This window comes from Sus scrofa, chromosome 1 (assembly GCF_000003025.6).
Source record: "Sus scrofa isolate TJ Tabasco breed Duroc chromosome 1, Sscrofa11.1, whole genome shotgun sequence".
In the NCBI taxonomy this organism is placed as follows: domain Eukaryota; kingdom Metazoa; phylum Chordata; class Mammalia; order Artiodactyla; family Suidae; genus Sus; species Sus scrofa.
This window is the reverse complement of record NC_010443.5, coordinates 225,141,583-225,285,761: the sequence shown is the minus strand read 5'-3', so window position 1 is coordinate 225,285,761 and position 144,179 is coordinate 225,141,583. Positions and strand designations below refer to the sequence as shown.

The following is a 144,179-nucleotide window of genomic DNA, read 5'->3' as shown; positions in this document are numbered from 1 at the left end:
CATTTCTTTGCTTCCTTTTTTTTTTTTTTTTTGTCTTTTTAGGGCAGCAGCCGCAAATATGGAGGTTCCCAGACTAGGGGTCTAATCGGAGCTAGAGCTGCCGGCCACAGCCACAGCCACAACACCACCAGATCCAAGCCGCGTCTGCGACCTACACCACAGCTCACAGCAACGCAGGATCCTTAACCTACTGAGCGAGGCCAGGGATCGAACCTGCAACCTCACGGTTCCTAGTCAGATTCGTTTCCACTGCACCACGAAAGGAACCCCTGAAATTCTGCATTTCTAACAAGTGCTCAAGATACTAATATTATTGCTCCATGAACATTTTCAATAGCAAGATAGCATAATATTTTCTCTCCATTTCTGATTATTTGAAAAAATAATAAGGTTATTCACTAAAGAAAAAGAAATGTGTGCCTAAAATCCAAACTAAAAGTCAAAACAGAAATAAATTGAGAAGAAAGTGTCACTTGCAAGCCCATTTTTAGTAATAAAATAAAGTCTAACCTTTTCTTTTTTTTTTCTTTTTTCCTTTGCGCTTAGCGGTTCACTTGCTCACAGTAGGTGATGCCCATAGGCCAGAGCTCCCGGTGAGCAACGGCTGCGAGGACACGTCCACTTGGAGGGCGCCTGCGCAAGAGGACTCAATTCAAGATGGCGGCGGTAGGCCGAGCGCAGAAACGCTGTGCTCTGGACCGTGTGAAGCACAGCTGTGCCCGGCCCACAAGCACTCCACCCTCTCCCCTCCCCTCTGGCAAGAACTCTAATGGCAACCCAGTGCATGGCCTGTCAGGAGAGCATGAGCTCTAGAGCCCGAGCTTGTTCCTCTCCGTTTTCTGACCAAAGAATAAAACTTTGCTTCTGAGCCAAATTCAGCCTCATTCTTTTGGCTCAAACAACACTGGGCAGGAGGACCCTTGTTGGGTACCAACTCAAAAGGATAACAAAAGCAGTAGTAGAAAAAAAGGAGGGTATAGAAAAAGCACGATGGGAAAGCAAAAGATAAATTAGAAATAAATTTGGGTATATCAGGAGTCACAAAAAAATTCAATTTACCAGTCTGAGACTGTCAGACTGGATAATAAAAAAGTCTAGTCATATCCTATATACAAGAAGAGAAAGACCTAAAACATAAGAACATAAAAAAACTGATAAAGAACTGAAAATAGATAACACTAATCAAAATAAAAGCATTTGTAGCTATGGTACTAATGCAAAACAGAATTTTAGGCAAAAAAAAGTCAAGGTTGATATGAGTTTTAGATAATAACTTGTGGTATTCTTGTAAAAAGAAATACACTAAGAGCAGTGAAAAGTAATGAACTGGAGTAGAAATAGTTATAGAAGGATGTGTGCAACATTATACCATTTCTATAAATGATAAAACCAGGCCAAAAAAAAGAGACTATAGGCACACACGGGTATATATATATATACAAACACGTGTATTTATGTGCATGTGTGTATAGTTTAGGATATACAGACATATGGGAACATTATGAAGAAGTACATGGGAATGATAGAATATGAATTCAGAATAGTGGATCTTTCTCAGGAGAGGGAAACATGGGAACATCAAGTGTCCTGGAAACATTTTATGTATTAAATGGCTCTGGTGTTCATTACACGAGTCTTAACATACATTTCATAATAATAGTTTTTTAAAGATGATGGAATGAGAACATGTATTTACCATTTGTTCAAAATCTCAATGTAATGGCAGAAAAAAAATTTTTTTAAAGAATGAATTCCTAATAGCTCCAGAAGCAACAGCAAGCAGGGGACACAAGCCATCAGGCTAAAAGAGTCGGGCTACTTAGAGTAGTAAGAGGAGGGAGACCATATCCCAAAACCTACAGCGGACCAAAGGAAAAAGTAGTCCTCCGGGAGAACACAAAAGCTCATTGTCATGACTTAAAGCACAGCTTAGGAGTTCCCGTCGTGGCGCAGTGGTAACGAATCCGACTAGGAACCATGAGGTTGCGGGTTCGGTCCCTGCCCTTGCTCAGTGGGTTAACGATCCGGCGTTGCCCTGAGCTGTGGTGTAGGTTGCAGACGCGGCTCGGATCCCGCGTTGCTGTGGCTCTGGCATAGGCCGGTGGCTACAGCTCCGATTCAACCCCTAGCCTGGGAACCTCCATATGCCGCAGGAGCGGCCCAAGAAATAACAACAACACAAAAAGACAAAAAAAAAAAAAAAAAAAAAAAAAAAAAAAAAAGCACAGCTTAATTGCTAACACCTAGAAAACTCTCCAAAGTTAATTGTTGACCAGCTGAATTAATTAATGCTTAATTAACTAAGGGATCCACCTGCAGCAATCATCATGGAATAACTGGGCCAAACTGACCCTTCTCTTTCTTCCTTCCCACCCCCATGACTGCCTCCTCCTCCTCCTCCAGGCACTGAGCAGTAGCCAGCAATGGCTTTTGAGCCCAGTGTAAAAACCCCAATGGTTTTCTAAACCAAAGGTCTGCTGAATCAGGCTTACAAACATATTTTGTTTGGCCTGCAGAACACTTCATTTATTGAAAACTTTTAAATACAAATCCAAGTTTTCAGCATCTGGGGTGGGGGACAGTAAGGACCAGCACCCTGGGCCCCTCATTATTGAATGACAGCATCTGCTAGATCTCTGTTTATGCTCTTCTGGGCTGAAGTTCCTAGCAGACAGCTTCAGTCCTTTTCTTGCCTGGCCCCTGCTAGCATTTTCATTTTTTTTTTTTTTTTCTTCTGCCCTAGATTATGTTCCCAGACTTTTTGCAGTGCCTGCTAAATGTTAGGTTTTTCAAGACTTTCCCCTGGGGATTCCAACTTAGTGGGTGTTATGAATTGAACTGTGCCCCTAAAATTCATGTCAATATTCTAATCCCTAAGTCCCTTGGAATGTAACCTTACTTGGAAACAGGGTTTTTACAGAGGTAATCAAGCTAAAATAAGATCATTAGGGTGGACGCTAATCCAGTATGACTGGGGTCCTAGTGAAAAAGGGGAACAGGATAGAGACTCACATAAAGGGAAGATGATGCAGAGAAAGAGATAGGACAGTTGAGAGACAGAGATAGGACAAGCCGAGGAGAGAGGCCTGGAACAGGTTCCTCCCCTCACAACTGACACAGCATTTTGATATGCAACTTCTGGCCTCCAAAACTGTGAGAAAATATATTTTTGTTTCAGCCATTCCCAGTTGTGGTACTTTGTCATAGTAGGCTTCGAAAATTAATACAGTGTGTTCAGTATTGAGTCTGGAAATTTGTACTTTTCATAAACACAACAAACATGGCCACACATTGAAATGACCTGTGGAGCTTTAAAAAATACTGACTCCTGGGTTCTAAGTCCAGAGATTCTGTCCTGATTGATCTAGGGTGTGGCCTCAGCACTTTTTTTTTTTTAAGGGTCACACCCATGGCATATGGAGGTTCCCAGGCTAAGGGTCTAGTCGGAGCTGTAGCCGCTGGCCTACGCCACAGCCACAGCAACGCAGGATCCTTAACCCACTGAGCAAGGCCAGGAATCAAACCTGCATCCTCATGGATGCTAGTCAGATTCTTTTCCATTGAGCCACGATGGGAATTCCTCCCTGATTATTACTTTCTTTCTACCTTTCTGAGTCTACAACTCCTAGAAATGCAGTATGAAAAGTGATGCTATCTGATCCTGGCTATGAACACTGGGCCGAGGTGGGGGCAGTCCTGAAAGCACATGTGGCCCTCTAGGCATTGTGGTTTTTCATGTACCACTTCTGATCATAACAAAACAAATAACTACAAGCTAGTTTAGATTATCAAGGAATAAGTTCTCTGTAAGGTTAAGTGATGAGGTAGCAGGTTCAGAAGAAGAGCCAGCCTTAATCCAGGACTGAACTCGATGACCACCTGAGAACAACTTCTGGTTACCCCCACCCCTCACACCCCCACTCAAAATCAGAGGGGAGGAGTCCAAGGGCCCCCAAATGTGAAGGAGGCAGGGCAGGCCTCCTTTCTACTGGCAAATTTCAGGGTTGGAAAGATCTCAATGAACAGTACACAGAAGACAACACCAAAGTACCTATGGAATATTCTATGACAAAAGAGAGGTGCACTGCATCAAGCTACAAGAGAATTATTTACTTGTTGAGAAAAACATACTTCATAATACTAAAAATAAAGAAAGAAAAAACATCATGTTCAAAGGCAATAGAACATAAGAAAACAACTTTGAATTAGATTCGTAGTGTTGCCAAAACTCAGCCTCTGTCCACTGGTGCCAAAAAGAAACATGGAGACAAAAGTTCTGGGTGAAGGAGAAAAAAATGCTTTTATTTCTTTGTCAGGCAAAGGAGGCCACAGCAGGCTAATGCCTTAAAGACTGTGCCCTCTTTGGGGGAAGTATTTGCAGGGAGTTTTATAGTCTAAAAGGAGAAAAACAGGGTTTCACATAAAAATTAGAATGAGGGCAAACATGCAATCTTTTTTCTTTGGGTAACTCTTAGTCATCAAAGCTGATGTCAGATCTCAGCATGACCATGACGGTGGTCTTCTGGGTTATTGCTTAGAGTAACAGTACTTACGAAAAGAGCATATTGACTAGAGATGAGAACAAACTAGGAAAGTTCCTGAAAAACATCATGTGCTAACAACCTTTAACCCACAGGCAATTGTGCTCAGGGTGCCTAATCTTTAGCTTACAGGTGACTGTGTTTAGAGCACAATCAAATGCAAGGAAGCACAAGGAAGGGCTCCAAGCTGTTTGATTTTAAAATATCTGTTTCTATAAGAAATATAAGGAATACAACTTTTCTCTTAGGTGTATAAGATGCCTACATTACTATGTGTATCTCTTGAGAGGGAACCAGAATTCTGTTTCTGGACTGTTCCTCCTTTCCCTGATCAACAATGGTCTGAACCTGCCCCTTGGAACTCAAGGAAGGCCATGGAGGCTGAATGAGGCCCATTTCCTAAAAACAAGAAATGAGGGACACAGAAAGGCTTTTGTGCCCAGAAACCCCACAGGGCCCCCTGCTCTGTTACAATAGTGGAAAATCTTTACACCTAACATCACAGAAAAAGAGCTACTCTCCCTAATATTTAAAGAGCTCCTAGAAATCAAAAAGAGAAACACCAAAAAACCAGAGGAAAAATGGACGAAGAAAATGAAAAATGGAGTTCCTGCTGTGGTGCAGTAGGCTAATGATCTGGCTTGTCTCTGTGGAGGTGCCGGTTTGATCCCTGGCCCAGCACAGTGGGTTAAGGGTCCAGAGTTGCCACAGCTGTGGTATAGGTCACAACTCTGGCTCAGATTCAATCCCTGACCCCGGAACTTCCAGTGGAAAAAAAAGAAAAAGAAAAACCATAGGAAAAATGGGCAAAGATCATTCACAGGAAAGGAAGTACAAATGACCATAAATTTATGAAGAGTTGCTTAACTTCAGTGGAGGAATTGCAAGTTAAAACTATCCTGAGATACCATTTTCTTCCTCTATTAGATTGGCTAAAATTCAGAAAAGTAAAAATACATTCTGTCTCCAAGTCTATGGGGAGAACGACTTTTTAGTTTGATTGCTAGTAGGACTTTAAAAGGGCAACGCGAGTAGACAGCCACTTGTTAAAGTTTTGGGGTTTTTTTTGTTTTTTTGTTTTTCTCTTTTTTTGCCTTTTCTAGGGCCACTCCTGTGGGACATGGAGGTTCCCAGGCTAGGGGTCTAATCAGAGCTGTAGCCACCAGCCTACGCCACAGCCACAGCAACTCAGGATCCCAGCCACTTCTGCAACCTACACCACAGCTCATGGCAACGCCAGATCCTTAACCTACTGAGCATGGCCAGGGATTGAACCTGCAACCTCATGGTTCCTAGTCGGATTCGTTAACCACTGAGCCATGATGGAAACTCCGCCACTTGTTAAAGTTATTAAAGATACTACTGCAGATTCTTTTAATCCAGCAATTCCATTTCCGGGAATTTGTCCTGCATCCGTTAAGTTCACACCTTTAAAATTATATGTATATAAAGTTACTCACTGCATTATTGTGACAGCAAAATATTGGACCACAACATCAAAGATAAGGGACTGGTTAGATAAATTATGGTACATAAAACTGTACATAATGGAATACTATGCAGTTTCAAAAATAAATGGGGAATTATTCTTGAAGCAATTTGAAAATATCTCTAAGATAACAGTGAGTTAAAGGAGGACAGAAGCATGTTGCAGAACAGTATATATAATAACCTTGTGTATATATAATAAATTTGTTTAATTATTTGCTTTAAGAGGTATCTTGATTGTTTGCAGTTTAAGGCTACTACAAATAAAACTTCTATTAACATTCATGCACAGATTTTTGTGTGACATGAATTTTCATTTTTGTGGGATCAATACCCAGAAGTGTGATTGTAAGTCATATGCTAAGAGTGTTTTAGGACTTTAAGAAACTGCCAAAGTACTCCAGAATTGCTGTAGCATTTGACTTTCCCACCAGCACCATATGAGAGATCCTTATCTTTCCCAGTGTTTGCCATTATTTTTTATTTTAGTTGTTCTATAGATGTGTAGTGACAGCTCACAGTAGTTTTTATTTAAATACCCCTAATGGCTAATGATGCTGAATGTCTTTTCATGTGTTTATTTGCCATCCATACATCCTCTTAAGTGGAATGTCTCTTCATGTCCCTTGTTTATTTTCTAACTGGATTGTCGGAACATACACTTGTAAAAAGTTTCTGGATTTACTTTGGAAATGCAAGTTCACTTCACAGGCATGAAGTAAATATATTAAGGCTATTTGATGATATGGATAATTAAATGTAGATGCAGGAGGCAGAATGATGATGATGCTAAGACAAATATCAGGGAGATAGTGTCAGATATGAACATAAAAAGGAGGGGAGAGTGAGGGAAAGTGGATAGAGGAAAAGAGGGAGAGAGAAGAGAGGGAACAGAGAGAGTACAGGGCAAAGACAAGGATTGGCAAGAATGGTAAGAACAAAGAAAGGAGAGAGAGGGAGTTCCTGCTGTGGCTCAGCGGGTTAAGAACCAGACTAGTATCCATGAGGATGCGGGTTTGATCCCCGGCCTCACACAGCGGGTTAATTATCCGGCATTGCCATGAGCTATAGTTTAGTTTGCAGATGTGGCTTGGATCTGTCGTTGCTGTGGCTGTGGCTGGCAGCTGAAGCTCTGATTCAACCCCTGGCCTGGGAAGGTCCCTGTGCATGGCCCTAAAACACGCATGCGCGCAGGCGCGCGCGCGCACACACACACACACACACACACACACACACACAAAAGCAGCAAGAGAATACTGGCTCCAAGGAGAAAGATGAAATTAAGTCAAGGCTAAGTACACCCTAGGAACAAGGGCTATTATCAGGGGCCAAAGGCATCTCCAAGTCAAGGGGGCTGGGAAGACCGAGGTTTTCCTTGAAGAAATTTTTAGTATTTTAAAGCCAAATCAAAACCTGTGAAGTGGTGAAGGCTTTAGACTAAATCTAAGCTGTCAGTGGTGGAGTTGAAAGGGAGTTAGAGTCAATTCCCAGTTCTACCAACAACTGAGACCTCTGCTCTTCTATTTGTAGACTAGGACATCAAATCTTCTGCCCTTCTCTCTCTGGGATGTCACATGCCATAAGGTATTTCTCAGAAAACACGCAAGCCTCTGTAAGTTATTCTACAAATAAAAATTACAATTGCTATGGAGTTTCCTAGTGGCACAGCAGGTTAAGGATCCAGTGTTGTCACTGCTGCAGCTCAGATTTGATTCCTGGCATGGGAATTTCCACATGCCACAAGTGTGGCACCAAAAAACAAAAACAAAAAAACAAACAAAAAACTAAAATAATTTAAAAATCGTAATTGCTAACATTACTATGACTTTGTGTGAGTAGTTCAAATGATATACTAATCTAGTTAAGTTCAAAGGACCACAGAGAACAAGGTGAGGTGCAGGAGTCATGAAAGAGGCAAGAGTTAATGGCATGGGAGGTTGTGATCCAGTATAGCCTTTGGTAAGAAAAACTTCTCAACCTCTGTCTTCCTGTCGTGGCTATAAGAGAAAAGTCTGGGGTCACCTAGCAGATGGAGAGGTGGGAAATTCCGGGGGTGGTGTGCCATATCGAACCCTCTCTTCCCAATCCAATTAGACACCAATTCAAAGATATTGTCCTCTTCCCAAAGCCACCACCTGGTCAAAATCCTTATCACTTCATACAAGAATTTCGGCATCAGCTTCCAACTCAGCAGAGCATCAGCTTTTCCAGTAAACAAGCTTTTCCTGATTCCACTATCTCAATGACACGTTTAGCCTTTCAGTTTAACCTTTTCAGTTTCCAAACTTTAAGTCATTCCTGAATCCTCCTACTCCTATATTTATATACATATAAACTATATTTTATAACTGCAAGGTTATAAATATGGATGTAATCCAGACTGGATTTATTTTATATATTCTATTTTTTCTCATTTTGAGACAAATTAAAATTAAAATATTTTTGTGGGTTCCTGAAAATATGAGTCCTAGGCATTGTGCCTATTGCTTAAGAGGTAAGTGAATCCTGCTAAGTTCCACAAGCTATGGGACAAAGTCCTAATTTTCTTTTTTTTTTTTTTTTTTGTCTTTTTGCTAATTTTCTATGCTGGCATTCAGGGACTTCAAAAATCCAACTGTTGCCTCACCATTATAAGCACTTCTGACCCTGCTTCCCCCAAAGGATGCTCGTCCTCTGTCAAGCTAGCCTGCCTACTGTTTCTCAAACACAGGAGTTGCTGCTGCCATTACTAGAGTTGCTTCCTGCTTTCTTTTTGTCTTTTGCCTTTTTTTTTTTTAGCGCCACACCTTCGGCATATGGAGGTTCCCAGGCTAGGGGTCGAATCAGAGCTATAGTTGGCCTACAGCACAGTCACAGCAACACCAGATCCAAGCCGCGTCTGTGACCTACACCACAGGTCATGGCAAATCCAGATCCTTAACCCACTGAGTGAGGCCAAGGATCGAGCCTGCAACCTCATGTTCCTAGTCAGATTCGTTTCCGCTGCGCCACGACAGGAACTCCGCTTCTTGCTTTTTGAAATCTATTTCCCCAAATCTTTACTTTCATTTATATCTGCTATAGGAGGTCCATTTCAATTTCCGGCTTGAGAAAGAAATGCGGCATTGTATAGGCAGAAGAACAAGAAGTAGATTTAGATGGACTTAGGTTGCTTTTCCTCTCTGAGTTTACTTCTACAATTAAGAACATAGTACCTCTCAGGATTATCATGAGGATTACATGGAGTGAGGTACAAAACAAAACTAAAAAAAAACACTAGTAAGGTACTGAGCACATAAGCATCCTTTCTTCCTTTCCTTTCTTACTTCTTCCTAATTGTGCAAGATTTCCATGATCTATTTCTCTGTTGAAACTCCTATACTACATATTTAATCAAACCCAGGCATTCTCTTCCTATATTGGGTTATAAACATAAATAAATATAAAGAAACAACTTTATTGAGGTATAACAGACATACTATAAATTGCATTTTTTAAAATGTACAATTTGGAATTCCCGCTGTGGCACAGTGGATTAAGAATCTGTCTGCAGCAGCTCAGGTTGCTGGAGGTGAGATTTCAATCCAAGCCCAATGCAGTGGGTTAAAGGGTTCATTATTGCTGCAGCTGTGGTTTAGGTCACAGCTCCAGCTCAGATTCATTCCCTGGTCCAGAACCTTCCATATGCCATGAATACAGCCATTAAAAAAAAAAATGTACAATTTGTTGAGTTTAGATATATATCTGTAAACCCATTAAACCACCGTGATTGAGATAATAGACATAGCCATCATCACCAAAAGTTTCCTATTCCTTTTTTTTTTTTTTTTTTTTTTTTTGGCTTTTTGCCTTTTCTAGGGCTGCTCCCACAGAATATGGACTTTCCCAGGCTAGAGGTCTAATCGGAGCTATCAGCCTACGCCACAGGCACAGCCACACCAGACCCGAGCCGTATCTGTGACCTACACCAGAGCTCATGGCAACACTGGATCCTTAACCCACTGAGCAAGGTCAGGGATCAAACCCGCAACCTCTTGGTTCCTAGTGGGATTCGTTAACCACAGAGCCAAGATGAGAACTCCTCCTATTCCTTTTTGATCCCTCATCTCAACCCTCCCAGTCCTCTTCCTATCCCAGGTAATTACTAATCTGCTTTCTGACATTATAGATTAGTTTGCCTCTTCTAAAACTGTATATTAATGAAATCATACAGCATGTACTCTTTTTTATATCACTCCTTTCATTTAGCTTACTTTATTGCTGCACACATCAATAATTCATTCCTTTCTATTGCTGAGTAATATTCTATTGAAATATAACATCTGTTGATGAACATTTAGGTTTTTTCCCCTAGCTTTGGGCACTAAAGTTGCCACAGATAATCTACTAGGGATTTCCAGAGGTTCCATAAAACAGATATTTGGAGTATTGTTGGGTTTACTGGGTCATAAGGCTCAAGTGTTAGGGCAACTTGCACCTAAGTCTGTACCTGCTTCAGAATGCTTTCTTCTTCTGGAGCCCACTCAAAACTGTCAGCTTCATGGTTTACTACGTAAGTGGGTTGGAACGGCATGCTCAAATGTGTCATATGTTGCCTCCAAAATTCAGAGACCCACCATACCTTGTGCTTCTTCGTGGTGGTCAATGCAAGGTGCAACAACTTGCCTCTCAATTTAAGATATGCCTCAGACTGCTGCACCACTCAAAACAGCGCATATGTGGCAGACTCCTGAATTTTCGTAAACTTTTTTCTCACCTTTTAGAATGAACGTGAGTTACTAAGACATTTAAGGTACTTGCTACTTCTGGTTCTCCAGTTCCTATTTTAGGGTGGTGTCATCACTGATGCAATGTAGACTAGCAAGATGATCAAATTCTCTTTGGAGTATTTTATAATAGAGTGTAGGAGAGTTTAGGTGGCCTAGAGACAAATCAATAAAGGCATGTTTTGCCCTGCCTTGAAAAGACAAACTGCTTCTGATGTTTATTAATGATGAGAATGGAAATAAGCATTTGCCAGGTCAACAGCTGTAAGCAAATACATAGGGGTGTATTGATTTGTTTTTGTAATGATATTCCAGCTGGGCCATCGTTATGATTGGCGTTACCATCTCTTTAAGTTTAGAGTAACATCTCCAAAACTCATCTGACTTTTACACTACCCAAACCAAGGAAATCAAAAGAGGATGTGATAGAATCACAGCACTGCATCTTTCAAATCTTTGATGGTAGCACTAACCTCTGCAATTCCTCTAGAAATGGAGAACTGCTTTTGGTTTACTATCACAAAGGGGAGGAGTTGTGTACCTCCAGAGTTTTCACTTGACCACTTCTATAATAGTAGCCACAGGGTCATCCACCCCATGTCTGCAGGAGATGTTCTTAGCCTTCAAAAGCTGATAACCTTTGAAAGCTTTGGAAGGTTTCTGATTATCCACTTAGAGTCAGAAATTAAGTTTCACTGTCTCCTTCATCTTTTGTATACTCTTAAGGGCTGTCAAAAGAAGCAGGTGGCTGCATGATCTATGTAATTGTTTATTATCACCATAATGACTGAATACCACAGTTATGTGATCTCCCAATGCCTTGCCCTCTTGCAGTTTATCTCATGCCCACATGGTGATAATCTGAATATCATGATGCTACCTTATACCAGAGATGACATTCCCTAAGTTCTACTGGCAAATAAGGTAACTTATGCTCTTCGAATAGAGGTACAACCCAAACCCAGAATGCAATCCTGACTATTTCCTAGCACCAATTGTGACAGCAACTTTTATGTCAGTCAAGATCCCAGGAAAAAACAGATGACACACTAAAATTGGATAGTTTAAAGAATATTTTTTGACCACTCCCATAAAATGTGGAAATTCCAGGGCCAGGGATCACACCTGTGCCACAGCAGGTACCCTCCCTGCTGCAGTGACAACATGGATCCTTAACCTCGTGGGCCACAAGAGAAGATCTCCTAAAGAGAGTTTTTAAAAGGGACTATTTACAAGGATATGGGTAGGGCATAGGGAATCTGCAAAGCATTCTATACCCTAGGCTAGGAAGAGCATGGCATCACTACCGTTCCTAGACCTGAAGGGGCTGTGAGAATGTCCTTCCAGAGTGGAAGACAGAGAGGTCTTTTTTTTTGGTCTTTTGTCTTTTTAGGGCCACACCCATGGCATATGGAGGTTCCCAGGCTAGGGGTCGAATTGGAGCTGTTGCTGCTGGCCTACGCCACAGCCACAGCATCGTCAGATCCAGGCTGCATCTGTGACCTACACCGCAGCTCTCGGCAACGCCTGATCCTTAACCCACTGAGTGAGGCCAGGGATTGAACCTGAAGCCTCATGGTTCCTAGTCGGATTCACTTCCTCTGCGTCAAGATGGAAATTCCAACAGAGAGGTATTGACGTAGAGAACTATTAGACCCTCTGTCTGCTTTTACCCAGCCTGCCCTTGGTGACCTCAGAGGAAGAAAACAGTGAAATAATCTGGACTCTTCTTTCAGGGATTCCCATTGAATGAATCCAATTGGAAGCCAAAGGGCAAGGGCATCCATGGATGCAACTCAACCCATTATGTCAGGCTCCCAGGTCACAGGGCAGGTACAGCAGGACAGAGAGTGAATCTAGAGGAACAAATGGAAGATATCCCATGTTTCTTAAAAATTAACTTTTGTGTGTTTATGTACAGTCCCTACAAGTAGGTGATAAGCCCCTTGAGGCAGAAACTTACCCTTCCATCCATCCTCCCAGAGCACCTGGGACAGTTTTGTATGAGTAAATGAATGAAAGTTCTTTGATGTTCAAAGCTATGCTATAACACGTTCGCAGATGTGTTACAATGCATGATAAAGACAAATAATCCGGGAGTTCCTGTCGTGGCTCAGCGGTAACAAACTCAACTAGTGTCCATGAGGATGTGGGTTCAATCCCTGGCCTCCTTCAGTGGGTTAAGGATCTGGAGTTGTTGTGGCTGTGGATGACTGTGATGTAGGCCTGCAGCTGCAGCTCTGATTCAACCCCTAGCCTGGGAACTTCCACATGCCATGGGTGGGGCCCTAAAAATATTCCCCCCAAAAAAAATTATCTGAAGAAAAATCTCCCTGATGTATCTTACCCAACACCGAAAGAAGGATATCACAATGACTGGAACAAAATGAAACAGAGCACAGCATTTCACAATGACTGAATCAGAGAAAATTCTGACAGTATTTAATATAGTCCCAGCTGAATAAAGATTTCAGCTCTCCCTGAGTGATTTCATAGGTAGGCGTCAGCCAGTCCAGCCCCTGCTTTTGATTAGCAGAACTTAAGATGAAATCAGATCACCCAGTGTGTGGCTTTAAAGTGACAGCTGAGTAATGGATGGTAATTTCCCATCTATTATGATAAGGCTCCCTTGCCAATGGGTTTTTGTGCATTCTGCTAAGTGACTCTGGTTTTCATTTCCCCAACACATTTTTATTCCCTGAATGCTTTCCTAATGTGCCCTGTTTTGACAGTGAATGGCTTAGTACACTTTGCAGGGATTTGTTTCTCTCTGCAATAGATTGATTCTTCGTATCTCACCTTGATTTGTTGGGATGTATTTGACCTCCTACCACTGACAGGAGAGGTGGTGATGTCTTTTTCCTGTAGATAACAAAGAACAGGCAGCTTTATTTCTAAGATTCTATTACCAGATTTGAAGAGTAAGGAAGAGATAGCAGAGGGTTGCTCTAAGAGAATCAATTACCCAAGTGTATTGCTGCAGAATGTGTGTCCTGCACACACACAAATATTCAAAACAAACATGGGCTTTAAACACATAGAGATCATGCCATTACCTTAACTTGCAATCATAGAGATTGATATACTGTACATTGTAGCTTAATATCAATATGAAATCAAAGTGCTATGTTCATATCTGGCGACCAGAGATGGCACAAATAAAATAGTTTACTGAGAGATAGTGGGCTGGTGTGCCAATTACTCCCTTTTAGGATTACATTTCGACTTCTGTATGTCTTTATTATTGAGGAATAACATGCATACAGTAAAGTGTCAAAAATCTTTTTTTTTTTGACTTTTTAGGGCCTCAACCACAGCACATGGAGGTTCCCAGGCTAGGGGTCGAATCAGAGCTATAGCTGCCATTCCACACCACAGCCACAGCAACACAGGATCCTTAACCCACTGAGCAAGGCCGGGGATCAAACTCGCATCCTCATAGATACTAGTCAGATTCGTTTCTGCTGAGCCTTAAAAAGACAAAAAATAACTAACCAACTAAATAAATAAGATGGGTGAATATTTGATACTTTTAAAAAGTGCCAAAAATCTTAAAAAGTAACATTATTCTGACTTCTACAACATAGACAAATTTTCCCTGTTCTTGATTTTCATTTACATGACATCATATAGTATTTTCATTTTGTGTCCAGTTTTTTTGGAGGGAGGGATTTTTTTGGTTGGTTTTGCTCATCATTGAACTGTGAGATTCAGTACTGTGGTTGTATGTATCACCAGTTTATTTTAATTGCTGAAGAGTTTTCCATTGTATGTATATACTACAATTTATCAGTTCATTCTATTACTTGATGGACTTTTCCTTTGAATAAAATTTAACAAGTTGCAAATGAATATTTAACAAACTGTAGTCAGGTATAAATCACAGAATAACTTGTTATCAGAAGTTAAAAAATACATTTTTCTCCTCTGGGCATATTCAGCAGCAGAGTTTTGAAAATGCCTTTTCTTTTCTATTATAGCAACATCTAGTGGCCTCAAAAGGCTATAAGCAGGTCTGGTTTCCACATTTACATTCAGACATAATGACTTTCAGTCATAACAGACATCCGAGAGCATCTAGATATCCATGAGAACCACAGAATGCTGTGTGGGACTCACCAGAAATCATTTAAATCAGATTCTTTGATGGGTAGAGCTCAGGATTGGTAGGTTATAAAAGCCGCCTGAGTGATTTTAAGGCACAGACAAGGCTGAGAACTATTTATCTAGACCAGTTGTTCTCAAATTTTTGCTGAACATCAGAATCCCCTAGAAGGCTTGTTCAAACACAGTTTGCTGACTCCATCCCAGGTGTACTTCAGTGTGTCTGGGGTAGGGCCCAAGGATTTGCATTTCTAACAAGTTCCCAGGTGATGCTGATGTGGCAGGTCCTGGGACCACATGATGAGAACCACTGATCTAGACCAACTCTGTTATTTTACACAAGGAGAAATTGCAGGTTAGACAGTCAAGGTAATTTACTGGAGTCATAGAGCCAGTTAGTGACAAAGTTATAATTAGAATGGGGCTTCAAAATCACTTTTCCTCTCATCTGATGAACCAGAATTGGATATCTCAGAATGTTATATCATCTGAAGCTCTGTTAAAGAGAGACTACTTCCCCTCCCCCATCAAAAATAATAATAATAATAATGAGAGGTTTAAGGGGTGGGTGAGGGTAATTTTTTTCCATAAACCTATTTGTAAGAACATAAGAATCCTGAGCAAGTGAGCTGATAATAAACTCTAGAACCAGGGCTGGAGAAGGAGTATAGGGCGGATGGAAAATGGAGCTTCCCTAGCTTGAATCTGAACCCCTGCTCAGGAAAGGGTGCATCTGCCCTTCAGTATCCCTCTCACTCCTTCCTTCCTTCAACTACCTCCCAAAGGCTGAGCTTCCACAACCCAAATGGGCCACGTGGTCTCAAGTCATCTAGTCAGGGGTCGAGAGTTCTCAGCCAATAGTTTGCTCCTTCCACATCTCTCGCATAGCACAAGATTTAGTCCATGCTGCTCTATCTGCCTATGGCTCCTCAATCTCACCCACATTTGCCCCTTACAGTAGAGTTTTTTCAAAAATAGTCAGCTTGTCCCCATCAATTGTGGTCCACCCCTGAGGTTTAGACAAGCTTGTGCCTAAGGATCTGTAGTACCAGGCTGTCAAGCAGGGTGAGGCCATCCTCCTAGATGTGCTAAACACACTGAATGACACAACACACCCACAGCTGAATCATGGTCTCCGAAGCCTTTTCAGCCTTCTCCACTGGCTTCTCAAACATCTTGGCATCAACTCTGCAAAAGAGCATTGCCTAAGGGGCTGGAGGATCAGTGTTTTAAATACTCATCGCAGGTGATTCGAATGCACACCCAGGTCTGGGGACCACTGCCAAATACCACATTATTGAGTAATCATTCGTCTCAGTTGCTAGGGTTTTTTTTTTGGGGGGGGGTGTTTAATGGCATTTTATATATATTCTTAGCATCCACAATTTGGAGCAGTGGAAAAAAAATTTTCAGCTCAGGATTCAAACAGGAACAAATTCATTCTACCAAATAGGAAGAGAGAAAAGAAACTGCACCAGGCAGAGACTGCAGGTGCAAGGCATTTGCATATAAGATATTTTAAAAATGTTTTCTATAGAAAACAACTGATGCAGACTCTTTTTTGAATAAGAACATAAGCAAAAACTTAGGAACTCTCTGATGGGGAGCAAAAAGCTGCCAGATCAGTGGTGAACAAGAGCAACCTTGAAAATAAAACTATAAAATAAAAAAGAGAGTTCCCAGGCAACCCACAGTTAAGGATTCAGCACTGTCACCACTGTGGCTTGAGTTTTATCCCTGGCCTGCAGACTTTTGCATGTCCCAGGCAAGACCAAAAACAAACAAACCCCACTCCTGGGCATTTATCCAGAGAAAACCATGACTCACAAAGACACATGTACTCCAACATTCATTGCAGCATCAATTGCAACAGCCAAGACATGGAAACAACCTAAATGTCCATTGACAGAGGAGTGGATCAAGATGTGGTACATATACACAATGGAATATCACTCAGCCATTAAAAGGAACAAAATACCAGCATTTTTAGCAACATGGATGGACCTAGACATTATCATGCTAAGTGAAGTCAGTCAGACAATGAGACACCAACATCAAATGCTATCACTGACATGTGGAATCTGAAAAAAGGACACAATGAACTTCTTTGCAGAACAGATACTGACTCGCAGACTTTGAAAAACTTATGGTTTCCAAAGGAGACAGTTTGGGGGGTGGGGGGATGTGCTGGGGGTGTGGGATGGAAATCCTATAAAATTGGATTGTGATGATCTTTGTACAATTATAAATGTAATAAATTCATTGAGTAATAAAAATATATATATAAAAGAAAGGAGCCCCCCCAAAATAAATAAATAAAAAGAGCACCACCAAACAAAGAGAGGATTGGACAAAAAAAAAAATGATCCCTGCTATTACAATGGTTATACACTATTTTCTTAGGAAGAACTAGAGGCTTATATGAGAATTCCACATTTGACTTTTATGGTTTACTGTATACAGTTTTCATTATTGAAGGTAGATCCATTTATTCTTCTGTTTCCTTCCTGAAGTGCCTGGTTGAACCACATCCCTCCAACTGTGCTTATTTGTTTATACACATAGATATACACAGGTACATTTATACTTGTACTCAAATACTGAAATCCCACTTTGACTTAAAGATAATGAAGCCATTTCTTCAATTCTCAAGGGAAGCCACTCCTCTCCTCTCCCTAGTCATACCAGACACACCCACAATAAACAAACCACAGAAGAAAATGAAAATTCTTTTTTTTTTTTTTGGTCTTTTTTTGTCTTTTTAGGGCCACATCCACAGTATATGGAGGTTCCCAGGCCAGGGGTCGATCCAGTCGCAGCTGTAGCCACCAGCCTACACCACAGCTATAGCAACGTCAGATGGGAGCTGCATCTGCGACCTACACCACAGCTCACAGCAACACTGGGTCCTTAACCCACTGAGCGAGCCAGGGATCATCTTGCAACCTCATGGTTCCTAGTTGGATTTGTTTCTGCTGCGCCACAACGGTAACTCCTAAAATTCTTTTTTTTTTAATTTTTTAAAATTTTTATTTATTTATTGTCTTTTTAGGCATATGGAGGTTCCTAGGCTAGGGATCCAATCGGAGCTACAGCTGCCGGCCACAGCCGCAGCCACAGCAACACCAGATCCGAGCCATGTCTGCAACCTACACCACAGCTCACAGCAATGACAGATCCTTAACCCACTGAGTGAGGCTAGAGATTGAACTGAGTCCTCAGAGATACCAATTGGGTTCGTTAACCGCTGAGTCACGACAAGAACTCCTGAAAATTCTTAATTTGAAATTTCATACTGGAATTCCTGCTGTAGCACAATGGGTTAAGGATCCAGCATTGCTATGGATGTGGCGTAGGTCAGATTTGATCCCTATGTGGCTCAGATTTGATCTCTGGCCTGGGAACTTCCACATGCTGTTGTGTGGCCAAAAAAGAAAAAATTCATAATAATTTATATATTGAGGGGGCTGTGCTGGACTACATGCCCCTACATGTCTTTTAATTTAAAAAATCTACTCAGACAACTCAGACAAACAAAACTGCATGCACAACAGATGCTCTAAAATGTTCATAAATGATACAGCATGCAGGTGGGAGGGGCAGTGGACAGTTTGTCAGGCTTCAGGACCACAAACTTCCCAATAGTTACCAGAGGGATTCTTTCCTTTCTTTTCTTTTCTTTTTTTTTTTTTTTTTTTTTTGCTTTTTAGGTTCACACTCGAGGCATATGAAAGTGCCCAGGCTGGGAGTCAAATCAGAGCTGTAGCTGCAGGCCTACACCGAAACTACAGCAACACCAGATCCAAGCCGCATCTGTGACCTGCGCCACAACTCATGGCAACACTGGATCCTTGACCCACTGAGCGATGCCAGAGATCGAACCAGTGTCCTCATGGATACTAGTTGGATTCATTTCCTATGTGCCACAATGGGAACCCCTCACAGTAGTTTCTTAATGTGAAGCACAATATTTTTAAATTGAGTTATATTTATCAAATATATATGTAAAACAAGTCACAGAGTGGCAGAAAAATATTTCCAATATTTCCAATATTTATATATGATAAAGGATTTGTATATAGAATATATATAAAGAAATCTTACAATTCAATAGTAAGAAAACAACTCGATTTTAAAGAGAGGCAAAATATGAGAGTTCCCATGGTAGTTCAGTGGTAATGAACTGCTAATAAGCACATGAAAAGATGCTGAGTCATCATCATTAGTCACTAGGAATATACAAATTAATTACAGATTAATTATTTTATCTCCAGTATAAAATGGTGATTATCAAAATGGATCAACAATTATAAGTGTTATGAGGATGTGGAACCTCCTCACTGGGTCCCCTCAACACTGACAGTAGGATTATACATGGGGCAGCCACTTTGGAAAACAGTTTGGTAGCTCCTTAAAAATTAAACAGAAATTTACCATAGGCTCCAGGAATCTCACTCCTAGGGATATATATACACTCAAGAAAAATGAAAACACGAGTTCCCATCATGGCTCAGCAGAAACAAATCTGACTGGTATCCGTGAGGACGTAGGTTCGATCCCTGGCCTTGCTTGGTGGGTTAAGGATCCAACATTGCCTCGAGTGGTGGTGTAGGTCACAGACCCGGCTCAGACCCTGCTTGGATCCCATGTTGCTGTGGCTGTGGCACAAGCCGGCAGCTGTAGCTCCGATTCGACCCCTAGCCTGGGAACCTCCAGGTGAGGCTCTAAAAAGACCAAAAAAAAAAAAAAAAAAAAGAAAGAAAGAAAGAAAAATGAAAACATGTGTCTACACAAACACAATGCAAATGTTTACAAAAGCATTATTCATAATAGCCGTAGAGTAAAAATAATCAAAACTGGAATGGGTAAACAAAATTAGTATGTCCATACAATGGGATGTTATTGAGCAAAAAAGAAAGAGAATGATGAATATCATCACAACATGCATCTATCTCAAAAATGTTTGATGGGGAGTTCCCATTGTGGCACAGTGGTTAATGAATCCGACTAGGAACCATGAGGTTGCGGGTTCGGTCCCTGCCCTTGCTCAGTGGGTTAACGATCCGGCGTTGCCATGAGCTGTGGTGTAGGTTGCAGACACAGCTCAGATGCCCCGTTGCTGTGGCTCTGGCGTAGGCCTGTGGCTACAGCTCCAATTCGACCCCTAGCCTGGGAACCTCCATATGCCACAGGAGCGGCCCAAGAAATAGCAAAAACACACACACACACAAAATGTTTAATGAAAAAACCCAGACCTAATGACTACATATTTTATGATTTCATTTATGTGAAAAGTTCATAAAGAGATTTTATAGACACAGAAGGGAGATTAGTTGCTTGGAGCTGGGAATAGGAATGGGAAGTGACCAAAACTGGACATGACAGATCCTTCTTAGGTGATGGGAATCGACTAAAACTAGATTGTGGTGATACTTGTACAACATTGTAAATCTACCAAATCATAAAATTATACACTTAAAATAAGTAAATTTTAATGGCATATAAATTATATCCAATAAATCATTTTAAAAGTATAGAGATGGATTATCACTACATTGTAGAAAAAACTCTTACAGAATTTATAGCACCATGAAGGCTGATACTTTTATCAGTGATTCTCAACAATTTCCAGTCCTAGAATCCCTTTTTAACAGCAAAAACAGTGACAGCCCTGCATATTTATAGATATGAATTGAACATTTGGTATAAACTGAGGGAACACATAATTTCAGGAATACTGTGAACTCAGTAATTTTAATTGAATTTGCATTTAATTAATAATTACGTCTACTACACATAAAAATAATAGATACTTATGTAAGACATGCTTATTCATACTTGTTGGCATTTTTAACTGTCAATGCTGTGTGCCCATGTAGATTCATGGGCTTCTTACAAACTGATGGGGTCAGAGGCCTCTGAGTTGAAACTCCCTTCATGTCTTTTCACTTCCTAAAGCAGCACTGAACAGAGAAAAGGAAATTTACTACTTTAAGTTCAATTGCATGGTGTTTCAGTCATCTCCGCAGTCCGTTTAAGCTGGGAAGAATATGACTGACTTTTGGACTACAGGTATGTGCAGGCAAAATGTTCGTTAAGTCGATCATAGAAAAAGAGCAAGTCATATGACTGGAAAAATACAGAAAGGTTGACTGGTCAGATGCATGTTCAAACACATAACAGAACTGTTTTGTAGATTCCTGTTTGTCTCCACTCCATTCCCCAGGGCCCACCTTGGTCATGTCACTACAGCTCTCCAGTGCAAACCTCATATTAGATGTCGTGACCAGGCAGAGACAGCGTGCTCCCACATGGCTTCCTTCCTCTGGGATTTTCATTTTCTTTAGGATATCCTCTCAGCTTTATGGACAGTGGCAGAGCATCAGTATTTCCAGAACTACCAATTGAGGACTTCCCACATATAAATCAATCACTTAATAGCATCTGAAATGTACTATTTCCATTGCCAAGAAATGGATTCCAAAAGTGTTTCCAAATTATTTATAAGAAACACTTGTTTGTTTCGCTAAGTCTTGCTTTTGTCACTGTCCACTGGCAGCCACTCTCCCTGCCCCTGCCTTGTTCAGCTGGCAGCTACAAGTGTTGCAAAGGCGAGAAACATAGGAGAAACTTATTTTTAAAGAGTATGTAACTGTTCAGTAGGCTTTGGGGTAAAGAATAAAAACACAATTTTCTCTGATGTTCTGGACACCCTGTAGTGTATCAATTACACATTTTTCTAGAATAACAATTGGATCTATGTTTTAAATATAGAGCACTTCACCAGAAAACATACTCAGTATACTATTCGAAAGTGTAAATAACTTAGTTTAGAAGTCAGTTTATCTTGTTTCCTGACTTTGCGGACATGCTGTAATATCCTCTGCAAAGAGACGTCAGTTCTGTCCTGTAGAACATCTTTCCTAACCTCAGCTGGTCCTGGTAATTTCCTCAGGGCCGATTCATTTCCTTTATCAGTTATTTAGGTCATTGTTCCCCATGTTACTGTGATTTTTCTTCAAAATAATAAAAGAAAAAAAAAACCCTCCTTTATAAGAAAGAAAATTACTCCACAAATAAATTTATGACTAGGTTAAATAATTTAAAACAAAAAGTAGAAGAGATAAGGCTATACTCAACTACACAAAAAATTTTATTTGTAATTTAAATATGCAAGCTTATAATTTAAATACAAGTCCAGGGTAACACAAGATGCTTTTCTAATTTATTTTGTATTTTTAATTCAAAAAATAACTTTAAAACATTTGTTTTTAAACACCTAAGCTAACTTAAAAAAAACATATGTGTATATATATATACATGTTTTTTTTTTGTCTTTTTAGGGCCATGCCTGCGGCATATGGAGGTTCCCAGACTAGGGGTCAAATCAGAGCTATAGCTGCTGGCCTATGCCATAGCCACAGCAACACAGGATCCAAGCCGTGTCTGCGACCTACACCACAGTTCATGGCAACACCAGATCCCCAACCCACTGAGTGAGGCCAGCGACTGAACCCGCATCCTCTCATGATTCCTAGTCGGATTCGCTTCCACTGCCGCCACAATGGGAACTCCCTAAACACATAATTTTTTTGATCGTTTGATTTACTAAAGTTTCTCAGTTTCTGTGTGCGATTTAATTACAGTTGGCAATATGGTAGCACTTAGTTTTAACAAAGAAATGAAAGGCAGTTTATAAAGTTGTTACTGTCAGAAAGATTTTGTCTAAAGCTTGCTACTGCACTCACGAATTTGTGGAGGTTGTTACTAAAGGGCCTATTCCTCCCAAGTACTAAAAAGAGCCAATTCAAGTCTGACATTTCTTATGACAAATACTTTCATTGGAAGAGTTTGCCTCTTCCTGTTAGCATAGGAGGAATTCTATATCAAGGTTTCTTCTTTGTCCCCACCCAAGAATTTCCAGTTTACCTATGTCTCACTGCCACAGAGCATCTTAGGATATTTGAAAAAAAAAGTCTAGGCCAAAATTTATACGGTAATATAAAACTATGAATAGAGCACCTACTTTGAGGTAGAAGCTTTATAGATACGATATTTAACCTCACAGCAACTTTATACTGTAGAAATCACTGTCCTCATTTAACAAATAGGTAAAATACACAGAAGGTAACTTCACAAGGAAATCAGCTCAGGGTGACCCAACTTGTGAAGCAGGGTTAGGATTCAAACAGACCTTTCTGCCTCAGAGTCCCTCTATCACCTGACGTCAAAATTTATATTGCTTTATTTCAAGGCATGGATTTGGTAACAGAATACAATTAATTTTTTCAATTAGGTGCCATAATTACTTTTGACTTCAGATAAAATTTAGATACAGAAAAGTGAACATATCCTAAGTGTTGAATTTTTTATTTTACGTACTGTGTAATTATCACTAAAATCAAGATATGAACAATTCCAGCAACCCAGAAGTTTCCCTCATGTCCCCTCCTGGTCAATACTACAATCTCAAAGATAACCACTATTCTGATGTCTGTCATCATTAGTTTGGATTATTTTTGAATTTTATATAAATGGAATCATGAAACATGAAATCTGATGTTTGGATTCTTTTTTTATCGTATCGGTGAGGTTCATCCATGGACAAAGTATAATTTTAAAAATGTTAATTACAACTTAATGGCTATATTGAATTCAAAGGCATTTAATTTGCCTTAAAATGGAAAAAAGCTTAATTTTAAATATTATTTAAATAATGTACATTAAACATTTAATATTTTAATTAGTTTGTATTAATGAAATTAATGTTTCTGGAGGTTAGAGACACCTCTAAATCAAATTTTGATGAAATACTGTATCACTTAGTCAATTTCTGAACACTTAGGTACTATTTGTAATATTATCTTTTTTAAAACCCTCCACATTATTAACTATATATTTTATAATAAAAATTATTTCTTTCAAAACACATTTTTGAGATGATAAAAAATTTTTATTTTTTTCCATTTTTAAAAGTTTTATTGAAGAACAGTTGATTTACGATGTGATAATTTCTGCTGTAGAACAAGGTGATTCAGTTATACATATACACACAATTTTTTTTAAGATTATATAGAAGAAACTGATGTAGCCTTGTGGGGTTGTGTGTGTGTGTGTGGTGTGTGTGTGTGTGTGTGTGTGTGTGTGTTTTGTCTTGTCTTTTCAGGGCCACACCCAAGGCATATGAAGTTTCCCTGGCTAGGGGTAGAATCAGAGCTATGGCCACCAGCCTATGCCACAGCTACAACAACTCGGGATCCAAGCCTCATCTGCGACCTACACCACAGCTCACAGCAACGCCGGATCCTTAACGAACTGATCGAACCCAGGTCCTCAAGGTTGCTAGTTAGGTCCGTTAACCCGATGGGAACTCCTAGCCTCATGTTTTACGTAGTGATATCTTTTGAAAGTTTGGTAATTTAATTCCTTAGAAATCTGTCTTATTCATGAGATTTGGGGATGCATAATTTTTTCCATAATTAATGAAATTATGGGACTCATTAGCATGGAGCTAAATAAACTCTGTTAACATTAATCCTGTTTATATAGAACACAGAATTAGGAATGCAAAGAAAGGCTAGTAGAAAACATACCAACTGAGACAAGGAAAGGAAAACAATGGAAAAGAAGAAAGCAGAGCATGAGAAAGACATAGGACTCAGTCAAAAAGGTCAGAAGTATATATAACTGGAGTGCTAGAAGAAGAAGAAAGCATAGGAAAAAGGAGAATTTGAAGAAATAATGGCTAACAATTTTTCTGTCTGTTTGAGGACATTGACCGACAGAACTAAGAAACTCAGAAAACATAAATAGCATAAAAAAGAAATCCACACCTTAGAAATCAGTTGAATGGCTGAAAACCAAAGATAAAGAAAAAACATCTTAGGAGATCACTGGTGACTCAGGTCACTGAAGTAACACAGGTTGGATAGATCCTTGCCCTGGGAACTTCTATATGTCACAGGCCCAGCCAAAAAAACCCCAAAAACATCTTAATGGAAATTCCCCTAGGGTGCAACAGGTTAAGGATCCAGCGTTGCTGCAGGTGTGGCGTGGGTCAAAACTCTGGTGTGGGTTCCATCCCTGGTTCTTGAAACTTCCACATGCTGTGGACAGAGAAAAAAAAAAAAAATTAGGAGTTCCCCTTGTGGCGCAGTGGAAACAAATCCCACTAGGAACCATGAGGTTGTGGGTTTGATCCTTCGCCTCACTCAGTGGATCCAGTGTTACTGTGAGCTGTGGTATAGGTCACAGACACAGCTCGGATCTGGCGTTGCTGTGGCTGTGGTGTAGGCCCGAAGCCATAGCTCTGATTAGACCTCTAGCCTGGGAACCATCATGTGCCACAGGTGTGGCCCTTAAAAGACAAATATATATATATATATATATATATATATATATAATATATATATTAAGTAGGTTTCACAGGATTCCATTTCCTTTCTAATCTTATCTCTTACAACTCTCCCACTTAATCACTCCTTTCCTTGCTGTTCCTTGAACATATCTGACACAATCTTGCTTAATGGCCTTGCAGTGGCTGTTTCCTCTGCCTGGAAAATTCTTCCCCAGCATGTCTCTTTGGGCACCTTATTTTTTTTTTTTTTTTTTGTCTTTTTTGTCTTTTTGTTGTTGTTGTTATTGCTATTTCTTGGGCCGCTCCCGCAGCATATGGAGGTTCCCAGGTTAGGGGTCTAATCGGAGCTGTAGCCACCGGCCTACGCCAGAGCCACAGCAACGCGGGATCCGAGCCGCGTCTGCAACCTACACCACAGCTCACAGCAACGCCGGATCGTTAACCCACTGAGCAAGGGCAGGGACCGAACCCGCAACCTCATGGTTCCTAGTCAGATTCGTTAACCACTGCGCCACGACAGGAACTCCTGGGCACCTTATTTTAAAATCATAGCCCACTTCCCATTCACTTGTGCATCCTCACCCCACCCCATCTGTACCCTTAGACTCCCAATTACCCTACTATGCCTTATTTTTTCCCATAGAACTTTTCACCTTCTAACATTCTGCAACATACACATATATATAATTCTTCTTTTGCAGAATGCAGGTAATCAATCAAATTGATATCTTCATTACTAATAATTACTAAGTACTTCATTTCAGAAAGATTAATTAATTTGTACCAAAGAAGTAGCATAGCCAGGATTTAGATCCATGCTGCATTTCAATAAAAATAATTTTCAGATTAGAAAGAAAGAATAATACCTAAAGATATGTAAATGAACTAAAAATAACAAAGTCCACAGAAAAAATAAAACAAATCTTTCTTAGCACTAAAGAATGAAATGCAGATACTACTATATGTCACTAGGTGATGCTCTTTGTTAAATTTCTCTCCTAGTAAGCTAATCTGAAGAATTATAACTTACTCGGACAGGGAAGAATTTGTGCTAGGTCAAATAATTTAACTGGCTTTTTAACTACAAAAGTGACATAGTTCAGAAAACAAATTTACAAACAGAAAAGTAAGCCACACAAATTTATGACAGAAAAACTGTCTGTAAACTTAGAGGCTTCTTTATCATGAATATATCTCCATTTATTTTTATCTTTTTTCATTTATGCCTCCATCTAATTTTAATGTCTTTCTTTTTTGGCTGCCCCACTGTATAGGGAGTTCCCCAGCCAGGGATCAGATCTGAGCTACAGTTGCAAACTGCTGCAGTTAGGCAACAATGGATCCTTTAACTCACTGTGCCAGGCTGGGGAATCAAATCTGCATCCTGGAGCTGCAGAGATGCCTCCGACCCTGTTATTGCCACAGCAGGAACTTCTAATTTTAATGTCTTGATAAGACTTTATATTTTTGTCAACAGAGTTCTTGAGTGTTTTTAAAATTGATTCCCAGGTAATGTATTTTTGATGCCACTGAAATGTTACCTGTATCTTTATTTTTTTATGCTAAAATATTCTTGAGTTAACAGACCATACACTCAAATAGTTCAATATGCATTTCTTTAATAACATTATTATGTTTTACCAAAATGATTCCATAATATCATCTCTTACCCCAAACCCAATAGTCAGTAAATATTAAAAAGGGCTCAAGCTTATTAGTAATTTAAAAAAATACAAATGAATAAGACAAAGACAAATTGCACACATACCAAATTCACAGAAATTTTAAAGTCTGATACTAAGTGTTGGAAAGGGTGCAGAGCGCAGGAACTGTAATACATCATTACAGGGAAGGAAGACAAATCCTTCTGGAAAGACAGCTTGGCATTATATATTAATAATGAAGATGCATCTACCTGATGTCCTCTACCACTGTAGATACACCTAATGTAGCCAGAAACAAGATATCCATACCAAGAAATACACAATATTGTTTGTAACAGGAAAACTTGGAAATAACTCAAATGTCCCTCAATAATAAAAATAAATTGTGGTGTGAGAATAGAATATAACAAAGAAATGTAAAGTTAACAAATTAGAGTTACTGTAACAACATAGGTTAAGCTCACAAATCTCATAATAATGAAATGAGATACAAATTAACATGCATAGCATAAGTCTGTTCACATAAAGCTCAAAACCAATGCCTGCCACTTATCTGAAAATGGTCCAGTAAAACAAAACAAATATATATGTATATATCCATATATACTCAAATATGAAGAAAATGTGGCAAAATGTTAACAACTATGAATCTAAGTGAAGAATATACAAAGCTTCACTGTACCACATTGCTACTTTAGGTCTGAGATTTTTCAAAATAAAAAAAATAGGAAAAAAAAAATCAGACAAAGCTAATTTATATTGTATAAGAGTAATTTATTCAGCTGGATGTTATTAAACTATAGAGATTTTAAGCATTTTTTCTTCATGTGTATTTCACAAAAGAAAAATGGTAAAAATGATGCAATAAGATATATAAAAACTTTCAAAGAAAAATTACTATATACTTGCTAAACATTATTATAGGAAAAAATAAACTTTTTGCTTTAAAACAAGCAAGTGTAAACAAGGGGGCTTTTGTTATGTGGGACATTTACCCGAGGTAAATCTATCAAAAGGTACCTCTTGAGGACCAATTTTTGAGGCCAATGACATAATGTTATCTGATTTTTCCATGAGATACTTCTTTTTTTTTCGTCTTTTGTCTTATTAGGGCTGCACCCGCGGCATAAGGAGGTTCCCAGGCTAGGAGTCAAATCGGAGCTACAGCTGCTGGCCTACACCACAGCTACAGCAACACCAGATCCAAGCCACATCTGCAACCTACACCACCGCTCACAGCAACGCTGGATCTTCCTCATGGATACTAGTCAGGTTCGTTAACCACTGAGCCATGAGGGGAATTCCCCCATGAAATAGTCTCATACAACCATTAATTCTGAATCTTGCTTAGTTTGATATTAGATAATATATTCTTCTAAAAAATTCCAATGAAATTCATACTCACTGTGGCAGATATATTCACACATGCTACTTTAAAATGTACTATAAGAAGTGGGGTGGATGGAGTTCCCGTCCTGGCTCGGTGGTTAACGAATCCGACTAGTGAGGTTGCGGGTTGAATCCCTGGCCTTGCTCATTGGGTTAAGGATCCGGCATTGCCGTGAGCTGTGGTGTAGGTCGCAGACGTGGCTCAGATCCCACATTGCTGTGGCTCTGGTGTAGGCCGGCGACTACAGCTCCGATTCGACCCCTAGACTGGGAACTCCATATGCCGCAGTAGCGGCACAAGAAATGGCAAAAAGACAAAAAAAAAAAAAAAAAAAAAAGTGGGTGGAGGGATGCACTGAGGGTTTAGGATGGAAATGTTATAAAGTTTTGTTGTGATGATTATTGTACAAGTAAAAAGAAATAAAAAATAAATAAAATGTATTATAAGAAAACTCCGGATTAATGTTTTATCATTATTCAAGTATCATACACAATTCATACTGTTCATTTATAAATTTTGCCTATTTTCTATAGGTTCTTCCAATTTCCTTACTGGATTCCACAATATGTTTTTTTTAAAACCTTGAAGTTGTTCAGAATTTCATGTTTTCAAACTTTTAACATGATTATATTAATCCATTTGATTGTCATTGTCATCTAAATCAATATCAAAATCTAAATCATCATCTCTCTCTTCATTTCTTTGGCCCCTTCTTCTGTGGTTGGAACGTAGACTATTTTCAATATTTTCTGTCTTTTCTGGTTCTTTATTAAACCTACAGATGGAAGAAGAAAACCGTTTATTTCTCAGGATTTCATTGTTTAACTATATAGACTGAAAAGACCTTTATACTACATTTCTTGATTCATAGGACCATAATGATATGAGGAAAAGATTCTTGATGATTAACTTAAGAGCTGACCAATTATAATACAGTTGTCAATAAAGTATGATCAAAAGAAATTAATACACGATATTCATGTGAAAAAGAAGTTACATAATGAGTAAATCTTCTGCAATGTGTAATAAATGTGAAGCTCACAGATAAATGTTTTAATTTCCTAAAAACAATGTTTTACTTTTATTATAATGATAGAGAATTTTAACAATTAATTACGTTTTTCCTGTTAGTAGAAAAACATCTACAATGGCATGATATACTGCATCTTAAGACTTTCAGAAGTACTGAATGTTTCTTTAAAAGAAAACTCATACATCAGTTACTAAAAGAGTAAACCATGAACATAAAAAGAAATACTCACGGGATAACAATGTCTTCTTTCTTTCCACATTTGGCACAAACTTCAAGTTCAGAGGCACACGGTCTACATATTATGTGATAAGAATCCTTCACTGTCTTTTGTAAACATTTAACACTAAAAGTGGAAAAGAAAATCAAATCTTTTTTTTCCTGCTTTTTAGGGCCACACCTGAGGCATATGGAAGTTTCCAGACTAGAGCTTGAATGGGAGCTACAACTGCTGGCCTACACCACAGCCACAGCCATGCAGGTTATGAGCCATGTCTGCAACCTACACCACAGCTCATGGCAACGCTGGATCCTCGACCCACTGAGCCAGGCCAGGAATCGAACCTGCATCCTCATGGACACTAGTCAGATTTTTTTCTGCTGTGCCACAATGGGAACTCCCCAAATCTTAATTTTTTAATTACCTAAGTTTTACTTAATGATTACCTAATTTTTATTTAATGAAATACAGGGAGTTAGCAAAATGTATAGCTAATAAGCCCAAAAATTAAAATTCCTAAATCTCAATCTCAGATATTTCTCTCATATGTCATTTTAGTTTATTTAGCATTTCTAGACAACAGTTTAAAGCTCAAAGTAATAGTACTTGACATTTATCTTTCTTAAAGCTTTAAAAAAAAATCATCTGCAAATACTGACAGTTTTACTTCTTCCTTTTCTTTCTTTTTTAAAATTTTTACTGCCACACCTGCAATATATGGAATTTCCTGGGCTAGGTGGTCAAATTGGTGCTGTAGCTACAGCCTCTGCCATGGCCACTATAACACCAGATGCAAGCCTCCCCTGCGATCTACCCTGCAGCTTGTGGCAAAGCTGGATCCTTAACCCATGAGTGAAGCCAGGGATCGAACCCACATCCTCACAGAGACAATGTCTGGTTCTTAGCCCACAGAGCCACAGAGGGAACTCCCTGCTTCTTCTTTTCAATTTGGATCTTTTTATTTGTTTTTCTTATCTGACTGCTCTGGCTAGGACTTCCAACGCTATGTTGAATAAAAGTGGCAAGAGTGGGCATTCTTGTCTTGTTCCTTAGAGTGAAAGCTTTCAGCTTTCACCACTGAGTATGGTATTAACTGTGAGCTTGTCATATGTTCCCTCTACACCCACTTTTTGAGTTTTTATCACAAAAGGATGTTGAATTATGTCAAATGCTTTTTCTGCATTTATTGAGAAGGTCATAAGGTTTTTATCCTTCATTTTTTTAATGTGGTATATTATATTAACTGATTTAAGGAATCTGAACCATCCTTGCACCTCTGGAATAAACTCCACTTGATCATGGCGAAAGATTTTTTTAAAGTATTGTTGAATTCTGTTTACTAATAGTGATTCGGTCTTGACAGATTGTATGCTTTCAGAAATTTATTCATTTCTTATAGGTTGTAAAATGTGTGATGTACAATTGTTCATAGGAGTCTTATATGATATTTGTATTTCTGTGGCATCTGTTGCAATGTCTCTTCTTCATTTCTGATTTGATTTGAGTTCTCTTTCTTTCTTTTTCTTTTTGGGGTAATTCTAGCTAAAGGTCTGTCAATTTTATCTTTACAAATAACCAGTTCTTAGATTCACTGACCTTATCTGTTGTCAAGTTCCTATTTCATTTATTTCCACTCTGATCTTTGTCATTTCCTTCCTTCTACCAGATCTGGGCTTAACTGTTCTATTTTTCTAGTTCCTTTAGGTGTAAGTTTGGTTGTTTAAGATTTTTCTTGTTTCTTTATTGCTAGGACTCCCCTCTCAGAACTGTTTCTGCTTCATCCCATAAGTTTTTGTACATTGTATTTTCATTTTCATTTCTCTCAAGGTACTTTTAAATTTCCCTTTGGTTTCTTCTTTGACCCTTTAGTTGTTAAGTAGTATATTGTTTATTCTCCACAAATAAGTGAATTTTCCCTATTCTTCTTCTGATTGATTTCTAGTTTCATACCACTGTGTTTGGAAAAAATACTTGATATATATGACCCAATCTTCTTAAATTTTTAAGACTTGTTTTATGGGCTAACATACAATTTATCCTGGAGAATGTTTCATGTACACCTGATAAGAATGTGTATTTTGTTGCTTTTTCATGAAATGTTCTCTCTATATATCCATATAATACTGTTTAAAAGTCCATACTATCCAAAGCAATCTATAGATTCAAGGCAATCCCTATCAAAATTTCAATGGCATTTTTCATAGAAATAAAACAATCCTAAATTTGTACAGAACCAGAAAAGGCCCCAGATAGCCAAAGCAATCCTGAGAAAGAAAAGCAAAACTGGAGGTATCATGCTGATTTTAAACTATATTACAAAGTCATGGAGTTCCTATCATGGCTCAGTGGTTAACAAATCTGACTAGGAACCATGAGGTTGCAGGTTCAATCCCTGGCCTCGCTCAGTGGGCTAAGGATCCAGCATTGCCATGAGCTGTGGGGTAGATCGCATATGTGTCTCAGATCCTGTGTTGTTGTGGCTCAGGCGTAGGCCGGTGGCTACAGCTCCAGTTAGAACCCCTAGCGTGGGAACCTCCATATGCAGCAGAAGTGGCCCTAGAAAAGACAAAAAACAAAAACAAAAAACACACAAAGTTATAATAACCAAAACAGTATGGTACTGACATGAAAACAGATACACAGATTGATGGAAAAGCATAGAAAGCCCAGAAATAAATCCATTCATATATGGTCAATAACTTTATAAAAAGGAGCCAAGAATATACAATAAGGAAGGAAAAAACTCTTCAATAAATACGAAAAACAAGACCACCACACACAAAAGAATGAAACTAGACTACTATCTTAAACCATACACAAAAATTAATTCAAAATGGGAGATCCTGCTGTGGTATAGCAGGTTAAGAGTCTGACTGCAGCAGAGACATGGGTTCACTCCCCAGCCAACACAATGAGTTAAAGGGTACAGTGTTGGCACAGCTGAGGTGTAGGTCCCAGCTGTGGTTTGGATTCAATCCCTGCCCTGGGAACTTCCATATGCTGCAGGTGCAGCCATAAAATTAAAACAATAACAACAATAACAACAAAACATCATCCTAAAATGCTTCTGGGAGTTCCCACTGTGGCTCAGTGGGTTAAGAATCTCACTAGTATACATGAAGATGCGGATTCAATCCCTGGTCTCACTCAGTGGGCTAAGGATCCAGTGTTGCTGCAAGCTGTGGTATAGATCAGAGATGTGGCTCGGATCTGGCATTGTTGTGGCTGTAGCAATAGGCAGGCAGCTGCAGCTCTGATTTGACCCCAACCCTGGATCTTCCATATGCCGCAGCTGCTGCCTTAAAAAGAAAAAGAAAAAAAATTTTCTGGACAGTAAAGGAAACCATCAACAAAACTAAAAAGGCAACCTACAGAATGGAAGAAAATATTTGCAACCTGATAAGAGGTTATATCCAAAATATAAAAAGAATTCATATAACTCAAAACTAGAAAATAATTTGATTAAAAAATGGGCAAAGGATCTAAATAGACATTTTATTCAAAGAAGATAAAACAGATGGCCAACAGGTTCACAAAAAGATGGTGAACATCACTAATAATCAGGGAAATGCAAATTAAAACTACAATGAGATATTACTTTACACCTGTTAGAATGGCTATTATCAAAAAGATAACAACTAACAAATGTTGCTAAGAATGTGAGAAGAAAGGAACCCTTATGCAGTGTTGGGAATGTAAATTAGTGCAGCCACTATGGCAAACATTATAAGGGTTAATCAAAACATTAAAAATGGAGCTACCATACGATCCAGCAATTCTACCTCTGTGTATTTATCCAAAGAAAATAAAAACACTAACTTTAAAACATACATGTACCCCATGTTCACTGCAGCATTATTTGCAATGGTCAAGAAATGGAAACAATCCAAGTGTCCATGATGGATGAATGAAGATAGAAAATGCAATCTATGTGTAGACACACATACACATACATACATACACAGTGGAATATTATTCAGCCATAAATAAAGAGGGAAATCTTTTCTTCTTCTTCTTCTTCTTTTTTTTTTTTTTTTGGCTGCACTCGCAGCATATGGAAGTTCCTGGGCCAGGGAATCAAATCCAAGCCACAGCTGCGGCAATGCCAGATCCTAAACCCACAGCACTGGGCTGGGGATCAAACCCATGGCGCTAAAAAGACAACACCTGATCCTTACCCCTCTGCACCACAGTGGGAACTCCTTAAGAGGGAAATCTTGCCATTTGTAACAACATGTTTGGATCTTGAGGGCATTATGCTAAAGGAAATAAGTCAGAAAGAGAAAGAGCATGCTCTTAAGAACATATGAAATCTTTAAACAAAAGAAAAAATAAATAAATAAAACACCTAGCTCATGGATACAGAGATCATGGCTGTCAGAGGCAAGGGGGAGGGGGTGGGCAAAATGGGTGAAGGTACAAACTTTTGAGTTAAAAAATAAATTGTCATAGCAATGTAACATACAGTATATATACCACAGTGCATATAAAGATGCTAAGGAAGTAAATCTTAAAAGTTCTCATCACAAGAAAAAAAAAAATTTGTGACTATGTATGGTGACAGATGTTAACTAGACTTACTATGATGATCATTATGCAATGTATATGAATCATTACACTGTATACTTGAAACTAATATAATGTTGTATGTCGATTATACCTCAATTCTTAAAAAATTAAAGCCACATGTGCATCAAAGACGTTATTAAGAAAGTAAAAGGAAAAGCCTGCTAAATGGAAGAAAATATTTGGAAATCATAGCTGATAAGGAACTGGTATCTAGAAATACACTAAAGACTCCTATAACTCAACAGTAAAAAGACAAATAACTCAATAAAAAATAAGCAAGGGACCTGAATAGACATTTTCCCAAAGAAGACATATAAACGGCCAATGAGCATACGAAAAGAAGCTGAACATCTTTAGTTATCAGGAAAATGTAAATCAAAACCACAATGAGAAACCACCATACACCCAGGACTATTATCAAAAAGAAGGACAAAAAAAAAAAAAAAAAGGAAGGACAATAACAAGTGTTGGTAAGGATGTGAAGAAATTGGAATTCTCATACTGATGGTGGGTCACCTTTAAAAACAATTTGGCAGTTTCTCAAAAGGCTATAAATACAGAAATATCATATAACCCAGAAACTCTACTTCTAGATATACTGAAGAGAAGTGAAAATAGATAATGCACACAAAACCTTGTACATCAATGTTCATAGCAGCATTATCTGTAAGAGTCGAAAACATGGGAATAATCCAAATGTTGATCAACTGATGAATTTATAAATAAGAATATATATCTATACAATGGAATATTATTTACTAATAAAAAAGAATTAAGAACCGATCAATGTTACAACATGCATGAAAAAAATATGCTAAGTGAAAGAAGTCAGTTGCAGAAGACCACATAGTATATGATTCTGTTCATATGAAATGTCCAAAATAGACAAATCTATAGAGAAAGAATGGATGGGGGGATGTTTTGGGGAGAAAGGAAGACTGACTACTAATTGGTATGAGGTTTCTTTCTGAGATGATCAAAATTCCAAAAACTGATGTGCGTGCACAATTCTGTGATATACTAAAAGCTGCTAAGCTGCTTCAAATGGATGAATTGTAGAGTATGTGAATTATTTTATAATTAAGAATTATTAGTAAATCTTAATAAAGCTGCTTTTCAAGAGCCAAATGGAAATATTAGAAATAAGAAAAACACCCTCCTGCACTGTTGTTGGGAATGTAAACTGGTACAGCCACTATGGAGAACAGTTTGGAGATACCTTAGAAATCTATACATAGAACTTCCATATGACCCCGCAATCCCACTCTTGGGCATCTATCCGGACAAAACTCTACTTAAAAGAGACATGTGCACCCGCATGTTCATTGCAGCATTATTCACAATAGCCAGGACATGGAAACAACCCAAATGTCCATCCACAGAGGATTGGATTCGGAAGAGGTGGTATATATACACAATGGAATACTACTCAGCCATAAAAAAAGGATGACATAATGCCATTTGCAACAACATGGATGGAACTAGAGAATCTCATACTGAGTGAAATGAGCCAGAAAGACAAAGACAAATACCGTATGATATCACTTATAACTGGAATCTAATATCCAGCACAAATGAACATCTCCTCAGAAAAGAAAATCATGGACTTGGAGAAGAGACTTGTGGCTGCCTGATGGGAGGGGGAGGGAGTGGGAGGGATCGGGAGCTTGGGCTTATCAGACACAATTTAGAATAGATTTACAAGGAGATCCTACTGAATAGCATTGAGAACTTTGTCTAGATACTCATGTTGCAACAGAAGAAAGGGTGGGGGAAAAATGTAATTGTAATGTATACATGTAAGGATAACCTGACCCCCTTGCTGTACAGTGGGAAAATAAAAAAAAAAAAAAAGAAAGAAAAACAGAAATAAGAAAAACATGGAGTGCAAGATACAAGACATAAGGAGTGCAAGATACAAGATATAAGAAATTCACTTTAGACATAAACAGCGTATCTTGTTTCATTGTACTTTTGCATAATTGCTTTTTTAAAAAACAAGTTGAAGGTCTGTGGCAACCCTGGTTTGAGCAAGCTTATCGCTTTTTTCCCAAAAGTATTTGTTCACTTCGTGCTTCTGTCACATTTTGGTTATGTTTGCAATATTTCAAACTTTTAAAATTATTATTATATTTGTTATGGTGATTTGTGATGAGTAATCTTTTATGTTGGTGATTTGTGATGAGTAATCTTTTATGTTACTACTGAAAAAAGATTATGACTCACTGAAGGCTCGATAATGGTTAGCATTTTCTAGCAATAAAGTATTTTTAAACTAAGGTGTGTACATTGATTTTTTTAGGCATAATGCTATTACATACTTAATAGACTATGGTATTATGTAAACTAAGTTTTATTCATCTGAATCACTTTACTGCAATATTTGACTTACTGAGATGGTCTGGAACCAAACTCGCAATATCTCTGAGGTATGCTTTGTATACAGTTAAAACAAGTAGGACGGGGGAAAAAAAAAGCATGTAAACACAACTCAAAAGAAAGCTGGAGTAGCTACATTACTATTAAAATAGACCACAAAACAAAGAAAATTGTCAGGTTTAAGAGAGGACATGACACTAAAGGAATCAATGTCCCAAAAGGACTCAATAATCCTAAATGTTTATGCACCTAAAAATATCATGCTAAAATAAGGGATGCAAAACTACTGAACTAAAAAGAGAAACAAACAAATCCACATTACAACTGGGGACTTCAATACTCTCTCTGTAAGTAAAGCAACAAGTAGACAAAAATCAGTAAAGATATATAGAACACCTTACTGATGGAAGTCTATCAATCAAACTGACATTTATATAGCACTTCATCCAATAAAGCAATATATTCTCTTTAAGCACACATGGAACAGAATCTAAGATAGCCCATATTCTGAGCTATAAAACCAACTCAATGAATTAAACCCCAAAACCTAAAATGTATATAAAACATTTTCTCTTACCACAATGGAATTAACTAGAAATCTGTAACTGAAAAATATCTGGAAAATGTCTAAATATAGAGAAATTAAACAAAACACCTCTAAATATAGGTCAAAGAGGAAGTCACAAGGATGATTAGAAAATATTCTGACTGAATAACAATGAAACTAGCATCAAAATTTGCAGAATGAAGCCAAAGATGTTTTTGGGACATTTACATAATGAAATGTTTATATTAAGCGAAGAAGAAGAGCTTAAACTCAAAGCAAACAAAAGGGAGGGAGTGATATCAATATGAATAGAAACTAATGAATTGAAAACAGAAAAATAGAGAAAAGCAATAAAACACAAGGCAGGCTCTTTGAAAAGATTAATATAATTCATAAACACACAGCCAGGATCAAGATAAAAGAGAACACAAATTACCAATTTTAGGAGTGAAAGAGGGAGCAACACTATAGATCCAAGAGCTATTAAAAGAATAATAAGAAAAATTTACTTAAAACTCTATGCCTATAAATCCAACAAGTTCATTAAAATGGAGAAATTTCTGGAAAGACAGAGTATAAAAACTTGCTTAAGAAAAGAGACAGGACATGATGGAAGATAATGTAAGAAAACAAATGTCTCTGTGTGTGTGTGTATATATATGTATATATATATATATGAGTGTGTGTGTATATGCTGGGTCACTTTGATGTACAGCAGAAATTGACAGAACACTGTAAATCAACTTAATAGAAAAAATAAAAATCTTACCAAAAAAAAAAAAAAAAAAAAAGGCAAAAAGAAAAGACAGGGAGCTCCAGTTGTGGCTCAGCAGGTTACAAACCCGACTAGTATCCATGAGGATGGGGTTTGATCCCTGGCCTTGCCCAGTGGGTTAAGGATCTGTCATTGCTGTGGCTGTGGTGTAGACTGGCAGCTGCAGCTCTGATTCAGCTCCTAGCCTAAAATCCATCCCATTTTAGATGTGGCCCTAAAAAAGCAAAAAACAAACAAAACAAAAAAACAACAAAAAAAGAAAAGACAGACAATCTAAAAACTCCTCTATACAGTAAAGAAAAACTTTAATTATGGTTAAAAACCCTCCAACAAGGCCCAAATGGCTTTACTGGTGAATTCTACCCAAACATTTAAGAATAATACTAATTGTACATAAATCCTTTCAGGAAAAAAAAAAAAAAAAGACAGGAAAAGTTCCCAACTCATTTGTTGAAGCCCTGACATCAAAATAAAACAAAGACAAAATTACAGTATTTCTAATGAACATAGGTATAAAAATGTGACAAAATGTTAGCAAATCAAAGCTAGCAATAGGGAAAAAGGATACACATCATGATCAAGTGAGGTTTATCCAAGGGCATGAAAGGTTGATTCAATGTCAAAATTAGTAACTGTAACTCACCAAATCAATGTTCTAAGGAAGAAAAACCATATGATGATCTAAATAGATGCAGAAAAATGTAACATCCATTCATTATATAAACTCTCAGTAAACAATAAACTGAAGGAAACTTCCGCAACCCAGTAAAAAGCATCTACATAGAAACTATAGGTGGTATCATACTTAATGATGAACGACTGAATAAGTTTCCCATAAGATTGGAAATGGGCAAGAATATCTGCCCTCGTTACTCCTTTTCAAAAATATACTGGAGGGAGTTCCCTGGTGGCCTAGAAGCTAAGGGTCCAGCATTGTCACTGCTATGGTGCAGGTTCAATCCCTGGCCTTGGGAACTTCCGCATTCCATGAGCACAGTCCAAACAACCCCAAAACACACTAGAGGTCCTAGGCAGTGCAATAAAACTAAAATAAAAGTAAAAGTCATACAGATCTGAAAGTAAGAAATAAAATGGTCTTCATTTTTTTCACAAATCGCTGACTATGTAGAAAATCTCACAGAATCTACAAAAGACATTAGAAATTAAAACTGGGTAAATTAAAATAAACTGTATTTCTGTGTTCTAGCAGTGACCTATGACTTTCCGTACAAATTGAGAAGCTGATTCTAAAAGTTATAAGAAAAAGCAAACATAATAGCCTAAACAATTTGAAAAATAAAAACAAAACTCAAGACTGGATTTCAAGACTTATCTTTAAGCTGTAGTAATCAAGGTAGTGTGGTATTGGTGACAGACATAAAGATCAATGGGACAAAGTTGAGTCCAGAAACAGATATATAATCTGACATATATAATCAACTGATTTTTAACACAGTACAAGGGGAATTCAATGGAGAAAGGACAGAATTTTCAACAAATGACCCTAGAACAGTTCAATATTCATGACATTAACAGGAAATGGATCATAAACCCCAAATAAAACTAAGAATTACATACTTTCTAGGAGAACATATAAGAGAAAATAAATATTTGTAATTCTAGGCTAGGCAAAGATTTAATTATGACAAAACTATGATCAGCAAACCCTGATAAGTTAGACAGATCTTCACCAAAATATTTCTCCACTTCAAAAGACACTATTAAGAAAATGAAAAAATAAGTCAGAGGTTGGCAGAAAATATCTGCAAAATGCATACCTGATAAAAGATTTGTATTCACAATATATAAAGAACTCTTAAAAACTGAGTAATAATTAAAACAAAGTAACTCAATAAAGTCATGAAGTAAAGACATGAACAGAAAAAAAGAAATAAGGATGCAAAATGACCACATGAATGGATGCTTAGCACCACTGGTCATCAATGAAATGCAAATTAAAATCACAATGAGATACAGCTATTCACTTATGGCTAAAATAGAACAAAACAAAACTTAAAAAAAAAACAAAACCCTGACAGTCCTAAATACTAAGGATGCAGAACATCTGGTTCTTTCATGCACTGCTAGTCTCAATGTAAATGATACAGCCAATATGGAAAATAGTTTGCCAGTTTCTTATGAACATAACCTTAACATACAACCCTGTAACCTCACTGCTAGATGTTTTTTTCTCAAGAGAAGTGAAACCATACATTCACGCAAAACCCTGTGCATGAACGTTTATGGCAGTATAGTTCACAATCACCAAAAACTTATAAAACCTAAATGTCCATCAACCAATGAATGAAGAAATGGGTATATAACTCAGCAATAAAATGGGCTTAACCACTGATTAACTCAATAGTGCAGATAAATCTCAAATCTGCTAAGTTAAAGAAGCCAGCCTCAAAAGACTATCTAACACATGATTCCGTATATATAACATTCTCCAAAAAAGTAAAAGTATAGGGAAAGAAAAGAGGTCACTGTTTGCCAGGGACTAGGAATGAGGTAGAAGGAACTAAAAAGAGTTCTACAAAAGAATACAAAGAACTACAAAGGAATGTTTGGGGGGTAACAGCAGTGTATTTTAATTATGGTCTCACAACTGAATTCATTTCTCAAAACTTATAAAACTGTTGTTAAAAACAACAGGTCCCCAAATTCAGTTACTTAATCTAAGCACCAAATCACCAAAGTGAGACGATTTTAGTTTTGGCCTTCCAGAAAAGGAATTTTAAACCAATCAGGAATAATCTGACTAGCTAGATAATCTGATTCTTAGACTCCTGCCACCCTGGCAAAGGAAACCAACCTTGCAATAACAAACCTGCTTTTTTGCCTAATGTAACTTTCTGGATCCCGCTTTCTTCTGCTTCAGCCTTTCAATATTCTATAGCTCCTCAGAGCTTCTTTCCATCTGCTAAATTGGATAAAGCCAATAAGATCTGTAAAATTCACTCATCTGATTTTTGTTTTTTACACTGTACACTGCAAAGGGTAAATTTACTGTATGTAAGAGACTTGACTGGGAAAAACAAATCAGAATTTAAAAAAAAATACTCTTCAAATACAAAGTGAAAATACTTTCAAAAATTTTTTTTATTTAGTTACTTGGTATGTTTGTGTTTTGACTTTCCAAACAGCTTTACTTAATCACTGCAATAAAAATTAGGTTAAAAGTTTATGTCCTTAGAACACACAGTGGAGTTGCCATAATGGCTCAGTGGTAATGAACCCAACTAGTACCCATGAGGATGCACGTTTAATCCCTGGCCTTGTTCAGTGGGTTAAGGATCTGGCATTGCTGTGGCTATTGTGTAGACAAGCACGTGCACCTAACCTGGGAATTTTCATATGCCTCGGTACAGCCCTAGAAAGACAAAAAAAAAAAAAAAAAAAGAACACACACAATATTCTAAAATCCATATGGATTAGGAAAAATTTCAGAGTATTTTTTGCCTTCAATTTTTTTAAGTTTTTAAATAATTTTAAAGAAAGTCTGTCCTGGATAGGTTCCTCTGAGGCTTCAAAGAAATTCATTTCTAAGAATATGTTTTTTAATAACAGAAACTCTTGGGATAAACCAATCCTTAGGTATTCACATTGCTAATTCAGGGATAAAAGCTTATTTACAGAACTGTTAATGTTAAAATTCTATGCAAATGTTGTTTAATAACAGAAACTCTTGGGATAAACCAGTCCTTAGGTATTCAAATTACTAATTCAGGAATAAAACTGTATTTATAGAACTGTTAATGTTAAAATTTACATTCAAAATAGGCTCAAAAATGGGATATCCTGTTTTGGAATGTGGAGTGAAAAGATAACAGATTCTTCTAGCTCATCTAATCCTCAAAACAGTGACTTTTAACACTGGCTCAAACACCTACTACATAGCTTATTGAAATGCAGACTCCTTGGCTCTACCCATTATTTACATAATCAGAATCTTGGGGATGGGTCCCAAGAATCTGTTAACAAACTTTTCAAGAAATTCTCATGTACATTACCACTTGAGAGCTTCTGACCAGATCAAAGTACTACTGCCTTGACGGGGGTTTTCAGTGTTCTTAAAACTGGTTGAGAAGAGAAAGATTCTGTTCCTGAAAGCAATTATGCTCTTTCCAAATTTAAACTCATTCTGAAAAGCAGGTTGTATTCATTCTAAAAAATAGGTTATAGCTCTGTGAATATAAATATACCTATCTTATAAGGAGATGCAAAACAAACACACATTTAAAAAATTACACACTTCCAATCCCTATGGCAAAACAATCTGAAAAAGAATGGATGTATAACAGATGGACTTTGCTATACACTTGAAATTAATACAACATTGTAAGTCAACTATATGCCAATAATTTTTTAATTAAAAATAAAATTGGAAATAAAATATAAAATACAGAAAAATGCTAATATTTCTATATCCAGGTAGTTATATTATAGCTGATTTATATTTTCCTATTGTACACTTTTCTGTATTCCTTAATTTTTTATGACATTCACTGTTTTTAATAAACAAGAAAAAATAATAAAAATGACATCTGGTATGGAAAAATAAATAAAATTACTTTTTTCCTTTTTATAAATGTATCATGTTTGTGAAAAGGTAAATAATGTACATTTTTAGATGTTTATAACCTTCCAGTTTCTCTGTCACAGAAGTGAGATCTTTGTGCACCTTTGCTTTCAAACCTCTTAATTTAGGTTTTATGTCTTCATGGGGAACAGAGTGAGAGAAAGTCTGAAAGTAATTGAGTTTCAGCCTTTTATTTTTTTCACCTAAATATATCACATTTGTCTAGACAAAGAATCGTGATCTTAAGCATGGAATGGTTTAGATGTTATTTTAATGATAAGAGATATACATTGAGATTGTCATAAAACTTGTGCAGTATCTTGAAACATCTTTAAAAATAGCTGTAAATTATTTAATCACTCCTGAGTGTTTTTTCTTACAAAATGCGTAGTAAGGAAAAACTTGAAATTCACCTAAATATAAATTTTACCTCATTTCCCCTGAAAATGGCTATGTTTTGAATATTTTGTGAGCCCATTACTAAAAGTACTCCAGAGATGTTAAGTAATGGTGGTTTTGCTTTCTTTTCATTTCTCCATGGAATACGATTCCCAGAAACAATGCATCTTGACTATGCATATATCACAACTAATCATTTTAATGAAAACTGTGGTCAAATCAAAACACAGGACACTCCTATAAACCAAGTTTGCTGATAAAGAAGACAGTAGTACACTTTTTTAAAAATGTCACCACATTTACTTCCTTGATATATACATATCACTGAAAGTCATTTTATTTGAGTCTCATTCTTTATAATGGACACTAAAAGTGCTGGCAAGTTAACATAGAACATAAAACAAAGACAGTGGCACTAAACTGTACTAGTAATCACTGTATTTGTCACCTCCACAAACTAAATTAAATAACAAAAATGAAAAATGAAAACCCACAGACTTTTTGATGACACCCTTTGTATTAGCATGACCTTTTTATAATGTTTAATAAAAACACAGCAACATTTGGAAGATCTGTATCACTCAGTGAACTAATATTTTCCAAATGAGCAAATGTATGATGTTACAAAATCACGCATGAATGAAGATCCAATCCAGTGCAAGACAGACCAATGAATTTTAGTATAATAAAGTGTTCATTAATGTGGTTTCAAATTCTTCATTTAACTAATCTTTAGGAAGTTACCCCTCTGATATCATATCAAAGATGAATCTCTGCAATTATCTGGAAAAGACTACTTTTTATTTTTTTAATTTATTTTTATGGCCACCCCCGTGGCATATGGAAGTTCCTGAGCAAGGCGTCAAGTCTGAGTTTCAGTTGAGGCCTACCCCACAGCTACAACAATGCTGGATCCAAGCCCTCACTGAGTGAGGACAGGGATCAAACCTGTATCCTCAAGGACACTATGGCAGGTTCTTAACCCACTGAGCCACAACAGGAACCCCTTGGAAAAGATTATTAAAATTTACTTTTACTCTTTATATTGTTTCCTTTTCCTTCTACCACTCAGACATTAATGAAATTAATAAAAATATAAAACAATTCCACTTGTCTCACTAACATTTTTGTTTCAAAAGTTATTTTTTATAAAAAGTTATATTAATACTTAGTGGGCATGTTGCTTATGTTTAAATCATTTATTAAATAATTATTTTTAAAATGTCTCAGCTTTTATATCTAATACAATAATTTATATCAATTTAAATTAGATATAACCCATTAAAAATATATAAATGAAGTTATCTGGGGTCCTCAGTAATCCTTCAGAATATAAAGAGGTCCTGAGAACAAAAGTATTGAGAACCACTGATCTAGACAATAAAGACCAGCAGGAAAAGAACTGATCTTATATTTCTAGTATTTCTACAAGTACTCTGCCACAACTTTTCTGGCACTGCCTTCATTTCCTGGTTATATTATTACATTTTAACCTTTATCATAATTCAGCTCCACTCATAATACTCTCACATGTGATTACTATGTGCTTTCGTAAACAGTGAGCTGTGGTACTCCACCCTCGATGTACAAGAAACAGAAACTCACATTGACAAAGTTCTATAAAGTGACATTTCCTACAGTGACTCTAAGTAGTCTGTGCTAACACAGAAAGATCCTGAAACCATACTAAGGAATTGTATCACATGCTACTTAGGAAATGCTTTTAAGGAAACAATGTCCTCAAATTCCAAGAACTCTGGGTAGAAGTTCATTCAGTTCCTTGTGTTCCTAAATGATCAATGTGAAAATAATTTAAGAGATTTTACTGACTCCATTACTACAGTAGATTTGATTAAAATAATTCTTAAAAGAGTATAAAATATTCACCTGTGAGCAAGAGTAACTTAGAATAAAAGAAAAAATGGAAATTACTGCTCAAAATTACTACTTGGAGCAGGCAATTTTAAATCAAAGCTTGTTGTAGCAATCAATATTAAAGTCAAAAAGTAGGCTTTCTGCAGAGGTACACAATGGAAAACAGCGGTGAAAACTCTCCACTTTTACATTTAAATATTAAGAACCCAGTCTTTGGATAAGAATTAAAGCCAGGGTTTATGGTCATTATACTAAGATATGACATAAAGTGTCTAAAACTACACTCTAGGACATTTTAATACTCCTGGAATGTGGTGACATGACTCTTACATCACTGATTAACCATCAGAGCCTCAAACTATGATAAGAAATGCTGGAGCTAAAGAGATAAACCAAAGAGGCCAAGCTTTCTCTCTCTCCCTCTCTCTCCCTCTCTGTGTGTGTGTGTGTATATTATATATATATAATATATATATAATTATATATATATATAATTGCCACAAAGAGGGACTGATCATATTTTAGTATGTAACAATGTTTACTTTTGTTTGATAAAATGGACCAAAAAAATAGTGAATGAAACACTTTTTAAGGCTAGAAATCCAACCACTGAACCAAAATTCTGTCTTGTTTTCCCTTTATTAAATGTATATACAAAGCAGATAGAGAATCTTCTTTTTGAAAAGCAACATTGATTAATGTTTATGAATCACCAGGATTATGTAGCAAGAGGAAAGAAAATCTAACAAGAGCAAATGAATGAACAAATTACAGCTTATGTGGCACCCCAAGACAAGACACATAAAGAGAGCTCAAGAGTATCTTCATTGTCCATCAAAGGACACAGGGGGTTCTTGTTCATTCTCCCTCCATTCCCTTGTGCCTTATTCATAGGGTTTCCTGTAAACACTGTTTATAGCAGTCTTCTACCTTTTCTAGTCTGTCCAAGAGTAATCTGTGGGGCCATCTCTCCTAAAAGATCGTAAATCTCTGTGTATCAGAGTTTTGGTATCTTTTATAATGCACAGCACAGTGTCTTTTACATTGAAGTTGCTATTTAAGATAAGTGCAAACTGAATCAAATTTACTGGCTGTTATCCTTAGCAATCCCATCTTCTTTGTCAGAAAAGACCTGTATTTGGGATAATACCATCCATCATTACTCCAGACTCCTCCTATGACAACATTTTCCTCACAAAATATGTAGATTATACCAAATTATCTTTCAAATCCAGGGCCAGTTTCTTGGTTCTTGTAGATCAAGTAAGGAAAATCTGGTTAAACAAGATAAAAGTTTTCTAACAGACACATTTTCATTCTATAAGGGAAAATTGCATTGGTTAATTTAAGGTATAGGAATGGTTCAAGTCATGGTGGATGACTTTGAGTCAAAACTTAGGAATCTGATATTAAATTGAAAGCCAGGGGCTGGCTGAATGGATACAAAAAATAAGATCAAATAAATTTTGTCTACAAGAGACCCACTTCAGATCTAGGGAACACAGAGACTGAAAGGGAGTGGATGGAAAGTTATTTCATGAAAATGGATATCAAAAGAAAGTTGGAGTAGCAATACTCTTATCAGACAAAATAAACTCTAAAGAAGATATTAAAAAATTATAAATATATAAAAACCCAACACAGGAGCACCTCAATATATAAGGCAAATGCTAAGAGCCATTAAAGAAAAAAGTGACAGTAACACATTAACAGTGGGGGACCTTAATGCTCCACTTATAGCAACAGACAGATCATTCAGACAGAAAATCAGTGAGGAAATACAGGCCTTAAGTGACATATTAGACAAGATAGACTTAATTAGTATTTATAGAACATTCCATCTGAAACCAGAAGAATACACATTCTTTTCAAGTGCACATGAAACATTCTCCAGGATAGAACACATGGTGGGCCACAATGCAAGCCCTGGTAAATTTAAGAAAATTGAAATCATATCAAGCATCTTTATCGACCACAATGCCATAAGACTAGAAATCAATGACAAGAAAAAAAAAAAAAAAAAAAAAAACTGCAAAAAACACAAACATGTGGAGACTAAACAATATACTACTAAACAAGCCATGGATCACAAAAGAAATCAAAGAGGAAATTTTAAAAATGCCTAGAGACAAATGAAAATGAAAACACAATGATCCAAAAACTATAGGATGCAGCAAAAGTAGTTCTAAGAGGGAAGTTTACAGCAATACAATATTAACTCAGGATACAAAAATAGCAAACAATCTGACCTTACACCTAAAGCAACTAGAAGAAGAACAAACAAAACCCAAAGTTAGTAGAAGGAAAGAAATCATAAAGATCGGAGCAGAAATGAATGAAATAGAAATGAAGAAAACCATAGAAAGGATTGATGAAATGAAAAGCTGGTTCTTTGAAAAGATCAACTAAACTGATGAAACTTTAGCCAGAATCATCAAGAAAAAAAGGGAGTATCAATGGCATTTTTCAAAAAACTAGAACAAAAAAATTCTGAAATTTATAAGAAAACACAAAAGACCCTGAAGAGCCAAAGCATTCCTGAGAAAGAAAAACAAAGCTGGAGAAACCAGGTTCCCTGGCTTCAGACTCTACAACAAAACTACAGCAATCCAAACAGTATGGTACCAACACAGAAGAAATACAGGCCAGTGGAACAAGACAGAAAGCCCAGAAAAACAAACAAACAAACCCACACACCTACTGTCAATTAATCTATGACAAAGAGGCAAGAATAAGAAAAGACAATCTCTTCAGTAAGTGGTGCCAGGAAAACTGGACAGCTACATGTGTAAGAGTGAGATTAGAACATTCTCTTACACCATACATAGAAATAAACTCAAATGGATTAAAGACATAAACTTAAGACTAGATACTCTTAGAGGAGGGAGTTCCCTGGTGACTCACCAGTTAAGGATTCTGCACTGTCACTTTTGTGCTTAGTTTTTCTGGACCAGGAACTTTTGTATTTTGCAGGTGCAGCCAAAAATAAACAAAGACAAATAAAACTCTTAGAGGAAAACACAGGCAGAAAACTATTTGACATAAATTGCAGCAATATCTTATCAGATCTACTTCCTAGAGTAATGAAAATAAAAATAAATAAATAAACAGGACCTAATTAAACTTAAAAGCTTTTACACAGCAAAGGAAAGCATAAACAAAACAAAAAGACAACACACAGAATGGGAGAAAATATTGCAAATGAAGTGACTGACCAAGGATTAACCTCCAAAATATATAAAGAGCTCATGCAGCTTAATATCAAAAAACAAACAACCCAATCAAAAATGGGCAGATCAAAAGAGACATTTCTCCAAGGAAGACATACAGATGGCTAAAAAGCACATGAAAAGATTATCACTAATTATTAAATAAATGCAAGTTCAAAACTACATGAGGAATCACCTCACACTGATCAGAATGGCCTGATCAAAAAGTATGCAAACACTAAATGCTGGAGAGGGTGTATACAGAAAAGGGAATGTAAATTCCCTCTTACACTGGTGGTGGGAATGTAAATTGGTACAACCACTTGGAGAACAGTATGGAGGTTCCTTTAAAAACTAAATACAGGAGTGCCTGTTGTGGTTTAGCGGGTTAAAAACTCAAGATAGTGTCCGTGAGGATGCAGGTTTGACCAATTCAATCCCTAGCCTGGGAACTCCCATATGCCTCAGGTGCAGCCCTAAAAAGACAAAAAAAAAAAAAGAAGGTAAAACTCATAGTACCAGGTTTAAAATGAAATCTTATCTTTACGTGATGTTAGCCCAGCTCTAAGTATTTGAAATCTTTTCCTTTCCTTTTACTATGATTTCTCAAATGTTACCAACTTTCTAAAAATTCTCTGAATAATTCCAGCAATAATTCTCACAAATCTCACCAAAAGAATATAATTTCTACTTTTAAGGGATTTCTTAGCTTGAACTTTTACAGTTAAGATTCAAATCAGAAAGAATACACCATTTCAGAGACTAGACAGTAAAAGTAAAATTGGATTTCTAAAATATCAGTAAAGGAGAAGGTTCTATGACAACAAAGCTATTTCTACATCCTAGAGTACTAAAAGTAACTTTACTGAACTAAGATAGAGGCTCTGCAATGCCACTCCCAGTCCCTACTCTTGGAAGTTACGCTGTATTAAAGGAAAAAGGCACTCAACTGAAGGGGTTTCCTTGGCTATTTATAGTACACTTTTCCCAGGCTTGTGGGGCTTGCAGGCAGGAAGAGGAAGAAAAAGAAAGAGTCAAACTATAGCTGAGTGTTCACTATCTTCTAATTCTGCTTGGATTCTGGTAGATAGCATACACTGTTCATCTATCTTCATCCCAATTACCTCTGCCATCATAACCTTACTTGAATTTTCAAATAAAGTACACATGGGTACACACATGTCTAGAGAGGAAGTGGCTGACACTGAGGGTCTCATCATTAAATATCCCTTTCTCCTATTACATTTTAGAATAATTTTTTCTTCCTAATTTTTTACATTTTTTGCAGCAGTTAGAAATCATTTTTCACTGGTCTAGTAATATATATAATAATGTATTTATTTCAATGAAATTTATTGGAATGTTGCCTGTACTTTGTGCAAAAGTTAATTCACCACTTAAAAATTCCAATCCTTCTCACTTAGCCAATAAAATTTGGAAAATGTAATGGACACAACTGGTACTTCACCTTTTATTTCTACCCAGTCTAATACCCTAAGTTAATAATAAAAATGATGGGGGAGTTCTCTTGTGGCACAGCAGGTTAGGATCCGGCATTATCACTAGAGCATCTTGGGTTGCTACTGTGTTGGATCCCTGGCCCCAGAACTCCACATGCAGTGGGTGTGGCCAAAAATAATAAAAATGATGGGGTTTGTGCAGCAAGATCAGAAAGGGCCTAATAATCTATAAACCAGATAAATGCAATAATGTTCATTTTAAATAGTAAAAATAAAAGAATGTATAGAAAGACACTTCATTTTCCACAATATTTATATGATATATAAATATATATATTTATATATATATTTATATATATATATATATATATATATATGGTGCCAGTGAAAGAAAGAAAGAGAGAGAGAGAGGCCAGTCATCAGGCAATAAACATAAATTGAACATCCAATTTTTAAGGAATTCAACTTTGTTGATTCATCTGTAGCCATGTCCCCATACAAAATATCACCAAGTCAAGAGCCTTCTCTAACTATGATCCTATTATAAAATATAAAGCATTTCCATTCCAATTAATTTTCCCAAGCTCCAATGTTTACTAGCAGAGACAATTTTTCTATTAGAAGATTCTATAACAAAGCATTTAATTTTCAGGTGTCCTGACATAAATATTCTCTTCAAATTTAAAAAAGAAAAATCAAGAAAAAAATTTTTATCTAGTAATTCATTTATAAATCCACTTATTTTTCCTTTTCATTTCAAATCTATTTAATTTTCCAATGTATACAATATAACTTGATACCAATGATGACTAAGGCTTTTCAAAGGTATATTTTAATAAAAGAAACTGTACTTCAGGAATACAAAGAGCTGATAAATGTGTTCAGTTTTACAATACATCAAAAAGGAGGCATCAAAATGTTTAGAACATGTGAATTATAAAATTAGTCACCTAAACAATGGATCTTCACTCAGATGCTATAAATTGAGGTTACATAAAGGGATAAGGAAGGACTCACTGTATATTGCAAACATATTCTTCAGTTACCTTATAGTGAGCTCAGTTCCTAAACACTGAAAGCAAATACGGCCTGAATACTTACAAATGGAATCTGTCTATCTAAAATGTGATAATAAATGGATCAAGATTTATGTTATGGTGTTTGCTCAATGAAAAAACTCAAGTAATGAATGCCAATTGATGGACAAATACAACAATCCAGCACCACGGAATGAGTGCAAGCTACTGTTAGCTGGTGGATAGATATACCTGGTGCTTTCTGTGCATTAATTTACTTTCTTTGAAAAATAAGGGCAGTGGTACTCATTTTATTAGGCAGAATTTTAAGAGTACAGTACTTCTTCCCTTTAAAAATAAAAGGGTTAACATATGTGCTCAAGAATGTGGAGATTTTTGAACCCTTATGTGCTGTTGTAGGATTAGAGTGTGATAACTACGGAAAAAAGTATGGAGAAGTCTCATGAAAATATAACACCAAATCATCCACCAATCCCACTTCTGGGTTTACACACAAAATAACTGAAAAAAGAGTCTTGAAGAGATATTTGCCCAAACATGTTCACAGCAGTATTCCCAACTGCCAAGAGGTGGAAATAACCTAAATGTCCATCAATGGATGGTTGGATAAACAAAATGTCACACACACACACACACACACACACACACACACACACAATGGAATATTACCTAGACTAAAAATGGAAGGTAATTCTGTTCAATGAGCCTTGAACATCTTATGCTAAGTGAAGTAAACCAGTCACAAAATACAAATACTGTATGATTCCATTTATACGAGGTATTTAAAGCACTTAAATTCATAGCAACAGAAAGTAGAATGGTGGTTACCAAGAACTGAGTGGAGGGGAAAAAGGAAGTTGTTTAATGGGTATAAAGCTTCGAACTTTAAAGATGACTAAGTTCTACAGATCTATTGCACTACTGAACTGTTGTACACTTTTAAATGGTTGAGACAGAAAATGCTATGTTATGTGTTTTTCACCACAGCTACAAAAATAATGGATAACTTTAAAAAAAAGAATACATTTGGTTTATAAAAGATTATCTTGAAGGCTTCAGTTTGGTTAATTTGGTCAGAAAAAAAGCTTTGTAGTAAAGATGGAGCAAGCATACTATTAGAGAGGCAAGCTATAGGGTGGTACCTGTTTAGCAACACCTCATTTTCTCACCACTAGTATTACTTTTTGGTCTCTCAGTTTAGAGCACCACCCCCTTCTATTCCTTAACACACTATACAGTAAACATATAAAAGCAGAACTTCTGAGGGGACAAAGCCCCACTTAGCGTCCACTGAGCTTTTTGCTGCTAGAGACCCAACTCTTCCCCACAAGAGCCCTTGAAACAGTTATGTGAAATAAACCTTTTTAATAACACCATGTTATTTATCTGGCCAAGGGAGGTATGTCAGTAGAGGTGAGATAGAGAGAATTTATTTATTTAATGCAATGAAGTATGAAGAGATGAGGGCTGCACTGGGGCAGAGGAGATAAAAATTAAGAGGCAATCGATTTTAAAATTATCAGTTAAGAAGTGCAATACCTGGATGTGAGGACCAGGGGGAGTGACTCTGTCTAATGAAAAGTAAACAGTGTTTTAGGCATAAAGCACCCACCTGTCATGAAACTCTTTGGCCACACATCCCTAGAACAATGTGGTTTCAAGGCATGTTATACCAGCTCCTCCTCTCTTCACTTGAAATACTTTTAAGAAGAAATCTACTTTCAATCAACATTCTTCTTATGGCATTTAAGGACTGGTCTCCCTTTTCTCCATCTAAGGCAATTTCATTTTGGCCTGTGGTATTCAATGGATTCCTGGGTAAGCTTTTATTCAAAAATTTTAAGGCTGAAAAGTCTAAAAACCATTGAACTAATATATATATATGAAGTTTCAGTGGCTTGACTCTGTGAGTGTTCATCTATTTTGTAAGCAGTAGGGTTTCTCAACCAGGACACTACTGACATGTTGGGTTGAATATGTCTTTGCGTGGGTCTATATGTGCACTAAGGATGTTTAGTCTACTCCTGGCCTCTACCACTACATGCTAGTAGCATCCCTCCCAGATTTTCTAGTCATGGCAAAAAAAAAAAAAAAAAAAAAAAAAAAAAAACAGTCTCCAGACATTGCCAAATGTCCCCTAGGAGGAAAAGGCCTCCCCTCCCAGACCCCAAGCTATTTGCGGCCTGTTGCCCTTTTGTACTAGCTTCTTCTTTCTCTTCTAATACTATGGTAATGTTAAACATGAGCTAACACTATTGGCGATTTTTTTTTTTTTTAATGGGTAGGAAGAGGAAAAAAAAAAAACAGGATAGAGATTCTAACACGAATGTGGGTATTTGCCTACTACATTTCTAAATTAACAGGAAAAGAGGTTGCTTGGTTGCCTGAAACACCAGGCATAAGAAGTTTCTAGGTAACAGCTTAGGCATTTCAGGAAGGACCTGCAAGTAAAACCTATTTGTCTAGATACATGCATTTAAAAAAAAAAAAGATAGGGCTATGTATGCGGTATTCAGCAGTAGACAACTTCCATAAACAAGATAGGTGACTTGGGTAAAAATTAATATAGAATTAGGCTCACGTAGGGAGGGAAAAAAGACTTTTTGAATGAATATTAAAATACTGAGAAATCACTGTGGGAGAGTAGAAAATCAGGTCTTTGGAAGAGGATAATTTGCATTTGAATCTTAACTCCAACTGCTTTACATTCTTATCTTGGGCAAAACATTTAATCCCTCAGAGCCCAGAATAAAAAAAAAAAAGAAAGAAGAAAGAAAAGGCCATTTCATTTGTCTTACATTGCTTGAGGAAGGGGACAGTCTTTTAACTGGCTGTACTTCCAGTACCTGGAAAATGATATAAATGTCTATAAATGAGTATTAAGTAAAAAATATCAAGTACTTTCTTCTCTAAGAGTTATACAAATTACTTTACATTTTTTAGATTTCTTGCTTTTTAAATAATTCTCAGCTCCGCACCCAAAATTATTTACAGTGTTCATGAAGGACTTGGAACTGACCAGGAATGCTAACAAATAATGTTAATTTATCATTCAGGATTTTCTTTTCCCCCAAGTCAAAAAATAAGACACTTAAAAATAAGCTTTGGGAGTTCCCATTGTTGCTCAGTAGTAACAAACCCAACTAGTAGCCATGGGATGCGGCTTCAATCCCTGTCCTTGCTTAGTGGGCTAAGGATCCCGTGCTGCTGTGGCTGTGGTATAGGCCAGCAGCTACAGATTCGACCACTAGACTGAGAATGTCCATGTAGCTCAGGTGCAGACATAAAAAGAAAAAGGTTTTCTACAAAAAGATTTTGACTTGTCCTGAATCACAATTCTTACCGATCCATTCATTACTCATCTTAATAATGATTATACCATTCAGGTGTCAAGGGAGATGTCTGTTGTAGCACCGCAACAGCCCTCCACCAGGGAGGAGCAATTTCTTGCCTTAAAATCAAAAGATATGAGCCAAAATTCAGAGTCCCCGTCTTGGTGCAGCAGAAAGGAATCCAACTAGGAACCTTGAGGCTGCTGGTTTGATCCCTGGCCTTGCTCAGCAGGTTAAGGATCCAGCATTGCCGTGAGCTGTGCTGTAGGTCACAGACATGGCTCGGATCTGGCATTGCTGTGGCTGTGGTGTAGGCTGGCAGCAATAGCTCCGATTGGACACCTAGCCTGGGAATCTCCATATGCCACAGGTGTGGCCCTAAAAAGACAAAAAAAGATATGAGCCAAAATTTTGGATGGGGACTCCTGGTGAAGAATATGCTGACTAAAACAAAATGGGCAGATCATCTTAGCACTATTACAGAGTTTAGTATTATCTTTATGAGCCTTTCACTTTATTTCTATGAAGACCTGAAGCTTTATGTACTCCATGATATTTCAAATTGCCTTATCATATCAAAGGGTAGTATCATATCAGTATTGCACTAGTCACACATAACTAATAGGTGACATGCATCTAAAGTTCTTTTTTTTTTTTTTGTCTTTTTGCCATTTCTTGGGCCACTCCCGCAGCATATGGAGGTTCCCAGGCTAGGAATCTAATCGGAGCTGTAGCCACCGGCCTTCACCAAAGCCACAGCAACGTGGGATCCGAGCCGTGTCTGCAACCTACACCACAGCTCATGGAAACGCCGGATCCTTAACCCACTGAGCAAGGCCAGGGATCGAACCCGCAACCTCATGGTTCCTAGTCGGATTTGTTAACCACTGAGCCATGACAGGAATTCCCTAAAATTCTAATGTAATTTAAAATTCATGTTCAGAGCTTGTTACAGTAGTTTCTAAGTCTCTCATGAGCTCTCATTTGTTTTGCATTAGCTTGGGCTTCTTAATTCCTAGAGATTTTCCTTCAGGCTTTACTGTCAAATTACCTATACTTTGGTATTTGTACACTACTATATTCCTTTTATTTTGCATTCATTAGGAGCTATTCTATGGTTAATCTCATTTGCCTCAGCGTGATATGGAACAGCAGCTCCCAAGGTCCTCTCTGACTCACATCTCAAAGGCCACTGGGTCTGGCTACTGGCAACATCATCATGAGCTTCCCTGACTCAATGACTCCAAACAGGACGGAGTTGCCGACCTATGAGTCCATGTGTTCACATCCAACAATTCTTAAAGGTAGTTGTGTTTTAAGTTTTCTAGAACTAAACAAGATTTACTACTTACACTGTGTCCTTTTACTTTCTATTTCTTGCTGAGTAAAACATCTGTTCTCCTAGAATTAACAATATGCAAATTCTTCTGGATTCGTAAAAATATTAAGACAGTAAACAATACACAAAAAGAATGAAAATCCAAGAGCTGTCTAAAATGATCAAGTTCATGGGAGTTCCCGTGTGGCTCAGTGGTTAACGAATCCGACTAGGAACCATGAGGTTGCAGGTTTGATCCCTGGCCTTGATCAGTGGGTTAAGGATCCAGCATTGCTGTGAGCTGTGGTGTAGGCTGCAGATGAGGCTCGGATCCTGTGTTGCTATGGCTGTGGCATAGGCTGGTGGCTACAGCTCTGATTAGACCCCTAGCCTGGGAACCTCCATATGCCACGGCAGCAGTCCTAGAAAAGGCAAAAAGACAAAAAAAAAAACTAAAGTAAAATAAAATGATCAAGTTCAGAAATTCTATAGCAAATCACAGCTTCTGGAAAATTTAGAATAATTGATGTGATCTCTTGTATACGGGCAAATTCGATGAAGATAAAGATACAGGATGCAGCACATATTAAAGAGATTAAAAGCAGATAATGAATAAGGCATAAATTTTTTTAATGATTTCCTCTAACATGAATCTATAAAAACTCTATGGCCATGTAAATATTATCTATACTTCAAATTCTTTTAGGAAATAAAACAAGAGAAAAATAGATTAGTGATGAAATCTCAAAATAAGAAAGACCTGTTTAAAACTACAAATCTTGTACTAGGCCTATCAACTAAAATTACATGGTTTATAGCACAACCAGCACCTAATTCCTATGGTAGAGAACACAATTAATTCATTCCTGGAAATCTAGTATTGGGTAGTACAAACAGTTGCCAGATTTTCCTATTGTTAATTTAGGCCAGAGAGAATAACTTCAAAATTTTGTTTAAGAGTGTTTTCTTTGGGAGTTCCCGTGGCTCAGTGGTTAATGAATCTAAGAACCATGAGGTTGCAGGTTCGATCCCTGGTCTTGCTCAGTAGGTTAAGGATCCGGCGTTGCCTTGAGCCGTGGTGTAGGTCGAAGATGAGGCTTGGATTGTGAGTTGCTGTGGCTATGGTGTAGGCCAGCGGCTACAGTTCCCATTCAACTCCTAGCCTGGGAACCTCTGTATGCTGCGGGAGCGGCCCTAGAAAAGGCAAAAAGACAAAAAAGAAAAAAAAAAAAAGAGCGTTTTCTGGGAATTTGGGGTTAACATATGTAAACTATTGCCTTTGGAATGGATAAGCAATGAGATCCTGCTGTATAGAACTGGGAACTTTATCTAGTCACTGATGATGGAGCATGATACTGTGAGAAAAAAGCATGTATATATGTATGTGTGACTGGGTCACCTTGTTATACAGTGGAAAATTGACAAAACACTGTAAACCAGCTATAATGGAAAAAAATAAAAATCATTAAAATTTAAAAAAGTGTCTTGTTTGGGGAGGAAATGTTATAAAATATGAAGAAAAGATCCAGATAGGACAGAGAAACTTATAGCTATTTAAAAGAGAGTCAAATATATCTATAATAAACATTAACAATTTGCTCTGAAAGAGCAACACAGAAAAAAAATTATAAAAAACTTACATTAGTCTATCTTTGCTTGAGGTTTTTAACCTTTCAGAAGCATCTCTAGCAGAATAAATCACCCAAATTAAGATATTCAAAGCTGTTAAATATTCTCAAGTAAACAAATAATCCCATAATTTGAGCTAAAAATGCACAACAGAGCTGACATAATTTTTCAATAGAAATGAACAGCAAGGGTTATATCATTCATTATTTAGACTGACCTTCCAAACTTTAATTAAAATTTCCTCCCATAGAAGTTCACATCATGACTCAGCAGTTAACGAATCTGACTAGCATCTAAGAGGATGCAGGTTCAATCCCTGGCCTCACTCAGTGGGTTAAGGATCCAGTGTTGCCATAAGCTGTGGTGTAGGTCACAGACTTGGCTCAGATCTGGCATTGCTGTGGTGTAGGCCAGCAGCTATAGCTCCAATTTGACCCCTGGCCTGGGAAGCTCCATATGCCGCAGGTGTGGCCCTAAAAAGCAAAAAATAAATAAATAAAAATTTCCTCTCAGAAAGGAAGAGGAAATATATTTATGGAAAATGCCACTATGTAATAGCTAAAAGGAAAATAATGCAATAAGGAACAAATGTATTCTAAAGAGCTACTATAAAGACTACCAAACTAAAACTCATAATTGTAAAAACAATATCACACATACTAATGCTAATTTTTATATTTAAAATAGTCACTTTTCTCTTTCAGGCGTCAATTACTCTCTGATATGATCCTTACTGAGATAAGCCAAAGGAGGTAAGGGAGCAGTCCCAGGAGGTACATAAGGCTGATGAAACAGAATCCCAAAATTATAGAATGGTAAGGGACAGATGAGAAACAAAGTCCAGTATCTTTTCACTAGACTCAAAACCTCAGAGGAATGAAGTTATACATTATCAATCTAGTGATTTATTTACGATACCTAATCTAAGCCATTTCAGTAAACTTCATGGGTCAAAGTAAAAGGTCAGACCCTCTTTAAGACCCTTTTGGTAAAAATAATATATAGTAAATATTGTAACCTCATCAGTCAGAGACAGAACTTTGCAAAACAAACTTTCCCTTCTCTGCCTTAACCCTAATCTTGTTTTATGAACAAGATGCAATAAAAATGCTACATTCTTTATTTATGAAAGAATGGGGAAGGAAATGATGAATCCGCCTTTCCAATCTATTTGCCTTCACAAGCCAAGATTCAGAATGTAAGATGAAATTCTGTTCTACATAGGATAATGGAAATTTTTTTTCTCTATTCACCTTAATATTTATCTGGACATAATTCTGAAATCAGGGAGTAAAGTAATAAACTATGATACTGGTATTACTGGTAAAGTAATTAAGAAATTTAACTTACCATTTTTTCGGCTTTGATAATGGTTTGTACTTGCTGTATTTTACACGCCATTCAAGAACTTCTTTACAGTGTTGACATACACCATCATGAAGTTTTGCATTAATTTTCTTAAAAACAAACAGAAAAACAAATTGAGAATTCCACTTGTGAGCCAGCTTAATAAACCCCAAAAGGCACATGAGAAATTTAATTTTTTTCAAAATAGTAACCCAACAATCTATGTAACATTTATGATATGCTATGTATTTTTCTATACATTATCAATTTGGTTCTTTATAAAGGCAAAGATTCAATGTTTTAATTTCCTAGCAGGAGTATCTTAAGAAAATCCTCCCCATAAATTCTGATGCATATGTATAACTCAAACTGTATGGTTAAGATATATATATATATGATATACATATATATATATCTTAGCTATACATGTAGTTAAGATATACACTTAACTATACAGTTTGAGTTATACTTGTAAGTTATAACTCAATAAAAGCATAGTAATAAAGAAGAAAACCTAATTCAAATTTAAAACTACTATCTTGACAATTCACATCTTAACACTGAAAAATGAGAAATTAGACTGAGAAATTAGATAATCCTGAACTGTCAGTCTGTAGGCAAGAGGAGAGACTAAGAAACTTGAGAAAGCAGAGCGAGGGAAAAGCAGCTGGAAGCAAGAGAACATTTAATTATTCAACTTAACCCTTTTCTATTCTCATGTAAAGAAAAATGTTTTAGAAAAGTTATCTTGCTAGTAACTTGGTTTCTTCAAAATAGAAAATAAATGTGCACATGTGACTGTACTGGGAAATGGGCTTTATGAGGGAACAAAATATTATTAGAATTTTCTTCTCAAAATGCACTGGGAAATAAGGAGGAAGGGAAATTTTAAATGTGTCATATGTTAGGACAATAGCTTTATATTTTATAACATATTCATGTGACTCAGTACCTAGACTACATATTTTCACTGGGTACACTGAGAATTCCCTAACCTGCTTACTTTGGTTGGGGAAACTTGGTCTTTGCCTATTGTTGGAATAATGAATAAAGGACATTTTAAGTTTTCTTTGCTTCTTTTGTTTCCTTTTCTAACTTCTCAAGAGGAAAAAAGAAGCATCCCAAAAGATTCAGGTTCTTTGGAAAGTTATTTGATAGTGATTTAAAAGCGCAATGTTTAGAGATTATCCAACAGAAAACAAAACTTCTGAACAGTGCTTGATATTCTTTAAAGTTCTAAACAAGAAGGAAAAATGAGAAAATGTTTATTCAAAGAGAAAATATTTCAAGGGTATTTTCAAAAACCATAAATTAAGCTGTGAATACATTATGTTTGAATTTAAGTCTATGGTGAAAACATTGTTACTTATGAATTGTGTATGGGAATTCTTTTCTTCCTGACCTAGATGGAGAATCCCTGGGAAAATAAATTCTGCATGCCACTATATTCCCTCCTTTCAGTGGTCTGCTGACTTTTGCCAGAAAGAAGGAAATGTGTGCCTAATGCAAAACTCTTCTTATCAACCTTGGCACTTAGTTATCAGATACAGGGCTTGCTAAGAATTACTGAGACCGAATGTTCACATTTCATCTTTTGTCCTCTCTGCCCTCTTTGCCTACAATATTGTACTAAAGGCAGTGCTTATAATTTCCTAACTATAGCAATAATAGAAACTAATGACTTGATCTATGATTATAATATGAATGTGATATAAACTTTCTAATTAGAATATTCTTAGAATGCACATTTCATTACCTGCAATTTTATTATAAATAATACACTCTGCTTGTTAACTAGGAAGCATTATTTGGTTTCTTGTTTGTTTCTGTATCCAATTTCTGACCAGCTCATCTTGATTTGCAAAGCTGTGCATAGTTTGGAAACTGGTTTCTTTAGGGTGGATCGACAGTAGAACAAAACAGGTCTTTGTGGGAACTTGTTCTGTGAGTGATGTGTGAAGCAGTATAAATGGAGATGTTGTACAGCATTCACATGACTAGCAGGCACTACTCTACAAAATTAAACTTGATTTTCATGTCTCAAGAAATGAATGAGAATAAGCATGAGAATGAATAGAACTTTCCTTTTAAAATAGCTGTAGAAAGAAAAATGTGTAATTTGCTTTATCATATTTTGGCAAACTAGAAAAAGTGAATTACAGACATGTGAGTAATGAAAGCTAAGTAGTAGTTGCTAGGAATCTCTCTGCCTGGGGCAAAGAAGATGGCAATCTTACCCTACTCACACCTATGTTTACAACTAACTCTGTTTTGTCAATTTTAATTTTGTTAATTTTTTTTATTATTAAAGTATAGTTCATTTACAATGTTGTCAACTCCTGCTGTACAGGAAAGTGACTCAGATATACACACATACACACATTTCCTTTCTTATCTTTCATCATGGTCCATCCCAAGAGACTGGATATAGTTTTAACTGTGCAATACAGTAGGAACTTGCTTATCCATTCTAAATGTAATAGCTTGCATCTACTAACCTCGTTGTTTACTGGCAACTAATTTTAGCATGTACCTCCCTCATGTAGAAGATAATAGGTTATTACCATTAAGATTTAAAAACGTGTTCAAATACAAAATCAAAACAAGTTACATGAAAACAAAAGCCTTTAAAGATCATTTAGTTAAATAAGCCCCTTTCTAGATCTTTACAGGAAAAAAAAAATCATCAGTGGACGATTCCACTGGACTTAAATTAAGCATCTTACCTAAAAAAGAAAACCTTATTTATCAACGAACATTTTTTAAAGTTAGAATAAACTTTAGAGGTAGCAAAAGATACTTATTAATATACATGTAAAGTCTTAATTTATAAACATCATTAATTCATACAACACATTTTACTATAAGTGTTGTTATCCTTGCTTTAAACGTTTTATTTTCTGACATCCATCATTGGTACTACAAAACAACTCTCCAAAAGAAACTGGGTGAGTACTTCAACTCCTAAGAAGGTAGCAAGAGCAAATTGTAAATATAACATCTGTATCAATATGCTGCTGCTGAAAAATATTTCATAAAATATAAAGTATCTTTTAACAGAAGAAAGATACTATTGTAGGGGGAATAATCTGAAGATTCAAGAGCAATGAATATAATCTTTCATTCAGACTTTTTGTACATCGCAATTCTTTCAGAAATGCTAAAGGTGAAACAATGACATATTTTACTCACCTTCATTAATTTTTTTTTTTTTTTTTTTTTTTTTTTTTGTCTTTTTGCCTTTTTCTTGGGCCACTTCCCATGGCATATGGAGGTTCCCAGGCTAGGGGTCTTTTTGCCTTTTCTTGGGCCTCTTTCCACGGCATATGGAGGTTCCCAGGCTAGGGGTCTTTTTGCCTTTTCTTGGGCCGCTTTCCACGGCATATGGAGGTTCCCGGGTTAGGGGTCTAATTGGAGCTGTAGCCACCGGCCTACACCACAGCCACAGCAACGCGGGATCTGAGCCGCGTCTGCAACCTACACCACAGCTCACAAAACGTTGGATCCTTAACCCACTAAGCAAGGCCAGGGATTGAACCCGCAAGCTCATGGTTCCTAGTTGCCATGATGGGACCTCCCCTTCATTAATTTTATTTATTTTTATTTTTTATTTATTTTTGCTTTTTAGAGCTGCAATTGTGGCATATGGAAGTTCCCAGGACAGGGGTCGAATATGAGGTACAGCTGCTGGCCTACACCAGAGCCACAGCAAGATGGGATTGGAGCCGTGTATGCGACCTACACCACAGCTTCGGGCAACGCCATATCCTTAACCCACTGACCAGAGGCCAGGGATCGAACTCACATCCTCATGGATTCCAATCAGGTTCATTAACCGCTGAGGTATGAAGGGAACTCCCCCTTCATTAATTTTAAAACAAGGAATTAAAAAATTAAATTATTAGGAAAATACTAATTCTAACAGCTGCTAAATTTCCATTTCCATGGAATGGCTTTGTTCTCTCCCCTGCCTTATACCAAAATATTTTTTGCCAATATAGCTACAACAATGTAGTAATATACAGCAATACTCTAACTGTACTGATTTATTTATTTATTTTTCTTTTTTGATCCCATGCACCCAAGGCCTACGGAAGTTCCTGGTCCACTGTGACCTATGCCACAGCTGCAGGAACACTGGATCCTTACCCCTCTTCACCACAGTTGGAACTCCTTAACTATACTTAAAAGTATCTATTTTTACATTTTCTAGTAACACTCCTTTATTTCAAATTTGGTTAAAAGATAAAGCATCCCTGAATTTAGGAACTAGAATTTATATGACTAATAATAATAATGTGAAAATCTGGCTTTTAGGTTGTGACTTTCAAATTATAAAAATTTATGTATCTAAAATATACAAAATTTTATCTAAAATCCTTAATATGGCTAGAATATTGTTAGGCATAAAGTATCTTACAAAATAAATACAACCAAAAAAACATATGAGAGAATCAGATTGAGGAAAAAAATGACAGTTGGTTGGGAAAATTACAAAGTAGCCAAGAGTACAGCTGCAAAAGCACATTTGCTAGAGATGGGCCATGAGTGATATGAGTTTTTTAGCTGCCATTAAAACATAAGCTCTGCTTGCCTACCTGATTCAATGTCTATATGTACTATTCTTGTCATCGAAACCCAAAGTTTCATTTCTTAATCAAAAAGACACCATACAATATAATAAACAATGCTTTCAAAAATATCCTTACAGTACAAAGCATTTCACAGAGCTATTTTTTCCCCTGCTTCTCAAAGCAGACTGGTGTTATATAATGCCAAACACAGTGTAGTAAAAGTTATCTTCAGGTGTACAATATAGGTATAGATGTCTGATAGTCATACAATCTACGGAAATGCACTGCACATCATAAAGACATCTTCAATAAATACTTTCAACTGGGTTCTAAAACTTTCACCTTTATTATGAAAAATTCAATCATGCAAAAAAGGTTAAAACAATAATACCAATGCATATCAGCCAAGTAGTTGTCTTTGGGAATATCCCACATTCTCTATTTGCCAAACCGTTTCCTCATGGTGTAATTCAACTGACTGCTTTATCCCCTATAGTCCTGTAGGCTAGAAGTTTGGATTAAAGACTTGATTAGATTCAGGTTTAAGATTTTTTTGACATGAATAATTCATTCATGCTACTGCTGTGTACTCCATATTACTCCAAGTCAGGAGGCACAAAATGTCCAGTAATGAGAAATTTGACTGACCACATTTGACTACCTAACCACCTAATGGTTAAGGTAGTAACTGCCAAGATCTCTTTGAATTATAAAGATCAGCAATAATACATGGGGGTCATGTCATTATGCTGTTCCACAATAACATTTTGCTTCATGGTTTTAGCATCCATTCAAGGTCCTTTGAATCAATCATTTCAAATCCTAACTCTATCATTCTTTCTACATTAATTATTTTAAAAGATTGCCAGCCTACGTCAATTTTGAGGTACAAAAATATACATCAAAATTCACCCATTTTAGGTGTATAGTTCTATGAGCCTGACAACCAAAATATGGAACATTTCCATAACTCTAAAAAGCCCTTTTGTGTCCCTTTGTTGTCAGTCCCCTCTATCATTCCTCAGGCAACAATAATTTTTAATCTGATCTTACAGTGTTGCCTGGATGAAATGATCAAGTCCACAGCTATTCCTTTTTATTGGTGAATAGTATTTCACTATACAGATGTGCTATGTTTGTTCACTCACCATTTGAAGGACATTCTGGGTTGTTTCCATTTTGTGGTGCTAATAAATATTTACATACACATTGTAAATCAACTATAATAAAAATTTTAAAAATATATTTACATACAACTTTCAGGGTGGACAAGTTTTCATTTCTTTTGATTTATTATCTAAGAATGGTATTATTGGGTTGTATGATAATTTTATGCTTCATTTTATAAGAAACTAACAGTTTTCAAATTGGCTATACCATTCTGCATTTCTACTACTCATGGATGAAGCTCTAGTTTGGGGGGGGTTGTTCGTTTTTATTTTGTTTGGTTTTTATTTGTTTTTTTCTTGTTTTTGGCTGCACATGTGGCATATGGAAGTTCCTGGGCAAGGGATCAAATTTGAGCCATAGCTGTGACTAACACCTGATCCTTAACCCACTATGCCACTATACCACAGTGGGAACTCCTAAAGATCTAGTTTATCCATATCCTTTCCAGTGCTTGAAATTGTAAGTATTTTTTACTTTAGCCATTTGAATAGGTCTGTAGAGTCATCTACTATGATTTTGATTTGCATCTCCTTAATAACGTATAATGCTGAATGTCTTTTCATGTGCTTATATGCTATTTTGTATTTTCTTTAGTGAAGTGTCTGTTTAAATATTTTACCTGTTTTTTTTTCTTTTTAATTGGTTTGTTTTCTGTGCACTTATTTTCATTATCTGAACAGTGTTTTTCTAAGAGAAAAACCTTTGAAATTTCAATGATTTTTTTTTTTTTTTTTTTTTTTTTTTTGTCTTTTTGCCGTTTCCTTGAGCCATTCCCACGGCATATGGAGGTTCCCAGGCTAGGGGTCGAATCGGAGCTGTATCCACTGGCCTACGCCAGAGCCACAACAACTCGGGATCCAAGCCGCGTCTGCGAACTACACCACAGCTCACAGCAACGCCGGAGCCTTAACCCACTGAGCAAGGCCGGGGACCAAACCCACAACCTCATGGCTCCTAGTCGGATTAACCACTGCACCACGATGGGAACTCCCTCAATGAACAATTTTTTCTCATGAGGACCACGCTTTTAGTGGCAAATCTAGTAAGTCTTTGAAGAATCATGATTTTCACCTATGTTTTCTTCTGGAAGTTCAGTAACTTTAGGCTTTACATGTAACTCAAGATTTAGTTTGAATTCATTTTTGTACATGATGCAAAATGCTGATAGAGGTTCTTTTTAAATTACATGTGTGGGTGTCCAAGTTCTAGCACCACTGAATTATGTTTATATCTTTGTCAAAAGTTAAGTATGTGAGTCTATTCTGGACTCAATGTTCTATTACAGTAAGCTGTGTGTCTACTTTCTCTTCAGTACCACCCAACCTCAATTACTAGAGCTTTAAGGTCTTGAAATCAATACTATGTCTCCTCCAAATTTGTTCTTTTTCAAAATTATTTTGGCTATTCTGGTTCCTCTGCTTTTCTGTGTATATTTTAGAACCAGTTTGTTAATTTCAACCAAAAAAGAGTGTTATGATTGCAGTTAGGATTATAACTATTAATAAATTTGGGGGAGAACTGACAGTTTAACAATGCTGAATTATTTCAGTCCATCAGCATTGGATTCCTGGAATAAACCTCACTTGTCGGAGGTATATTATGCTTTTTATTTACTAGTGAATACAATATGGTAATATTTCCTTTTTTCTTTTTTTTTTTTTTTTTTGTCTTTTTAGGGCCGCACCAGCAGCATATGGAGGTTCCCAGGCTAGGGGTCTAATCGGAGCTACAGCCGCTGGCCTACGTCAGAGCCACAGCAACGCCAGATCTGAGCCACGTCTGCAACCTACACCACAGCTCATGGCAACACCGGATTCTTAACCCACTGAGCAAGGCTAGGGATCGAACCTGCATCCTCATGGATTCTAGTCAGATTCATTTCCACTGAGCCACAACAGGAACTCCTGGTTTTCTTTTTTTTAATAATGTCTTTGTCTGGTTTTAGTGTCTAGTTCAGTTGCTATAGGACTTGCATACAAGGGTTAAAAGGACTTAAAAGAGACGTAAAGCTTTTACCTATGTTAGAAGAACACTAGAATACGAAAAACCTCATAGAATAAGCTCAAATCCTTTTTCTTTCTTCCTTTTTTGGTCTTTTTAGAGCTGCATCCATGGCACACAGAAGCTCCCAAGCTAGGGGTCTAATTGGAGCTGTAGCTGCTGCCTATACCACAGCCACAGCAATGCCTGATCTAAGCTGTGTCTGCAACCTACACCACAGTTCGTGGCAACACCAGATCCTTAATCCACCGACCGAGCCCAGGGATCAAACCGTGTCCTCATGAATACTAGCTGGATTCCTTATCACTGAGCCACGATGGGAACTCCTCAAATCCTTATTTTTAAATGTTTAAAGTGGGGATTTTTTTGGTCATAAACAGAAAAATTTTATCCTAACTAGATGGAGCTCAATTTGTTATAGTTATAGCCAGCCTTTGGTTTATCATATTACATAACATCTTAGGAATCAAATTTATCACTCAATAAATATGAATGGGGTAGGAGAAAGGACAGAGTTCAATCTTCACGTAGAAATCTCTTTTGTATTATGTTTTGCAACTAGTTCTTGCCTCTTAATACTTTTTTCCCCCACTGTATATTAACAATGAGATACTGTATTGTATAATTTTCTTATAAGAATTTATTACTTTTGTAGATGAAAAATAACTTTACTGATCATTTTTATAAATTTAAATCAATATGAGCATTTATATATAAATCTTCACATTACAGAGCTTTATAAAAATACAGATAAAGAAAAAACTCTTATTACTCAGAGATTCTTTACTTTCCAGCATTTCAAGTATATATATTTAAAGAAATTTGCATTTTTTTCTGTACATGTTGTTTACAACTTCTCACAAAATTTTTTTTTTAACATTAGTTATATACTTTTTTTTTTGTCTTTGTGTCTTTTCTAGGGCTGCACCTGTGGCATATGGAAGTTCCTGGGCTAGGGGCCGTATCAGAGCTGTAGCCACCTTCCTACGCCAGAGCCACAGTAACGCCAGATCTGAGCGGCATCTACGACCTACACCACAGCTCACAGCAACGCCGGATCCTTAACCCACTGACCGAGGCCAGGGATCAAACCCACAACCTCATGGTTCCTAGTTGGATTATAATTACTATAGATAGAACACCAGTACTATATGATCCAGAATATCAGTACTGAGTTCTATTCACTTAAAACTTTCAAACATAGAAACTTTTTTAATGTAATAATAAGTAATAGTTTGAATGTCTATTACTCTCAGAAATACCTTATTTGGATAAATTACTGAGTCTAATTATTTTTATGTATTTTTTTTATTTCACAAAATGGACTAGTCATATAAATAGACCAGAAATATTTTTCAAGTGAGTTTCAGCAATAAAATTGGTTATATTGTCATTTAAGAAAAAATATAAAACCAAGGTTACTATAGGCTTACGTCTTTTTAGGAAACTACGTTTGTTTAACATAGCTAATTAGAAATTAGATATCAATGTTTATAAATAAAATATTACCTTAGTGCTCTAAAATACTTGATATACATACATACATAAATACATACATACATCAAATACATAAATATTTGAGTTACCAATATTTGATTTTTCACTATACAAAATTCTAATTAGATACCTAAAGTATAAAGTGAGGTATATTTCTACCGTAAGCTAAAATAATTACCTTCCCTCAAGTCTAGTCCACTGTCCTATCATTCACTCTACATTCATCTTAAGGATTTTAATGCACCAATACTAACCTGAGAGAAGTGAAAATATACACTAGAAATATTCAAAATTCTCCTCTTGTTTAATATACTTATAATACTAGCTTTTTCTAGTCAAGAAATATTTGATGCCCTTTCCAATTTTGTTTTTTACTGCCAAAATCTTTAACAAGACATCTGCAAAAATAAACAATTGGATTTTCATACGAAGACTGAATATAAAATGAGTTCTGACCACCCCAAACAGAGGACTATTCTCTCAAAAAGTGGGTAGAGCTATTGTCAGCTGCAATTATACAGAAAGAGGCTATGTACAAACCACCCAAACTACCTATTGGTTTATTTCAGCAGCCTTGCAAACTACCCAGATTTTCACTGACAAACTTAATTCAAACACTTAAATGAGCCACACCTGCCTACAGGCAGAAACATGCTTTTGCGGTATCTTCTTCTGGCAGCAGCAAAACCTATTAAGAAAGCAATTTTTTTCTAAAGTATATTTCACTCACTTACTTTTATTTATTTTGTCTTAGGGCTGCACTCATGGCACATGGAAGTTCCCAGGCTAGGGGTCGAATTGGAGCTGTAGCTGTAAGTCTACACCACAGACACAGCAACGTGGGATCCGAGCCGCCTCTACGAGCTACCCCACAGTTCAAGGCAATGCCAGATTCCTCACTCAGTGAGCGAAGTCAGGGATTGAATCTGCATCCTCATGGATACTAGTCGGATTCGTTTCTGCTGTGCCACAACAGGAACTCCCACTTATTTAAAGGAAAAAATTAAAATAACTTGGTGCTGCATATTTTAACAAGCAAATATTTCTGAGGGATTCTAACAACCAAACCACTGCACGGATAAACCAACCACATCTTTAAAAGGTATGGTCAATTGGAAGAGGACACTCTGGTATAAAGATTTTTAGTCTTGTTCTAAAAGGCACAACTCAGTAGGACAAGTTATGAATGTTAAAAAATACTTTATAGAGGGACCCATAATGTAACACTAAAAACAAATTTTAAGCAGAACAAAGATAGAATAATCTCCTGAGGACAAGAGAAATTTTGCCTTTTAACAATTAAAACATGGGCACCTTAGCATTGAGAACTATGTCTAGATACTCATGTTGCAACAGGAGAAAGGGTGGGGGGGGAATGTAATTGTAATGTATACATGTAAGGATAACCTGACCCCCTTGCTGTACAGTGGGAAAATTAAAAAAAAATTAAAAAACATAAATAAATAAAAATAAAATGAAAGGTCTTCAATGAAAAAAAAAAACAAACAAAAAACATGGGCACTTAGTGTTTTAAAATTATGCACTTTAAACGATCTTTGAGCTATCTTCATTACTAACTATAGGGCACTTTTAGTAAATAAATAACCCAAGAATAATTTCACTAAGTGGAAGCAGCTTTATTGTCAGATCAGTTCTTTGAGAAGTGGGCCCTTCCTCCCTCAAAATTTTGCTATAAATGGTCAAATTGTCAGTGGTTTTTCCAAGGAATAACATTTGTCTTTCCAGAAAAAAGATTCACCTCAAAAAGTAAGGTTGTATTCCAAATTCCATTTGCTCCTTCTCAAGATCTGTTGCTAATACTTCTTTAAAATTATCCATTCCTCAATATTTAGTCATCAACTTACTCACTCCTGACTACTCTCTCTCTTTCCTTCAACTTAGCTGTCTAGGCAGTGCTCCTTTCTTTCTACACTCTTTACTCTTGATCAACTTAACCTGTAACTACAGCCTCAATAGTGACCTCAGTGAAGATTATATTCAATTTTTCCCCAATCCTAATGACTCTCTGGAAGTCCTATATCTCACACTGCATGAAGGATATCCACTTTCTTCCTCATGGAAATCCCTGAAACACCTCAAATCCATGGATTAAGTAGCAATCACTATCTTAGCAAAAAAATCTGTTCCTCCTTTTCCCAAACTTTATCCTTAAAGTCTTCTTGTAGTCTCAGGTACAAAATCTCAGGTCACCTTTGACTCGCTCTCTCCTTTTACCAAAATGCCAGTACTGACAAAATCAATTTTTCTACAATGTTCCCAACTTCATCTTCTACTTTCTATCTCCCTGCTTCCACATATTGGATCCTCATTTCTGATCTGTATTACTGAAGTAGCCCCCCAAATGGAAGACAGAGCCTGAAAAAGATAAAGGGAGACCAAAATGTCAACAGTTATGTTTTAATATCATCTGTCCATATGCCTCATCTGTTCAGAAACCTATATTCCTTAAGGCACTCTTAAGACTGATATTCAGACCTCTCCAAAATTTGATCTCTACTTTCTTTTCTGGTCTTATCACCTGTTTTTCCTGCCTATGCATCTATGCACCCCCAAGTAAACAAATTTAGGAGTAGGGATACCGACTGCCTCCTCCTAAGTCTTTGCTCTGCCTATAATGCATCTCTGCTCCATATTTTCGTGCTGAAGTTTAATTCTTTGTTCAAATTCTAGCTTTGCCTTCCAAGCCATCCTTCAAAATTCCTTAGAGTATTTTCCATATCCTTCAATTCAGAAGATGTATAGAATACCTAATATGGCCAAGCATATATTACATATTAGAGATACAATTTTAAAAAAAGAAGAGGTAAAGTTCTTACCCTTGAGCTAGTAAGCAGGCACATAAAGAGATGGTTTGGCAGCGTGGAAATTATTATAACAGATATAAACAAAGGGTGCTTTGGGATCATATTCTACCTAACAAAGTCTGAGTTCCAGTGCAATGCATAGGGAAGTCCACATGGAGGCATGAGAAAGTATATGGCCCTTTGGGGGAAATGAAAGCAGTTAGGAAGAGCCAAAGAGCAGGTGTGAGGAGAATAGGAGGAATGAGCTTAGAAGAGAACGTATTTACCAAGCCAAAGAATACAGACTCTCAAACAGGAAAGGGACATCACTGAATAAGAGCCTAAAGCAGCAGTTAAAGACAGGACTAGAGAAAATATGGAGATCCATAAAGAAGTTGCTGTAGTAACCTAAAAATAATATACTAAAACACTAAAGTTGGCTGTTGACAGTGGGGATAGAAAGAAGGGTGTAGGCATGGGAGATAATAAAGATGAAAGAAATGATCTAGATTCAGTAAATAGTTAGAGAAAAGATGACTAGATGAGAGTCAAAGCCAAGACTCCAGAGAAGAATGACTTTTAAATCAGTTCTCAAACTCTACAGTGTATATGTGTGTATATATATATATAATAAGGCTCAACCCAAATGCCTATTAAAAATCAAATTTCCAGGCCCCACTACTCCCTGAGAGTATGATTTTATAACTCAGGAGCTTCTGTCACACCACACTTTGAGAACCTGTGCTAAAGGGATGGGGGAATGCTGTAGAGCAGGAAAGAGCTCAGACAGTAGGCTTCTGTGATAACAACCTTTCTCACCTTCCTCAGACCTAAAGGTACAAATGAAAAGGATCCTTGGAAAGCTAGTCATACAGACTACAGTATCAATCTGAGATCAAATGCAGGGGAAGATAATTACCAGGGTGGTCTCATTTGTGGTTTGAAGGCTAAGTATATTAGAATCACCTGGGAAAATTGTTAAGCATGATGACTCATTGGAAATTCTCCTATGGCTCAGGTGGTTAAGGACCTGGTGTTGTCACTGCAGCAGCTTGGGTTACTGCTATGGCATGGGCTTGATCCCTGGCCTGGAACCTCCATGTGCCACAGGCACAGCCAAAAAAAAAAAAAGAATGATGACTCCTGGACGCAACACCAAGATCTAGGTGATCGATAATTTCTGACAACTGGAATTCTGCATTTTATACGAGCTCTCCAGATGATTCTTTTGTGTGTGTATATGTGTGTGTGTGTGTGTGTGTGTGTGTGTGTGTGTGTGCGCGCGTGCCTTTTAGTGCCGCATCCGCAGCATATGGAGATTCCCAGGCTAGGAGTCCAATTGGAGCTACCCCTGCTGGCCTATACCACAGCCACAGTAATGTCAGATCTGAGCTGCATCTGTGACTTACACCACAGCTCACCGCAACATCAGATCCTTAACCCACTGAGTGAGGCCAGGGATCGAACCTGCAACCTCATGGTTCCTGGTCGGATTTGTTTCTGCTGTGCCACAACAGGAACTCCTCCAGATAATTCTTTTTTTTTTTTTTTTTTTGTCTTTTGCCTTTTGTTGTTGTTGCTATTTCTTGGGCCGCTCCCGCGGCATATGGAGGTTCCCAGGCTAGGGGTTGAATCGGAGCTGTAGCCACCGGCCTACACCAGAGCCACAGCAACGCGCAGGATCCGAGCCGCGTCTGCAACCTACACCACAGCTCATGGCAACGCCGGATCGTTAACCCACTGAGCAAGGGCAGGGACCGAACCCGCAACCTCATGGTTCCTAGTCGGATTCGTTAACCACTGCGCCACGACGGGAACTCCCAGATAATTCTTAAGCATACCAAAGTTTAAGAACCACTGCCATAGGCAGCTGAAACAAGTTACATTTTAAGAGAGTATATGTTCTCAACTTCACCTGTGTCACTGGGAGTACTACTACTAAGGAGGTGATATACTTTTCCTCCAAATGAAAATTGATTACTGTAGTTGAAACATCACTGGTTAGTGTGAGAGAAATAATAATAATAAATAATGACATGTATATAATACCTTCTGCTGAAAAAAAAATCAATATTCAAGGTTAATTATATCACTTCCTCATGACTACCTTGAGGGATAAACAGTATTATTCCTGTATTACAGATAAAGAAACAAATCAAGGCGTTTTAATAATCTGCCTACAATTACACATCTAATTGTGTATCAAGTCATACAATCAGGTCTCGAGAACACGCCCTCCAACTCCAAATTCCATATTTTGCCCCACCATTCCACACTGTCTCTCTTTTACAAACTAAACCTCAGTCTAATTTCCAGTTTCTCCATTGAGAACATTACTTGATTGGGAAGATGCACTTTGATTTCCAACCAAGTAACTTAGAGAAACTTTTGAAACATACAGCATTGGCTAGACTATTGGTATGCTTGAGGGATGTATCAAATATCTGAAAAAGTCTCCACAATAACCTCAGAACTGGCCGGAAAAACTTAAAGACATAAATTAAGAATCCGCAAGAGCTATTATTTAAGAAGCTTTCTCAAAGTTTAATACCAAATCACCCCTAGATTCTTACTCTGTAAATACCAAAATCCCTAATTCAAACATGGCTCACACTAGTACAGCACTGTATAAAAAACATCTGTTTTCTACTCTGACTTCCTCGTGGTCAGGAAAAATAGAATTTATATCAATAGTTTCTGGCCTCTATTCCTATTCCTGGAATTTAGGCCAAATCTAAATGTGCTAAAAGCTGGGAAATTATTTCTTCACTCTTCCCTATGTTTTAACCCTGCCTTAGTTAAAAGGTCAAATGTCAGACCAAATCTCAATTAACTATGAAATCTAAAATTAGAACATCATGGGAAATCTGGATGATTTCTAGATCAGTGATTCTCAATCTCTGTTTCTGCCTCTACTGTTCACATCCCCATATTACTCTCATCATCAAATACAGAAAATAATACATCTTAATTGACAAAAGAGCAATGAATATTTTGAGGAAGGACAGAGAATAGTGATCCTGATACATTCTCTTCCAACAGAGGATGTTTATATCAAAACCAGAGGAGACAGAGCTAAATACAAATATTTCTATCTTCTCAAGAAATGTACTATACATATCATATCATTTGACTCCGTGCTTGGTTGTTTACAGTTCTGGTCAATGTTCTTTTGCTTACGCAAGTCTTTGAGTGATTTCACATCTTTGGGACATGTCTGTACTTTGGCCAGGTGTCTAGTCAAAAGCATGCTCAGGGAAGAGTTATTTATTTACATCATTTATTACAAAACAGGTCTTTTTGGTTTTCATTATAAAAGCAACAAACTAATTTTTACATAAAAGACTGCTATCATAAATCTATAAACCACATGCCTAACCTAAGCCTTTATAAAAATTCTCCCTGCTGCTATTCTTAGAACATTCCTGTGGCTAGGGGCAGGCATAATTATCTTCATTTTGCAGATGAGAAACCTGAGGCCCAGAAAATTAAGAGATTTGCTTGAGGTCACACAATTAATCAGGACAGCAGAGGCAGAACCCATAAAAATATGCCTTTTAGTTTAGCAGATTCTATTAAAATTACAAGTAGAAAGTGTTCTCCTACAGCTTCCAAGGTTTCCTAAATATTAAAAGAGAAAAAAAAAGGAAAGAAGGAAAGAAAGGAGGGAAGGAAAGAAAAAGCAAGTAAGCAAGCAAAGCACAAAATTTTGCAGGGTAAAATTCTGTCTGTGTTTTGTCCTGTGTTTTGACTCAAAATCTAATAGTAGTATATTAATTGTTTTATAAATAGGGCCAAACCTGCTGACTTGTTGCTAAGGTAACCTTGCAGTACTATATATTATTTCTTTAAAAGGCACAAAACAAAATTATAAAGTCAGAAAAATTCATTAAGGAAAGAAAATATTATCTTTGCTAAGTTATGTTCTAAAAGAGGAGGATTTACTTTTCTACCACGATCTTCATAGATTTTCAATACAATGAAACCTAAACAATAAAGGGTAACTAAGCAGTGAGCAACATGGGCCAGCTATGTACAATCCAATTGGAATGCAAAAACCCTAGTCAAGCAGCAATTGTATACTGTCATGAGGCAACACATGTGTTTTTATAAGCACTCATTAAAAATTAGTCACAACTTGAGATCTTGTCCAACCAGTACAGTATGCCTCAAGTTAGTGTTCTTAAAAGAGATAAACTACTGACCAACCATTGTTTTTACATGTATTAAAAAAAAAATGATATTCATTTCCTCCTAACACCATATTTTAGGAATTTATGGATTTTACTCTTTCGAGCATAATAATTAGCAAGGTCCACCAACCAAAGGCTTTTATCTTTTAAAATAAATAAGCAATGTAAGGCATTTACTTGGGGACAGGTATACAAGGACATTTACCATAATGAAGCTAGTTCTTCAAAGATAGTTTCCTTGTTCTGGTTATATTAATATGTCGTAAGAATAACCTGTACACGCTGATAACTGACTTGGCAATTAAGTCACATCATGAAAAAATTAGGTTTGTGCCATGATTCATTTAGAGTATTCACATGTGACTTAACTCCAGTTGAGAGCATTTTCACATCCTTGAAAAAAAGATTTTTTGATGACACTAATATAAAAAATAAGGGATAAAAATTAAAGTATGTCTGAAATGAAAGATGCAAATCAACTATAACAAAACACTACCACATTTTATTTCTTTAGTTTTTTTAAAAATCTGAATTTTTCCTATAATTCCCTTTTTTTATTTTTTTGGCTGCACCCATGTCAGATGAAAATTCCTGGGTCAGGGATCAACCCTGCGCCATAGTTGCGACCTACCCCTGGAAACACTGGATCCTTAATCCATTGTGCTACAGGAGTTCCCGTCATGGCGCAGTGGTTAACAAATCCGACTGGGAACCATGAGGTTGCAGGTTAGATCCCTGACTTTGCTCAGTGGGTTAAGGATCCTGCGTTGCCCGGAGCTGTGGTGTAGGTTGCAGACATGGCTCGGATCCCACGTTGCTGTGGCTCTGGTGTAGGCTTGAGGCTACAGCTCCGATTTGACCCCTAGCCCGGGAACCTCCATATGCTGCAGTAGCGGCCCAAGAAATGGCAAAAAAGAAAAAGAAAAAAAAAATCCATTGTGCTATAGAGGACCATCCCTAAAGTTCTTATTTTATTCTCACATCAGCCCTGTGTGGAAGGAAGAAAGTGGTACTGTTATTGTTATTCTAATTTGTAGAGAGTTGATACAACTTACCCATGGTTACACAGAGTGACTCAGTAGCCACAAAGGTAAGAGTCTGAAGAGTTTACTCCTGGTATTGCCCTGATTCCTAGTTTAGAACTCCTTCCAACATGTCAAACTATAAAATGCATCACAGGTTAGAAGTATAGCATGTATGTACCATGTTCATCTCTCTGCTGTCTATATAGGAACAATTTGAAAAATATGAGCTGATGTGTAGTCAGTACTATGCTAGGTAACACTTTGTCTTATAAATCTTTATAATTCAAAGATTAAGATTTATAACACAAAGTTCCCTCCCTCACAGTGCTTCAAATCTAGTTGGAGAGACAAAAGTAATGCGCATGAAGCAAACCTGAAGAGTTAAGGAATATGTCATTAAGAGTTAAAATGGTATTTAAAATAAGAGATTACTGTCTAGCTTCTTCAAACTGGGCATTTCAGAAAGATTTGGACTGAGGGGTGGAGGAGTCATTAGAGATTAAAGGCTGATGGGTGGCCTTTCAGATTGAAAAACTCTTGTTGTCTCATTCAGCCCCAACCCAGTGGGACAAAGGGAGGGAGCTATGTATCTCTACTACTTATGGCAAATTTGCAAAGGTTTCACAGACTGGGAAAGATCTTATGTTTTCAAAACCATTATTAATCTTGTGAAGATGAGTCCTCAAAAGGCTGCAGATCAAAGTCTAAAATGGCACACAAGCTTAATTTAAAACAAGAACAACTCATCCTCCTTCATACTATGTATTGCTACTAGTCAAGTATTAAAGCCAGAAGTGGAATTCATCCACAGCAGAAGCAATAGGCACTATGAACAGAAATGCACACAGGCTATGTTTCAGCCTTTCCTGAAATATATGTGACTGGATAATAGACAAAGAGTAAGGTGATTTAAATCACCAATTCTACAGAGAGGAAAAATCTCATGCTTTTAATGCTAGATTACATGAATAACAATGCAGTTAGATTTTTTACTAACTGAACTAAAAGTACACTTCAAACTCTTTATTCAGCTATTTTTAATCAAAAGCCTTTTAAGAAGCCATTAGTAAAATTTTTGAACTGCTATTATTTCTTATACACTGGTCTTATCCCCCCAGCTACACTATCAACACCATGAAGGATAGAACAAGGTCTTATTTTCATCTCCATATTGCTTCAAAGACACCAAACAAATAATGGGCACTCAAATTTTAATGATGATACTTTAATGATGATACTGATTTTTCTTCTCTATGGATTCTCCACTTTCCTAAAACAAGATCTTTAGCTTGCTTTTATTTTTAATTCCCAGATTTGGCTGAAACCTTAATTTATGAGTATAGATTTTGTCTTCCAAATAGTTTATCTTTTCTACTTTATAATTCACATATAACAGCATTAAGTGATTAAAGTTAACTTAGTTTAACAAAGTTCTCATTTCATCACTGATTCTTCTATCATACACCTTCTTAATATCCCACAGTATATCACTAACTACATATTTATACATTTTTTGGGGGGAGGGTCTTTACGTCTTTTTCAGGGCCGTACCTGCGGCATATGGAGGTTCCCAGGCTAGAGGTCGAATCAGAGCTATGGCTGCTGGACTATGCCAGAGCCACAGCAACTCGGGATCCAAGCCCCGTCTGCAACCTACACCACAGCCAGATCCTTAACCCACTGAGTGAGGCCAGGGATCGAACCCGAGTCCTCATGGATACCAATCATGAGGACACCAGCTGGGTTCGTTAACTGCTGAGGCACGACAGGAACTCCTATTCATACGCATTTTTTTTTTTAAACAAAATTTTAGTCTGCATGATCCTTTGCCTTAACATCCAAGCCATCACTTAGTTCTACAAAGAACTACAAAATACTTCTGGAGTTTCCCTGTGGCCTAATGGTTAAGGATCCAGTGTTGTCACTGCTTTTAGTTCAGTTAGTTGTTTTTTTTTTTAACAAGTAGCAGATGAGAAGTCTGATGCCTACAGGATTATAGTTGCTTTAAGGATAAACTCTTTTTCCCCCTCTCTTTAGAAGCCTGTAGGAATTTCTCTGTACTTCTTTCACTGGAGTTCAAAAATATCATAACAGGTCTAGAACTCTAATATTTTCTTCAACTTCGGGAAATTCTTGTCTTTCTTCAGTACTTTTTATCATTTCTTTCTCATACTCCTTGCCTTCTGGATTTCCTTTAAACAGAAAGTAACTTTCCTAGCTCAATCTTCCATATCTGAAATTTCATTTCATTGATTTTTTTGACCATGCCCATAGCATGCAAAAGTTCCTGGGCCAGGGATGAAACCCGCACTACAGCAGTAACCAGAGCCAACGCCGGATCCTTAACCCACTGAGATACCAGGAAGTTCCTCACTTCATAATTTGTATCACTTTGACTTTCAAATTAGGTTTTAGAGAGATCCCATGGCTTGATCTCCCAAATTAGCCAATTTAGTCTTCAGTCTTGTCCACACTGCTATTCAGTCATCCTATTAATAGATTTACTTTATATTCCTATAATTACAATTTTAGTTTTTGAAAAACATCTCTGACTTCTTTTTTTAAACAGCAGTTTATTTTTGTTTTTACAGATTTTGAGAGCTTTCTGAATCATTAAAAATGGATTCCAGTTACACTTTATCAAAGTCATCCCTTGTGTCGTATATTTCCTCCATTAACTTGGCATAGGAGGTAGATTTTCCACTTATGCATCTCATATTTTGGTTTTCCTAAAAAGTTTAGTGCTTCTCAGTAGTCTGCTCATATCTATAAATGAGAGTCTAGATCTGCACTATTCAATATGGTAGCCACTATCCAAATGTAGCTATTAGAATTGAATTAAAATTCAGTTCCTTAGTTACACTGGGCACATTTCAAATACTCAAGAGGTCCATGTGGCTAGTGGCTACCAAACTGAGTAGCACTGATATGAAATATTTCTACCATCACAGAAACTTCTTCTAGACAGTACTATTCTAGAATAATCAGCAGCAGATATAGAATGGGTTACTAAAACAGAATTGAGAATCGCTATTGTTCTGAAGTGAATTCAGATATTAATTATATAATCTCTGGCTCTGGCTGAGAGGATAAAAATTAACAGCTTGAAAAGCTTTTGCTTTAGTATACACAGAAAGCATGTTGCCTCTAAATTTAGGGATTCCTTGTTAAGCTCTGCGATCAGAAATAATCAGGAATATTGCTCTGCCTTTGTCATTCATGCCATGTACCCACTTTAGAGTTGTTCTTCTGACTTTATCTTGAGGGCAAATGATGGAGAAAGCCATTTAGTGCAAAGAATTGGTACAGATTTTGTTAACTCTGATACTGACATTGTTCTAGAGTTTTACTGGAAGAATCTTGACTTCCATCTGTATTACATTACAGATTCATAAATTGCTTAGTTGAATCAATCTAAATCCCATCTACTTTATATCTTAAATTTCTTTCTGATTTTTCATTGTTCTAATGCTGTAATTTTATTTTTTGCTTTTGTCATTTCATTAAAATTTGGGAAAAACAGAAAGATAAATGCATGTTTTCAGTCAACCATTTTGAATTAGAAGCCTCAGTAAAAGCTGACTTATTTTTCTTACTGAGAAGCAAAAAGAACACATTAAAAAAGATGTCCCATACATGTATGTGTAACTGGGTCACCATGTATATGGTAGAAAATTGACAGAACACTGTAAACCAGCCATAATGAAAAACAAAAATAAAAGTCATTACATAAAAAAATAAAAGCAATTCCATGAACCAAATTAAAAAAAAAAAAAAAAGAATTCAGGCAAAAAAAAAGTGTCCCTTCAGAATCCCTGACTAGAGTTAAACACCATGATAAACCAGAGTTTTTAATTTAAATATACTAGAGAATAGCTGACCTTGAAATCATTATTTGAGCGTCAAAGAACTGTCCATGGTTCACTAATAATGAGTTTAAATTACAGCAACAGCATCACACATGTAAAAGTAACCATAATATTCTTTTATATGGATGATAGATGACAACCTAAACCATGTGACTATTCTAACTTTATTAAAAACTAGATCTGCATTATGTCCTATAAGCATTCACATTTACAGGAAACATGATGTCATATTAGTACAATGTCTTGTGATAAAGGCTAATGATGTTATATAGAACATTCACATATGTAAGTATATACCATGATGTCAAATATATTACTCAATTTGATGACTTCAGTGATACGAGTAATTCTAAAACAAATAAGTCAGCCACCTGGTAAGAGAGGGCTGAGCATTTAATAATATATAAATCTTCATGGAACAACAAAGAATTTAAAATAATCCCCAGTTTAGCTTGGTATTTCTTATCCATGATGTTGTAAGTGGCCTACAACACCAAATGACCTTCAAAACCAGGTGCGATTAATATAAAGTTCCAGTAGGATTCTACTGCTGATGAACCATCACTGAAAATGATTACACATACCTAGCTCTATCATCTACAAGAAGAAATAATTCCTTGTTAATAACATGTAACTTGCCAAAGCAAAAACAAAGAAAAAAGAAAATGTCATCTGACTTTGCTCCGTAAGGACACTTTGAATAATTATATTAACTTTAGAATGCAAATCCAGCTATTCCAACTAGAATTGAACTTGATAAAATATCTAAGAAAATGTTCACCATGAAGTTCTAAAAATGTCATACAATCTCATGAATAAGTGGAGAAGCTGAAAAAGATTCAGGACTGAAGTTGAAATAATTGGCTCCAAAGCTACAGGAAAGTTCAAATTTATTCTTGATATTTTTTGAAGTCAAAAAATCCTACAGGGACTAAATTAATCACTTGGAAAAATCAAGTCATACCAATTTCTTTCAGCCCAAAGAAGGATTATATCAAACTGTATTGTACAATCAAACAGTTAAGATGATCCATCAGGATGCTTGTCTATATCCACTGACACTATTTTTATAAAGAAAGGTTGGTCATTGGGCACCTGTCTATCCTCTCCTTTGACTCCAAAGGCCATGATTTGAAGGTTATTTAAAAATACTTTATGCTGGGAAACCTGGACAGCTGCATGCAAAGCAATGAAACTAGAACACACCCTCACACCATGCACAAAAATAAACTCCAAATGGCTGAAAGGCTTAACTATAAGACAAGACACCATCAAACTCCTGGAAGAGAACACAGGCAAAACATTTTCTGACATCAACCTTATGAATGTTTTCTCAGGTCAGTCTCCCAAAGCCACAGAAATAAAAGCAAAAATAAACCAGTGGGACCTAATCAAACTGACAAGCTTTTGCACAGCAAAGGAAACCAAAAAGAAAACAAAAAGACAACTTACAGAATGGAGAAAATAGTTTCAAATGATGCAACTGACAAGGGCCTAATCTCTAGAATATATAAGCAATTTATACAACTCAACAGCAAAAAAGGCAACAACCCAATGGAAAAAATGGGCAAAAGACCTGAACAGACATTTTTCCAAGGAAGATGTGCAGATGGCCAACAAGCACATAAAAAAATGCTCAACATCCCTGATTATTAGAGAAATGCAAATCAAAACTACCGCAAGATACCACCTCACACCAGTCAGAATGGCCATCATTAATAAGTCCACAAATAACAAGTGCTGGAGGGGGGTGTGGAGAAAAGGGAACCCTCCTGAACTGTTGGTGGGAATGTAAGCTGATACAACCACTATGGAGAACAGTATGGAGGTACCTTGGAAATCCATACATAGAACTACCATATGACCCAAAAATCCCACTCTTGGGCATATATCCGGACAAAACTTTCCTAAACAAGACGCATACACCCGCATGTTCACTGCAGCTCTATTCACAACAGCTGAGACATGGAAACAATCCAAAGTCTATCGACAGATGATTGGATTGGGAAGATGTGATATATATACACAATGGAATACTGTTCAGCCATTAAACACAATGAAATAATACCATTTGCAGCAACATGGATGGAACAAGAGACTCTTATACTGAGTGAAGTCAGAAAGAGAAAGACAAATACCGTAAGATATCACTTATATCTGTAATCTAATATAAGGCACAAATGAAACTTTCCACAGAAAAGAAAATTATGGACTTGCAGAATAGATTTGTGGTTGCCAAGGGGGTGGGGGAGGGAGTGGGGTGGTTGGGGAGCTTGGGATTAATAGATACAACCTATTGCCTTTGGAATGGATTAGCAACGAGATCCTGCTGTGTAGCACTGGAAACTATGTCTAGTCACTTATGATGGAGCATGATAATGTGCGAAAATAGAATGTGTACCTGTATGTGTAACTGGGTCACCATGAGGTACAATAGGAAAAAAAATTGTATTGGGGAAAAAACTTTTAAAAAAAGAAAAGAAACTGCAAAAATACTTTATATTTGTCAAGATAATTATAGGTAAGAATGATTGGTAGTGCTAGGAGAGGCCAGTGATATTCTCTTCATTTCAGTTGTGATTACATGACTGTGTTAAGTTTGTAAAAATTCATTTAATTCTATTATGATTTTTGTACTTCTCTATATGCTTTATGTTATAATTTGATAAGACTTTAATAAATGAAAATGCTCCATATTTGCCTTTTTTCACTTTTTAGTTACTACTCTGAGATTCTTTTTTTTTTTTTTTGTCTTTTGTTGTTGTTGTTGTTGCTATTTCTTGGGCTGCTCCTGTGGCATATGGAGGTTCCCAGGCTAGGGGTTGAATCGGAGCTGTAGCCACCGGCCTACGCCAGAGCCACAGCAACGCGGGATCCGAGCCGCGTCTGCAACCTACACCACAGCTCACGGCAATGCCGGATCGTTAACCCACTGAGCAAGGGCAGGGACCGAACCCGCAACCTCATGGTTCCTAGTCGGATTCGTTAACCACTGCGCTACGACTACGATGGGAACTCCTACTCTGAGATTCTTGAATTAAAGATTCATATCATACTCATCTTTTGCAATGCTTGGTACACAGTGGGGGCTTAATAAAGACAGATTAATTAATTGTACAAAGTCAATAAGAACTACTTGATTTCCATTCCTTCATCCCACAGCACTGAACTGCTGCTCCAGGTACATATTATATACCACAAGTAGTTTAAATGATGCTCAAGCCCCTCCCTCTAGACACAGATGGCACTTGTGTGCGTATACATGAGAGAAAAAGAAAGAAGCCAAGACATATATAATAATAATTAATATGGTATGTACCATATGTGTGGTGAAGGCAATAAATGCCCTAGGGAAGGACGGCAACATTCCATTGGGATTAACCAGGAAGCGCCTAACTGAGGGAGTAGCATGTGAGCATGATGAGCATCTTAGTAAGAGGAAGGAATGGACCAGCATTTACAGCATGCTGGGTACCATGTGAGCATTTCGTAAACCTTAGTTAACCGTCACAATATAGCTAAACCTACTAAGACCTTGACAGGTTAAGAAATTTGTCCAAGATCACAGAGCCAGTAAATGGTAGAAAATTTGACCTAAATCTTTTGACTCCAGGATCAATGTCTTTCTACCACACCATGCTGTCACTGTCTTGAACAAGAGCTGATACCTTTGGCCAAAAAAATTCAAAAACTCAACATCTAAAATGACACAAAAACTGAGAAAAAAATTTTTTTTCCTTCCCAATGCATACACCTCAAAATGTTTTATTCTTCCTAGTAACCTGATAAAAACCACAACAGACCACATCTATTTATAGGAACAATGGCCTTAGCTGACAGTACCAGAATTCTAAATCACAACTTAAACTCATTCTACCATTTTTGGTAAAGAGGTCTTAGTCAACTAGTCTTTTTTTTTTTCTTTCTTTCTTTCTTTTTTTTTAAATGAGAGTTACAATGTTTATTTCAGGTTCTCTCTTGGTTTGGTTTGGTTTTGCTGTATTTTTTTTTTTTTCTTTTTTGCCACACAGGCAGGATGTAGAAGTTCTTGGGCCAGGGATCAAACCTACACTACACAGCCCCAACCAGAGCCACAGCAGTGAGAATGCAGGAGCTCAACCTGCTAGGCCATCAGAGAACTCCCCAATCTTATAACCAGAAAGCTGGCTACCTAAGACATGATTTCATTTTTACACTTTTGCCACCACATAATGTAACATGTTCATTTTGGCAATAGGCATAAATACCTATTCATAATCTTGTTTTGGAAAAAACCCTCTCTTTAGTATCTTTTTGCCTTAAGAAGACCTTTATTCACATAGTCTCAAACATTACTGAGGAGCCTTCAATGTGTCTGGAACTCTTCCACAAAAAAATGAATAAAAGAGAAGCCTTGTTTTCAAAAGAGTCTTCAGTGTAACAACAATTTTACCTGAACTTTTTCATTTCATTTTATTTTGTTTTTCAGATTAAACTCTTTCAACTTCCTGATCCACAACCTACAAACTCATCAGCACCCATTCTGCCTTTCTGCCTTATCCATTCGTTCTTTTATTTCATTCCATTCAACTTTTCTTTGACCCATCATCATCCCCAAGCTGTACTATCTCCTTGAGGATAATACTTTTCATATCCATTATTCCCCCTCTCTCACTTTATTTCTTAATTACTATGATACTGCCCTTATCACAACATTTGACACATTGCTCTAAGTACTTATTTACTTCATTCAATCCTCAACTACTTATTGAATATCTCCTATGTATCAACCCCTGGTCTAGGTATCAAGGATATAAATAAAAATCTTTGCCTTCAGAGCAATCATATTTTAGGGTGGCCAAGAAATAAGATAAACAGTAAACAAATAATATGTTGAAAATTAATGAGAAGGTTATGAAAATTTAGATAATTCGACAGTTGACAGTTTTGCTGATAAACTGAAATACAGAATGTGAGAAAGGCCAAGCGTCAAGAGTAATTTTCATAGTGTAGTTTGAGGAACTGGGTAAAGAGTGTAAAACTCTGGTTTACAGAGTTGGGGGACATAGCAGGAAATGGTTTGACAGAGAAAAATTAAGAGTTCTTTCTTTGCCATGTTAAGCTTGAGAAACCTTCTTCTTGATATTCAAGAATAGAGGTTAAGTAGGTAGCTAAACATACAACAACTTTGCAACTCAGGAAAGAGGTTGGCCTGGAGTTCAAGATCCGGAAGGTATCAGCATAAAATGGTACTTAAAATCACGGACTGAGCTGAATGAAAAATATTATTTCAGGAGAGTGCTGGAGAGGCAAATTTTGCTGAGCAACCGAGTTACTGAACATTAACAAGGATTTGGCCACACAGAGATCACGGACCTTGAGAAGAATAGTTTTAGTGGAATGGTGTATACAAAAACTATGTAAAGAGAGAAAAAAATGTGAAGTCAAGATATGGAGATTCGGGAACTACAGAAAAGAAGTAGAAAGAAATAGGGCAGGGTTAGAAAAGAACATGAGCTCTATCTAAGAAGGATTTTTAAAAATTGAAGTAACCCTTTATAGATGGAAAGACTGATGATTCAACAGAACACGCAACTGAAGTCTTAAATTAAAAGTAGGCAAGAAATGAGCTCCAGGGCAAAAGTAAAGGGACTAGCCTTAGGGAGGGACAGGCATTTCACCCAGTATCACAGGAAGGCCCGAGTATATGCGTACAGACAGAGGTAGTTTGGTAAATGTGATGGTGGACAGAAAGCTGGATCTAAGCAAGGTTAGGATTCTGCCAGGCAAGTACCACAGAAGGAAAGAAGGATAAGGGATTTGAAGCATATAACAAAAGAGCAATTATATTAACAGAACAAGGTCTCCAAGCTAGATAAGGAGGGAAAAAAGGACATGAATGAGGTCTGGTGAAAAGCAGAAAAGTTAATGGACGGGAGCACACAGTGGAGTTTAAAAAATTCTTTAAGGAAAAAGGAAACTAGATAAGTAGATGGTGGTCAGGATTTTGTTTTGTTTTGTTTTTTAAGTTTATAAATGGAGCAGTTACCAGCAATGAGGGTTTCACGCTTGATCATCATGGTTGATTTCTGAGGGGCAGAGGGGTGTCCTAAAAGATGAAAGATCAAATGTTTGATTATCCATGTGGATGGCAATCACTAAGTACGATGACAGGGGAAATGTGGGAAGGCAGTGACCCAGGTACCAATGGGGAGGTAAGGTTAGATCTGGAGAGGATAATAATCTGATGGCATGTATTTCAGAAGAGCTGGGGTTTTGAATGAGGAAAAAATGGACAGAAGTATCAAATGGGAGAAAGGGTTCTAAATGAGAGGTTAAAGATGTGGAATGAAAAAAATCATCAGTACTTAAAGACTACAGGAAAGAGAGTTCCCAGGAATAGTCAGGGCAAGAAAGTCAAGGAAATTTTATTTTCAACACTATGTCTCTGATGGTAATAAACTACCAATCCCAGGAAGCAAACTGGAAGGATTAGGAGAGGGCACTGAAAAGTTCAAAGACTGCATGAAGTCAGGATCTGCACAAAGCCAAATGATTAAAAAATTTCCCCAGCAATAATGGCTAACCTGGGAACCTTGAACACTAAAAAACCAACCAGAACAAACACCTGTTATAAGCTTTATGAGAGCAGCTCAGTATCTTTCCAACAAAATCTCTTTCTGCTTAAGTTAGCAACTAAAGAATCCTCATGATAATTACCTTCATGCAAAGCCAACCCCCCCACACCCGCACACACATCAGACAAGTTCAGAAGAGGAATGTTTATTTAATTAATTCAATACATTTAAGTGATGTTTGACCTGGAGTGATAGGGAAAATCTCAGAAAGGAATTTTAGGCATGTTAACCATTCCTTTATCCTCTTCTCATTTCATTTCCTCCTTTCACAAAAGTCAATGGTGAGAAAAAGGGCAATAACAAGTGAGGATGGAGTGAACTGGCAGCAGGTTTTTCTGAGGACAGGCAGGATTCGGGATTCTCCGCAAGCCTGCCTGTGACCTCACAATAACACTTGTGCAGGTGTGGAAAGAGTCCTACAGCTTAAAATAACAAATGCCACAGCAGCCAGTACCTCTCAGCCCCAAGGTTCTTTGCCCAACTGTGTCACTCCATACTACACACTGCTTCTCTAAATGAAAATGACCCATTTGGGGGAGAGTTAAAACTTTATGACTTTCTCTCAGGTCAACTAATTTACCTAGATGAAAAATTCTGAGAAAACTTAATTTCTAACAGTAGTATTTAATTTTATGTAGAAACAAGAGTTGACAATGTAATTATAAAATTTCATAATCCAATAGTGAGTATAGTACTATTCCTTAAGACATGGACTGAATCAAGATAAATTAATTTCAGTTGTCATTCACTGTATATAATGAAATGTCCAAAACATGACTGATGAAGAAAGAACAATTGTACTAAGCATTAAAAATAAGAAACATGCAGAATTGATTTATTGGCTTTGAGTGGAAGCACCTTGGGAATCTAGGTGCATGAAATACTCCAAAACATGGATGAGATTATTTTTGTGTGAAAGAGAGTAAAGAAAATAATAGAGAATACTTCAAAATATTCCAAATCGTGAATACTCACCAGCACTATGACATTTATTTAGTACAATATTTTTAGGTATAGCATAATGCCCAGCACACCATATATTAAATCTCCTTGTCAAATGAAAAAGCATGTTGAATTTAATATGAAGCCAAATGGGGGTAGGATACATTTAACTTAAATCCATTTAATAAATAGCATTGGCAAAATATATCAAGGAACATTTCCCAATCTGGAAAGAGTAAAGGGAGTCCTAGGTGTTTTCTAGAGTGCCAAAGATGGTTACCTTGAAACTATATTAGAATTCATTGCTGGCCAGCTACAAATTTGTTCAGTGGCTACCCACTTATTTAACCCTTAATTGATGAAACTCACTGATTAAGAAGTAACATTTATACACATGACTGGCACTTCATTACTTATACCTAAATGACTCACACCAGAGATTACTTAAACCAATCTGAGATAATTTCTTAAGATACAATATTTCTGGCCTAGAGGAGAAAAACAAAGATCCCATATCACCTGATTCCAAGCTACCAGAACAAAATGAGCTTTACCAATAATATCCTCTTCCATAGCAAGGTTTTACTCATTCATCTACAGTGTCAGGCACCACAGCCAACTAAATTACTATGAATCTATCCCAGAGATACACCTAGGAAAAATGAGATCCAGTTCAGTAATCTTAAGAACAAGATCCACTTTGTAATCATCTGTATTCCTCTTAGAGAGGGACAATATTTAACTTAAATGTCATGACTGGAATTTGCAGATAAAAGCTTATAAAATGGGAAAATACTAGAAGACAACTACTAGAATTATTTTGACTTGTAGTTAGCTAAGTTTACTATGTCAGACTGTCAACCTATCTTTTGTTTTCTCTCTGGAGAAGTCAATAAGATTTTTTTTTTTTTTTAAAAAGGACTGATAATAGGTAGGATTTCTACAACTTCTCCAAATAAAGAGCAAACAACAAAAATAGAACTTCATGGCATCTGAGTGGTTAATCCGTCATTTTGTTGTAATATCTATTTTGAATTGAGGTAAAATTTCTATCAGTGTCTTGCACAGATCTTAAATGCTCAATTCAATGAGTTTCAATAAATGCATCAATTCCTGTGATCTTCATGTTCCCATTACTCCAGAAAGTTTTCTTGGGCCCCTTTCAGTCAATCTCTCACCACCCAAAGCAACCATTGCTCAGATTTCTATAGATATGAGAAGCAGCTGACTTCTTTCCTTCCACGTAATGTTTTTATTTATCTACATGTTTGTATCAATCAGTAGCTCCTTTTTTTTTTTTTTTTTTTTTTTGTTTCACCTATGGTAGATGAATTTCCCAGGGATCAAACCAGCATCACAGCAGAGACCCAATCCACTGCAGTGACAACGCCAGATCCTTAACACACTGTGCCAAGAGAATTCCCTCAGTACCTCTTTCAAAAAAAAAAAAAAAAATAGCGGAATTGTATTTCACTATGTGATTGAAATTCATTACATGATTACTGATTATATAACACTATTTGCTTATCTATTCTCTTGTTGAAGGCTATTTTTTCCCCCATTTTTTGGCAACTGTGAATAAAGATGCTTGTAAACACATAATCCTGTTCTGTTATATAAATGTAATCAGACCATCTTAAACTTAAGACAGCTCTCTGCCTAAACCAGGAGCCCAGGGGCTGGACTGAATTAGCATCTGATTTCACAGGAAGTGAGATGAACCCCAACCTGCTCCAAAGATCGGCCTGGGACCAGCTCCAACCAGCCCCTATCTGTGATATGTGACACTCTAGCGGGCCATGCCTTGTGAAGAAACACTCTTTCCCTGGAATATTTCAAACAGGTAACATTTAGGGGCAGTGGCAATAAAGTTCACCTCTGTTCCAATCCTAATCTGGTATCACAATGCTTCTATCATAGACAAAACAGTATTTAAAAAACAACCAACACACATACACAAAAAGGGACCCCCTTTTTTGGCCACACCCCAGCATGCAGAAATTCCCAGGCCAGGGAATGATCCCACCCCACAGCAGTGACATTGCCAGATGCTTAACCAACAGGCTACCAGAGAACTTCAAAAAAGGATTTCTGATTTATCTGTTCCTTGAGGTCTCTTAGCACAGACCTTACCTAATCAATGGATAGCCACATGCTAGTAATGTAACTCCAGGCACAACATTCACCTCTAAATCCTAATTTCCCAATATGCAGAATGGGATAATTGTAGCATATATCTTAGGGTTATTTTGAAGACCAAATTATTTAATAGGTATCAAATACTCATAGTGGCTAACTTGCTTAAGTACATAGTATAGTTATTATTAACAAAACTATATTTCGACTTTCATTTTCCTTTTCCATTTCAAGGGAATAACCAGAGTTTCCTAAAATGAATATATTCCTCCCAAATTAATTCACTTTCAAAAGGTATTATAGGAGTTCCCACTGTGGCTCAGTGGTTAAGTTGCTGCAGTGACAACTTAATCCACTGTGTCCCAAGAAAACTCCAAAAGGTATTTTCAATTTTATACTTTACACATTTTTCTGTTGTTTCAATATTCTTCAACAAATATGCATTTCTTCTCTAGTTAATTTTTTTAGGCCTTGAGCAATTGCAAATCCACTTATATTATCATATGTTCTGTGGTTAGGTCATATTTGTGAGCCACATGGGAAGTCTAAGGTTAGGCCATATTTGTACCACTATTTCTTAAAAATATTTTTGTAGGAGTTCCCATTGTGGTGCAGTGGTTAACAAATCCAGCTAGGAACCATGAGGTTGTGGGTTCGATCCCTGGCCTTGCTCAGTGGGTTAAGGATCCTGCGTTGCCATGAGCTGTGGTGTAGGTTGCAGGCACAGCTCGGATCCCGAGTTGCTGTGTAGGCCGATGGCTACAGCTCCAATTAGACCGCTAGCCTGGGAACCTCCATATGCCACAGGTGCAGCCCTAAAAAAGACAAAAAAAAAAAAAAAAAGAATTCGCCATGAATGTAGCCAATTATTCATCCTCCATTAAACCGATGATCAATTATCTTTCCTCAGTAAAATACTTCTGCTATTATTGTCAGAACTGCCAATAATAAAGCACCTGGTAGTATGCGATTTCCTCACAATTTAGAAGCAACAAAGAAGCTAATGATAAAAGTAATCAACAAAATGAAACTCAGTGACTGAACTTGAGACTCATGAAAAGATTTAAAACCATAATGACATGGTTGTTAGATCACACCAGAAAATGCCTAATAAAATTATAAGTCTAGGAAGAAGTGCTAGCATAAGAAGTACAAGTTCAAGAAGTCTTGTACTTACAAGTCTAAGAAGGACAGCAAGCTACATTGTAGCTAAATATTTATTAAAAACTACTTTTTATCACCTGATGAAAAACCATCAGAATTAAATGCTTGTGCCAAAACTTAGAGTAAGAATACAAGAGGAGTTCCCTGTTGGCCCAGAAGGTTAAGGATCTTGCCTTGTTACTACTGTGGCTCAGGTTCAATTCCTGCCTGGGAATTTCTGAATGCCATGGGTGTGGCCAAAAAAAAAAAGAGAGAGAGATGAATACAGAACAAGGTAGCTATTTATTTGGAATACCATAGCTTTTTATCCTGGCTTACTTATTGATGAAAGGCACAAACTTGGGAAAGTCTTCCCAAATACTGCTCCAGGTTTTCTTTCTTTTTTTCTTTTTCCTAATTTTTTTTTTCTTTTTGGCTGCTCCAAGCATATGAAAGTTCCCAGGCCAGGGGTCGAAACTGAGCCACATCTGGGACCTGTGCCACTGACCTAAGGATCTAGAATTCTCAACCTACTGATCATGGCCAGGGATTGAACCTGCATCCTCATGGATACTGGTTGGGTTCATAACTAGCTGAGCCACAATGAGAACTCCCAGGTTTTCTTTGTGAATCTGAACCTAATTAAGGGAAAGATGAGGTCCTCTTAGTAGGACAACTGAAAATATGAGGCAACTGAAAATATGCCTTCTTACTCTTCTTTATTCAAATGTCCTTCCCTTTATCAGAATTTATCATAATTTATAATTATACATCTTTGTGCTTACTGTCCAATGACCCAGAAAAAACTATAAGTCCTTTGAAGACAGAGTCAGCTCTTTTGAACACTGTACACATACTTACATAGGACCTTGCACATAAAGTGTTCATATCTGTATAGTGAAGATGCTTAAATATCTGTATAGTGAAGATAGGAAAAGGTCACTGGTTGCCATAAACAGTCACTTCACTTTCATAGCCAATGTTGACAAATTAATCACTTGTTGGACAATTATTATGATCCAGATAATTTATGTATATCATTTAGATTAGCCTCACAACAAAACTGGAAGGTTTCTCATTTGAGACCAAAAGAAGACTCAGAAAAAAAAATATTAAATAACTCGCTTATGCCACACCCTAGCAAATCTGAGCTTCAGTTTATGTTAATATCAGGTTTATGCGATGTGATGGTGGCCCCCAAACTGCCTTTGTCTTCAATTATCTCCCCTCCCTACAGCTATGGGAGGAGGGGGAAAGAGCTCTAGCAAATTAGTAGAGACCCTAGACCTCTGGCAAGCTATACAGTCTGAATTTTCTTTCAACCTAAAGAAATCTGCTAAAGTAATATAAACAGCAAGACAATCATTTTTATATTCATCAAATAGTTTGATTCTCAAAACAATCTTACAAATGAGAGCGATAGTCCCATTATGTTGGTGTGGACACTGAGGTTAAGAGCACTTCAGAGCTTTCACACCCTTTCTACAAAGCTATGGGCCTAGGGCTTTCCAAAAAGAAATAAGGACAGCATAAACTTGGTGCAACATTTGAAAGAGACGCGCGCCATAATTCTCGTATTTCTACTGGAAATATGTGATCCAGATGGGAGCGTTCAATTACTCAAGTTTCCTATTTGCATTTTAGGTTTGATGAGGGTCCCGATTACTCTGTACAATCATCTAAATGTTGACCGCCAAATATATTTACGAGGAGATAACACATGCAGGTCAAAGAAAGGGCGTGAGAACATTATTTTAGAAAGGGCTGCACTGCAGCCAAAACTAACTCTGGGCTGCAGTCCACATTCGCCCTCGCCAACTCCTCTCATTCCTCTTTCCCCTCCAGTGAACCATTCCTTCCAGATTGAGTGCAGCAAATTCCTACCTTGGTCTGAACACTCTTATCAAACTTGTCATTTTTGAAGCTAAAGGTATTCTGGTGCCTCTGAGGCCTGGAACGAGCCACGTTCCCTTTCTGGGAACTCATCGCAGAAACCACAATTTTCTCGAGCTGAGACAAGAAGATGCAAGGAAGACTACCACGCCAGTAACTACCCCACCGAGTTCAAGCTTCTGTCAACGACCCGGAAGTAACTTATCCAGCCTGTCTGGTCCCGCCCCGGCAGCCCACGTGACTCCTCGCAGAGGTCAAAGGGCGCCCTCCAGCCCCTCAGCTCCTGTCTCTTTCACTAGGCCGAGTCTCGACCCCTCCCCCTCCTCAAGGTTTTTCTCTCTAACCCTGGGTATACATCCTACTTTCTTCGAAGCGAGAATTTCCCCATTGGTCCGAATGTGGTAGTCCATCAAAGCGGAGGGGCGGAGAAGATTTGCTTCTATTGGCTCCTCTTTTCCGCAATACCCGCCTCCTGCCGACTTAGCTCAGCCTCTCCCGGGGCCAGACTCCTCTGGGCGGCTTGTGATTGGTGGAAATTGGGATAAGCTGGACTGCGTCCCTCCCCCGGCCCGCTCCCAGGCTGGAGCCCGGGTCAGCTTTGGCACCTTCCTCCAGTGACCAACTCGTAGTTTAGCGAGCGCTCTGCTACCCCCTAGGTTCCTTTCCAGCGTCCCTGTCTCCCACTTCGAGAGCGAACCCCGCGGCCGGTAGGCTGAAGAGGAGCCAGGAAAGAAGGACTAAAGAGAAGAAAGACCTGGCTGGTTCTAGGTGGTGTCTGCAGTGCCAGTAAGGGAGGTGGCGGCGGGCGCTGCGACCACGGCCGCGCGGGACGTGAGGCCCAACAGCAGCCGACGGCGGCGGCGGTGGCGGCCACTCCAGCGCCTCGCGCCGGGGCCGTTAGTCAGCAGAACGCCAACCTGTGTAAAGGAACAGGGCCGGCCCGAGGCGAGACTCGGGAGCGCGAGCCGGCTCCCCCGAGCGCCGCCGTCCTTCCTCGTCCCGGCGCCGGGGGCTGCAGCCCTTGTCCCCCTCCTCGGCCGGGCCCGCCTGCAGGCCGGGAGAGTCCGGCAGAGGCAGCAGCAGCAGCAGAGCGGAACGCGCCTTGTAGAGGACAGCGCGGCGGCAGAGGTTCCTTCTCGGCCCTTTCTGCCTGACGCCTTGGTTGCGGCCCTCAGGTGCAGGTGCGTGGGGCCGCGGGGGGTCGGGGCGCTGCGGCCCGGCTCGGGGAGGGGGCGCTAGGCCCGGAGCTGCAGCGCGGGAGGGACCAGCCGGGGCTGAGCGGGGGGAGGGGAGCGGGAGTCGTCTTTGTTGTTGGCGCCCGGGATCCCTCTCCGTGCCGGCGAAAGGCGGGGAAACTACTCCCGATCGGATCTAGGTTTTTGAGAAGATTGTCTGGTGGTTCAGTGAAGGGAAGAGATAGGAAAGTCCTGCGGTCGGTGAGGCTGCAGTAGTTTGGGGGCGGAAGGACGGACAGACGAACTGGGGAAGGTATTGGGTCCTCCCTTAAGAGAAAGGTCTAATTTCATTCCTTTGCTATTCTCTCTGTGGACGGAAAGCTGGGGCCAGGTTCCCATTCCCCTCCATGGCCCACTGTGAGATTCGCGATGGCTGAAAGCTTTCTCCTGAATGTCCTCGCGTGTGCCAGCCTCGATTTTAGATCATATCTACCCGGTGCTTGGTGATTTGGGTATTGTGGTCCAGCCGTCATGGGGTCTTCTTCTCTCCATAGTTGAACTTCACTCTTGTCTTTTTCAAACTCTGGCGTAGGCTCATTAGGAATTGTCTTTGAATTGAAAAATTATTGTTTGAATTTTTTTAACCCTGAAACGAAAAGTTCTGTCAAGTTAGATTTATTGTTGTGAAGGCCTTTTGTAAAGAAGAGAGTTTAACCTTGGCTTGTTTTTAAAAAAGTTCAGAGCTTTGATCCATAGTGATTTTTGCCAATGGCAGGACAAAACTTTTTTAAATGACGCATTGATTTAAGTGTGAGGTGGATTTGTTAAGCAGAAGGATGAGTAACGGAATACAGGGAGGGTGGCTTGTGAATTTTGGCTGTTAGCTTATGTGAAGATACTCGTTTTTAATTTTTTTTTTTTGTAGTAAACAATACTTGATCTGCAAGATAATTCACTGATTGATTTTTAAAGCCTTCAAGAATGTGGAGATCTTGTTTCAGCATTTAAAAACTACTTAATGAGTCTGAGTAAAAAGTCAGGTACATGTTGTCATAGCATTCATCTGTTTACATTAGCAAGTAACAAGAAAACTTAAAACGAACTTTTCTCTGTAAAGAGTTTGTCTCCATATGTGTTTGTAGCTTAAACTCATTGAGGTGATTTATCTAATACCTAATATTTTGGTAATTATTTCAACTGCGAGTATTATAATTTGGGTGCCCAACTCTGCTTGTTGGTAAAATTTTGGAAGAAGGGATAGAGGCTTACTTAAGGAAGAATAGTGCAGATAGCCATGTTTTGACTTATTAAAGAAATAACATCCCTGTTATGTGGTAATAGCTATATTACTTGAGATCCAGGAGGAAAGGAATAGCACCCTCACCCATATTTTGACCTCTCCTTTCTCCTACTTTAGTATTAATAAGGTTAACTGCTAAGGATAGGATTAGATTTTTAGCAGGCTAGGCAGTTTTAATTTTGTCCCTTGCTGTGCAGTACTGTAGTTAAGAGGCTTTCTTCCTTGAGTCTATTTGCCCATTTTGAAATGTGTATGACATTTGACAAAGAAGTTTCTATTTCCTGTGACAAACAATTACAAAGCATCATGGCAAAATAATGTTTTTGGTAGTTTAATGATCACAAAAGAACTAGGCAGTTAGTGTCTTTTCTAAGCTGTCAGCTTAGAAAAGTTGGTCTACAACTCCAGGCAAGTTATTCCACATCTAAATCAGTTTCTCCATCTGTAATATAGAGATAGTAAAATGTGCCACCGTCTCACAATATAGAAAGGGCAGTGAGAACCAATAGTTGCTCTGGTTATGTGACATTGGTAGTTTTAGTTAAGAGTACTTTTTAAATGCAGTTCTCTTATTTTGTTTTGGTATGAATTTCAGTTCCTTAGTGGAGAATTAGCATAAAGAAACATAATAGGGAGAGTGTCTAACCATAGGCCATCTTTAGGAAGTGGTAAACTCAAAATTTTTCCCCAGAAAATATAATTTGGTGTCATATCTTTAGAATCAGTGATGACATGAAAATAAGAGTGACAGATTGACTTGGTTTATTTATTGATAGATTTTATTTCTCATATATCCAAGGTTTTGCTCTTAATTCTCAAAAATTAGTCCTACCTTTCCTACCTACCCTATTAAAAATTTCTCACATAGCAATATGCCTCTTAAACCCATCCTTGAGTTGGAGAGGAGAGTGATGCTTTATGCCTTTATTACAGATGAAGTAAAGCAGTTCATTGTTTGAGTTGCCTAAAGCTACACAATTTGTAAGAACCAGAACTGAGACTTGAATCTGGGTCTTCTGAATCCTTTGTTTTGGAACAGCGTTTTCCCAACACCTGTCTAGACCCAACAGTTTTTGCCAATTCAGATGAAACTAGAATATAGCAGTATAAGTATTGGTAACATACAAAATAATAAATACTCACACACTTATTAACCAGTTGGAAAATTACACTAGGCTTCTGCTGTACCTGCTACCCCTCTTAAGTCCTGTTTCCCTCTTTTCCCCACTCCCAACTACTAACCCAAAATTAGCATCATCCTTCCTATCCATGTATTTATACTTTACTACATTCTTTAGATCCATGAACATTATACAGTTTTGCTTTGATTTAAGTCTATTTAAATATGAATTTTGTATCAGGAGCTTGCTTTCTTCACTCAACATGCCAAGATTTATCTGTTTATTCAGGTAGCTCTAGTTTATTTTTACTGTCATATGGTATGTGTCCCTTTATGTGACTTATATCAGGTTTCTATTGGTCATTTCAGTTGTTTCCAGTTGTTTGCTTATTAAACAGTGCGTAGGGAATATTCTTGTAATGGTTCCTGACCCTATATTCCGTTTTTATAGAAATGCTTTACAGCTTCCCCAATACTGTCCTAAAATGGGATTTATAATAATAAACTTACATTCATATTTTAAATAAAGTAATGCCCTTACTAAAATAATTTACAAGTAATTTATAACAAAGTAATGTATTGCAAAATTGGCACAACACTGTAAATCAACTATACTTTAATTAAAAACATATCAAAGAAATGTATTGCACTGTATAAGTGCTCAAGCTCAGTCACACTGTAATTTTGCTACCAAGTGTAATGGTGGTAGACCAGTAACAGCAGAATTCTGGGCGCTTGTTAGAAATCAGAACCTCAGGCCCTACCCTAATGACTCAGGTGCTGAGTATTAACAAGATTCCCAGGTGATTTGAGGGCACTTTAAAGTCTAAGAAGCACTGCAAGAATAGTAGTAGTGAGTACTTTGCACCCATAGTATCACCATAAATAGCTGCTAATGCAGATTAAACAGGAGTATTGAATTGGCCATTCAGATAACCAATAGAGGGATGATGTTGATAACGAAGTTTGTGAAATAACTATTTTCAGTAAAGTTTGAACACAAATTAAAGCTCAGGAGTTCCTGCTGTAGCCCAGTGGGTTAAGAATCCGACTGCAGCAGCTCTGGTCACTGTAGAGCTGGAGGAGCATGTTCGATCCCTGGCTCGGCACAGTGGGTTAAAGGATACACGGATTCAGTCCCTGGTCCAGGAACTTCCATGTAATGTGGTTGCGGCCATAAAAAATAAAAACAAAAAATACATACATATGTGTGTGTGTGTATATATATATACACACACACACAAAAAAAAAAAAATAAAAGTGCAATCTTCTCTCTTTACAGGGGGTTACATTCTTTAAAATCTTCAGCTATGTTAAAACAATACAAATACTTTGTGTTAAGTCCTATTTATTAATATTAACCGTATTTTTCCTCCTATTCCTTTAAATGAGTGCCCAGCAGAATGTCCAAGAGTCATGGGCAACATTATCTTTACACACCAATAGAGCCTCTTGTCCCTGGCATCTATTTAGTCCCCCCCTGTTCATCACAACAACTAAAAAGCCATTGTTGAGAAAGATTGCCCTGAGATATAAATCTAGTAGTAGACTATTAGAACACAGGATAGGAGCTATTGCTTCAACTTCACTAGATTACTACCAGTTTTCTCTCCAGAGTATTTCTGTCAGTAATGGATGAGAGGGTCTATTTTCCCACCTTCCAAATAGTTTAGATTTCTTAAGTTTGCTGTTCTCAGGAGTATAAAACAGTACCTCATTTTAGTTGTCATTTGTATCTCCCTAGTTAGTTGTTATTTTTTGGCTATTTATGTTCCTTTTCTATGAATTGCTTATTTGGTTTTTCTGTGGGATTTTGTATTATACTGATTTTTATATGTGTTTATGTATTCTGGAAAACAACACTTGACAGGCTTTACAAATATTTTCCAGCCTTTAGCATGCCTTTTCACTTTAAATATGGTGTCTTTTGATGACTAGATGGTCTTAATTTTAATGTCAGTTTTATTTTATGATTGTGCCTTTTCTTTTGTCATCTCTATCCTGAGATTATAAAAATTATGTTATTGTTTCTTTTCTTTTTTTTTTTTTTTTGTCCTTTGTCTTTTTAGGGCCGCACCCACCTGGAGGTTCCCAGGCTAGGGGTCTAACTGGAGCGGGAGCTGCCAGCCTACACCAGAGCCACAGCAACGCCAGATCCTTAACCCACTGAGCAAGGCCAGGGATTGAACCTGAAACCTCATGGTTCCTAGTTGTATTCGTTTCCACTGTTCTACAACAGGAACTCCTGTTAGGGTTTCTTTTAAAAGCTTTACTTTTTCACATTTTGATCTTAAATACACATGGAGCTATTTTTATATAATGAGGTGTTTGTGAATCTAAATTCGCTCAGTAAAAAGAACTACCTTATATAGTGAAATTGTTATTTTTTATGTTAGTGTACTTATGAATTTATAGTGATAGTAAATTATATTTAGCTTGCAACATCCCTTTGAGGCAAAATTAAAATTTGGTAACTATTGTCACTAAAACTTTTTTTTAGTTTGCCTGTTTTTTTTGTTTGTTTGTTTGTGGTTTTTTTTTCTTTTTGCCTTTTCTTGGGCCACTTCCGAAGCATATGGAAGTTCCCAGGCTAGGGGTCGAATCGGAGCTGCAGCCACCGGCCTACACCAGAGCCACAGCAAAGCAGGATCCGAGCCGTGTCTGCAACCTTCACCACAGCTCACAGCAACACTGGGTCCTTAATCCACTGAGCAAGGCCAGGGCTCGAACCCCCAACCTCATGGTTCCTAGTTGGATTCGTCAACCACTGTGCCACAACGGGAGCTCCTAGTTTGCCTGGTTTTTAATAAAAGGTTTTGGAACCAGTGCTTTTAGACTACTCTGATTCTTTTTTCCATCTGTGTCACGCATTCAGCCTCTAAAACATCATAGGAAGTAAGCAGGTATTTTTAAGTACTCATCTTAAGATTCTTATGATCCTAAATCTTTTTAACAGAATTTCAGACTAAATTCAAATGTTATTTTAATATTAATTTGGCTCAGATGTAGGCCAGATTTTTTCCCCAGGAATTATGAGAATAATTGAACACGTTATATACAGTTAAAGATGAAAAATGGGAAAGGAAAAATGGACCGATGTCTGATTGTCTGCCACTTATTCTAGGTTTTGAGAGGTTATACTTATAAACAAAACAATCAAAAATCCCCAGCTTCCTAGAGTTTACCACCTAGCAGAGGACCATATGCAGTATATCAAAATAAATATCTAATGTGTTAGAAAGTGATAAATATCTCAAAAAAAGGTAGAGAATGGTAAGGGATAATCAGAGGCAGTTTGGCCTATGAAATAGTTAGGTGGTTAGAGTGTAGGCCTCCTAGAGGAAGGGGAGAATGAGCAGAGATGCACAATGATGGCATTAACTGTGCAGGTATAATCTTAAAAGGGTAGACAGAATATAGACTTTAAGTTAAAACTGTGTTTATGGCTCTCCCATTTAATAAGTTGTGTGAACTTAGACATGTTAATTGACTTAACAATCTGAAGCAAGCCCTGATTTCTTCATATGTAAAAGGATAACCTAAGAAAAGTAATATGATTAAAGGAAATAACAAGTGAAAAACACCTACTTCCTACCTCGTGCCCCCACTTAGATCTCAGGTAGCACCCATTCCAAAATATTAATGGGAAGAAACAGTCAGTGTAGTAATAAATTTCATTAACTTAGTCATTTGTAAACTTTCTTTAAACTTTTTTTTTAATTTGAAAATTATCTCATGCAGATTTGTTGGAAAGTGTTTTGTATTTATGGTGTCTTTATGCCGGAGTTTGAAATTGTATTATAGGCATTAGCTCATTAATCACTATACATCATCTTTGTGATGGAGGCAATGGATATGTATCATCTTCCACTTGAAGGAATTGCAGCTGCTAAATGGCATAAAGTTACAGAGAAAGTCAAGGAGAATCTGGGCCAAATCTGATTATATTTGGTTGTATTTTCCCTGTGTTCCTTTCTTTTCTGCAGTGTTGCTAAATTGACTCTCTTTTTTTTTTTTTTTTTTTTTTTTTTTTGTCTTTTTGTCTTTTGTTGTTGTTGTTATTGTTGCTATTTCTTGGGCCGCTCCCGCGGCATATGGAGGTTCCCAGGCTAGGGGTCTAATCAGAGCTGTAGCCACCAGCCTACGCCAGAGCCACAGCAACGTGGGATCCGAGCCGCGTCTGCAACCTACAGCACAGCTCATGGCAACGCCGGATCGTTAACCCACTGAGCAAGGGCAGGGACCGAACCCGCAACCTCATGGTTCCTAGTCGGATTCGTTAACCACTGCGCCATGACGGGAACTCCTAAATTGACTCTCTTTAAAGCATAAAAGGAAAAAAAAATTGGGAGGAGTTGTTTGAGGTTTTTTTTTTTTTTTCTTTTCTTCTTTTTTTTCCTTCTTGTTGTTTGGTTGTGCTTGTGGAAGTTCCCAGACTAGCAATTGAACCCACACCACAGCAGTGACCTGAGCCACTGCAGGGATTACCGGATCTTTAACCCACTTTGCCACAGGAGAATTCATGTCATTTATATTATATTGCTAGATCAATGGCCTTTAGAAAATCATTAGGTGCAAATAATATTTTAGTAATGACTATTTTCACTTTTTCCTCATGAAGCTTCTCCTTGTCTCAGAAGGTAATACTATAATTGACAATAGACCTGGGGGTCTTTAGCCTTAAAAATACATACTGCTAAAGAAATTCTTTTCATTATGGCATATTTAACTAAGATGTATTTTTAGAATGTAGCTATAGTAAAAGAGAAGAATTAAGAGAATAAGTGTATGCTTGATGTAGATCCGGATGAAAAAGATAATAGGGTTGAAATAACCTCATCAACATGGTGTAGGCAAGGCTCCATTCCGGTCCCAATAAACCTGAAGTAGAAGCAAGTGCTTCCAGGGGAAAAAATAGAAGATATTATCAGTTCATCAATTGCAGTAAATTTATTTGGCTTCTGAATTTAGATTACTTCTTTTGGCCATGCCTGTGACATGCAGAAGTTCCTGGGCTACAGATCGAATCTGAGCCACAGCAGTGACAGTGCCAAATCTTTAACCACTAGGCCACCAGTGAACTCCATGAATTTAGATTATTCTGAAATGTGTTTTGAAAATTAAAATCAATTGAAATAATTCCTGTAATAAACTTTCTCCAAAGTGCCATTAGTAGACCATGACCTAGATTTTTGTTTTTGATTAGTATCCTGCTTGGTGTACTGGTAAAATTTTTCACTCTCTAGCTTTGCCTTCTCTACCCCTAAAAGTGAAAATTATCCTCTACACATCAGTTACTAACAAGAAGATAATGCATTCAATAACTTGGTTTGGCAAGGTTCTATCTGAAACACTACAGGTTACATATCATTCATTGGCTTTTTAACAGACTTCACTTTTTTAAATGTCACTTTTTTAAATAAAGATTTAGGACAGTGAAGTTAATAGAAGTGAGGACAGCTTGAAAAAAGTTACACATTGAGGGGAGTTCCCTTCATGGCTTAGTGGTTAATGAACCCAACTAGGATCCACGAGGATGCGGGTTTAATCCCTGGCCTCGCTCAGTAGGTTAAGGATCCCACATTGCTTTGGCTGTGGCATAGGCTGGCAGCTGAAGCTCCGACTCGACCCCTAGCCTGGGGACTTCCATATGCCATGGGTTTGGCCCTAAAAAGAAAAAAGAAAATTGTATGTTGAAGACATTCTGATAGAATTCCCTAGGGTAATGGTTTTCAATTTTTTTTGTTAGAATCCATAAGAAGTTTTGCTTCATGATGTAATATACGTATATGCACATGCAAAAAAAGTTGCACCTAAGAGATTATCTATATAGGTCTTTAAAAAAATAAACATAAACGTTGTTTCATTTGTTTGTAAGGGAGTGACAAATTGGGGAGAATTTTTACCAAAAGAGAAGGAACAGTATAAACAAAGCAAGAAAGAACTGTGTCTCTTGATAAGGAACAGTATGTTTAGTAGAATGAATAGATAAGAAGGTGCTCAGAAATAAGGCCTAGACGCCAGGAAGGGGTGAGGGTGAGGGAATCATGTATGGCATGCTAAAGAATATAGATTTATCCAAGCGGGTTGTATGGCTCATTGAAAGATTTCAAAAAATGAAATCACCTGGCAACAGGGTGGGGTGTGCATTGGAAGGGTATGAGGTAGGTATTACTGAGTGACTTTATAATAATAAATGAAAAGTGGTTGAAGCTAAGATTTGGCTGAGGGGATAGAGAGATATATAGGGGTTAGGCCTTGATTGAATGAGAAGTAAGAAGAGAGGGAGAAGGAGAAGGCCGGAAGAAAACACAGATGGAGATTTCAGGCAGTAGCTTGAGGGTCTGTGCTAGAAATTTAGATTTGTTTTTTAGATTTAGACATCATTAGTGTATGAGTGGTAGTTAAAACCAGGGGTGTGGCTCAATCTATAAATAATGGTAATGATAATAATACAGTCTTTGAGGAGTTCCCGTCGTGGCGCAGTGGTTAACGAATCCGACTAGGAACCATGAGGTTGCGGGTTCGGTCCCTGCCCTTGCTCAGTGGGTTAAACGATCCGGCGTTGCCGTGAGCTGTGGTGTAGGTTGCAGACGCGGCTCGGATCCCGCGTTGCTGTGGCTCTGGTGTAGGCGGTGGTGGCTACAGCTCCGATTCAACCCCTAGCCTGGGAACTTCCATATGCCGCGGGAGCGGCCCAAGAAATCGCAACAACAACGACAAAAGACAAAAAAAAAAAAAAAAAAAAAGTCTTTGAAAAGATTATCAGAGAAACCTAATTTGGAAGTTAGCTTCAAAGAGGAAGGAGATAGATGGACAGTGGTGTTTAAATGCCATAAGTGTGATTGTGAGTAAATGGAAGACTAAGAAATATCTAATGTACTTGAAATGGTTACCAGTGATTCTAAATAGATCAACAATTTGATGATAGATATTAGACCATCTTTTTTTTTTTTTTTTTTTCCTTTTTTCTTTTTGGCTCCTTCTCAGCGTATAGAGTTCCTGGTCCAAGGATCAGATCCTACGATCTGCTGTACCTGCAGCAACACTGGATCCTTAACCCACTGTGCCCACCCAGTATCTAACCTGCATCTCAGCACTCCAGAAACACTGCAGATCCTGTTGCACCACAGCAGGAACTCCCACATTCGTTTTTTAAAGACAAGACTTTTGAATATGGCTTTTTTTTTTTTTTTTTAATTTATCTGGAGTTCCCCTTGGGGCTGAGCAGTAACAAACCCCACTAGTATCTATGAGGACATGGCTTCGATCCCTGGCCTTACTCAGTGGGTTAAGGATCTGGAGTAGCCATGAGCTGTGATGTAAGTCGAAGACTCGGCTCAGATCGGCATTGCGGTGGCTGTGGGGTAGACCAGCAGCTGCAGCTCCGATTCAACCCCTAGCTTGGAAACTTCCTTATGCTGCAGGTATGACCCTTAGGAAAAAAAAAATTTTCCTTTAAATATAGTCGATGTACAATGTTGTGCCAATTTCTGCTATACGGCATAGTGACCCAGTCATATGTACACATATATATATGCGTATGTGCATATATGTATGCACATACATACATTCCCTTTCTTATATTATATTCCATCATGGTCCATCCCAAAAACTGAATATAGTTCGCTGTGCTAAACAGTAGGACCTCATTGCTTATCCATTCTAAATGTAATAGTTTGCATCTACTAACCCCAGACTCCCAGTTGAATATGTTTATGAACAGTAGAAATGAACCAGGAAAGCGGAAGAAGCTAACAGGAAATGTACAGAAAGGATAGCTGATTAGGCAGGGTCTCTGACAATACTAGAGACATTGGAACCCTCCAGAATCTGTGTGAGGAAAGTGACACTTCTCACAAGTGAGAGGCAATTGGGATTTAATTGATTTCTAGGATCCAGAAGGAGATTATCAAATACATGCCTGCCTGTTCCAAGTAGACAAGAACATCTTTTTCCTGCATCTTAGTATGGCAAGGATTTAGATACTGCTTCATTTAATGTTCCCAGTGACTGCAAAGCTTACAGACAAGAAAACTGAAACTAAGCTGTGATTTGATTGAATTTTACCTAGTTTCAAAGCCCAGTTAGTTCTAAAACCTTTGGGGGTGGGGCAATTTTGGAAGTGATTGTACTGGGCAAAACTTAAATTGATAGCCTCTCATTATTCTGATCAATAAAATTTAAGTTTTTCCCAGTACAATCACTTCCAAAATAAAGAATAAAAACTTAGTACCTATTAATTACTATTTTTTAGTTTTTTTACAAAGGTTTCATTTTTCACAAAAGTTATGTTTTAATGCTAGAAAAGATAGAAAGGATATAATCTCCAAATAAGAGTTTTAATTTATTAAACTCATTACTTTTGTCCTTAACTTTTCTCATTTTGCTGAAGAATGGTAAAAACTTTATCATTGGCTAGTACCATTAAAAATAAAATATTCCTATAAACAATACATCTTCGTTCAAGTCAAATCTGGTAAGCTAGATGACAGAGTTAGCTTTTATTCCCAAATGCATTAAAACTACTCATGCCAGAAAAGATTCATGAAAAGAAACTTTAATGAAAGAAACAAAAATATAGTCCATTGTCACAGTTTTATAACTTCAGTTGTTATAGCTGAACATTTTATTTTGTTCATAAAAACTAAATGTTGTATTTCCCCCCATATCAGAAACTTCTTTAGTACTTTGTTTTTCTTCAAGTTAATTTCTAAGGATTCTCAATACCAAACTTCTAAGAAAGTAATGAAATGATAAAGTGAAGCAACTCTGAGAAATTCACACATTTATTCACAAACTATTTCTTTTTGTAAATTTGTTAGATACTTCTGGGTTGTGTTTGTTATGGTTTATTTTTAAAATTCCTGAAAGCCACTGTAGATCTAAATACTTTCAGAAATAGAAAATCAGATTACTATAGCAGTGTTTAGTAACATTGATTACACTACCTTGTCCCACTTTGGGAATATTATTCTGTATGCATAAACTTATTTGCTTGTTTTGTAAATACTGCCTAACCAGTTATAACTGTACATCTTTAATCAATACACATGTAACTCATTTGTTAGGATTCCTACCAAAGTGAAGAACTGATTAAGTTCCATGTTCTTAAGTCTGAAGTTTTTTGCTTCTGCCTGTGACGGCACTAGAAAGTAATGAGTAATACAGTGGGTAAAAAAAAAAATCGATGTTCAGGGGCTTACGCTGGGACGCTGACTGATATCTTGTCACTTAGAGACAGTATTCTGCACCTAGGAGCTACAGGAGCAAATCAGTCATTTATTTTAAGTGCCCAAATCATTTAAGAGTGAATGCTTTAAAAATTAAATTTTTCCAATTAGCACACGTTTCATTCCCAAAAGAAACAGGAGAGAATGTTCAGTTTTTATCAATACAAAATTTAAATTATTCAAAATAATTCCTGAATAAGTACTAGGCCCTTTATAAAATAGCTCCCAAATTAATCTACTGGGAAGCATTTTCTTTTTTTTTTTTTTTTTTCCTTTTTAGGGCCACACCTGTGGCATATAGAAGTTCCCAGGCTAGGGGTCAAATCGGATCTGTAGCTGCTGACCTATACCCAAACTTACAGCAACTTGGCAGGATCCTTAACCCACTGAGTGATGCCAGGGATTGAACCCGAATCCTCATGGATACTATTCGAGTTCTTAACCCACTGAGCCACAACAGAAACTCCCCACATTTTCAACTTTTTTTTTTTCCCTCACTATCCAAATAACTCCTTTTTTTTGGTTGCAGCTGCAGCAGGTAGAAGTTTCCCAGGACAGGATCAAACTGCTGCAGTGATAATGCCAGGTCCTTAACCCGCTTCACAAGGAAACTCCCCAGATAACCCTTTAAAAAAGGATTTTCTAGCCTTGTTCAAAGGATACTTGTGATGTAACTTCATATATAAAAATATTAGTGTTCAGCTTTATAATCAGGAAATGGATTTCCTGTTGCAGTTAATGGGTATTAGCCAGATAAAACATCTCCAATTAGCAAATTAGTAAATTATACATGTGGTAATTATCCTTAACTTACTAATGTGTTTGGTAACTGCCACTCAGGGTGTTTAAGTATATCAGAAGGTGTTTTTTTAATACAGAGAGTGCTATGTAAATATAAACACAGTTTGTTAATTATCATGGTTTCCAGAAATATTCAAGCCAGAAATTACATACTTTGGTATTGTAACTCCTAGTTTAGAACAATAAAACAAAACCTATTTTAATTATATTTAGCATTATCTTAGTTTACATTCTGTCAGGTCTTTAGGTATAACTGCAAGTTCTTATTTTCTTTGCTCTTTATCTCTTTCATTAGTAGAATATTATTAATCACGCGGTGCCTATACTGCTGAAGAAAACACATGGTCACTGACCTCGTAGTAAGTAGACATTAATCAAGTAAGCACATATTGCAGGGATCACAATTTTCACCTTTAAAGAAAAGAACTAGATACTATGAGAAAGAATAACATAATACAGATTTGAGGTTTACAAGATTTCTGGAAAAAGTGGCATTTGAGACTGGAATATTGAGAAGTTCGAGAGGGAGCAAACAAGGCATGAGTGCAAATCTTGATGTGGAAACAGCTTTCAAGGAACTGAGAGTAAGAGAGACTGCAATCATAGAGATGAAAAGGGAAACTATCAAGATAAGTTTGGAGGAGTAAACAAAGGCCATAACACACAAGGTCTTTGTGGAGAATTCAGATTTTATTATAAGTATGGAGAGAAGGTATCAAGGAGTTCCTGAGCAGATTTCTTTGTAGGCTATGTAGAAAAGAAACTAAGAGAGCGTGAATGGAAGATATTCACATTACTCTTATTTTTCCTTGTTTATTCATGATTTCCTTTGTTTACTCACACATTCTGAGTTGTTCCTTCTGTTGTCTTTTTCTATATAACTCAGTCAGTTCTTTCATTTGTAAAAGCTGGGAACTACTCTAAAAGGGTAGAAAGGGCAACCTTACTAGTAAATGGAAGGAATTGCATGTGTTCTCATGTACAGATAAGGATGGCAGAAATGAATGTCCCGTTTAAACTCTATTTAGTATTTAGACTTTAAGATATTGAGGTCATTGAAAACTGCTCTTATTTGCTACTGTTTTGACTTAATTTCAATAATATTCCCACAGGTTTTAATTTTTTATTCTCTTTAGAAATAGCACATTTAGAGGCCATTTTTATATTCTTGGCATTTTTAATAGAATATACAGATTTCTCATTCTGTAGAGGCAAGAATACAACAGTGTAAACATAAGTTATGATGCCCAAAAAATCCAGGCAGATTATGGAGAAGAGTGAGGATTTAGCATGATAAAATATTCTTGCTGGAAAAGCTCTAGACTGTATAGTAGAATATTCTCATGTTAAAATCGAGGCAGTTGGGAAAGAGCTCATTTATATAGAATTATAACTAGAACCTGAGTTTCTAACTCCTAAACTAATGCTGTTTCTACCATTCCTTTATTTTATAAAAATGAGATAAGTATAATATGAAACTTTTTTTTTTTTCCCCCCGGCTGCACCTACAGGAAGTTCCCAGGCCAGGGATGGAACCTGCACCGCAGTTGTGACCTTGCACAGCAGCAGCAATGCTGGATCTTTAACCCACTGCCCCACACTGGAGCTTCTAAGACATAATTTTTTTTTGTCTGCACCCACGACACATGGAAGTTCCTGGGCCAGAGATTGAACCCATACCACAGCAACAATCCAAGCCTCTGCGGTGACAATGCTGGATCCTTAATGCACTGTGCCACAAGAGAACTCTAAGACATAATTTTTATTAACTAAAATATCCAGTAAACGAAGATTACCTTTAGTTTATGTTGTGTGGTAGAAAGTTATGTATGTTACTAATTTGGAGAAAAAGTTACTTTTAAAAGTGGTCAAGTTTTGATATTTAATTAAAGGATGTGGTTTATATGTTTTGCAGTATATAGACATTTGTTAATTTTCTACTTTCTTAATAATGTGTGTTTAACATACCTCCATATATTAGGTTGAGGGGTGTGCCTGTTTAAGATTTGTTTTTGAAAAATCTTAAATTTGAAATCTTAAGATTTAGTAAATAAAATTCTTTAGTAGTACACAAGTCACCTAGTTACCATGCTCTAAAATGATCAGTAGTGGAGCTCCCCTTTGGCACAACAGAACTGACGGTGTCTCTGTAGCACCAAGGATACATACAGGTTTGATGCATGGCACAGTGGATTGAAGGATCTGGCTTTGCCGCAGTTTTGGCAAAGATTGCAGCTGTGGCTTGAGTCTCATACCTGCCCCGGGAACTCCATGTGCCATGGGATGGCCAAAAAAGAAAATAAAATGATCAGTGCTATCAAATTCTAATGTAAATTCAAGTTAGTAAGCTTATACACAGTTGCCTCAATGACTGCATCATTCTCTATTCCATGTATAAGGAACTACAACTGTTAAACAGGAATTTTTAAAAATTTCTCATTTATTTAATCCTCCCCTTTCCACAGTTTTTTTCTTCCTTTCCACATTACCTTTGCTTTAGTTCTTTCTCAACTATCATACCTTTACACATATTATTCTCCAAGCCTAGAGATTTTTCCTTAAAACTGCTTTTGGAAATCGTATCTACTAACTCTCAAGTTCTAACTCCTTCGCAAAGTCTTTGCTAAGTATTGATGACTACTTTAATCTGATTTTGAAGCTTAAAGTTTACCCAATATTACATAGCACTTAGTGCCTCTATAGTGTCTTTTAATTTTATAAAAAATTAATTTATTAAGAATAAATATAGAAGTTCCCATCGTGGTACAGTGGAAACGAATCCGACTTGGAACCATGAGGTTGCAGGTTCCATCCCTGGCCTTGCTCAGTGGGTTAAGGATCTGGCATTGCTGTAAGCTATGGTGTAGCTTGCAGATGCGGCTCAGATCTGACATTGCTGTGGCTGTGGCGTAGACCAGCAGCTAGCTCCAATTTGACCCCTGGCCTGGGAACCTCCATATGCCATGGGTGCAGCCCTGAAAAGACAAAAAGAAAAAGTAAATAAATAAATAAATATAAATTCATTCATCATAATACATTTAAAATACTGACAATCTACAAAAGAGCAGATGAATTTTAAAATTAAAAGAGGCTTGAGGAGTTTCCTGGTGGCACAGTGAGTTAAGGATCCAGCATTGTCATTGCTATGGCTCTGGTCACTGCTGTGCTGTGGGTTTGATCCCTGTCCCTGGAACTTTTGTATACCACAGGCACAGCCAAAAAAAAAAAAAAAAAGAAAGAAACTTGAATAAATATTGGACCAATTACTTTAGATTTTTCAAATGAATAAATAGCAGTTAAATGCTTTGCCCAAGGTCTTAAAGAATTAAAACTGACTCTGTTGAATATGTTATTCTTATTTTCTTTAATTAGGTGTTTAAACCTTTCTTCTTTGAAATAGTTATTCTAGTTCTTGTCATGCACTCCTGAAAAATGTGTTCAGAAGGTAAAATTCCCATGTTTGAAGAAATGTTGGCAAAATACTAGTCTCTTGAAGCCAGGAAAGGCATTAAGCACAAGTTACAGTGACGAGTATTTGTTGTTAAACATTTTTGGGGAGTGTGGTGTTTCTTTAGACCTTCACTTAACAGATAAGTATAACTAAGGAAAAGCAGCTGGCAACCAAGAGAAAAAGAAGTGGTGGCATTGGGAATTTATGTTGATAGGCAAACTGAAAGCCATATTCTTAAGGATTGACCAGCTTTTTACACAGTCTATTAAAAGAGAGGTAATGATACTTGTTAGGGAATATTATACTTATGCTGAGGCTGCATTAGTGCCATAATTCCCCCATATCCCTACTAATAAGATATTTTATATATGGAAAAGGGATTAATAGATAAGAGGAATATACTTGTATGCTGCTTGTATTTGTTCTGTGGTTTTGTTGTCCCAATGGTTAATGAAAATACCTCTTTCAAAATATCTGTCAGAGTTCCCATTATGGTTCTGCAGGTTAAGAACCTGATGTAGTCTCTGTGAGAATGTAGGTTTGATCACTCAGTGGGTTAAGGATCCGGTGTTGCTGTGGCCGTGGTGTGTGATTCAGCCCCTAGCCCAGGAACTTCCATATGCGGCAGGTGCAGCCATAAAAAGAAAAAAACAAAACAAAAAAACAAAAAAACACCTTACACCAGCGAGAATGTTCATCATCAAAAAGTCTACAAACAGTAAATGCTGGAGAGGATATGGAGAAAAGAGAACCCTATTACACTGGTGGTGTGGGAATGTAAATTGGTACAGCTGCTATGGAAAACAGTATGGAGATCCTCAAAGACTAAAGATAGAATTACCATTTGATCCATCAGTCCCACTCCTGGGCATCTATCCAGAAAAAGCCATGACTGGAAAAGATACATGTACTCCAGTGTTCATTGCAACATACACAATAGCCAAGATATGGAAAATGTCCATGGACAGAGGAATGGATAAAGAAGGTATGGTAGATACACACAATGGAATATTATCCAGCCATAAAAAAAGGAAAGAAATAATGGCATTTGCAGAAACATGGATGAACCTAAAAATTATCATGCTAAGTGAAGTTAGTCAGACAGACACCAGTATTACATGCTATCACTTATATGTGGAATCTAAAAAGGGGGTAGAGATACTGACTCATGGACTTTGAAAAACATGATCTCCAAAGGAGACAGGTTGAGGGGTGGGGGAGTGGGCTGGGGGTTTGGGATGGAAATGCTATAAAATTGGGTTGTGATGATCATGTACAACTATAAATGTAATAAAATTCATTGGGTTAAAGAAAAGAAAAATATTTACAATTATATATTATATATATTACCTTTGGCGGGGGGGCATGCGCATTGCATGCAGAAGTTCCCAGGCCAGAGATCAAACCACACCACAGCAGTGACAATGCTAGATTCTTAACCTGCTGAGCAACCAGGGAACTCCAAAACTGACTTAATTTAAATAACCTTAATTTTACTTTTTCACCAAATATTCTCTTGTTTGTTGGGGTGGGTTTTTTTTGTTTTGTTTTGTTTATTTTTTATTTTTTTATTACTCAAATGAATTTATCACATCTGTAGCTGTATAATGATCATAACAATCCAATTTCACAGGATTCCATCCCATAACCCAAGCACATCCCCCCACCCCCCAATCACCAAATATTCTTAAGAGGTTAAATCTCAGCTAGTCTCATAGAAGAGCCTCTCATTTTGAGAGCTGATGTTGAATACCTATAAGCAAATTTGGACTACTTCCATTTTCAATTTGAAGAATGTGTCAAAGTTTCTGTAATGCCACCTTGTCAGTGTTCTAATGCTTATAACTGTTTATTAATATCCTCTACCCCAAAATGGCAATCAATCAGGATAACATAATATAGTGTATTACTCTCTAACCCTTATCAGGGTGGTTCTGAGCTATTTACAATTTAATCAGTTACATGCAGAATCAGTTGGTATGCTATCAGCTTGAGTTCAAAGCTGAAAATTACCTTAGATGGCAACAGCTAACATCCTGACAAGGATATATGTGATTTGAAACATGCGAATGTTTTAGAAAAAGGATCCAAAACATTTAATGACAGAGTGACTTGAAAACTCTTCTCAAAAATCTGGTGCTTCTTCATAAAAAAGAAAAAATAATGCCATTTGCAGCAACATAGATGGAACTAGAGACTCTCATACTAAGTGAAGTAAGTCAGAAAGAGAAAGACAAACACCATATGATATCGCTTATATGCGGGATCTAAAACGGCACAGATGAACCTATCTACAAAACAGAAACCAATTGTGGACCTGAAGAGCAGACGTGAGTCTGCCAGGGGGAAGGGAGGGGGCTGATGGGGAGTATGGGGTTGGTAGATGCAGATTGTTACATTTGGAATGGATGGGTAATGGGGTCCTGCTGTACAGCACAGGAAACTGTACCTGTCTCTAGGGTAAGAACCTGATGGAAAATGGGGGAAGAAAAAATGGTTGTGTGTGGGTGCCTGGGTCACTTTGCTGTACAGCAGAAATTGAAGGAACATTGTAAATCAACTACACTTTAATAAAAATTTTAAAAATTAAAAAAATCTGGTGGTTTTTGGAGTTAATTTTGTGGTTCAACAGGTTAAGAACACAATGCAGTCTTGAAGATCTGGGTTTGATCTCTGGCCTCACTCAGCAGGTTAAGGATCCAGAGTTGCTGCAAGATTCAGCTTGGATCTAGAGTTGTTGTATGCCTGTCATGTAGGTCTGTGCAGCTGCAGTTCTTTTTTGTTTTTTGTTTTTGTTTTTGTTTTTGTTTTTGTTTGTCTTTTTGCCATTTCTTGGGCCACTCCCGTAGCATATGGAGGTTCCCAGGCTAGGGGTCGAATCGGAGCTGTAGCTGCCCGCCTACGCCAGAGCCACAGCAACGCTGGATCCGAGCCATGTCTGTGACCTACACCACAGCTCACGGCAACACCAGATCTTTAACCCACTGAGCAAGGGCAGGGATTGAACCCTCAACCTCATGGTTCCTAGTTGGATTCATTAACCACTGCGCCACGACGGGAACTCCAGCTGCAGTTCTCATTCTACCCCTACCCTGGGAACTTTCATATTTCTTAGGGGAAGCCATAAAAAGAAAGAAGGAAAGAAATCTGGTGGTTCTTGAGTTAAGATTTCTGTTACATATACCTTTTTTTTTCTTTTTTGGCTGCCCCCTGACATGTGGAGTTCCCAGGCCAGGTGTCAGCCCCTACATCACAACTGAGGCAACATCAGATCCTTAACCCACTGTGCCAGGCTGGGGATCCACCCTGCGTCCTGGCACTATAGAGACTCTGACAATCCTGTTGCACCACAGCAAAAACTCCTATTACATATTAATTTTATGCTCCTTAAGTCTTACTATACCGTGATTCTGTAAATGCCCATTCTGTCCCAAACTTCACATCTATATGATTAATATTCTCAGCTCTGGAGAGGAATTTCTACTTTGTACTCTTTCTTGACTTCAATTTCTTTTTTCCCCTTTTGGCACTGCCCACAATCCAGATTTCAATTCTGATAGCAGCATATTCCTGGCCTGGGGATATCCTTTCAACCTGGGCATTAAGGGATATTCCTATCTTCTTGTTGTATACCAAGTCAATACACAAAAAGGTATTTCATTTCTATACGTTAACATGGAATTTTAAAATGGTATTTTTAAAAGGTATAAATAAATAGAAAATATAGGAATGCAAACACTCAGTTTTCAGTTCTTCCCAAATCAATTCTAGATTCAGTGCCACTTGTCAACATGCCAACAGAGTATCAAGTATCAAAGTTAATTCAGATGTTACATCTCCTTAGGTTGGTTGTATAGGTGTTACTGCAAACCAATGCCACTTTTGCGAGCAGTTTGGTCCATTTCAGGTACATTTTAAGAAATAGAATTTTTTTTTTTTTTTTTTTTTTTTTTTTGGCTTTTTGCTATTTCTTTGGGCCGCTCCCGCGGCATATGGAGGTTCCTAGGCTAGGGGTCTAATCGGAGCTGTAGCCACTGGCCTACGCCAGAGCCACAGCAACGCAGGATCCGAGCCGCGTCTGCAACCTACACCACAGCTCACGGCAATGCCGGATCGTTAACCCACTGAGCAAGAGCAGGGACCGAACCCGCAACCTCATGGTTCCTAGTCGGATTCGTTAACCACTGCGCCACGACGGGAACTCCAGAAATAGAAATTTAAGTGTTGAAGCAAATATCCAAAGATTTCCTAGACAATTTACATATTTGAAAAGCACTGAAATATATCACTTTTTCCCATGTAACCAGTAAAATTTGTCTTTTTTAAGCAGTGACTTCAGAATCCTCAGAAAAGAACAATAAGGCTATGAATTTATAAATGCTAGTCCAGATTTTATTTACTTTTTTGGTCATCTGGTGGCCAAGACCACTTCCTTCCTCTTGCCCCAGGTATATGTTGTAACATTCTGAACCAAAAAAAGACTTTTTTTTTTTTCGTGCAATTTTGGATTTTTAAATTTTATTTGGTTTGTTTTCTATTTTTGTGTATAAAAATGGGAAGGTCTTTCATCCTTGTTTTTCTTTTTCCACTGATCTTATTATACTCTCTCCATGTTCGTACTGTAGCAAAACATTTCACTCCCACACACTAATCTTTACTCAGTGATTACAAGCATGGACTCTGGATCAAACTGCTAAATATGGTGATCTTGGAGACACTAAACTTCTTGGTTTCCTCATCTGTAAATTGGGTTGGTGGGGAGGATGACATCTCTTTATTTGGGTTGTTACGAGGATTATTTATGAAGTTTTTTTTTTTTTTAAGATCTAGCTATGTAAATATATTGATAAATAAGCACTCGCTTGGTTTTTAATAACCTAGCAAAATACCATACCTGCAGATGTGTGAAATAGGAATCTTTCACCCCCTCATCAACACCTGCACCCCTTTCCCCACATTATCTGTCACCAGCCTACCCCCCCCAATAAAACTCATTAACTATAACTTGCTAAATATAACTTAACATGCTTATTTAGGTACTTTGTTTTTAGTTGGGAGACCGAAAATCTCTGAATCTTTTCACATTATGTATTTCTTCATTCTTTTTCGTGGAAGATTGAATCTGAAACTTATGACAAAAGATGAGTTTTAAAGTTTTAGAATGAGAAGAAATCTTAATACCTAGTTCAAACTTATCATTTTATAGGAAAGAAAAATTGGGTATAAAGAGACTGATTTCCCCTATATTCACCAACTTTTTAGTTTCTGGACTATACGGTACTTACTAGTAGAATTTACTGGGTAGAATCCCTAATTGTATTACTGGACCAAATAGTTAAAGCTGTACCATGTTCTTGAATATTTGTAAAGTAACTTCTGTTCCCACTGAAGATGGTAAATAGAATACACTTTTTTGTTCCTAGGCAGAGGTAGATGGATATGTTTGAGAAACTTTGAGACTTGAAATTGACTCTCAAGTAAAGTTACCTTATCCCCTGAAATCCTCCTTTTTTCATAGAGTTCCAAGCCTGCAGCTATTTAGTAGTAGTATTCAGACTAGAAGTCTCCTGAGTCAGCATACTTACACACATATAAAGGAAACAATTTAGATCTTTGCCTCTTCACTGACTCTTCATATTTATGAAAACTCTAGTAGCATGAAAATCAAAGATGAACAAACAGAAGGAACAGACATTATCTGAAAATACAAATGGACAAGAACAACAAAAATTTGGCTCTATTAGTATTCTAAGAGAGATTTCAGAGGGTACTGCACCCAAGGAGTAGTTATAATGTTAGAGTTGTACACTCTGGGAGTTCCCGTCGTGGCGCAGTGGTTGGCGAATCCGGCTGGGAACCATGAGGTTGCAGGTTCGGTCCCTGGCCTTGCTCAGTGGGTTGAGGATATGGCGTTGCCGTGAGCTGTGGTGTGGGTTGCGGATGCGGCTTGGGTCCCTCGTTGCTGTGGCTCTGAAGTAGGCCCGTGGCTATAGCTCAGGTTAGACCCCTAGCCTGGGAACCTCCATGTGCTGCAGGTGAGGCCTTAGAAAAGGCAAAAAGACAAAAAAAAAAAAAAAAAAATCATATCGGTATTAGAAATCAACTTTGGTGGCATTCCTGTTATGGAGGGAAAAATGAATCTGACAAGTATCCATGAGGATGTTGGTTTGATCCTTGGCCTCACTCAGTGGGCTAAGGATCCGGTGTTATCTTGAACTGCAGTGCAGGTTGCAGATGCAGCTTGGATACCATGTTGCTATGGCTGTGGCGTGGGCCAGTAGCTACAGCTCTGGATTTGACCCCTATCCTGGGAACTTACATATGCAGTGGGTGTGACCCTAAAAAAAAAAAAAAAAAAAAAAGGCACTTAAATGCAAAAGTAATTGTATAGCCAACAACAATGGTATTTGATTACATAGGGAGCCAGTAGAAACTTAAAGTTGATGGAACAAGAAATGGATATTCAAATATAATATTTAAAGTTATATAGGCGTTTCCTTGTTGTGTAGCAAATTAAGGATGCAGCTTGTCAGTGTAGCAGCTTGAGTCATTGCTGCATAACAAGTTTGATCCCTGGCCCAGGAACTTCCACATGCCACAGGTGAGGCCCCCCCCCAAATAATAAAGTTATAAAATTAACCAACAAAAACTTAAAAAGTCAGAATGAGCATAAAAGGGAGAAAGTAGGGTAAATTCTCTGAATCTTTCATAATAATGATATATCATGATAGAAGATAAATATATGAGTGTGGTATTAATCATCCAGATCTAAAAGCAAATGACCTGAAGTCATAATTTCTTATTGAACCTGGTTTGGGTTTGAATTTGGGGTGGGGTTAGGGAAGAGTCTTCTTTGTTTTCAGTCTTCATTTTTATCCATTCATACAAGCGTGTGGTTAAGGATCCAAATGATTCTATACAATTTGAAAATTAGCAAGCTCAGGCCCCCATCTCCTTGATATCCTTTCCCAGGTAATACTAACTTTGTTTTGAAGGATTCTTTTGATGTTTACCTCCATATCTCTACATAACAATATTATATTGCTACATCTTACATGTTGACATCCCACATTAGAAGGCCCTCTACTGCAATACACATCCTTCTCATTCCTACAACATCCTGGTATAACTTCCCTTTGTATCATTGGATCTGTCTTTCAAATTAGTCTGATTCCTTAGAAAAGATTTCCTTCAATGTAAACCTCTGGTCTTCTGAGTTGGAAAGTGTCTTAAGGAATAGGGAACTGAAGTCTTTTTTTTACCATGGGATGGAGCAGCTTGATGTAGAAGCCAGGCCACAGTGAAAAGTACCAAATCCTAACCACTAGACCACTAGGGAACTTCCCATGGAACTGAATTCTTTTTTTTTTTTTTGTCTATTTCTTTGGGCCGCTCCCACGGCATATGGAGGTTCCCAGGCTAGGGGTCGAATCGGAGCTGTAGCCACCGGCCTATGCCAGAGCCACAGCAACGCGGGATCTGAGCCGAGTCTGCAACCTACACCATAGCTCACGGCAACGCCGGATCGTTAACCCTCTGAGCAAGAGCAGGGACCTAACCCGCAACCTCATGGTTCCTAGTCGGATTCGTTAACCACTGCGCCACGATGGGAACTCCACATTTTGTTTTTTAACTTCCTATGTCGTTTGACTTTTCTTAAGCCCCATGTCTTGTAATACCTTTATCATTACAGTATTGCTTTTTTTTTTTTTTTTTTTTTTTTTTTTTGGCTGCACCCGCAGCATATGGAAGTTGACTCCTGGGAGTTCCCATCCTGGCGCAGTGGAAACAAATCCAACTAGGAACCGTGAGATTGAGGGTTTGATCCCTGGCCTCGCTCAGTGGGTTAAGGATCCAGCATTGCCTTGAGCTGTGGTGTAGGTTGCAGATGTGGCTCGGATCCCAAGTTGCTGTGGCTCTGGTGTAGGCTGGTGGCTATAGCTCTGATTAGACCCCTAGCCTGGGAACCTCCATATGCCGTGGGAGCGGCCCAAGAAATAGCAACAACAACAACAACAACAAAAAGACAAAAGACAAAAAAAAAAAAAAAAACAGATTTTAAGTGTTTGGAATACTCTATGGGCTATGTTCAGAAATTAGCTGATAATCACACATGTTCCTATAGTTTCTTACAGTTTACTTGCAACTCCAGCATGCAAGGAACTTTTCAAAAATATTGAATTCCTTTGACACATCAAAAGCATGCATTAAAATATATAGATAGCTTAATTGATTTGCATTCCTCATTTTAAATAAAATGACTCTTACATTAAAATTGGATTAGAAGTTGTAATATTGTTGCGAAGATAGTAGTCTTCTAAAATGGTATTGTGTAGGTTACCTCATTTAGTTGAACAGAATCTATAAAAATAGCTTATATGTACTTCAATAGAAAGACTGAAAAGGAGGGCGCTTCAACATTTAAAGCTAGTATGGATGTGAAGCATGAAAGCTCTGATTCTGTATTGCCTGGAATTAAAAGGTTTTATTAGTTTAGCACTGCCTGGTAGGATTTTCTGCAATAATAGAATTGCTCATTTTGCACTGTGCAGTTTGGTGGCAACTAAGTAACATGTGGCTGGTGTGACTAAGGAACTGAGTAATAACTTCACATAGCCGTTTGTGGTTAGTGGCTCCTATATTAGATAATGCAGTAAATATTATGTATTAAGAAACTAAGAGGAAACATAAGTATAGAAATGGCTACATGGACCTATGTAAGACTTCTGAGATTAATTAGTTTGCTTGGGATAGGTTATAGGCTTTTTAGCCTTAATTTCCATCTTCTACAATATTGTTATAGATCTACTAATTTCCTCACTTCTGAGTCTTACTGTTTAACTAATTTACTAAACAACAACAACAAAAAGTCATAACTAACACTAAGGTTGAGGCTATTTTGGTACTTCTGGTAGGCCTCATGTTTAACCCCAAATTTTGTTCATGTTTAACCCCAACTCTTCTCACAATAGGAAAGAAAATTTATTTTGACGTTGCCCAGTACAATTTGTCAAATTGAGAAATTCCTAACTCTCTCTTTAAAAGTAACTGAATGATTCCTTAAGAGAAGAAAATGGTTTGCCAAATTTCTCCTTTCAATTTGAAATATTAAAAAAATATTTTAAAAAGTGCTTTTAAAATTTTCCCCTAAGTTTTTAAATTTCTATTCTCAAGTGGCATAACCTGTTGGTTCTGTGCCTTCAGAGTTTAGTTTTCCTGGTGGTCACCCAGTCAGGTCCTTTGATCTCAAAAATAGTGGAGTTCTCTTGCTGATTCTTTAGTGATCTGAAAGAAGAAATAAATAAAACCTGTCCCAAAGGGACAAGAGGTGCAGAGGCTATATTTCTATGTAAGACATGTACAGATGAGAAAATAAGTTAGAGTTCTCTTGTGCCACCGCTGGTTAAGGATCCAGCATTGTTGCTGCTGTGGTGCAGGTTTAGTCCCTGGCCCAGGAACTTCCACATACCACAGGCCGCCAATATATATATATATGTTAAAACAACATCATACTAAACACCTAGTTTCTAAGTAACAGAAATATTTTTTATAAATGTTTTGGATGCTCTGTCTTAACTAAAAAGTAAGCATGTTGCCAAACTTATATAATGGTGAATATTCAGCTTCTCTATATGCACTAAACTCTGTAATATATTTGGCTCTCTAACAATCATAACATACATGCTTTCATTCTTTGTTGTACTTTGGTAAAAATGCTGCTGCAGATTACATACTGGATCTTAGGGTGGCAGTGCCTAACTCAGTTGGTGCCCTCCAAGGATACCAAAATGAGTGTAATTTCCTTGCTTTGGTATTGCTACATTTCTAGGCTATTGAGCTGTATGTGATTGACCCCCTTTTTATAGTAGCATTTGGATTAGTCATTAGGGATATATTAGGCTCATGGCCCCTTCGTATAGAACTAATCTAAAATTTGATGTTTTTTCCCCCTCCACTTTCTTAGTTGAATATCTTCTGTACCATCACTTCTGACTTTATTCTGATCTTTGCTACTTCTTGTTCTCAATAATCAAACATCTACCTCATTTATCCATTTCTGGTGTTAGGCAGTCTCTGCTATAGATCTAATTTTATTTTGGTTTTTTTCTGTTTTCTTCTGTCCATTTATCTTTTTTTTAAAAAATCAGGCATTAATTTTTATAAAGATAGACAATAAAAATGGGTTGTTTTATGGTAGCAAACAGACCAATCTTTATGTTTTGTGTAATCTTCCTGTTTTAAACAACTTACCTTTGAATGCCCTGGATTTATTTGTTTTAAAAAATTAGGGGTTCCTGCTGCGATGCAACAGAATCGTTAACACCTTTGGAATGCTGGGACGCAGGTTCAATTCTCAACCCAGCACAGTGGGTTAAGGAACCAGCGTTGCCACAGCTACAGTGTAGGTCACGACTGTGGCTTGGGTCTTCTTATCCCTGGCCAGGGAATTCCATATGCCATGGGGTGACCAAAGTAGTAGTAGCAGATTCTCTAGGTAATGTAAATTCTGACATTCTACAAAACAAAATATGTAATATTAACTTTCCCAGATTCCCATATGAAGCCACATTCAAAGAAATTCATCTTGGACTCTAGAATACAAGTTTTTTTTTGTCTGGGGGGTTTTTGTTTTGGTTTGGTTTTTGATGTTTTTTTGGCTGCAACTATGGCATGTGAAAGTTCCCAGACAAGAGATTGAACCTGCACCACAGCAGCAACCCTAGATAGACACTGTAGTGGAGAGATAATACTGGACCCTTAACTTACTGTGCCTCAAGGAAACTCCCTAGGAATTAGTTCTTAACATGAAGTATAGTATACAAAAATTTAAGTAGTTTATCATATACTAACTACACTCTAAATTAGATAAGACTTGAAATCAGCATAGATACTCTTTAGGGCAAAGTTGTCAAAATAGCACATAAAATGAAGATGAAGTACTTTTAAAGTTTTCTTTGAAATCTTCTATTAAAAGACTTGTGGTAGTTCTGTTCATTACAGTAAAATCTAGAACCCTAAAAGAATCTATTGTCCTTTGTAGATGGTAGTAATGTGAGTCAATCTGCATTACAAAGGTTTTTTTTTTTTCAGTAAATATTATTACATCAGGAATTGACAGAAGTCATTTCAGTAATTTATTCGGTCAGAAGAGAGGAAGAAGATTGTAGTATGTCATTTTATTTAAGGACATTCTTTAAGAATAGTCTTCCTGTTTTGCTGAAAAAGGACTCAGATGTTCATCTTTTTTCCTTTGTCATTGAGCAGGTTCTTGAATTATTATTTCATACAATTTTAGGAACTTCCTCCTGTTACATAAATGAAGTGATTTTGAGTCCTCCGCCAAAAGGAAAACCTTAATTTTCACAATGGGCCAGCTGTTTAACATTGAGCTGACCTTTCTCTTTGTGAATTGATTTCCAGAGGGGCAAGATTTCCTTCCCCCTGGAAGACTGTTCTATTCTGCACTTTGTAATGCACTGAATGATTTTAGTTACTAGCTAGCAGTCCTTTTCCTGACTGTATCCTCCCTCATTCAGGTTTTATACTTTTCTATTTGACTGCCTCTATTCTGCTCCCATACAAGAAACCTAAATAATTGTCACAAAATATGTTTGCTTACTTTCTTAGCATGTGATTTATAAACTTTTTTCTTATAGAGGCTTCCGAGATGTAGAGTTATTAATAATCTTGTTAATTTACTAACTCGTTCATCTAAAAAATACTAGCAGTCTTATTATGTGACAGATACTCTGCATGACACTAGAGGCTCAGAATGACCTTTTTTCATATACTTCTTAGCCTTGTATATCCTTCTATAAATTGCCTATTCACAGATTTTTTTCCATTTCTTCTCTTAAGTTATCTTTTATTTTCTTGTTTTTGTAAAAGGTTATTATTTTAGATATTAACCCTCTGACAGTTTTGGGTGAAGAAATCATCTTTCCCAAAGCATTTTTCACTGAATAGAAATCCTTTATTTGAATTAAGCTAAATTTGCCACTGCTTTATTCTTCATGGATTTTTTTATGTTGTATCAATTTTCCCTTTTGGATTGATAATCCATCTGCAGTTTGTGTTCTACATACTTGAGGAATTTTTTAATTTTAAAAATGCTATACATACAATTTTAAAGATTATTTTCCATTTATAGTTATTACAAAATATTATCTATATTCTCCATATTATACCACACATCCTTAAGCCTGTCTTATACCCAATAGTCTATACCTCCAAGATTCCAAGTACTTTTTTGCTTATGTGATAAGCTTTCCCAGCAAAATCTGCTAAGGAATCCATCTTTTCCTAATGTTTTGAGAAACTCCATGTCATAGGAGATTTTCATTTATACATAGGTCTGTTTGTAAGCTATGTCTTCTGTTACTAGGTCTCTTTGTTTCTGTGTCATCACTAGTCTGTCTTTATTACTTTGGCTCTGTGTAGTCTGTCCTAATACCTGGGAAGCAAAATTCCCAGCTACCCGAGAAATAATTACATAATTTTATTATTTCTTTGCAAAAGGTTACCTTAGCTTTCCCTAGTATAGTCTAGCCTTATCTTGTCTGTCCTTCCTTTCTTCATTCCTCCCTCCCTCCCTTCCTTCCTGCCGCTTCATTAAGACATAATTCATATACTATAGAATTGACATTTAAAATGCACAATTCCATGGTTTTAATATATTAAACAAAATTATGCATCTCCCACCCAAATCAAATTTAGAACATTTTTATTATCCCAAAAGAAACCCTGTACTCTTTAGCCATTGTTTCCCAACTCTTCCATACTCCACAGCTCTAGACAAACAGTAGTTGGGTTCATTAACCAGTGAGCCATGACAGGAACTCCTCTATTTCATTTAGTAGTTTGGCTTTTGCTTACCTTTTTCTCTTGGTAAATCTTGTCCTAGTATTCTTCCCATAAAAACAGTGGTTATGAATTCAGGTTCCAAAGTCATTCTGCCACTTACTAGTTCTACCACTTAGCAGCTGTTATGACCCCTGGCAGGTTACACAACTACTTTGTGCTTCTGTTCTCTCAATTGCAGAAAGGGTATAGGAGTTCCCTGGTGGCATAGCAGGTTAAGGATCCAGTGTTGTCACTGTTGTGGCTCAGGTAGCTGCTGTGGCATGGGTTCAATCCCTGGCCCAAGAACTTCTGCATGCCACAGTCATGGCCAAAGGGGGATGTGGTGGATAGTCTTTGTGTCAGAGGGTTATTGAAAGGATTAAATGAATTAATGTTTGAAAAGTATTTAGAACAATGCCTGACAGTAAGTGCTCGGTTAACTGCTAGTTGTTAGTAGTAGTATTGGAAGCCTTTTTTAAGAATCCCAGTTTTCGGGTCTCTTAATTTCTTTCGCTTCCTATTGTCTGTTTTATTGATATCTGCCCTTAATTTAAAACTTAAAATTTGTAAATTTTAATAATTTTAAACTTAAAACTTATTTTAAAACTTAAAAAACTTAAACTATCCCTCTAGTGTCTTCTGATTACTAATGTTGCTGTTGAAAAGTCAGATGTTCATCTGATTCTTGTTTCTTTGTGGGTAATCTGTTCTTCCTTTTGGAAACTTGCAGATTTTTGTTTGTGGCAATTTTTGTATTTACTGTAAGTTTTCTTAAATATCTACTTGGCATTCTGGGGTATATCAATCTGAATTTTTGGATAGTTCCCGTTGTAGCTCAGCAGAGACGAATCTGACTAGCATCCATGAGGACAGAGATTTGATCCCTGGCCTCGCTTAGTGGGTTAAGGATCCGGCATTGCCGTGAGCTGTGGTGTAGGCCTCAGTCGAGGCTCAGATCTGATGTTGGCTGTGGCTGTGGTGTAGGCCAGCAGCTGCAGCTCCAGTGCAACCCTAGCCTGGGTGCTGCCCTTAAAAAGACCAAAAAAAAAAAAAAAAAATCTGAATTTTCTGTCTTTAAATCTGAAAAATTATTAGATTGTCTTTATTTTCTCCTCTCTTGTTTAGAGGGGACTCCTATTGTATTGATACTGGTATTTCTATTTACATCCTCCTTCCATTTTCTTTTGTATTTTCCATCTCTTCATCTCTCTCTCCCTGAAAAAGTCTATACTTGGAAATTCCTCAACCTTATTTTCCTGCTCACTTATAGGCTCTTAAACTGTCATCAATACTTGTGTCCAACCCATCAGTTTAATTCTTATTTCAGATACTGATTTTTTTATACCAGGGATTCCAGTTAGATTTTTCTTTCTGACACTTTTTTCTGTTTCATCTTTAAGTTTTCCCTTCTTCCTCTTCCTCTCACCCTCTGTCTTTCTGTCAGTATGTCTGTCTCACTCTCTAGCTCTCTTTTTAAGTAAGTTTTTGTGGGTTTTGTTTTTGTTGTCTTTTAGGGCCACACCTGCAGCATATTGGAGGTTGCCAGGCTAGGGGTCGAATTGGAGCTGGAGCCTGCGACCTACACCAAAGCTCCCAGCAACGCCGGATCCTTAAGCCACTGAGCAAGCCCAGGGATTGAACCTGCATCCTCATGGATACTAGTCGGGTTTGTTAACCACTGAGCCACAGCAAAACTCCTTAAACAGGTTTATTATAACTATTTTAAATCCTTGCTTTGTCTCATCCAAAAATTCTGCTATAAATTATTTGTTGTGTGACATTTATGTCCTCTCAGTAGTCTATCATTTTCCATCTTTGATTGTGTCTTTTCAGGATTTTGTTGCCAAGAAATAACTAGTAAACTATTCAGATAAGTTATATGAAACAAATTGGATTTAAATTATCTAAATTCAACTAGATATTTCAGTGAATTATCGAGAATGAGATTCTCCTTCAGAAATTTACTCGGCTCTGATCATACTAAAACTTAGGTTTATTTTGTTCAAATTTTCTATTGCGAATTTTTTTCACACACTAAAGGAGAGAATAACTTTTTAAGCAAGTATGTGTTGCTGCCCTGTATCAGACCTGTTTTAGGAAGCGATAATTGCAAGTTTTTGTTATTAAGTGGATACCAGTTATTTTGGTTTGAGGCAGTGGGGATGGGAATAATTTCTTCTGCATAAGAAGCTCTGGTTATCTTTCATTAGTCTTCACCCTGGTACTGCAGCTTTTTCTTGTTACTTTCCTTTGGCATTCATCCCAAGAAGCATCTCTGCAGCGTTATATATATTCTGTCAGCCAGGTTTATTTCAAAATTACTTTGTTACGTTATATAAAAGTCTTCATGTTCAAGAGGTAAGTTATAGGAACATAGTCTAGTTTTATATACTTATTAATGGAGCTTTTAATATGCTGGTGAGGGTCAGCAGTTGAAGACATGTAAGGTAATTGAGGATGAGAAATAACAGTAGCCAGATTATGAACAGATAGCCCTGATACAGTGTACCTTCTGCCTCATCTTGTTTTTCCAGGTCATCTCCTTTGGGACTGATGCTTCGAACTCCTTTCTCTGCCATCTTCACCACATCCTTTATGCTCCTGACCAAGTTGATAATTTGTAGCCTAATTCTGTAGTAGGTATCAGTAATTTAGCACATATTTTTTGCCTGCCAAGCCCTGGGCATACCCTCAGAATTCTTCTCAACACTATACTTCATCAAACCGATAAGAATTATCACTAAAGATGATAATGACTTAGTTGTCATTTCTGTTCTCACTCTTGTTCCAGCCAGAGTATTAACTTATTCAGTCTGTATTTATTTCGAAGACTGAAAAGGAATAAAGATAGAATAGTAAACGTGTTTCCCATTAGTCAAGAGACATTTTTCTGCCTTTCCCCTGCTTATCTTTTAAAGACTTTTATGTCACTCCTATTCTCTATCTTGGCTGTTTCTGCTTCTTCTTTCTATCTAATTAGTTTACACTGGAAAATTAATACATTTGTATTAAACAATGTAAACCAGATTTTGAATTGGTATTTAATGAAAAAGGCATTCCTTCTTTCCATATGTTGTCAACTCTTAAGTCACTTTTCTGAAGTGATTGCTTCTCTCTCTCTCTCTCTCTCTTTTTTTTTTTTTTTTTTGTATATATAACAAGGTACCTTTTTTTTTTTTAGAGTTTTCTGGAGAAAATTAGGTGCCACCAAACCTCTGGACAGTGTTTGTTTTGAATGCCTTTTTCCTAAAACTAAGCAATGGTCTATTACTGCTAAAAAAGATAGGAATTTGAGAAAGGATAATTAGAAGGAAATGCTGGTATGGCAAACAAGTAGTACTTATTTTTGTTCCTGACTTAATATGAGCTCTGGATACTTGAAAAATACTGAGTATTGATGGGAAAAAAATAGGAGAAAGTGGACCATTTTTGAAAGTGCCAACTATACAGCCATTACTGTGGGGGGGGGGTTTGTTTTTGTTTTTGTTTTTTTGTCTTTTTGCTATTTCTTTGGGCCGCTCCCACGGCATGTGGAGGTTCCCAGGCTAGGGGTCGAATCGGAGCTGTAGCCCCCGGCCTACGCCAGAGCCACAGCAACGCAGGATCTGAGCCGAGTCTGCAACCTACACCACAGCTCACGGCAACGCCGGATCGTTAACCTACTGAGCAAGGGCAGGGACCAAACCCGAAACCTCATGGTTCCTAGTCGGATTCGTTAACCACTGCGCCACGACGGGAACTCCCGTTACTGTGTTAAACGCCTTAATGATACTGTATTTGTTCTTCACAACCATTCTGTTTAGTATAGGCATTGGCCTTATTTTTATGAAGACAATGAGGGTTAAAAAGGAGTTCCTATTGTGGCTCAGTGGATTAAGAACCCAACGTATAGCACTGGGAACTATGTCTAGTCACTTACGATGGAGCATGATAATGTGCGAAAAAAGAATGTATACATGTATGTGTAACTGGGTCACCATGCTGTACAGTAGAAAATTGATAGAAAACTATAAACCAGCTATAATGGGGGAAAAAAATAATTATATTTAAAAAAAAAAAAAGAAGAAGAACCCAACATAGTGTCCATGAGGATTCAGGTTTGATCCCTCACCTCATTCAGTGGGCTAAGGATCTGGCATTGCTGAAAGCGTCAGTGTATGTCACAGATTCAGCTCCAATTTGACCCCTAGCCCCAGAACTTCCATATACCATAGATGCGGCTATAAAAAGAAAAAAAAAAGAGAAAAAAAGGTAAATAATTTCCCAGAGGGCACACAGCTAGTAAGTGCTACTCCAGCTTTCTCTGACTTCAGATGTTAGGCTTATTTTCATCTAACCATTTGGGAAATTTTCCTTGAGCAGATTTTTTTTCCACAATAATGCCTTTTTTATTTGGGCAATAATTACATATGTGCATACCTCTTATGTTATTATTTGTGGAGAAATAAATATTACCTCTATTCTCTAGTAAGAGTATTTTTCATATTTTGGTTAAATGTTATAAAATATCACCGCTGTTTGAAATATGTCACATAGTATTTGAGTCTATCTCCTGGTCAAGAATATTGGCCTTACCTCAGGATTTAAGTATTTATAGAAAGATACCAAAAAATCTGTTTAGAGAAACATACTTCAGGTAATAGTAGTAGACACTGACCACTAGTAGAATTTACTTGGTATCTTTTTTTTTTTTTAACTTTCTATTGTATGCAAATGCAGAATGTGCATTCACTGATTAAAACAATGACTTTTTCTTTTTCAGAAGATGAATAATCTTTCATTTAGTGAGCTATGTTGCCTCTTCTGCTGTCCACCATGTCCGGGGAAAATTGCTTCAAAATTAGCATTTTTGCCACCTGATCCAACTTACACTCTGATGTGTGATGAAAGTGGAAGCCGCTGGACTTTACACCTGTCAGAACGAGCAGACTGGCAATATTCTTCTAGAGAAAAAGATGCTATTGAGTGTTTCATGACTAGAACCAGTAAAGGCAACAGAATTGCCTGCATGTTTGTTCGTTGCTCACCCAATGCCAAATACACTTTACTCTTCTCACATGGAAATGCTGTTGATCTTGGTCAGATGAGCAGCTTTTACATAGGACTGGGATCACGGATTAATTGTAATATATTCTCATATGATTATTCTGGATATGGTGCAAGTTCTGGGAAACCAACAGAGAAGAACCTCTATGCAGACATAGAAGCTGCTTGGCTTGCTCTTAGGACAAGGTAAATGGTGACTGTGAGTTGTTTTCCACACTTGTGATGGTTTACTAAAATTGTCTTTTATAAGAAAAGAATAAAATCTGTTCTTGTAACACATCTTGAGGTACTCAATAGAGATTATATTTACCGATATATACATAGAAGAGTTACACTTTCAGGTTGTAATTTTAAATTTTGTATAATAGCATAAAAGAGTTCGACAGGTCATGTGTGTGTGATTTTCTTAAAAATTTCAGCCAATGAAAAATGGTTGGTTTTAAAACTTCTTGGAGTGTGGTATAAAAATGTTTATTCATAGTTGTAACATTTCAAGGGAATGAGGGAAAACCGTGATTTAGCTAATTATTCACTTGATCATTAACAGTAAGAGGTTGGATTGTTTTTGTTAAATAAGGTTTTGCATATACACAATAATTAAAAACTAATAGAAGTTGCATCAATCTTCTCTAGTCACAAAGATACTTATAAATTTTTCTTGAAAAATGTTGCAGTTTTGTATACTTTAGTGTATTTTCTCATCAGACAGTTAATGTATACTAAAAAGAAAGTTATCTTACTATAAATTATTCCTCATTATACAGTGATAAGCTACCTGACTTCCAGAGTATTTGAGACTGAAGCTAAAGGGCATAAAAAAAAGTTAACCATTTAATGCTTAAATGTTAATAGTTTCAGTTAGTTAAGGATAACTTCCTCAAATTCATTAGTAGGTATAAATTTTTTTAGAAATTATCTTTAGAAACATTTAGCCCTCCAAGATGTGTAATAAAACTATGGTCTCAGAGTTCTATATAAAGGGGATTCTTATGTCAGCTGAAATGATATGAAAACATATCTGACAAGTAAGTAAAAAAGATGGTAAATAGTAGGTAAGGAGTTTAGGAATGGGAGGGAGGCAGGTACAGGATGGTAAAAATTTGTAAACTTAAGCTGTCTTAAATGACCACATTTAAAATATGCTTCAGTTATTCTGATGTCAGTCCCCTCAGGCCTACAAACAAAAATGAGTACCCACTTTCAGTCAGCCAATTGAACATAGTATATTACCTGTCAGCAAAGTATGATAATCTTTTTAATAACAGATTTATGAGATATAATTCACTCCTTTAAAGTGTAATTTCAGTGAATTAGTATAGTTTTAAAAGTGCTAAGTTAGGAGTTCCTGACTTGTGATTCAGCAGTAACAAACCCAACTAATATCCATGAGGATGCAGGTTTGATCCCTGGCATTACTCAGTGGTTAAGGATCTGGTGTAGGTCACAGACACAGCTCGGATTCCATGTTGTTATGGCAGCTGCTGGTCATATTCGACCACTAGCCTGGGAACTTCCATGTGCCTCACCTGCAGCCCTAAAGCGGGGGGGGGGGGGGGGTTGCTAATTTAAAGCAGATAGCCTTTATTAGTAGTAGTTTTCTTTGTTTTGTTTGTTTGTTTGTTTTTTGCCTGCAACATGCAGCCTCTTGATGTCAGATCTCATTTCCCAGACCAGGGATTGAACCTGGACCGCAGCAATGAAAGTGCCAAGTCCTAGCCAGTAGACCACCAGGGAACTCCTGTTAGTGCTTCTAAGTAACACAAAAGTATGATTTTATTCAAGCAAAACATATTAGTATCCAGTTAAGTGTTCTTTCTATGTTTATGTAAAAGAATACCCTCTTATAAGTGGTCAGCTTTATTATTTTGCTTTTTTAAAATCTTATCAGATATCAGGGTGGCTCTGTGGCGCAATGGATAGCACATTGGACTTCTATAACTAGGTCACCATGCTGTACAGTAGAAAATTGACAGAACACGGTAAACCACCTATAATGGAAAAAAATTAAAATCATTAAATGAAAAAATAATCGTATCAGATATCAATTTAAAGAAAGCTTTCTGAAGTGATTTGTCATCTTGGCTAATTAATCTTTTAAAACACTTGAGAAGTATGAATGGGGAGCAGGACCAGAATAGATAAATTGCTAAATAGTCCCACATACTAGTTTAGCATAGAGTTTCAGACTTTGAATTTTTCTTATGTTGAACACTAAGTATGGTTGGAAGAGTTAGTAAGTGTAGAAAGTCTTGGGAAATTTATTTAATTTTTCTGAGCCTCTGTTTCTTTGTTTAATGAAGAGGTTGAGTTAAATTATCTCCAAGATCCTTTCCAGTTCTTGAATTCTATCATCTAAGAAAATGTGTATAATTAAAATTGATGCCTTTCATTTCCTTTACTTGATTGAAGTAAAAAGTTAGAACTTAAGTAACCAGCAAGGGAGAAATAATGAACTTAAATAATTATTATTTGAATAACCTCCTTTTAATAATAATTGAATATTTAATAACCCGTTTCTGAACTTAATGATGGATCAACAAAACATAAGAGACAAATATTCACTATACTGCCTTTCCACCACAGTCTTTGAGCTCATTAACTGTGTGCTATAATAGAAAAAGCGCTGGACTGGGAGTCAGGATACTTGGATTCTAATTTTAGGTCTGCCACTAACTTACTCTGACTTTGAACATCTGCTCAGTTAGCAGCCGACCTACATCAGATGGTCTCAAAAGTCCTTTCTACCTTGTACTATTCTGAAATTCTGTTACTGCTTTGAGTCTTCTGATGCTAAATTGGCAGCTGCTTCTGCTTCTCTGGAGCCTTGCCCTTGCTAGCTTTAGTCTAAAACTCATCTTTGCCACCAACAGTGCTGTTATTCAACTAACAGCATCCATGCAACCTCAGGAGTTATGCTGATGCTGCACATGTTCATTTTCCTAATTTCTTCATTCCTATGGAGCTAGGTCTGTTGCAAAGAAAAAGCCTCTCTCTCTCTCTCTCTCTTTTTTTTTTTTTTTTTTTTTTTGGCTGTGCCTGTGGCATGTGGAAGTTCCCAGGCCAGGAATCAAACCTGCACCACAGCAGTCACCCAAGCCACTGCAATGACAATGCAGCATCCTTAAATTAACCCACTGTGCTACAAGAAAACTCCAAAAAAGCTTTTCTGAGTTGAGTTACATTTAGAGTGAATTTGAAGTAAATGGAACCCAGTCTCTGGGACATGGTCCAAATGCTTGTGTAAGACTGATGGGAAAAAACTATGGGGAAGTCTGTTACTACCCAGATAGATCAGATAGCTCTCTGCCTCTGGAAAGAGCCCTAGGGATTTGTCTTTCTCTTTCCTGGTGAATGTTCAGATACTTAGAAAGCTGTATTACCTTTTCAAAAGAGTGAAAGCTATTGTGCAAACGAACCTTAACATCTCGGAGTGACTGCTGTCAAACTACTAAAGTGAAATGACATATTTGTTGTCAGTCTAGCCCTTAATCCCACTTTCATTAATTCTTATAGTACTTCACATTTGCAGTAGTTTATAGTTAGGACAATTACATTGTAAACAAGTAACAATACCTTGTTATAATATTATTGAGTCAGTGAATTCCCATTTAAGTCTGAAGCATTTTTAAAAGAAGTATAACAGTACTCTTGATCTTTATCATGAAGTCTGTTCATAATTAACTGAACCATTTGGTATTTTGGAATTAATCTGTTGATCTTTTCAGTTATTAGTCCATTTCTATGGGTAAATAATCATAAATGTCAAGAAAAATAATAATTTTCTTGGTTAAAATAAAACATATATTTTATTCACTCCATACTATATGTAGCATTTTCATCACTGTTACAGACTTTAGAAAATACATTGAGCCATTTTTGATTTCTAGAGAAATAAACCTTTGTTACATTGAATGGAAAATAAATACTAAATATCCATTAAAAATCAATCCATTAAAATAGTAGTAATATAATATGTTCCAAATTTAGTCAGTAACATGCTACATTGAATTGCATAAACGATTTAATAAATTCATTACTTAAGATTAAAATTTTAAGAAACCTCAGCCATTAGTTTTCCAAAAGATGGAATTGAAACTGATGAAAGAAGTGAAGGATGGAGTTCCCGTCGTGGCGCAGCAGAAACGAATCCAACTAGGAACCGTGAGGTTGCGGGTTCAATCCCCAGGCTCTTTTGGTGGGTTAAGTATCCAGCGTTGGCATGGGCTGTGGTGTAGGTTGCAGACGTGGCTCAGATCTGGCATTGCTGTGGCTCTGGTGTAGACCGGCAGCTACAGCTCCAGTTCGACCCCTAGCCTGGGAACCTCCATATGCTTTGGGTGCAGCCCTAGAAGGACAAAAGACAAAAAAGGAAAAAAGAAAGTGAAGGATATAGATTTTATTGTAGCATTAAATATGATAAAGATAACTAAAAATTATATTTTAAAAATTTAACTTTGTGTAAGTCATTTGTCATTTTTTATAAGACTGAGTCCTTGGTAATTGAATATTTCATACCAGTCTGACTTTATTTTTTTAACTTCTTAACTTTGTAGATATGGCATTCGCCCTGAAAATGTGATTATATATGGCCAAAGTATAGGGACAGTACCATCTGTGGATCTTGCTGCTCGGTATGAGAGTGCTGCTGTTATTCTTCATTCTCCTTTGACCTCAGGAATGCGAGTTGCTTTTCCTGATACCAAGAAGACCTACTGTTTTGATGCATTCCCAAAGTAAGTCTTAATATTCAAAAAGTTTAATTCAAAGAAACTTTTGAGGGAATTTTTTTCCATCACTTAAGGTATTCATGATACAATTCACTCAGCCGTGAGCTCCTATTTTACATATATTACAAAAATAGTGAAAATTAATTTGTGAGGAGAGTAGTGGCAGGATACCAGCCAGAAAACTGAAATGTTTAAGACATGGTACCCCAGGTGAAAAGAGCTAAGTGCCTTAAGCCCCAGGTAGTAGCACTAGTTTTGGAGACAAAAATAAGAATTTGAGAAATAAAATTCATAGAACTGAATGTCAGACTGTATGTAGGATACTAAAGAAAATAACTTGAATATAATGCCCAGGTGTTTGACTTGAGCCGCTAATGGATGATAGTGAGATGCTTTCTTAACACTGGAGAAGAGAAACAAGTAGAGGAAACATAAAACAGATACATGTTCATAAAATCAAGTGAATGATGTTGAATGATACCTGATTTACAAAATAAAATGTTAAAACTGTAAAAAATGTTAAATCTTACATGAACCAGAATAAGGAGTTCCCGTTGCAGTGGTTAATGAATCCGACTAAGAACCATAAGGTTATGGGTTCGATCCCTGTCCTTGCTCAGTGGGTTAAGGATCCGGCGTTGCCGTGAGCTGTGGTGTAGGTTGCAGACGCGGCTTGGATCCCGCGTTGCTGTGGCTCTGGCATAGGCCGGTGGATACAGCTCCAATTCGACCCCTAGCCTGGGAACCTCCATATGCCGCGGGAGTGGCCCTCAAAAGACAAAAAGACAAAAAAAAAAAAAAATGAACCAGAATAAATATTGCTCCCACAAAGTATGCAGATATAAGCAGCATTAGACAAATTAAAAGAGGGGATACTTTTCTTCATGCTTCTCGACACAGGATGGAAGTTCCCACTATCTTCTCTTTCTCACTGTAAAAAAAATGATGGCCTATTTTTCTCAAAGAAAGGGAAAAGGCAAGAAGAGGATGGCAAATTTCAGTCTCGTTTCCTTTCTCCAGTTGGCAGCAATACAAGGGTTTTTTTTTGTGAATGATAGATTGGTCAAAGGCCAAGTCACCACTTAGTTCTTTATAAGAACAGCAAGGGTCATTTTAAAAACACATATTTTTCTTAGCCAGTAAGTGGTTACTTTGAGAGGGAAGCTTATGGGAACATATGATCTTATCACTATAGCAGCTTTGGGAGGTTTTTGGTTTTTATATTTATTGGGGATTTGTTTTTGTTTTAGAAAATGGTAGATTGGAAGGTATGTGCATTATACTGTCTAGCTGAATGGTTGGAACAATAAGGAGATATTTGGGGTAAACTACTGCCAAGTTATATCTGTCTAACTCCTTTCATTTTAGCTACACCATAGAGAGCAAAACTAACAGTAAATTGTTCGAAAAAGAACATACATTTCCTTTTTTATTTCCTCCACTTTTGGACATTTGATAGCAATATTATACTCAAGCATTTTTTTCCTTACCAAAAACAGCCTTGGGTTACTTCATAGATTACTTTCCTCTTTTTCAAGATTCTGTCATTTTATGATTATAAGAGTTGTTATTTGTAAGATTTCTTTTTTGTACTGTTTGCTTCTTCCAGGTTGCCCTTTTTCATTATTTGTTTTGATCCTTGTCCTATATTTAAAGTGTTCTCCTCTGATGTCTGATAATTTTTGGTTGTGTCCTCACATGGAAGAGTTAAGGAACTAAAGAGCTGGCCTGAAGCAGGTGATTAAGGCTTAATGTCTGAGTTTCACTATCCAGTGATTTGGTCAAGCCAGTTAGTTGGGGACTATGTCAGTATTTATATTGCATCTTTCCTCTTAGGCAGATATATTCTCCAAAAAAGGCTCCTTCTGAGAAGACTCCCTAAAACTAACTACTGCTGAGAGGATGAAGGCTGCCAGCATTCTGGGAGCCTGGTAGGGAAAATGGGTTCATTGCAGCCACTGTGTATGTTTACTTGCTATTTATGATACCTCTGCCCTGAAGGGTGGAGGGCAGTTACCCAGCTGCAAAAGGAAGAGGAAAGAATCTGGGGGAGTAGGGCCTAACTAATTCTTAAACAGACTTTGAACGAATTCTATAGATTTAAATCACCTGCCTTCATTCCCCATGTCAATTCCTAGCCTTCTGGGGTATTCCATGGTATAATTGGGCTGGTTCTTCACTTTACCTTTCTATCCTCTTAAAATTATATTTTCTCCTATACATTTAGTGTGTTACCTCACACATTCATCTGCTTTCCAGGGCCAAAATACTGTATTTTGTTACATTCTTCCTATTTGTGTGAGTTAATACCCTAAAATAAAACAAAAAGCATTTTGCTGTCATTTTAGTAAGTTATTAGGAGGGGGGGAAATATGAGTGCAGAGAGGTATGTAGTTAGCACATAATTGAAATGTTCCTTGGTTTCTTCCTTTCCTTGCAACCTAAGCTTATGTGCTTCAAAACATCAGCATTATAGAAAGGTGAAGGAGGTTGACTATAATCAATGGGTGATTCCCTCAAAACAGAAGTGTGTGAAGTTAGCGTCTTCAAATTATCCTAAGGTAGTGATATAAAGATGACTTGCATTTTATTTTGTATTCAAGAGGTATCTATCCATCCCTCCTGAATTGATTTAAAGACAATTCTGATGTTTGTATTATCTAATGTAACACAAGAAAAATTGTGTTCGTATTTAATTTCTTCTTTACCCTCTCTCTTTCCCTACAGTATTGACAAAATCTCTAAGATAACCTCTCCAGTATTAATAATTCATGGGACTGAAGATGAAGTCATTGACTTTTCACATGGCCTCGCATTGTTTGAGCGTTGCCAAAGACCTGTGGAGCCTCTCTGGGTTGAAGGGGCAGGTCACAATGATGTGGAACTTTATGGACAGTACCTTGAAAGATTGAAACAGTTTGTGTCACAGGAACTGGTAAATTTGTAAAATATTCTGTAAATTTGCATACTGAGTTTTCTTTTCTTGATGAACTGCACTCTTTGGTAAATAACATAAAACCTGAAGGTTTTGTTTGCAAATCATGTAAGTTGCCTTCATAAATGTACAGGTAATGATTTGTTAACAGACTTAATGAAGGTTTTAATTACCAAACTAGAAACTGGAAATAACAGTATCATACAGTCAGGCTGTGTAATTTATATTTTTTCTGTGAATTTTTTTTTAAACATCAAGATGAGTACTGTATGAAATTTTAATTCTGTAAAATCAAATGCTGTAAAAGTATTGCCAAATGCTTTTGCATATTGGAAACAAATTTATAAATATTTTTAAAACATCTCAATGTACTAAATCTTATCTGGTATACAAATGTAATATTCTGTCAATAAAAAGTGTATATCTAAAATAATTCAAGTACTCATAATAGAATAAACTGTATGAAAACATGGAAGTTCACTAGATATGACCTAAACCCTGTTGTACAGGGATAGAGATTTAAAAGGTTATTTTATTGTAAAATACATTGAATTTTCTCTATTTCCTGGTTATCGTACATTCTCTCCTTTAAAAAAAAAAAAAAAAGATGTAAGTCTTAATTTTCATGCCATCTGTTAATTTACCAACTAGTCACCTTGTAAATGAGAAGTCATGATAGCACTGAATTTTAACTAGTTTTGATTTATAAGTTTTGGTACTGTGAGGCAACTACTTAAAATTTTCATTTTAGTAATTTAAAAGGCATTTAGAGCTTCAAGAATGATTTTGTATGTAATGTTGTTTTAAATTTTGACTAATCTCTTAGAAATGCAGTACTGTCGTTATTAGAAAAACTGAAAGTCCATTAGATGTTCTTTAAGACCACAACAGACTGGCTATTTGTTCCCTTTTCACTTTGACTATTTTTAAGAACAGGATCTATTGTTTTGGATTACTCTCTGAAAATTTCATGGATTCACTCCTGGATGCAGGAAATAAGAAAACATTTAATTACATAACTTTTATATTAACCAATGTAGTAAAAAATGAAGCTCACACCCAAAAACTAAGTTGCCTTTCCTTGAATGAATCCTGCTTGAATAAAACAATGAAAGAAAAATAAAATTAAAATTAATGGTATGTAGTCTAATTTGTAAATGAATGAATATTGAAATAATACACACTGTGGATATATTTTTAAGGCCTTATGTAGTTTTAATTGTTCTGCTTGTTCTGTGGTTATGTCTAAGACTATAGTATATGATTCTCTTCAAAGTATATCAAGTTATTGTGAATGCTTTGGTTCAGATGTGTCAAATTAACAGTAAAACAAAAAATACGCCATACAGCCGTGCTTGTTTTCCTTCTTCCATGCTCCTCACTCTTACTATGACTGAAAAAGAAAAATACCATTAATCTTTATAAAACATAGATCTAGTTTTCTAAATTTTATATTTACAAATTTTTTTATTCTCATTTCTTTCTTTTAGAGAGGTTTTTCCTTCTTAAGATTGTCTTGAAGCCTGTACAGTTCCTTCTTTGTACAACACGTACCCCAGAGTTTAGCTAAGTGTTTTCTTTGATCATCTTGGAAAATTGATCATACTAATTCACTACTCACTCATTCTACAGACTTAGTGAATGTCTACATCATGCAAAATCCTATGCAGATAGAGATAGAAATCAGCCATGTCCTCAAAGATGTCACAGTACAGCTGACATATAAGCACATAGGCCCTTATTGCACAAGTATTACTATTGGGATAAGACTGAAGGAGATTTGTAGAGTGTTTATAATAGGTGAAAGATACTTTGAAAGGAACATGGGGAGAAAGTCAAGGAAGAGTTCCACAGAGAGGTGGTATTTGGAGTTCCCTTTGTGGCTCAGTGGCTTAAGAACCCAACATAGTGTCTGTCCATGATGATGCAGATTGCATCTGTGGCCTTGATCATTGGGTTAAAGATCTGGCATTGCCACAAGCTGCAGCTCTGATTCAACCCCAGCCTAGGAACTTCGATATGCAGCAGGTGCGGCTGTTTAAAAACAAAAAAAAAAAAGGAAGTGGTATTTGAACTGAGCTCTGAAGGATGATAAAAAATGATTAGACCTGGGTAGCCCAAGGGAAATGAGGAGAATGATATGTGGAGGCCTAAAGGAAAGATAGTGCATCTGAAATTAAGACTAAGAATGGCATAGGGAAGAGGTTGGCAAGCTATTTAGGGGCATAATCATACAATGTATCATTATTCTAGAAACAACAGAAAGCCATTAAAAAATATGAAACTACATTCGGGAGTTCCCGTCGTGGCGCAGTGGTTAACGAACCCGACTAGGAACCAACCATGAGGTTGCGGGTTTGGTCCCTGGCCTTGCTCAGTGGGTTGGTGATCCAACGTTGCCGTGAGCTTTGGTGTAGGTTGCAGACGCGGCTCGGATCCCACGTTGCTGTGGCTCTGGCGTGGGCTGGTGGCTATAGCTCCGATTCGACCCCTAGCCTGGGAACCTCCATATGCCGCGAGAGTGGCCCAAGAAAATGGCAAAAAGACAAAAAAAAAAAAAAAAAAGAAACTACATTCGTCAAGAGCTTATAGATGAAAAATATCTACAGATTTTTAACTTACTAGAAATAACATGTGAGCCAACTGTTTACGAAACAGTAAGCTTATAGTGCTGAAAAATTCATCATGGGGAAACAATCTCATACAAAGTGCTGGTCAGACCACATCTGCAACACTAATTTCAGGATGCAGTCAAGAATATTCACAAATTAGAGCAAATCCTAGGGTCTTTTACCAGGTTGGGAGGAGTTCTGTAAATTGAAGCCCAAAGAGTAACTGAAGGATTATGTGACTAAGGAATGAGAGCTGTCTTCAAATATTGGACAGGCATGTACAGTTTACCTTTTGTGACTCAGTGGGACTAGGTGAAAGTTGCAAAATGTCAAGATTAAAGCTCAGTGTAAGAAAGAACTTATTATTCTTTATCCATCAAGGAAAAGGATCACCTCTTAAGGATAACTGAGTCTCCTACCACTGAAGCAGAAGCTGAATGACATCTGACAGTGCTACAGAAGAAATCCAGATTTAAATGAGAAATTGAAGTAAATGGACCATATGTAAAAATTTTTTTCTTTTACAGTTTTGTATTCCATTTAGGGTTCTTCTACTTACTCAGAGCACTGCTTGCTTTGTGGCATCTAGAAGGACAGTGTGATGTAAAATTGGCAATCAGATCTGGGTGCTCTTCTGAACTGATGCTAACTAGGTCTGTGACCTTGGCAAGTCACTCTTGGACCACAGCTTCCTACTAGAAATGCAAAGATGGGGAGTTCCCATTGTGGCTCAGCGGAAACTAATCTGACTAGCATCCATGAGGATGCAGGTTCAATCCCTAGCCTCGTTTAGTGGGTTAAGGATCCAGCATTGCCATGAGCTGTGGTGTAGGTCCCAGACGCAGCTCGAATCTGGCATTGCTGTGGCTGTGGTATGGGCCAGCGGCTATAGCTCCAATTAGACCCCTAGCCTGGCAACCTCTATGTGCTGCAGATGTGGTCGTAAAAAGACAAAAAAAAAAAAGAAAAGAAAAGAAAAAAAATGCCAAGATGGAACTGATTTCTAATGTAATGTGAAAATTTCTCAGCCTCACTCGTGTAGTGACTTACTAATTTTTAACCTTGGCTTGAGTAGCCCCAAATAACACTTTTTTTTTTTTTTTTTTTTTTTTTAATCTTTTCTAAGGCCACTCCTTCGGCATATGGAGGTTCCCAGGCTAGGTGTCAAACTGAAGCTGTAGCCACTGGCCTATGCCAGAGCCACAGCAATGCGGGATCCGAGCCGCATCTGCAACCTACACTACAGCTCACGGCAAAGCCGGATCATTAACCCACTGAGCAAGGGGGGGATCGAACCCGAAACCTCATGGTTCCTAGTCGGATTCGTTAACCACTGCACCACGACGGGAACTCCCCAAATAACACATTTTGACATGTGGCTTTGGTACATACTAACATGGTGCAATTCTGATGGTAACGTGATTCTGGGGAAATGGTCAGCAATATACAGAACTCCTACCATATCTTACAAGTACAAAAAGCAGAATAAGAACTTTAGTAAATTGAATTATCATTTTTACATTTTTCCGATACTTCTAACTTACTCAAATTTATCAGTTCCATATTCTACCTAAGAATATATTCCACAGTGCTTTTTTCCTTGGTGATTTCTATAAAAATATAGGTGTTGCTCGCTTTAAGAAAGCTTGACAAATGAAAATGAATTTTTAATTGTAAACTGACATCAATTATATGAATAGGATGTTCTTTGTGCAAGTAGACATTTTATATGACAGATTTAATTTCAAGAACAGGTATTATGGGAGTTTTCTTGTGGCATAGCAGATTAAGAACCTAATATTATCAATGTAGAGGTTCAGGTTCAACCCCTAGCTCCTAAGCTTCCACATGCTCTGGGCATGGCTAAAATGAACTAGAAACTTGGAATTCTGTGAAATGACTAATATAGGCCTTTGTTAAATTTCTACTAGGAAATCTATGCAGTGTTTATTTAATGAAAAATGAAATGATTTTTTAAAAAAGAACATGTATGGGAAGCCAGATAAACAATCTAATCTTAAAAATTTTCCATGTAATAAAGCCTAATCCCTTCATTTTACAGATGAGGAAGCCCAAATAAGAGAAGTTACCATGCGAAGGTCTACAGTTGTCATCAGTTTGACTCTCATTATCTTCTCTTCACCAAATTTATCTGGACTAATAGACCACTGATCCTTTTAAACTATTATACAACATGGGAGTTTCCGTCGTGGCTCAGCAGAAACAAATCTGACTAGCACCATGAGAACACAGTTTTGATCCCTGGCCTCCTCAGTGGGTTAAGGATCCGACATTGCCATTAGCTGTGGTGTAAGTCCCAGATGCAGCTTGGATCCCGTGTTGCTGTGGCTGTGGTGTAGGCTGGCAGCTACAGCTCCTATTCAACCCCTAGCCTGGGAATCTCCATATGCCTCAGGTGTGGCCCTAAAAAGACAAAATAAAAAATAAATTACTACACAACATAAACTTATTTGCTCACCAGTGTTAATCAAAACTTTTTTTTTTTTTTTTTTGGTCTTTTTTGCCATTTCTTGGGCTGCTCCCTCGGCATATGGAGGTTCCCAGGCTAGGGGTCGAATTGGAGCCATAGCCACTGACCTACGCCAGAGCCACAGCAACTCCGGATCCACGCTGCATCTGCAACCTACACCACAGCTCACAACAATGTCAGATCCTCAACTGACTGAGCAAGGCCAGGGATCAAACCGGAAACCTTATGGTTCCTAGTCGGATTCATTAACCACCGTGCCACGATGGGAACTCCAATCAAAACTATTTTTAAATGGCTCCTAGATTCCTCCTTATCACTTAGTTATTCACTGAATAGTAAATTGGTAGATTGTACTTTTAACATTTTCAAATTAATGATTTGCATATTTAAAGTAAGTAACAGTCCATTTTACAAAGCTCAGTAACAGCTATTTGGTAGTTCTAAAACCTAGTGAAGACAGTAACTATAGTCACATGAATAAACAACCAAGTGTTTACTTCAGCAGTACATTTACTACAAGTTATATAGCATGCCAAGTATAAGCAATTACATTGAAAAAAGTGTAAAAGCAGTTATTACTAATTGGTGATGAACAGGCTTTAGGTTTGTAGCTTTGGATTAAAATAGGTAGTATGTTTGAATACCATGATAGTATATTGAATTTCTAATAATAATAATATGTATCACAAAAAATGTACAGTAACCAGGAGTTCCCGTCATGGCTCAGTGGTTAACAAATCTGACTAGGAACCATGAGGTGATGGGTTCGATCCCCGGCCTTGCTTAGTGGGTTAAGGATCCGGCTTTGCCGTGAGCTGTGGTGTAGGTTGCAGACACGGCTCGGATCCTGCGTTGCTGTGGCTCTGGCAAAGGAAGGCCAGCGGCTACAGCTCCAGTTCGACCCCTAGCCTGGGAACCTCCATATGCCGTGGGAGCAGCCCTAGAAAAGGCAAAAAGACAACAACAAAAAGTCCAGTAACCAAAAAAGGAACTATGCATATGATGATTGAAATTGTTTTGCGTTGTAATTTGCAGAATGGAGAGAGGTCTGCTACAACTGTAAATGGATTATGCCTCTGAATAAGTTGAAATAATGCAGGAAGGAAGCAAATACCTCCATCCTGGAAGTAAAGCAGAGTCTTTATAAATATCGGTGAGCTAAAGTCTAAGCTGGTTCTCACATTAGGAGCCCGATTGACCTGAAATTATTTTTCTCCATTTCTTCTTGTAGGCCGTGTACTGAACTTGCATAATGTAATTATAACATTTCTAGAAAAGAAATTATTAGTATGCTTTCAGAAACAAGATCCTGGAGGGAGTTCCCGTCGCAGCACAGCAGAAACAAATAGAACTAGGAACCATGAGGTTGCGGGTTGAATCCCTGGCCTCGCTCAGTGGGTTAAGTGTCCGGCATTGCCGTGAGCTGTGGTATAGATCACAGATACAGCTCAGATCCAGCGGTGCTGTGGCTGTGGTATAGGCTGGCAGCTGCAGCTCCTATTAGACCCCTAGCCTGGGAACCTCCATTTGCTGCGGTGCGGCCCTAAAAAAAAAAAAAAAAAAAAAAAAAGTAAAGATAACAGGAGAAGCATCTCCTGCCAAACAAGAGGCAGCAGACAAGCTTCCAGATGCTGTTAAGAAAAGCACTGAGAAGAAAAAATAACTGAACAGGTCTTTAATATAACCAAAAATATTCTGAGGGAAAAAAATGCTGCAACGAACATTTATTAATACATAAGAAAAATGAGCACCCAGATTTCAGGCAGGAAGGGATAAGTTATTACTGTTTTGTGCAAATGCAGTCAGGTTTATGATCCAGACTGCCCTTCTAAAGCTGCTAACCTCCAAAGCCTTGAAGGAAAAAGATAAGTACCAGCAGCCAGTCTTTTGGTTATACCATAAGAAAGCCTGAAAAATGAGAACCCTGTTTCTGGATTAGTTTTACTGATGCTTTGTCCCTGAAGTTATAAAGTACCTTGCCAGGAAGGAACTGCCTTTTAAAGTTCTTTTGATATTGGACAATGCCCCTGGCCATCCAGAACTCAATAAGACATCAAAGTGGTCTACTTGCTCCCAAACACAACATCTCTAATTCAGCCTCTAGATCAGAGGATCATGAGGTATTTTAAGGCTCATTACACATGGTACTCTACGGAAAGCATTCTCAGCACTGTAGAAGAGAACGCCAATGCTGCAATATGAAAATTTGGAAAGATTATACTATTAAAGATGCCATCACCTTTAGAAAAGCCATGAACATCATCAAGCCGAAAGCAATAAATTCCTGCTGGAGAAGACTGATCAGATACTGTGCATGGAGTTTCCATTGTGGCAGAGCGGAAACGAATCCAACTAGGAACCATGAGGCTGAGGGTTCGATCCCTGGCCTCGCTCGGTGGATTAAGGATCCTGCGTTGCCATGAGCTGTGGTGTAGGTCAAAGATGCAGCTCGGATCTGGTGTGCTGTGGCTCTGGCATAAGCCGGCAGTTGTAGCTCCCATTAGACCCCTAGCCTGGCAATTTCTATATGCTGCGGGTGCAGACCTGAAAAGACAAAAAGACAAAAAAAGTAAAGATACTGTGCATGACTTTACAGAATTCACAACAGAGCCTGTCAAGGAAATTATGAAAGAGATTATGAATATTATTTTTTTAAGTTGGGGTAAAGAACTTCAAGATATGGATCTTGGAGAAATTCAAGCGCTAATAAACACCACACATGGGGAGTTGCCAGAAGACAAGTTGACAGGGCTGAGTGCTTCCAAACCAGTGCCAAACAATGAGGAAGAAGATGTAGAAAAAGCTGTGTCAGAAAACAGATTGACTTAAGACACGTGGCAAAAGGGTTATTATTCAAGACTGCTTTTGACTCCTTTTATTTATGTACATGTTTTATGATATGCATGCTGAAACTAAAGCAAATGGTAAAGGAAGGAGTGGCACCATGTAGAAATATTTTTAGAGAAACAAAAAAGCAAAAAGAAAGAAATCACAGTGTATTTCCATAAAGTCACACCAAATGTGCCTGCCTTCCTGCCCCCTCACCTCCTCTACCTCTTCTGTCTCCACCACCCCTAAGAAAACAAGACCAACCCCTCCTCTTCCTCAGCCTACCCAAAATGAGGACAATGAGGTTGAAGACCTTTATGATGGCCCACTTCTTAACGAATAGTAAATAATCATCATGCCGTACATTTAATAAATTAGCTGTTGTGTACGTGTATGAGTGTCTTCATATGAAAATCTGATAACTGTGTGGCAAGAACTGTATGAGACATTTTTGCGTCATCATCATCATCATTGCCTCAGTATCTGTCATGTAGAACACTGTGCAAGACTGGAAGTAGATAGCTTATTTCCATAGGCGATAGGTGAGAAATATCTACTAAAAAATTAAATGTGTTAGTATTTTCTTACTTTTTTTCCTGATTAAAAACTTTATTTCAGGAAGCAGAACTGTTTTTTATTAATTACTCAATGAATTTATTACATTTATAGTTGTACAATGATCATCACAATCCAATTTTATAGGATTTCCATCCCACACTCCAGCACACCCCTCCACCCCCCTCTTACTGTTTTATTACTTTGCTTTCAAAGAATATATTATAGTATGCTTCTCTCTCATAATTGGAGAAACTGCTAATCAGCTTTCATCACAGGTAAATGAGGTTTTTTCACTGTAACAATACTTCTAATTCTATATTATGAATATGACTATAATACTGTATGCCATAAAAATTTTGTACTGATTTATTTATTAGTGTATAGGCTAGTTTTCCTTGAAGCAATTGTAGCAATTATACTAGGCTACCATAAAGCAATCATATTGCTATTCTTTGTTTTCAGTGTATGAATCATTATACCTGTAAATAAATATGAATTTCTTTTCCACATTATCTTTTCATTTTTAATGTTTAGTGTCAAAAATATGTATAACATCTACACTATTTTGTATCATATAAGATGATACTGATAGATAATCTTGTAAACTGACAACATAAACTTATCAAATACAGCACAAAACTGTAAATGTATTTTTTCTTCCTTATGATTCTTTTAATAACATTTTCTTTTCTTTAGCTTACTTTATTATAAGAATACAGTATATATGGGGAGGGGGAGGAAGTGGGAAGGGCTGGAAATCTGGGGTTGATAGATGCAAACTATTGTCTTTGGAATGGATAAACAATGTGATCCTGCTGTATAGCACAAGGAACTATATATCTAGTCACTTATTTTGGAGCTTGTGGAGGACAATGTGAGAAAAAAATGTATATATGTATGTGTGACTGGGGGTCACTTGTGGTTGATACCATGTCGAAATGAATAATTGACACTGTAAACCAGCTATAATGGAAAAAATAAAAATAATTTCAAAAAAGAATACAGTACATAATTCATGTAACAGACAGAATATGTTTATATTATCAGTAAGGCTTCCCGTTGACAGTAGGCTGTTAGTAGTTAAGTTTTGGGGATTCAAAGTTATACATGGATTTTCGAACACATAATTGGCGTCCCTAACTCCTGAGTTGTTCAGGAGTCAAGTGTAATTACTACTTCCCCACCTATAGTCATTTC

General features: G+C 37.3%; 2 protein-coding genes across 5 annotated transcripts; one reads left to right on the top strand and one right to left on the bottom strand.

The window, feature by feature from the left end:
* Positions 26,835–92,340, bottom strand: C1H9orf85 (chromosome 1 C9orf85 homolog). Of its 3 annotated transcripts, none has more exons than XM_021064833.1 (5): positions 92,224–92,340; positions 58,001–58,107; positions 53,170–53,217; positions 29,552–29,665; positions 26,835–29,064 (listed from the first exon to the last, which is right to left on the bottom strand). In XM_021064833.1, the coding sequence occupies exons 1-5, from the start codon at positions 92,269–92,271 to the stop codon at positions 28,920–28,922; spliced, it is 462 nt and encodes a 153-aa protein (XP_020920492.1). In that variant the 5' UTR covers positions 92,272–92,340; the 3' UTR covers positions 26,835–28,919. The 3 variants fall into 3 exon arrangements, with proteins under 3 accessions (XP_020920492.1, XP_013849071.2, XP_013849072.2); XM_013993617.2 differs by lacking the exon at positions 92,224–92,340 and adding an exon at positions 91,853–92,116; XM_013993618.2 differs by lacking the exons at positions 53,170–53,217; positions 92,224–92,340 and adding an exon at positions 91,853–92,098.
* ABHD17B (abhydrolase domain containing 17B) lies at positions 92,433–135,840 on the top strand. Of its 2 annotated transcripts, XM_005660158.3 has the most exons (5): positions 92,433–93,042; positions 124,319–124,420; positions 126,547–127,016; positions 131,384–131,563; positions 134,285–135,840. In XM_005660158.3, exons 3-5 carry the CDS (start codon positions 126,550–126,552, stop codon positions 134,502–134,504), a joined length of 867 nt encoding a protein of 288 aa, XP_005660215.1. In that variant the 5' UTR covers positions 92,433–93,042; positions 124,319–124,420; positions 126,547–126,549; the 3' UTR covers positions 134,505–135,840.

Excerpts from the sequence above, each read along its gene's own strand:
- C1H9orf85 (XM_013993617.2), bottom strand. The coding sequence starts at position 91,954 with ATGAGTTCCCAGAAAGGGAACGTGGCTCGTTCCAGGCCTCAGAGGCAC. Across the intron at positions 53,218-58,000 it reads TTATCAAAGCCGAAAAAATG|GTACTGGAAGTACAGCCAGT; the intron begins GTAAGTTAAATT and ends ATCATTTTCCAG. Across the intron at positions 29,666-53,169 it reads TGTCCCCTTCCTCAAGCAAT|TGTTAAATGTTTACAAAAGA; the intron begins GTAAGACAAATG and ends TTCCACTTTTAG.
- ABHD17B (XM_005660158.3), top strand. The coding sequence starts at position 126,550 with ATGAATAATCTTTCATTTAGTGAGCTATGTTGCCTCTTCTGCTGTCCA. Across the intron at positions 127,017-131,383 it reads TGGCTTGCTCTTAGGACAAG|ATATGGCATTCGCCCTGAAA; the intron begins GTAAATGGTGAC and ends TTAACTTTGTAG. Across the intron at positions 131,564-134,284 it reads TGTTTTGATGCATTCCCAAA|TATTGACAAAATCTCTAAGA; the intron begins GTAAGTCTTAAT and ends CTTTCCCTACAG.